Raw genomic sequence first — 143,162 nt, 5'->3', positions numbered from 1 at the left:
CTACTGCGGGCTGAGCGCTGGGCCACCGCAAGGTAAAATGGAGTCCGTCTCCATCAACTGCCATCATAGTAATTTTCGTATAAGGTTCTGTGATATCATGAATACAGCAGTCATACAAGATGGGTGTTACTATCTTTTCCCCAAATGATAAAACTGAAGCCCAGAGAGCTACGTCACCGGCTCCAGGTTCCCAGCAGGTTAGTGGTGCAGCCGCGTCCAGAGAAACATGATGTGGCCAGCAGCACCACCTAGCCGAGGCTTTGTTGAGATTTGTGGTGAAGATTCTGGTCCCAGATCTACCCAGATGGGCTGTATGATCATGGGCTTCTCTTCCTCTTTGTGCAGCTGGGCTGAACCTCCCCACATGCAGGTTCTCTGGTTCACACCACCCCACCATCTATATCTCTTAGAAGTGCTGACTGCTCCAGGCACCCTAGGATCCCACCCCCTCAGCTTTTCCCCAGAGTCTCAGGAGCCCTGCAGGGTCTTTGACGTTATGATGAGAGGCTGTTGAGAACAAGAGAGGAAAGAGGCGGGGTCTTCAGGAACTGCCTCCTTCCACTTCTATGTGGGGAAGAAAGTGGAGGTGAGGAGCACTAGATTGGCTGGTGAGTTGTTAGTGTGGCTACTGCCCACCCAGACTCAAGAGAATCAATTTAAGGAGCTGCTGGATATGCTTTTGCCCTTCTTTGGTAGCAGGTTCGCCGGCTTGCCGGGTTTCCTGTTCTGGCCAGCTCGGCTCCGCCTGTGTCCTCACCACACCTGTGCCTGCCTCATCTCGGGAGAGGCTGGGATCCAAACTCTGAGGTCAGCCTGGGCCAGTCCAGCCCCGCAGTGTCCTCTCAGGCGTGACAGAGGCTCAGCGCTTCCCCGGAGGCAGCTTATCCAGCTTAATGAGGCTCTGGGTGGGGAGGTGGTTTCCCTGCAAGACATGGGCAGCTCTCCTGGCTGACACGGATGCCTAGGTAGCCGAGCTGCCGCCGCCTGGCTGGCAGGCTAGCAGCAGGGTGAGGTCAGCTGTGGTTGCCGCATGCCTGGCACCAGGCAAGGGGCTGTGGGGCTGGCCGAAGTCACCCGGGGTGGGGGCTCTGATCTCCGGGGGAGAATGTGAAGACAGCTTCCTGGGTAGATGAGCTATACTAGTTGCTGAAGGTCAGCCCTTCCTTTACATGAGTGTACACTTTCATGGTTTTCATAGGCTTTTTTTTTTTTTTTTTTTTTTAGTTTATTTATTTACTTTGAGAGAAAGAGCATGAGCAGGGGAGGAGCAGAGAGAGAAAGAGGGAGAGAATCCCAAGCAGGCTCTCCACTGTCAGCACAGAGCCCAGTGTGGGGCTCAGACTCACGAAACCATGAGATCATGACATGAGCCAAAACCAAGAGTCGGACGCTTAACTGACTGAGCCACTCAGGCACCCCTGATGGTTTTCAAACTGCTTTCATATCTGTGATTGGATACAGGGCACAAATGTGGTGGCTTCCTGGCTAAGAGCAGCCTGCAAGTGGTTAACAGATTTGAATCTGTTACCAACATTTAACATTTGAGAGGTGTGGCACTTAAATCCAGACTTCTGCCTTATGTTGAAGAATCAGAATGTCTGGCCCCTCAGGGTGATTTCAGCGAGGCAGCAACAACTGAGCCGAGTGGTGGCTGGACACGGGGTATGTGCTCTCAGATCTGCTCAGGCTCCACCTGGCCCAGTTCCTGCGGGTTGCTGGTGGGTACCATTTCTCATCTTACACCTGGCCATTTGCAGCACCAGCCTGATGCTGTATTTCCAGAGCAAGCTGGGGAAGTGGGCATTAGTATCCCCGTTTTGCCAGGGAGGTAACCAAGGTCCAAACTGGTTTCAACATGTGATGTAGGAAAATAGTCACGGCCCAGTTCAGTCATTGCTCTGCCACTTAACAGTTCTGTGATCTTGAGTGAGTCACTTTCCTTGCAGGCGTCCCAGTCTCCGCATTCATAAAATGAAGTGTATGTGGGGAGGGGGAGCTAAATGCTCAGTGGGGTCTTACCTGCACTGACATCTGTCACTCTGAGTAGTCATTGACAGTGCGCTGTTAGGTGCTGGAGGGACACAGATCTATGCCTTATTCCCCTAACCTACAGGCAAAACTTAGATCCATTCTACCAAAATACAAATAAGTGCTTTTATTGACACATGTCTGTACTCTGTAGCAGATGCCACCTTGACAGTATGCACACATTGTTTTACTTAATCCTGACAGAGGTCCTACGGGGTAGGTAGCATTATTTCCATTTTACAGATGAGCCATCTGAGGTTTTGAAAGGTTAAGGAATTTGCCTGGCTCTTGAATGTTAGAGCTTTGGATCTGTCTTATATCATAGCTGTTGCTTTGTCTTTGCCTGAGTGTTGCTCTGACATCCCCTGTGTATGTCAGAGGAGCATTAATAGTAGAAGACAGTGAGCGTAAAGGTCCAAGCAGGGAGATTCAGGGAGGTTCTGAGTGCTGTGGGCTGGACTGGCTGGTCTGGGGAGGCTGCACGGAAGAGGAGTAAATGGTCATCCAAACACATTTGGATATTCTTTTCTAGGGTGGGAGGCATGTTCCGGTTGCTCTGAGGTTAGGTGTAGTGGTGGGAATGTGCCTGTTGTGTTTAAAGGAGGAGACTGGCTTGAGGTGAGAATTAGTGTAGTTACATCCTGGGGACTTAGATGGGAAAGGAAGATTTGAGGTCAAAATATGGAACTTTGCTTTTAGGAAGGGGTGAGCGAGGGAAGGTTTTTGTAAAACCACCAGGGAGTGGTGTGAAAACAGTGTATTTCTTCAAGTTTGAAGCAATCAGGGTTGAACCAGAGTCTTGGCAGTTGGAATGGAAAGAAGAGGGCTGAATCGGTGAATCAGCAGAACAGAAGTAATTGACAGGACCTTGAACCACACATGTGTAAAATCAGAAGGAGTTTTGGAAGTCAGCTAGTCCTATTTTGTTCTGGCTTAAGAACCGCTTTGGTGGCATCTGTGACAGCTGGGCAGCAGGTCACTTCCAGTGCATGATAGCGGAATGGTTTCTTACATGGCTGTTACCTTCTAAAGCCAGCACATAAGGGTTAAAGTTACTCAATGTCTCCACTGGGGTAAATAGTGTCCCTCCCCAAATTCATGTCCACCTGAGACCTCAGAATATGACTTTATTTGGGAATAGGGTCTTTGCCAATATAATCAAGTTCGGATGAGTTCATACTGGGTTAGGGTTGGCTCTAATCCAATGACTGGTGTCCTTATAAGGAGAGGGAAATTTGGACGCAGACTGAGACATGCAGGCAGAATACCATGTGACCACTGAAGCATTTTGGAGTGATGCCTCTACAGGCTGAGGAACACCAAGAACTGCAGGCAATCACTAGAAACTAGGAGAAGGCAAGGAAGAATTCTCCCTCAGAGCCCTTGGAGGGAACATGGCTCTACCAACAATACCTTGGTTTTAGACTTCTAGCCTCCCGAACTGTCAGAGAATAAATTTCTGTTGTTTTAAGCCACCAAGTTTGGGGCACTTTGTTACAACAGCCTTAGGAAATGAATGCAGTGGCCATTACCTTGGAGAACCCATAGTCCCTTACTGGCCTCCCTATTGTAAGAGGAAACGATGGCTACCGGGCATGATTTGTCCTTAGAGAACCCACACAGTCCCCAGCTTCTTGTCTCTTGTTTGTAGTACTCACATTTCAATAATCCAGTGTAGAATTTTGCTCTGATGTTCAGGCCCTCCATAATGCACTTCTAAATGACCTTATTTTTCACTGTTCACCATGACTGTCTCTACATATGCCATGAGCTTTCCATGCTCTGACTTGAGTCATTGCTACCTCTCTTCTGGAATGGCATCCCTCCCAGATGCCAGTTATATCCTGGGGGTCATGGTTTCTTCCCATTTTTTCTTCCTAGGCCGTTCTAAATTGGATGCTTGGTCCTGCAAGCTTAAAGCATACACTGCTAGCTATCACCAATCACTGGGCAATATTCCACTCAGCTGTCCTGAGACGTCCCCCATGTTTTTGTATTTCTTAACTCATAAATTTGTTTTTTTAACTTCACCAGTATCGATGGCTTGTGTCTTGGGCTTAGATCTTAGTCGCTTAAAGGTAGACAGCCTGTCTTTTGCTTCCTTTTCTCCTCTATACACTTTGCACATATTTTTAAACTCAACATCCAAATAGAGACGTTTCTAAACAATGATAGATGATAATTTTTCTTTGGGAAGATTAAAAAGAAGAAAGTTTGACTTGAAGGGACGTCTTCTTAACCTTTAGGGTAGAAAGCATAATCTGGCTCCTAGAAGGTAATGATATGTCTGTATATATCCTTGGGACACAAATTCTTTATCCTTCTCTCAGCAAGTCCAACTTCATTTATCTAAAAAACAACAACAGAGTCATTGAACATCTCCTGTGTGCCTGGTTCTGTGATGCCATGGGGAGGTGGTAGAGAATAAGACAGATATAACCTTTATCATCAATGAGTGTTTAGTTTTGTGGGACTATTGGCAAAAAGGAAATAAATACTTCTTGACCTGCTGCCAGTGGTTTTTCATTCAGGTGGCAAGGTACGGTTAGTCCTGGAGGTCATGCTAGGCTCTGGCATCCATGTTTGTGCCACATGACCTGCCTTCTCTACTTGGCCATGGCTAATGGGATCAAAGCATGCATCAGACTCACACTGAGCCCATTTTATTTCTCCTCCCCTGGCACCATGGAAGTGAGATTTTGAAGTAGCCAGTTGCTATGGACTGAATTGTGCTCCCCAAAGATTCATATGTTGAAGCAGTAATCCCAATGTGATGATATTTGGACATGGGGCCCTTGGGAGGTAATTAGGTTCAGATGAGGTCATGATTGTAGCAGTTCCCTTATAGGAAGAGATGCCAGAGAGCTCTTTCTGCCATGTGAGGACACAGGGAGAAGGCAGATGTTAGTTAAGTCCTCAGCAGAACTGGGCTATGCCAGTACCCTAATCTTGACTTCCAGCTCTAGAATTGTAGGAGAATATGTATCTGAGGCACCTGGGTGGCTCAATCGGTTGATTGTCTGACTCTTGATTTTGGCTCTGCTATTGGGGCCAGGGTTGTGGGATGGAGCCCCACATCTGTGTTGAGCGTAGAGCCTGCTTGCGATTCTCTCTCTCCCGTTTGCCCCTCTCCCCTGCTCACATGCTCTCTCTTACTCACTTGCAAATTTAAACAAAAAAGGTAAATTTCTGTTGTTTAAGCCTCCCAGTGTGTAGTATTTGGTTATGGTTGCCTAAGCTAAGGCACCAGTTAGTCAAGAGGCAGAAGCAGCAAGAGTGAGGAGGTGTGGAGGCTGTGTTCTGCATGAAGACCATGTGGAGGGAGGGCCAGCAGAGAAGGACAAAGACAGAGGTGTTCAGAGAACTGAAGTGGCAGAGATGCTGCCTGGCTTCTCCTGGACTCTTCAGTCCCTGGTTCCAGACACTCTCAAGGCCCAGCTGCCCTGAGGGTCTTGTACTACCCCTGGGTCCTCCTCACAAATTCCCATTATTGCTTGTGCTAGCTTGAGTCAGTTCCTGTTAGTTACAACCAAAAGAACCTCTGCCTTCCCATTTTACAGATGACATAAACAGGAGCTGAGAGGCCCAGGGCTACAGTAGTGAGTGGCCGAGTTCAGGCTGCAAGTTCAGGTCTTCAGACCAGCCATCTGCCTTTCTTGCCCTCCCAGGTTATCGCAGTGAACTTGTTAAACAGACCCCAGAAGGTCCTGAAAGTGTAAGAGAGACGCCATTATTCCTCCGCTACCAACCTTTTAAAACGGGACCTGTGTTCTGTCATACTGGAGTGGGTCTTTGCAACATCACAGGTGTTGACCCCTGTCTTCTGTCATCCCACAGGGCTGTCCCCACTTGCATCCTTGCCTTTGAACTTTGCATCTAGGAGATTCTTAGCAGTGCACACTGGCTGACAACTGAGGTCTTCCTAGACTTTCATGTGTTCTTTGCATTTGTCTTCCTTTGGTTCCTGTAATCCACTACACATTTCTATCAAGAGCGGGTGATCCTCTCTGAACTATATGACAGGGAGTGGCTGGCACCTGTACCCCTTCTATGCTTGTTTTATGATCTAGTTTATTTTTATTTTAAATGTTTAAAAATTTTTAAAAATATTTTTTAATGTTTATTCATTTGTGAGAGTGAGAGACAGAATGTGAGCAGGGGAGGGGCAGAGAGAGGGGGAGACACAGAATCTGAAGCAGCTGTAGGTTCTGAGCTGTCAGCACAGAGCCCGACACGGGGCTCAAACCCATGAACCGCGAGATCACGACCTGAGCCAAAGTCAACTGCCTAATCAACTGAGCCACCTAGGTTCCCCGTTTTTATTTTTATTTTTATTTAGAGAGAGAGAAAGGGCAGGAGAGGGGCTGAGATATAAAGAATCCCAAGCAGGCTCCACAGAGCTGGACACAACCTAGGGATTGTGACTTGAGTTGAAATCAAGAGTTGGGCGCTCAACCGATGGAGAGACCCAGGTGCCTCATTTTTATGATATAGCCTTAAAATGAGCTCATCATTAATTGGAGAATACATAAAATAGAGGAAAAGTTATTACTATCTCTGCCATTTCAGCACAACTGCCAATAACTAGTAGTTTTCTACTTGTGAACTTAATTCATAAAACTGTAGAACTATAATTGTAGATATTAACAACTTTGTAGTCCACTTTTCCCCTAAACATGATGATACAAACAGCTCTGTGCCATTTCACACATTTCATGTCATTTTTATGGCTGCAGACATTGTAGTAAGTTGAGCACGTGGGTATGAATGGACGATAAATGTGAGATGCCCCTTTGCGAGACGTTTCACTCATTTCTGATAGTGTGTGATAGTGTATGTGTGTGTGTGTGTGACTGGAGGGAACGGTGCAGTCTTTGCTTTGGCTTTTCTGATGTTTTACCTCTGCTAGAGTTCAGAAAGTGGGATTGTGGGTGAACAGGTAGGATTCTGGGAAGGGCAGTCTTGTGAGTTTCTCCGTGAGACTGCTTTGGTTGCAAGTAACAGAAATCTACTTCAGATCAGCTTCCGCAAGAGAGGATATTTATGGGAAGGATGCTGGGACTGCTCCCGGAATATGAGGGTAGAGTCCATTAGGACCTCATAAAGGACTGAAACTGGGAGCTGAACAATAATGAGAATGCAGACAGCTCCTGTTTGTCTGTCTGTGTGTGTCTCTCTCTCTCTCTTTTAATTCATGGAACCAGGATCTATTCAACTCCTGCGTACCAGTTTTAGGTAATAATTACGAGCTAAAAAGAAAAAAAAACAAGCAAGACTCAGCTCTTGCCCTCATAGGGCATGTCTGTCTGTCTCTCTTAGCATGAAATGTTGTCTCTGCTTCTCTGTAATTCCATTCTTTCTGTCTCTGCAGACATCTATTTTTGCTTTGGTGAGCAAAATGCTTGGGTGTGGCCCCTGTAAGCTGCTCGTTTACAGTCTTCATTTTAGGGAGCCTGCAGACCCTCTCAGCCCCGGTTCTAAATCCCTGGGGGAGAAAATCTGAGAGGCACAACTTAGGCCGAGTGTTGGTTGAATCAGCTCTGGCTGGAGGCATGCCCTGGGGGTGAGGGTGGGAGTGAGGATGGAGGTGGGTGGTCCTTATAAGAGGGAAAGGGGCAGCATGGCTATGCCAAACAGTATCTGTTCCACAGGGCACTGTTTTCCTCTTTGCTAATGTGACCTGTGGGGAAAAATGGTTTTTGTTTTCCTTTCATAATGAACTTCTTAACAGAGCACTCCAGCAACAATGTGGCTGCTTCTGGAGGGAGGATGGGAAGGCCTACTGTGGATTGGTTTGTAGTCATTATCAGAAATGTTTGTTGGGGAGGAGCTTGTTGGTACAGAGGGCATTCATGCATTGCTTTTTTTCTTCTGGGAGTAGGTAGATCGCCAGTGTCTAACTCAGTAGGTCTGAGGTAGGGCCTGGGAACCTGCATTTCCAACAATTTCTCAGGTAGTGCTGGTGCTGCTGGCCCAGGCACCGTGCTTTGAAGACCACTGCCCTATTTCCATCTGCAGTACCACCATCTGCCACTCATTCAGATTTCTCTCTCTTTCTCTCCCTCAGCACCTACACTGAGCAGGCTCCAAGTTGTGGTCTTCTCTGTGGCTCAGGCCTTTCTTATTCCTCCGATCACACTGGCTCTTCCCATCTTATCTGGGGGCCTTTGAGACCCTTCTATCCATCTCTCCTTCCTTTTGCTCCACCCAAAAGTGGCCCACCTTGCACATCACAGACAACTCATCTGCCTGAGGCACAGTTCTCCTCGGGCACCCTCCTTCTCGTAACCTCTGGCTATTAAGAATAAAGCCGAATGTTCAAGTAAAGTCTGTGTGGACATACGTTTTTGCTTCTCTTGGGTAAATGCTTAGGAATGGAACTGCTGAGGGGGTGGGTACAGAGCCTTCAGTTGCTCCCCTACCCTGAGGTCCATGATGACAAATGAAACAACGGAGTTTGGGCATCCGAGCTTGAAGGATGGGTTCTTGGCTCAGAGAGGAGAGAAGGGCATCACAGCGGCTTCTGTGTGCCTTCCTCTTGGCCAGAGTAGACTTATCTTTCATCCAGTTAGTGCTGTCTATGGTGAGTTTGGATGTATTTACTTTTCTTTGCCATGAAATCTAGGGCTTGGTTGATAATGGTTTTACAGGAATCATTCCTTTGTTATATTGGAATCTATTGGTATATTTATGCCACAGGACACATGTGTAAATGGATCTTTACCCACCTTCCTTGGAAGGAGAACTTCAACTCACTGGTTTCCTTCAATTTTATAAACTGCTTCTCTAACCTCCTCTCTACCCCTGAGCAATTCAACCATTCAATCGTTCATTCGTATTTAGTGCATGTGCACTGTGTGCTGTGCTGTGCTAAGAGGTGGAGTTCTTCCTACTTCACATCAGTCACTTGGGCTTGCTGCTGCCCCCTTTAGTTTTCCCTCCCCCCAACACACAGCCTTTAGATGGATGCCAGCAGAATGTGCTCTGGGGAGAGATAGCTCCCCTCAGCCACACTGAGACATTTATAGCCCCCAGTCCACAATGCCGTCTCCTGTTTTTGGATTGTCTCCTGTTTTTGGGTTTGCTCGTGCTGTTCTCCTCTTTGTAGAATGCCTCCCCACCCCCACCTGCCTCCCCAGTACACCAGCCACCCCCTACCCTCTCCCTAAACTTTTCAGGATCTGCTGGAGCATCCCCTTCCTAGGGATGTTGCTGATTTAGAAGCTTAGCCTTGGCTCACAGAGCGTAATTATGGATATGATGGTCTGCTTGAATGTCATCCAGCTAGACTTGAACTCGGTGATGTTTAGGGCTGTCCCACTCATCTTTATATCATGACACTGATGGATAAAGGATCAAATGCTACTGTGGGCAGCAGGATCGGGGAGAAAGGGGAAGTATAAAGAAGAAAATCAAAAACCGCTCACAATTCTCTGTACCTAGAGATACATTCTGGAGGGATCCTTAAGATTTTTTGAACACAAAAATTTTATGTGAGGTTACTGTGTCTCTTGATTTTCCATGAACATTAATAAATTAATATTTTCTTTGTGTCCATGAGATTTCTAAACAGGATTTTAGTGCCCTTTTAAAAATCTTATAATCAATTCCTTTTTTAAAATTGTTGGATGTTTATAATTATTTTCATTTTCTTTGACATAATAACAAAGCCGTGTAATAATGTATTTGTGCTTTAATCTTTGTTTGCCTCTGATGATTTCTTTTGGACGGATTCCCAGGAGTACAATTACTAGGTCAGAGGGTAACAACAGCTGTTACAATCTGAGAAATAATGGCAACTTGCCTCCCAGAAAGATTGTAGCAATCTCTGCTCCCTTCCACAGTTTCTGATGGCTGGGCTTTACATTCTTAAAGAAGATGGAGGCAAAAAAGAAGCACCAATGGCCTTGTAATTGACTATGGCTCTAATCTGGAGGTTGTGGCAGCTTTTCCTGTGTCAGGAGCCATGTGGGTAGAGAAAGGCCCCTTGCTCTGCAGCCCTTGGCTGGGAGCTTGGCCGTTAGTGACAAGGGCCGGTGCTGTCAGTACAGCTGCTCCTTTCCAGGCGGGACACTGGGACTCAGGAGCCTCCTGGAGGGACTGCACAGGTCTCTGAAGCAGGGAGGGAAAGAAGCTGCCTCCTGACCTTTGGGTGGGAGGCTCCAGGCAGCACTCCATTAGCCACAAATCCATTAATGAGGAACTTGAGGTTTGGGAAGCATGTCTGGTTTTAAAAAGCCTATCAGTAATTGAAGGAAAATGGAGCGTGGATGAAGCATTTATTGCTGTCACAGTGCAGGGAAGTCACTGTTGTGCATTCATCTGCATAGGTAGATTAAGCCCATGGCCAGTTAAACCCAGGAGTAAATGTGGGTTTTAAGAGGTCAGTCATTTGCCTGATAGGGAATCGGACCTGCCTGGAAACTGAACTTGCCGCTTCTTGGACATCTGTGGAAGTGTTACATATGCTCTGTTGGTATTGCTTATTTTTGCTGACATACTTTTGGCACTGGTGCCATTTAGAGGACACCTAGAAAATAAAGTCAAATGAACCGTAATCAAGTTTTTATTTTCCAGCTGATTGTATATAATGAGGACAATCTCTGTCAAATTCTGTCTTGAAATTATATGTTGTAAAACTAAGTGACATTATATTGTCACTTAGTAAATTGAAAAATATGGATGAAAATATTTAATATGAACAGGATAGACAATATACCTGGTGAGTATAAAACTCTCTTGTGTTAATACTCTGGTCCCTTTAAAACTCTCTTGTTCATTTAATCCTTAAAATGGGAACAGTTGTTATTTCTTATTTTTGTAGATGAGGAAACTGAAAACTTGAGAAGTTAAGGAACTTGATCAAGGCCATAAACCTAGTGAGTGGTAGAAATAAGACGAGAATCCATCTGTCTGCTCCAGAACCCCATCCCTTCTCTGTATTTCAGGGGGTTATTTTACACCTGGCTCTGGCAGGAGGTGGAGGAGAGGGCGGTGTAAGCCAGCTGCTGTTATTTGCCCCTCGAGAGGGTAGGGCTGTGCACCCCTGGGAAAGTGTGTGGCTTCTGCCAGGGCAGGGCTGAGCTCTGAGAGAGAGGAGCTTTTCTGGCTTTAGACCCTCCCCGTGGGTGTTTGTATTTAGTGGGGGTGGTGAGAGTTTTTGTGCCAACATACACTTTTGATGGCTACTTATTCAATCCTGGGTACTGTTGGCCTGGATTTCCAGCTCCCTCAACTCAGGAATGAGATCCTCACCTTTTGGTACTGTTGTAAATCGAGTTCATTGGTGGTACCGAAGTGTGAAGGGCTTGGTGCACCTACATGCATAATCTACTGTCAGAGAGGCCTTAGTCAGTCCCAGTGGTTGTGCGTTCAGATTGGAGAGGAGTTGGCTGAGGGGGGAGGGGCTGAGCTTTCAGGCATCAGTTGTCAGAGTTCTGATGGGCTGCGTCTTAGTTAGGACCTCTTTCTGGCTTTGTTTTTGTTGTGTGAACCAGGGTAGATAAAACCAGCTAGACTAAGGGACTCATTATGAAGAGTCAGAGAGTTGCAGCCAGACTCCCTGGTGTTCTAGACCCCAGGCTCAGAAGCTGCTGAGAAGCCTCCCCCCAGACCCGGGTCTGACCACTCTGCCTCTCTAGCCACATGTTTTATTTTTCTGCATGTGTGTGTATGTGGTGTGTGTGTGTGTGTGTTTGTGTGTGTGTGTGTGTATCTGCTGCTTTCTCTGACTTTACCTCCCTCTCCAGACTTCTATTTTTCATGGGCACCCACCATGGCAGTCCTGCCTCCCAGCATCCAGCAACTACGAACTCCAGTTTCTCAACCCTAATACCAACCCCTGAGACCTTACTGCTTGGGATCGGGGGTGGGGGGGTGGGGGGGGAGGGGAGGTGGCAGGGAGAGGGGGAGGCCCTGTAGTGTAAACGTGGCAGCTGGAGCTCACCCCACCGGTTGGGAGGGGAAATTCTCAGAGGGTAAGAAGGAGGGCTGGATCAACCCCCCCATTTGGTGGGAAATAGACTGAGTGGACCAGTTTGGCTAAAGAGGTAGAATTTGAATTGGACCAAGGAATGGAAGCTCCCTGAGTAACAGATTTCAGGTCAGTAGAAGCAAGAGCTCTAGAACGGTCCAAGGTGGACTAGGCTGCTTTGTTTGGAGGATAGCAAGGTCCTGCATGTGCAGTGGTTGAAACAGAGTCAGGAGTAGCCTCCTCAAGGGGATCCAAACATGTGCTAGGGTTGGGCCAGATGGCTCTCAGGGTCCCCTGAGATGTGGGGCCCAAACCCATGAACCGTGAGATCATGACCTGAGCTGAAACTGAGAGTTGGATGCTCAACCGACTGAGCCACCCAGGTGCCCCAAAATACTTTTACTCATGTTTGTTTATTTTTGAGAGAGTGCAAGCAGGGGAGGAGCGGGGAGGGTGGGAGGGGAGCACAGAGAATCTAAAGCAGGCTCTACACTGACAGCAGAGAGCCAGATACAGGGCTTGAACCCATAAACCATGAGACTCACGACCTGAGCTGAAGCTGCATGCCCAACCAAATGAGCCACCCAAGTGTCTCCCTAGAGACATTTCCTGCTGTCATACCTGGGACGGAGGGAATGTTACTGACATCTAGAGTTCCTAGCATTCAGAGCCTGAGGATACTGCCGAACACCTCATATTGCTCAGTACAGCCCCCCACCCAACTAAAAATTATCTGGCCCCCAAGGTCAGTTGTAACCAGTGCATTAGAAACATGTATAGGATTTTGGCAGATAGAGATAGGGGAAGAACATTCAGGCAAAGAAAATGATGGTAGAGCACAGTGGCAAGAAACTCATGAGGTGTGCACAGAAATTGGGGGTGGGGGCGTGAAGCTGGTGGGGGGGAGGCATGGCTAGATGGTAGAAGCCCTCAATTCCAAAGTAAGCAGTTTGGATGTTTTGCTGAGTGCAGCAGGGAGCCATGGAATGCTTTTGAGTGGTGAAATTGCTTCATGAAGAATGCTGTCAGTTCTTGGCACCCCCACTTTGCTTCATTGCTTGCTCATCTGCACATCCACAGAAACTAAAACACACCTGTATTTTCCTGTTTTCCACCCCAGTCCATCCATTCTTTGTTGTTTTCTGCCCATGTGAAGGAAAGCTCTGTCAGCACTCTGCCTTGCTGACCGATGGTTCCCATCTGCTGGTGACAAAGGGATACAGGAAAAAAAAGATCCCCCTGTGACCACACGATTTCTTGCTGCAGTTTCCAGGAATATACCACAGTACCACAGTGACAGGTGACTGTCCAGGTCTGCCCTGATGGCCTTGTAGCAGCTTTGGTTTTTGGCTTATCACCATGATTCGGGTTTTTGCTAACATCTTCACACTATCTCAGGATGCAGAGTTGAGGGGGCGGGGTAGTTCATGCTCAGTGGTGTCCATACTGTGCAAGCAGCCAAGCAGAGACCAGGGCTGGACCTGGGTCAGACTGCAGTCATTGGAGGAAAGAATGCCTGCGCTGGTGGTTGGGGGGTGCCCCGCAACTCCACAGTGTGCTCTTCCCATCTGTTCACTCAGGCTCGCCAGCAATAGAACAGTGCTGGCCACCTACTGTACTAGGTCAGTACAATATGTGCCAGGGCAGTAGGTCAGGGTTTTCTGAGTGAAAGAATGAGGAGACCGAGGTCTGGGAGACAGGAGTGGGGACTGGCGAAGGCTAAAGATCACCCTGCCAGTTGGGATCAGAGCTGAACCTGACCCTCAGTTGGGAGCCCTTCTCCTATGCCACCTCCCTACTTCGGTGCCCAGGGACCCAGAGACGTCATCCTGCGGCCTAGTGGACATGAATCTTCCCCCAGACCGGACACCTTTACCCAGCGGTGTGTGTTCCAAACCCCTCCCGGTCCTTGATTTCCACAGCTCCCTAAACCAACCAACTGACTAGCCAACCCACCCTAAGAAACAACTTGTTTTCTCTACCTGCTGCCATGGCAAATGAGCTGGAGAGCTACCCCATTTATACTAAAATGTCAGAGACTGCCAGTTACTTAGTCATACACCTCAGGGGCATCTCCAGGGATGTTTCAGCCCAGGCATTTCTTGGCAGACCAGTTAGGGTGGGGGTGGGAGGTAATAGCCTATAAGTGCTGAAGTTGTGGCCATCTATACCATTTATAGTAAAGCCTTCTTGGGTCTCCCTTGGGAAAGGGAATAGTGTAAACTTGTCAGTTGTTTCCTCTTTATTCTGGGAGGGACCCAGACTGGTGTCCTCTGAGTTCCCCCAGAACCTTTTGGGTAGAGGCATTTCCCTGATGTCACCTACCCAGAACCAAGCAATACAGTACTTTGATGATTCTACTGAGACAGTGGGACCTTCCCCCATACCTCCAAAAAATATCTGCATTGAAATGTCAGTGTTCTATTCCCCACACCAACCCCAGGGGGAATCTGCCTTGTGGGCAGTGGCTGCCCTTGGTATCCCAGATGCAGGACGTTCCTGGGTCTAATAGGCCTAAGGGCTTGACCCAGCACCACTCTTGGACTGGTTAAATAACTCCCATGTGGGCTCCCACATCACCCCTCTTGGTGGGTGGACACTACAGTCCATGGCCCTCTGCTCAGACTTTCCCTGGTAGGGAAAATAATTTTGCAGATCTGTGCATCATTTCTGTTTTCAAAGTATTTTTATGTTTATCATCCCATTTGACCCTCCCACCACCACCTGCGGGGATACACCATAGGAGATAAAACAAGTGAGACTCCTGGGCACTTGTCCAAGGACCCTTATCTGGCAGGTGTGCAGCACAGACCAGCGCCTAGGTTCCTGAGCCTCTGAGGTTGTTCCTCTGTCTGTGAGCAGCTTAGGGTGCAGGCAGACTTGCAGCCATGCATGTCCCCCATTCACACATGCTGACTAGCTCTGTGGTCAGGGAAAGCTGCTGGGCACTGTGAGTATGAAAGATCAAGTGGGTGGTTTGTAGCACAGTGCACAGCCTGGAGCAGGTACTGGGTCTGCACGTGCACCGAGCTTGCGGCACATACTCCCATGGGACATCGTGAGGAAGAAGTGACAGTCCCTGACCCAGCCCCTCACTCTTGTTTGCCTTCAGCTGAAACCAAGTTGTATTACAAATAGCATGAGCCTTGGTGTGTGGGCCTCTGTATTGGATAATCTCATTTTAAATTAATACTCCTGATGAGGGGCGCCTGGATCGCTTGGTTGGCTAATCATCCAACTTTGGCTCAGGTCATGGTCTCATGGTTCGTGGGTTCTGCATCGGGCTCTGTGCTGACAACTCAGAGCCTGGAGCCTGCTTCATGAAGAGTCTGTATCTCCCTCTCTTTCTGTCTCTCCCCTGCTCCCTCTCTGTCTCTCTCAAAAAAAAAAAAAAACCCATTAAATTAATTCATTAATTAATAACCCTGTTGATAACTTAAAAAGATTTCCTCAAATCTTCCACAAATAATGTGATACAAGGAATGTGTGACCTAAATATTTCACTGACTTTAGTGCCGTCAAAAAAGTGCAGACGTGGGAGGGTGCCTTGGTGGCTCAGTAGGTTAAGCATCTGACTTGATTTCAGTTCAAATCGTGATCTCAGGGTCATGGGATCCAGTCGTGGGATCTAGCCATGTGTTGAGCTCCACGCTGAGTATAGACTCTGGGATTCTCTCTCTCTTTCTCTCTCTCTCTCTCTCTCCATATATCTCTCTGTCTTTAAAAAAAAAAAAAAGAGGACATCAGTGGTTTTAGCACCCAGGCTTTGAAATCTCACACTTGAGTTCCAGCCCTGCCAGACTCATTGTGTGACTTTAGCCCAATTATTTAACTTCTCTGGTCCTTATTTCCTGTCTATGGAGATTGTAATCATGCCTCCTTCATAGAATTTTTATACGTGCAGATGCATGTACAGTGAGTGCTTAAAACCATGCCCGACACTCCAAGCATTCAGTGCAGCCACTGGTTATTATGCGATGTTAACTTTTTTAAAAATTAAATTAAATTAAATTACATTTTTAAGGGAGAGAGAGACAGAGTGTGAGCAAGAGAGGAGGAGGGACAGAAAGAGAGGGAGACACAGAATCTGAAGCAAGCTCCAGGCTCTGAGTTGTCAGCACAGAGCCCAATGTGAGGCTCGAACTCATGAACCGCAAGATCATGACCTGACCCAAAGTTGGGTGCTTAACTTACTGAGCCACCCAGGCACCCTAACTTTTTTCTTCTAACTATGAAGCTTTTCCTTCTTGGTGTTGGTTCCTTGGATAACAGAATTTCCCTCACTAGACACTCCCTTATGCCCTCCCAATAATCATCGCCAGTGGGGACTCACAAATGGAAAGAATGCATATTGTTTTCATTCTGAAGCAAACCAAATTTCTTATACCTCAGCCTCAAAGCCAATTCTTTCTGTTTTGGAATTTTTCTGTCCTTCTCAGTGACCTACTTTTATCCATTCTTTTCAAATCTGCAGAAACAAATGGCATACTTGTTAAAGAGTAGTTCTTGGGGCACTTACCTGGCTCAGTTAGTGGATCATGTACTTCTTGATCTCAGTGTCATGGGTTCGGGTCCCACACTGGGTATAGATCTTACTTAAAAAAAAAAAAAAGAGTAATTCTCATTCTGTGTTTGGGAGGAATATCTTTCTTTTCTAAACAAAGCAGACTGTTTCTTATATTCCAGGTTCTTAACTATGAAGCAGTATTCCCCCCATACCTTTTAGAGCAGTACCAAGAATTACCTTTACGAGCATCAAAAACAAACATTACCCAGCCTCGGGCCTCACCTTCCTTTCTCAAGGCCTGTGTGCGTTGGTGGCCAGAGCTTCTGGAGCAGTGCAGCTAGCACAGTGGGGAGGTCTACAAGCGCTGGCCATCTCCCAGAGAAGCAATGGACTCGCTTTACATCATCTGCAGGGCAGGTGTTCCCTTTGTGGGGAGCAGGCTGGCCAGCCCTGGAGCTGCCTCAGGAGAACACCCAACCAGGCCATCAGCTGTGCTTGTGCCCTGCCTGTCTCTCATAATTAGCATAACTCCCTTATAATGAAGGCATATGCTGGAGATTCTCCTCTCAAAACTTGAACTTCTCTCCCAGAAGGAAACGTGGCTGTTGGCCAGCTTGCTTTCTTTTCTCCAGCTCTTGTGGTCTAATCAGGAAGGCATTCTGGGCATGAGCCAAACATCCCCATTTCAGACCATCTTTGTTCTTCCATGAGCACATGAGTCAGGTGTAGACAAGGTTTGCCTTCCTCTACTCCTTCCTCCCCTTCGGTGGGTTGACAGCTGTGATTTGTGTTAGCTGCCCCGAGCCTTTCTGCAGACAAGCCCAGTGGCCTGGAATCATGGTAATTTCTTTTTTTCTTTTTGTTTTTTTTAAATGTTTATTTATTTTTGTGAGAGAAAGAGAAATGCAAACAGGGAAGGGGCAGAGAGTGAGGGAAGCACAGACTCCGAAGCAGGCTGCAGGCTCTGAGATGTCAGCACAGAGCCCAACGTGGGGCTCAAACCCACTGACTGCAAGTTCATGACCTGAGCCCAAGTCGGACACTTAACTGACTGAGCCATCTAGGCGCCCCTCATGGTAATTTCTTATGAATCACACGAGTATTTATAACAAAGCCCCCTCAGATCCTTTCTGGAACAAATCAAGGTGTAAAAAAATAAATATTTAGAATATCAATAGAGGGAACATATTTAATGGTGTGACTTCGGAATAGAACATAATATACAGCATTTTCTTTCTTTCTCTACAACCAGAACCATTTAAAAAATGGATATTTCATTGCTTGTTAATTTTCATTCATTTTATGTCTTAATATCCTCTGTAATGAATTGAGATGACAATACCCTCTAAAGTTGGTAAGTCTTTTGTTTGAAAATTTCAGTAAATTAAGTAAATGGCATTATGCCATGAAACAGAACAGGTATTACTTGTCCCATTTTTTCTAAACTTGTTAGAATTTTTGTTAGAATTTGTGAGGATGAACCATTTATGGATTAAATGAGCTAATGGCTTATATGACGTAAATTTTGTTTTTTTAAGTTTTCAAATATAGATGATTCTAACAAATGTTCTTATCAAGATTTTTTTTTATTTTGAGAGAGAGGGAGAGTGAGCAGGGAAGGGGCAGAGAGAGAGGATCCCAAGCAGGCTTTGCGCAGTCCCAGCGTGGGGGTTGATCTCACTAGCTGTGAGATTATGACCTGAGCTGAAACCAAGAGAGCCGACTGAGCCACCCAGGTGCCCCATGTAAAGATTTTTTGGGGGGGATTTATAAACATCATACAATTTTATTTTATTTATTTATTTTTTATTGTGATTAAAAAAAAGATATAACAAAGTTTACCATCTTAACCACTCCTAAGTGTATAGTTCAGTAGTGTTAAGTATATTTGCATTGTTATACAACCAATCTCCTGGCCTTTTTTATCCTGCAAAATTAAAAATTGAAGCTCTATACCTGTTAGACAACAACTCCCTATTTCTTCTCCCCCCATCTCCTGGCAACTATCATTTATATTCTGTTTCTATGAATTTGGCCTATCTAGGATAGTATCTACATGAGTAGTAGATTTATCTGAGGTTGTCTACTCTTGTAAATGGAATCATACAATATTTGTCTTTTTTGTGTCTAGCTTATTTCACTTAGCATAATGTCCACAAAGTCCATTGGTGTTACAGCAGGTGTCAGGATTTCCTTTATTTTTAAGGCTGAATAGTATTCCATTATATTATTTATATTTGTATTTATGTTTATATTTATTTATAACTTATCTCACACATTTTATATACAAATATATATATAGCATCTCTTGGCTATGGTGAATAATGCTGCTATGAACATGGGTGTGTAAATATCTCTTTGAGACAGAACAATTTTTAAGTCTTAGCTACATTCTACTCTGTTAATTTGGCTTATTTTAACCATTAAAAATTCAGTAACTTGACATTCAAGACCAGCTTCTTTGGCAGTGTATGTTCACGTGGTATCATGGGATTGTAAGCCTGAGGAGTGCAGCCTCCTTACGGCTGAGCAAGAGGGTTGGAAGGGCCTGGGTTCATACCTGGGCAGGTATGTCTGCCACAGGCCTGCATCCCTGTTGCCAGGGAAATTGGAGCATTAACCATTTTTAGCTTCAGGTATGTAAGGTGAAAACTTCTCTACACGTGGGGTGGGGGTGGGGGGAGGCTTGGGGGGTGTCATTGCTCTTCAGGGAACCAGAAGGATGATAAATGCTTGTTACACCAGCTTATCGGCATCTAGAATTTTCATATCACATTAGGTCACAGCTTTCCTACTTGCCTAGAATGGCTTGGTGTGGCTGCGGAGATCATGCCATGACAACGGGCGTGGGGTAGGGAACCTATAGTGTAGGACCACCAAATTCCTGGCGCTTGTGCCATCACTAGAAATCCTGGAAAGCTTCTGCATTTTGGTCCCTGCTGGTTCCTCTCCATGGATTGTCTTCTGTACCTCTGTCTGCTAGAACCAGGTCTTCCCTTTCTCTGGGGTTCCACTTGAGTCCAGCTCCCTGGGAGCCTGCCATTCTTCCTCTCTTGTACTTGTTTCAGGGATGGATCTACTTTTCTTAGGGCCTGAAGCTTTTACGGTGGAGAGAAGGAGCCTTTTCAGAAAAAGTCATACAAAATTTGATGAACACATTGCTAGGGCCCCTCCCAGGACCCAGGCAGTTGAGGAGCCCTGAAGCTTTAACTTCATTAGCTTCAGTGTAAATCTACTTCTCCTTGTATTCATTCTTTTTCTCGCTCCCCCTCTTTCCCCCCCCCCTTTTTAAAAACCAGAGGGGACACCTGGCTGGCTTAGCGGGTGGAGCATGCAGCTCTTGATCTCGGGGTTGTGAGCTGGAGACCCACTTTGGGGTAGAGATTGCATAAGTAAATAAACTTTAAAACAATTAGGGTATAATTTGCATGCAGTGAAATTCACCATTTCTATTGTGTATTTCTACACACTTTGACAAATGCATATAGGTGTATAACCACTGTCACAATATAAATATAGAACAGTTCCATCACCTCCAAAATTTTCCTTTTTGGAAAAGGTCATCTTTTGTAGTCATCTCCTCCCACCCCAGCCTCTGGCAACTCACCTGTTTTCTATCTTTATGGTTTTATTGTTTCCAGAGTGGCGTAATTGGAGCCATGCAGCATATAGCCTTTTGAACCTGGCTTCTTTCACTTAGGCTAGTGCATCTGAATTTCATCTCTGTCATTGTGTGCATTACTTACTCTGTGCCCAGCCCTGGAGATGCTGAGATGGAGGAGGCCCATCACTATAGACTTTTCCTTTGACACTTAGTATACACAGCTTTGTCCTACTATCTATCTTGTTCTGATATACCTGGCACCCCCACCACTTTGTGATCACCCTGAGGAAAAAATCTCTGATCTTCTTGAGGCATCATATTAGACAGGAAAGAGTAAGGGGTTTGAAGCCAGGCAGACTCCGAATCCAGCTCACCCACTTAGCAGCTCCGTGAACTTGTGTTGGACTCAGAATTTGGCACAGACTGAACTGAGTAAATATCTGTTGACTAAATGAATGAAGGAAGCCTCCTTAAGTCCCAGATCCCTCCTGTGTAAAAGGGAATAATAACAATCTTACCTGACTGCTGGGGGCAGGGGGGCGGGGATCAGTGCCTGGTACAGCGCCTGATGGACATCACTAAAGGTTTGTTCTCCTCTCCTTCCTGAGAGCCCTGTGATACCCTCCTCCATTCATCTATGGTGTTTCTGGTATGTTAAGTCTTTACCTATAGTCTCATTTAATCTGCATAGCAGCTGTTGAAAGTAAGTATTTTGTACCCTCAAGGAAACTGGCTCAGAGTTGTTAAATGCACCCAGAGGGGCACCTGGGTGGCTCAGTCGGTTGAGTGTCAGACTTCCGCTCAGGTCTTGATCTCACGGTTCGTGGGGTCAAGCCCCGCATCGGGCTCTGTGCTGACAGCTAACCCAGAGCGTGGAGCCTGCTTCAGATTCTGTGTCTCCCTCTCTCTGTCCTTCCCCTGCTCACACCGTCTCTATCTCTCTCTCTCAAAAATAAATAAAACATTAAAAAAATTTAGATTCCTCATAAAATTTCTTAAAGAAAGAAAGAAAGAAGGAAAGAAACACGTCCACAGCCCCACAGGTAGTCAGTGATGGAGCTGGATTCAGTTTCAGGTTGGATGCCAAAACTCAGCCTCTAGATTACTTAAGAATAGAAATGTCTACAATTTAGACTTAAAAAAATATCCAGACTGATACTTGAGCAGGATTTGAGTGGGTTGGATTGCCGAGTTTCAAGCTTAACAGCATGAATTGAAAATTTGCAGAATGTTTGTTTCGTTTTGTGCTTTTCTAAATTGGTTTTGGGAGTATTTCTGTAATCCAATCTAAATCAGGGTTTTTATCACACCAATTACAGACAGCTCTAAGTAAGCAATAAAAGCCCCTCTCTCTGTACTAAGAGAGGCGGTGTGGGCCAGACAATGGTTGTGGACTTGGAGGCAGGAGGCCTTGGTTTGCATCTGGTTGGAATGGGAGGCCTTTGGCAGACCCCTGAACCACTGTAAGCCTCAGGTTTTCATTGTTCCGTGGTTTTCATTGTTTCATTTTCATGCGCACTGGGAAAGTAACCCCAATGATCTCAGACAGTTGTGGTGTGGATCAAATGAACAAATAAGCAAACGAGATGTTTGTGCATGAGGGGCATAACCCCAGGAGGAGTTTTTTGTGTGTTAGTTCCAAGTCTGGAGAGGAGGAGGAGCATGGAACACACCGGGAAAGAAAAACTGCGAAGAGAGGGCAGCAGAATCACATGGCCTGGTGCAAAAGACAAGCTTGTTTGTGTTCTGATCTTGGCAGAGGGTGAGGGAGAGAACCTCGTTTGTGTGAAAAGTTTGTGCATTTGGAACCCTGTAGCTACACTGTTACCTGTGTTAATAAGTATATAGCACAGGGCCAGTGTTGAATTGTCTTAGGCAAGAAAGCAGGCAACATTCTCTCTTTCTCTCTCTTTGGTCCTCATTAATTCAGGGATCACAGCAGACTCTGAGCCGCACATTGCAGGCAAGTTAATAAACCAGCAAATCCTGGGCAGTGGAGTCAGATAGACCTGGGTTCGAGTTTGGCCTCCTCCTCTAACTAATGTTAAACTCAGTTACTTGATTTCACTAAATCCCAGGTTCCCCATCTGCAATACAAGGAAAACGATAACACTTGTCTTGTAGGGTTATATAAGATTAAAGTAATAATGCTTATAATGAGGTTTGCACAGTTCTTGGCACAGAATGGGCATTTAATAAGTAAATAGTTGCTTATACATCTTAATCATCTAACTGCCAAGAAGTTGAAATGCACAATGGGTCAGTTCTGCTGTTTTCATAGTTTCTCCTCTATCCTTTTAGAAGGTCACAATGGGTAAGGAGAAGCAGAGGCCCAAAGGTTGGGCCCCATGGCAACCACATTCCAGGTGGTTTACTGTGCCATGAGAACCCTGAGTGCCTAGCCTGAGCAACTCTGCCCAGATAAGCTTGTGGATAGCCACTGTGAGTGACCATGTTCCCTGCAACAGCATGGTAGAGATCAGGCTGGCCCAGTTGTGTTTAGAACCCAGGGCCAGGGTGCATCTTTCAGGGCTAGAGTATTAACAGTCCCTGGAGGTGCATTATGGCTTTTGCAAGTCCTTGTTTCATTACATACGGACCCTCTGCTGTCAGGAAACTATCTCAGAGCTTGGAGACATCAGTTGGCTTTATCCATTTTGGGAGCACACACATACACTTACACTCACACTTAAGAGTGTGAATTTTGTCCACATGCTTTTTTTAAAGGTCTTGTTTATTGAGATATAATTAGTAAAAGTCACTCTTTTTAGTGTGATTTTTCTTTTAATAACGAGTTTGAATTCTAACTTTAGATAAATGTAACCACCACCACAATCAATATGCAGGGTGGTTTCATCATTTCCCTAAATTCCTTTACTCTCCTTTGTAGTCAGTCCCTCCCACCCTTAGTCCCAACAACCACTGAACTATTTTTTTGTCTCTATAAATTTCCCTTTTTCAGAATAACATGTAAATGGAATCCTCCAGCATGTTGACTCCTGAGTCTGACTTCTTTCATATAATGTAATGCATTTGAGACTCCAAGTGCTTTTGATTGCAGCAGGATGAGTGGTTCTGAGATCAGTGTGGAAAATCATTAACATTCATGTATGCCATTAGTAACCAATAGAAAATCTAACTTAAAAATTCACAATACCACTGGGGCACCTGGGTGGCTTAGTCGGTTAGGCGTCCAACTTTCGCTTAGGTCATGATCTCGCGGTTCGTGGGTTTGAGCCCCGTGTCGGGCTCTGTGCTGACTGCCAGCTCAGAGCCTGGAGCCTATTTCAGAGTCTGTATCTCCCTCTCTCTCTGATCCTCCCCTGCTCACGCTGTCTCTCTCTCTCTCCTAGAAATAAATAAAAATATTTTTAAAAAAAATTCACAATACCACTAAAATCCCTGAAGAGCTTAGGAGTAAATAAAACATATCCAAGGTCTTTATGGAAAAATGTATAACATGTCATGAAAAGATGTTAAAGAAAACATGAGTAGATGGAAAAGATAATGTTCAAAAAGAGAAAACATGGTAACATAAAGATGGTGTGCTTCTTCCTGAGTAAATCTACAAGTTCAGGATAGTCGTTATTTTGGGGGGAGAGAGAGTGGAACATATCAGGAAAGAATGTATAGGAAACTTCAAATATATGCCATATATTAAAGTTTTTTCATATTAAAAATTATGGTATACTTATTGGAATGCCAATAGGAACTCAAAAACCAAGGAGCATCCTTCTCTTAGCATAGACAGCAAAAATGGTCTTGGGGATTAATTCTCATAGAGAGTAATAAAAATTGATTCATATGCTTTTAGAAAAAACCTTCAGAGAACAACAAGTAGAAATTATATATTTTTATTTTATTGAGAACAGAAAGCACAAAATGTAATCAATGTAAAATTTAATAGCAGGGCGCCAGGATGGCTCAATCGGTTAAGCTATGGACTTTGGCTCAGGTCATGATCATGCAGTTGGTGAGTTTGAGCCCCACCTTGGGTGCTGTGCTGACAGGTCAGAGCCTGGAGCCTGCTTCAGATTCTGTCTCTGTCTCTCTCTCTCAAAAAATGAATAAATATTAAAAATATTTGATAGCCTTTTGATGTGCAAAAGAAACACTGTACCTTCATGATTTGGAAGACCTTTTGTGCAAATCCATTTTTTTGGATATGGGACACCGCTTTTAAAATGTATAAAATATAACATTCACATACAAAAAAGTGCATAGAACATACATGTACAGTTTCATATACATTTGTAATTGCAAAGCAGAACTCTGCATAACTACTGCCCAGGTCCAGAAATCCAGCATTCCAGAAGCCTGTGTGTGGTATACTATTCCTTAAATTCAATTTGTTTTATCATAATATGAACAACCATACAGTGGGCCTGTTATGTTTCTTACATTAAAAAATTAATTTTAAAAAGAAACATTCTTACCGTTGATTTTTAAAAATTTTCAACATAATTTGGGATTGGGAAATGTTAGTCCAACACTAGGATGTCTGAGAGGACTATAGAAAATACTGTTTTGTGGTTTGGAGAAGTCTTGGCCAAGGTTAGCAACCACCTGTCCCACAGCTTGTACTTGAGCTCCAGGCCGGCGGCTGCTCTCCTGCAGGCATCGGGAATGGTAAGCGCTCCTCCTTGGTAACTGTAAATGGCATCATAGTTATGGCTTATTCATGTGAGCAATATCTCTGTTCTCTTGGCCAGAGCTCCAGGAAGTTGATAAGTAGCTTCAGAGTTGTGTTTTCCCTGACCCTGACCAATGGAATAGGTATGTGGTCTTGGCCACTTTGGGTAGCCCCTTTCTATCTGAGCATCTGCTGTCTTGCCTGGGATGCTGGGCTCCCCCCCTCACCCCCAATCTGGGCATTAAAAACAAAACGAAACAAAACAAACAAAACTCGGGGCAGATTGTCCTTGACGACTGAGTGAAGAATCCATGGCAAAGGACTAGGAAACAGCACACTGGACCAGGGTTTCTCCACTTTGGCCCTTTTGACTTTTTGGACTGGATAATTATTTGTTGGAGGGGAGGGGTATCCTTTGCATTGTAGCATCCCTGGCTTCCACCCACTAGATGCCAGTAGCACTCTCTCACTGTGACAACCAGAGTGTTTCCAGACATTGTCCAGATGTCTGGGGAAACTAAATCACCTCTGGTAGGGAAACATTGCCTTAGGAGATGAGACTCATGGTCCCTTCTAGATACTACAGCTGTGGAAGTGGTGAGGGAGGCAGCCCCTGGATGAAGGCCCTTAACTTAGAGCAAGAGAAAGAATGAAAGGCAGAGATAGGAGAAATGAGTCAGGCAGATAAATGGAGCCAGTCAGTTAAGGGTAGAGGCTTCAGGGTAGCAGTAAATGACAGCTGCGAGAAGGCAGGGTAGGTGCAGGGCTCTGAGGCTGTGGGGCGCAGTGTGAGGTCATAACAGGAAGGAGGGAGTTAGCCAGAGCCTGGTCTCCTCTCCAGAGGGAGGCGCTCAAGCCCCCCACCTTCCCTCTGCTGAGGCCAGCCTTGAGCACCTGAGGACTTTAAATCCTCCTAAGTATTTTACTGCTTTGCTCCTGACCTTGTGGGGAGAGTTATATAAATCTGTCAAGTGGGTTAAGCTCCTTGGAAAGAGACTGCAATTCTTTGATCTTTATTCACTCAACAGACATTTATCAAGTACCCATTTGGGCAAGGGCTGCGCCAGACAGTAAGAACCCCACTAATCAGAACTGCGTGGTCTGGCTGGGGAGACGACCCAGCCAGCACAGGCAAGCCTGGTAGAAGAAATAAGGCAGGCCCCATTGTCAGGCTGCCCGGGCCCGCATCCCACCTCTGCTCCTGGCTGTTCCATCTCCCTAAGGAGACAAGCGTCCTTGTCTTTAAAATGGAGTAGTGAGAATTCTTGACCCAAACGGGTGTTGAGAGGATGAAGTGAGAGAATGTGTACAGCCTGTAGAGCAGCACCTGGCATTAATATTAATTATATTAATATCATTACTGTTAATGATTTATCAGTATTATTATTCTGTTACAGCATAGAGGCTATAATAGAGCGCCAAGAAGACTCTGAGAGACAGGTAACCAAAGATACACAGAAGAAGTGGCTTTTTTGAGATGGGTCTTAAAGGATTAGTTGGACTTTATCAGGAAAAGAGGTGTGGAGTTGTGAAAAGGTCACGCACTGAGATGCGGGCAGCAAGGCACAGACTGGGAACAAGTGAGCATACAGCTGCTGGCTGTGATGTCCGTCCGGAGGCTGAGGCTGGGGAGGAAGCCGGGTGGGGGGGTTGTGCTGGAGAAGGGACTTGATCTGAATGGACATTAAGTGCCAAAACCCTTTGGCTTGGATCTGCTTTGCTTGTTATTTCTTTTCTCCAGAACAGATTTGGGAGAGGTTGCCATTTTTAAAATAATTTTTTAAAAATTTATGTATTTATTTTAAGAGAGAGGGAAAGCAAGTGAAGGGAAGGGCAGAGAGAGAGAGGGAGAGAGGATCCTAAGCAGGCTCTGTGCTGACAGCCAACACAGGGCTCAAACTCACGAACCGTGAGATTATGACCTCAGCCAAAATCGAGTTGGATGCTTAACCCACTGAGCCACCCAGGCATCTCAGAACTTGCTGTTTTAATCCCATTCCCCTTTCCCTGATCAGTGAAGTGCTGGATGTGTTCCCTTACCTGCCGGCATAATTGAGCTTTTAGAGGTTGAAAAACAAATTTGTCTTGTGGTCCCTGTGCCATCAAACATGGGGTGGGGTGGTGTCCAGGGGAACACTGTCCACCACGTCACATCAGGGGTCCAGCAGGCAGAGCACAGCCTATCTTGTCTGGGCACCCTTGAGGCTTTCTGTTTCTGTGACCACTCAGATGGTGTCAGTGTCGCGCTCTACTTGCTGGGGTTCACAGAAGAGCAAATCAGTCACCTGGCCCTGGGTCAGGATGCATTTTCCACCTCTGTCTTTTCTGCAGCTCACACACTGCCTCAAGGCTGGAAACCATCCTGGCAGATGTGGCTAATAACCAGGGCATCTGTGCCAAAGGAGTCGTGTGTTTATTTCTCCGGAACCCATGGCTCTGTGCCCGAGGCTTTGCTGAATCAGCCTGGTGCCGTCTGGCTTTCCCCCTGATGCTGAGACCTCAATCCCAAGGTCACGAGTGTCCCCTGGATGGCTCTGGCTTTCACTTCGCCACTCTCTGAAACTTCACACAGTGAATACGTACTTACTGAGCACCTGCCAGGCCCGGGGGGCGCATTATGAATGAGACAGATACCATCCTGGGTGTGGGGAAGCATGAGTCTTTTAGGGGAGACAGACATTGAACAAACCATTACAGGTGGTTTGGATAAGGGCTAAGAAAGGTGAACATCCGGAGTTCTGACAGCAGGGAACAGGGAAAGGAACCTAATCTTGGGTGTGGGGTATGGTGACAAGGTCAAGAAAGACCCCACAAGAAAGTAAGACTCCCTGACATCTGAGAATGCTTGGAGGGGGTTGGCTGGGGAGACCTCCCTCACCAAGCTGGCTCATGACTGAACCCAGTGGGCTCCCCCAAGAGATGTCCCCCTTGGCCTGCCCAGTGCCTTTGACACTGCTACCTTCTTTCCTTTCCTCCCATCCCAGTCCTTCATTTTCCCCTTCCTTTCAGACTACCCTTTCATCCCCTTTGCTGGCTTCCCTTGCTCCCCACACATAATTCTGCCTTCCAAGAGATGGCCCAGCTCTCCAAAGCAGTAGGCAGTGGTGGTGAGAAGCCAGGTTTGGAGGAGGCCAACCTGGCTGGATCCTAGCCCCTGATTTACTCCTGATGGTCCCACAACCTGAGACAAGCAAGTGACTGCCTGCTCCATGTTGGTATTCAGTCTATAAAAGAGGTGGGCTTTTTTGTTTTTGTTTTGTTTTTTAAATCAAGGCAGTCTGAGGCCTGAGGTGATGCCGATAAAGCACCTAGTGCAAGGCCCTTGTGAGTCAAGGTTACAAAACCCTTTCTCTTTTAGCATCAGAAATGGACTCAGTTCCACTCACTTTCCATTTTTCCCCAGAAACCTGATGAATGTCAAATATCAAGGTCTTACCTGGCCACATAGCTTATGGTAAAACTGACCCCTGCTTGGTACGTTGAATCTGGACTGGAATTTCTTTGTATGGACTCTAAATATATGATGAGGAAGCTATGGCTTTGGGCTTCCTGAGTGTGGTGTCTCCTCACAGGGACCCTAGAAGCTCTATCTGGGGGTTGTTAGAGAAGATGTTGGCTCCTGTGGGGCCTGGGACAGAGTGCCTCTGTTCCCAATTAGCTTACACCTGAATTGACACTTGGAGGTGACCGCGTCTGCCAGATGAAAGGATCAAACTCAGCGCTACCGTTCCATCCATTCATTCATTTGAAAATATCCATTGAGAGCCATTGAAGTGCAGCGAACACATTGTTGAACAAAACAGATTCACTGTGTGGTCTGCAGGCACTTATAGTTCGACTGGGAGATGTTGTCGAAGGGTCACAAATTGTAGGAAAAGAGCATTTTGATGTTGTGTCCATCATGTAGTAGATTTGACCTAGTCGATAAGGCCAGATGTCTTCCATGAGGAAGTCATGATGGAGCTGGGATCTGATGTATGAACACCATTAACCAGCAAAGAGGGGAAAGGGAAGATTCCAGAAAGCGACAATAGCACAGGCAAAGGCTTTGAGTGGGGGATGGTGCAAGGTGGAGAGAATGAGAGCCGGTGGAGCTGTGCTGTGCAGGTCCTCGGGCAGGGGTGAGAGTCAAATTGTTTAATGGCCCCCTGCAGCCCTGGGCATGGATCAGTAGGAGCTGATACCCAAGCAGTTGTGCTGGTCTCATTTCTCCTTCTTCTTAAGAGAAGTGAGAAGCAGGTTAATGCAGGGTGGGATGTGTGTATCGGGAAAGAGGAGGCTTGATTTGAAAAGACTGATTTTAGCTGCAGGATGCGGGAATCAAGTGTGAGGGGAGTGAAATTTGAAGTAACTTTAAATGAAAAGATTTTTTTGGAGAAGGAAGCCCAAGGTGTGGGTGAGCTTTATAGAACATCAGTGGGGCTTAGCAGGAGAGGAAAGTTTGACCTTTAATTTAAGGGGTTGTGGCTGCTCACCTTGACTTCCCACCCCCACTCTCACCCCCAATTTTGGCCTCCATAACCCTGGATCACTCTTTTATGTTGCCAGATCACAGACTGAAGGGAGGTGGGTGTGCAGCTGTAACAGAAGACAGAAGTTCCTAAGCTCACCCCAGCTAGGGGAAGGAACCTTTAGGGCATTCATAAAACTAGATCAAGCCTCACAGCAGCATTTTCTGGAGCATGGAGAACTGTTTTTGGCATTGTGGACAGACCTTTTCCGTCAAAGAGGATGAATGAAAATGACATTTCTCTTTTTTTTCTCTCTCTCTCTCTTCCCTCCAGGCTTATATTTGGCACCCTTTACCCTGCATATTATTCCTACAAGGCTGTGAAGTCGAAGGACATTAAAGAATATGTAAGTAGCGCTTATTATTGGCGGGGGCCTGATGGTTGTGGGGAAGCTGGGTGTGAAGCATGGGGAGAAGCAGGGTGGCCTCCTTGATGCGGGCACTGAGAAGGGAAGCAGAATACTTACAGGTCAGAGGACCGTATTATTGCTGGGTGGCACCTCTAGGCAGGAGAATCGTCAAACCACCCCTGATCCACAAAGCCCTACATGGGGTGGGTGATGAGGAAAGGGTACCCCATTCCACGGTAGCACAGAAGCCCAGGGCAAAGTACAAAGGATGTGGACTTGGGCATCAAGAGTCTGAAGTCCTGGTGCTGCCATCTGATTAATGCAGTGCAGAACAGGAAGCCTGACTTCCCAGAGCCTTGGTTTCCTAATCGGAGGGATGGATGTCAACAATCCCGGGCCCTAGTGTTGGGAGAGACAATGAGTCTTTGTTCTACCTCTTTTACTCAGATGTCATTTTGGAAATGTGGCACAGGTAAAGAAATAAAGCGTATTTGAAAGTCACTTTCTTTCTCAGATTTTCCAGGATGACCTTGTGATGAAATCAGCACCTCCAGATCAACTGCAACCAGGACTCACCCCCCTCCCCTGCCCACCCCGCCTTGTTCCCTCAGTTTCCCAGAACTGCTTGCCTGGGCTTGGATCTGCTACAAAGCAGGGGGTCCAGATAGGGGTGTGTTCTCTGGAGACTGGGTCCCTGGTAAATTTGAGGGAGTCTTGGAGTGTGAACTATAAATAGTAGGTTAAAAGCACAGAACCTTATGATTCAGGATTGGCTTGGCATAGGCATAAAACATGAGGTAGCCTTTCCCAAGGTGTCTCTTTGTCTCTGTCTCTCTTTCTGTCTCTCTCTCTCTCGACCCCTTTCAGCCTAGGATGCAGGGAAGCTGTGCTGGGTAAGGAGGCATAATCAGGGTCACCGTGGTTCAGGGTCTGATCCTCTACTTTGGGTTCAGGGTCTGATCCTCTACTTTGCAGGGGCAGAAACTCAATTCTGTCAGCTCATCTGGGAGAGATCAGATGCTGGTAAATTGTTTTTGCTCTGACCAAACTCACAGGAGCCTGGTTTATGACTAAAATGGCAATTCATTAATTTGGAGTGAAAAATATCACCAACGAGCAGAGCAGCTGTTTGTGTTGGCTGGTAAGCACGAGCTTTTCCCAGTAGGGAAAGCTTGGGAGTTAAGATTAGAAGGTTTCTTGGTAAAAATGGAATCGAAAGAGAGGGGCCGAGTAGTATGAGGAGACACTTGCCTGCTTTCCCTGCACTCGTTCACACGCTCTCACACTCTCACTCCCTCTCACTTGCTCTCACGTGTACTCTCACACACACTTACATGCTCCCCAACGTGTTCCCGCACTCTCATGTGCTCTCACACGCGCTCTCACGTGCTCTCAAACATGTTCTCTCACTCTTACACACCCATGCACACCTCTTACCCCCCCACACTCTCGCATGCTCTCTCACACACGCTTTCACAATTCTCACACACTGTCACACATGTTCTCTCACTCAACGCCCCCACACACTTCTCACACCCCTCACTTTTGCATGCACTCTCACACATAGTTTCATATGCTTTCACACATGCTCATGTGCTCTCACACTCACACACACTCACACACCCATAAACACTCTCACAAGCTCTCTTGTGCTCCCACACACTCTCACTCACACACTCACATGCTCTTTCACACACATTCTCACACAATCTCTCACTCACACACTCCCTCACATGTTCTCTCACACACCCACACACATCTCCCACACACATCTCCCACACCCGACACATGCACTCACACACTCACTCTCACACTCACACATACACATGCTCCCCAACATGTTCTTGCACTCTCATGTACTCTTACTCTGTCACACGTTCTCTCGCTTACACCCCATACACACTCACACACACTCTCACACTCTCACATACACACTTATACGCTCTGTCTCACTCACTCTCACACTTGCTCTCACATGCACCCTCACACACATTCACACTCACCATTGCACTCACCTCTTTTCTTCCTTTTGACCACTAAGCCCAATTTGTCCAAGAAAAAAACCTGGAATTGCCTTCAACTTCCACTTCCCCCTCACCACCCAAACCTGTACACATATCTTCTTCTCTATCCCCCTAATGATCCTTCAGCCAGGTCTCTCCTCCTGTACTGCCACTCTCTTAAATGTGGTTCTCTTCGTCTTCCCTGGGATGTTACAATAGCCTACTGTACTAGTTTTTTATTGCCACTGTAACAAATTACCATGAACTTAGAGCCTTAAACCAACATAAAGGTATTGTCTCCCAGTTCTAGAGGTCAGAAGTGTCATAGGTTAAATCAAGCAGGGCTACCTTCCTTCTGGAGACTCTAGGGGAGAATCCATTTCCTTGTCTTTTCCAGTTCCTAGAAGCTGGATGTGTTCCTTGGCTCGTGCCCGTGCCCCCATCTTCAGAGCCTGCGAGTAGCATCTCTGAGTGTTCTTCCATAGTCACATCTCACGGAGATGACAGCCTCTTGGTGCCAGCCAACCTCACGTCACAGGAAAGGCTCTGGGTAGGAAGCTGCTGCCAATGTCACCACCTGGGACACTGGCTGCCAGCTCTCTGTACCTTTGGAACATTCCCTGAAGATTCAAAATCCTAAATGCAAGTGTTTGATTTTTCTAAGCCTATGTAACAGGCCTTGCCTCCCACGAACATCCTCGTACTGGGAAACTCTCCCCAAATTAGAAGGCATTGGATGTAGGTAGAAAAAACAAATGTATATCTCCATGTCAGTTACCTCTTTGGCTGCTCAACACCCACATTCACTCCTTTGCCCATAGTTTGGCTTAAAAAAAGCTTTCCAACAAGAATTCTATCTAATTTATGTATTTGGCAAATCCAGATTTTTTTTTTTTACCTGAGTCCATCACCAGATCCAATATTTCTGGCAAAGTCCTCTCCTCCTCGGCCTCTGACCCTAGTGTGAAGCACTCTAAAAATGGATGGTTCACTGACATAGCCCACATACTATATTAGGGAGAGAAAGAGAATACATAAAAATAAAACTAGTTAAAATATTTAAGTCTATACATAACACAGAAAGGAAGAAAATATGGATAGAGGCTGTAGTCCTTAGTCATGGAAGTAGTCATGAGTTCATAGCTGGTACTTCTGTATTTTGCTAAAAGATAATTTTTAAAGGGCAAGTTCATGCTCTTGTACAAAATAAAGTTGACACATGTTGAAAGTTTTACTTAACTCATTAATTAATAAGGGAACCAGTAAGGTGTTAAAAAAAACAAAAAACAGTTCAAAGGAGACTCCAAAGAACAGATGAATATAAGCAGTCAGGAATGATTAAATGAATTTGTTAATAGATATTTAGCTGATTTGTGGGGAATAGTTTACCTCTGTGGACAAAATCATTTGCATTACCGTCAGTTTTATATAACTTACAACGTTTTAAATTTAAAAAGATTGTTTTATGTTTATTTTTGATAGAGAGAGAGAGAGAGACACAGAGTGTGAGTGGGGCAGGGGCAGAGAGAGGGAGACACAGAATTTGAAGCAAGTTCCAGGCTCTGAGTTGTCAGCACAAAGCCCAATGCAGGGCTCAAATCCACAAACTGTGAGATCACAACCTGAGCTGAAGTCAGACACTTAACCAACTGAGCCACCCAGGTGTCCCTATAACATTTTAACATAGTTCAAAGATACTGAAAAACAAGACATGTGTAGAATCAAGATAATTCAAAAGGTGCTGTGGATAGCATCTAGCATTCTACAGAACACCCATTCCAAAATCTTTCACAGTTTTTCCTATTACTTCCCTTTTCTACCATTTAATTCATGTACCCTTTGTCTTTAGTTAGAGCATTAGTAGGTGGGGTTCCTTATCCAAGGGTGCAGCCTAAATCTTCATTCTTGGAGAATCTGAGGCCTCAGTAATCTTGCCTCTATAAGGTTGTGGTGATGATCCACTGACATTTACCCCTGAACAAGGCTGTACTCGCTTACATGAGTGATCACACTCAGATTCCCCCAGAGGATCCTTAACTCCCATGCACCCTCCTTCCTGCCATATTGTTTAGCGGCAACTCTGGTTCCCCTTGATAATCAGGATCAGTCACCCATCAAAGCCCATGAGTCCCTTTACTGTCTGTTTCCTAGGGGCATCGCCGACCTGAAATGGCCAGGTAACAGTATTGTTTCTGCTTTCACTTCATTGGAATCATTTGGTATCCTCAGTGAAAGCAGCCATCCCTCAGTTTCTGTAAGATTTAAGAAGCAGATCTCAGAGGTTTAAGGGCGAAAAGCAAAAATATTGTGAATCCATTAGACCCGTGATTCTCAAAGTTCAATGTGCATATAGAATGAACAGAGGGTTTTACTAAAACGCAGATGCTGATCCGTTAGGTCTGGGGTGTCCTGAGATTCTGTATCTCTATTAAGCTCGTATGTGATGCCACTGGTGCTGGTCCATGAGCCACAAATTGAGCTGCAAGGAGCTGGCAATAGTCTCAATCATAAGAAACACCACTCTCATTTCCTTGGTCCCTGAACCTTTAGAATGAGGCTAAGCTTCAGAAGAATGTGTGGGTTAGTAGTTCATGGAAGAAACTGCATCTTCCTGGGCAGCGCGTCAACCACACAGAATGCTCACTCCCACCTGGTTCTCTTCCTGAACTCTCTTCCTGTTGCCACACAAGTTAAGGCCAGCTGCCTCAGAGCAATGGGGGGCGGGACGGGAGATGCATGCTAAGCTCAGAGACTTCCAAAACATCACCCTATTAACAGTCTTGGAGTTTGCTCTAAAAGGCCCTTGGTTACAAGGAGTTTTGGGTGGCATGCATTAAAATGAAAAGGATGCAGAGTCCACAACTTACTCCATGGCTGCCAGAAACATGGCAGGGAGAAAAGCAAGTCCACATGCAGAGTAAGTGAGAGTTCCAGAAAAGGACTCTGCTGCCTTTTCTGTGAGGGAAGATGCCTGTATGATGAGCCTGCTCCCAGGGGGCTGACTGAGGCCATGAGGTAAGGTACCGCCATAGAGATGCTTGTGTTGCTCTTGGCAACCTGGTCTCTGAGCAGTGGTTGTGCCCAGGGCAGCCTTGGTGAGAAGGATTCCACATCGCTAAGCCCATCTGCCACCTCTGTCACTGCTGCATGGTCACTGGTTCGTGAGCACATTGAACATGCACTATCACCCTGAGGAAAGTGGCTGGCTGACATCCACGGGGCTGGTCATCTCATCCACTTGATTACCAAAAGCACCCTCTGCCATGGGGACCTTTTGGTGAGCATGAGCAGGAACCACAAATATCTAAATCCTGTAGGCCGATTCACATCATTCCCAAACCACTTCGACACCAGCCACTCAGCCTTGTACCTGCCAGGTACCTCATGATTTAGTCAGTCCTTATCTGGTGTTTTAAAATGTACCTGGAATTTGTTTCAGTCAGGTGTGGTAAGGCGTGCAGACATAGAAATGACTGTCATGAAGGGAAGTTCTTACCGTTTCCCAGAAGTAGGAGGCCCAGAACGCCATGGAGGGCCATGTGGGGGAACACCAGGGTCTGTCAGGAGTCAGAGGGAGCAGCACTCTTTATTGTGGTGTCTGTGGAAAAGTCAAGGCTAGACAGTGGAAGCAGGTTTAGGATTGGCTAGTTGGAGTAATTTCAGCTGGTTCTGGAGTGATTAGGGCTAGGGAATGTTTCATGTTGTGAGAGCACCATGAAAGGGAGTTTGGAGTATGGGCTCTGGACTGGTCAGTTTGCATATGGAAGATGTGCTCGGGGGCAAGTCCTTTGCTATCTCTAAGGTTTGGCTAGTCCTGGGAGGGGTAGCCTTTTCCCAGCCAGTGAAGCTTCCGGTGTCAGAGAATCAGGAATATAGAAAATAAGAAAATATACTTAATATACCTGGTGACAGTGTAAAGGCATCACCTCAGGACATTTCTCCTTCCAGGCTAAGTGTGCTGTTCAAAGTTCTGCCTGCAGGGGACTGTCACTTTTGCTACTCTCTCTGGGTCACCTGTACAGCTGTCTGCTGTGAGCTCACACTAACAGATGGTACAGAGTGATCTGTAAACCAGACTTGTATTTTTCCTTTCTCAGTCATAGGCATAGGTAATTCTCTGGGAGGCTGAAGCAGGCTCGGATGTGAAAGAGAGTGTGAAAGGCTCAAGAAATATTAGTGTGGCTGGTGTAGGGGAGGGTCCAAAGGTGAGGTGTGGTGAAAGTGGTGACTAAGCCTACTACCTCCCCAGCCTATGGGGGAGGCCTTTTGAAGGCTGCCAGGAGCCTTGGGCGGGGAGGGGGGTGGTAGGATCTGATGAGCTGTGGGATCTCAGCTTGCCTCTGTCATTTATGAAGTGTCTAGGCTCTGCCTCCCACCCTCTTGCTATGGTCTAGAGTCTCACCTCCTCTCCTATCTCCTCACTCCTGGGTCCTGCCCCTGACCAGTTGAGAGGGGCTTCCCAATCTCTCTCTTTCAACTCTCTGTTTCTAAATTGCTCCTGGACACTCCTTCTCACATCAGCCATGGCTTCCTCTCTCTATTCTGGATGCTGCCTCCCCAGCCTCCCCCCCCATCTTATAATAAGTATTACATAGAATCCCTCAAACTTGGCAAGTTCTACTTCAAACCTTGGAAAACACAGCCATTATTTGGTTTCTCCATGGCATGATGGGGAATACCATTTCCTAGTAATTTATTTATGGTTTCCATTTCTGAGTCACATATTCCATTTACCCTGTTAGTCTTGCTCAGTAAATCATTCTCAGACCCTTCTTTCAGCATGGCAATATTTAAAGTGAAGGAGTACATGATGGAAACTTTGTTAGGTTAACACATGATTAACACTTCAAGCCTCCTCTTTGCCATGGCTCCCTCATCTTTGTCCATAGTTTCAACCTCCCTTCTGAGATTTGGTCTTATCCTTTTTCAGGAGCCCATTAGGCATTTTCCTTGAATGTCCTCCTGAACCCTCAGACTCCCCTCAGTGTTATGGAGCCCAGCCTTCTCCCTAAATTGCCTCTTTCTTTGCTTTCTTGCTGGTGTGAGTGGCTCCATATTATACTATGTCTTGGCTTTAGTAAGCCCCTTTCCACCTATGTATACCCAGCCATCCATTCAGCAGGCATTCATGAGGAACATCTATTGCCTTGCAAGCTGTCTGATTTGGACTTTTCTCCTCAAAAAGCCACCTAAACCAGTATTTCCCAAGGTATATTATTCCTCAACATGTAAAAACCATCGGGGTACCTGATGTGGCTTAGTCAGTTAAGCATCTGACTTCAGCTCCGGTCATTATCTCACAGTTCATGAGTTCAAGCCCCACATTGGGTGAGCTTGAGTCCTGCTTTGGGTGAGCCCTGCTTCTCTCTGTCTTCCCCCCCGCCCCTCAATCTCTCTCTCTCTCTCTGCCCCTCAACCACTTGTACCCTCTCTCTCTCAAAACAAACAAACCAACAAAACCTATCCTTTCTTTCCCATTCACAAAGCCAACATTCTAATCGAGTCATTCAAAACATATGCCTTTAGTACCTACTATGTGCCAATAGTGGTTTTAGGTACTAGAGATATGGTGATGAGACAAGAATAAATTGTCTCCACTCTTAGGGAGCTTACAATCTAGTAAGAAAATCAGAAATAAATAGGTACTTCAAAGCAGAGTGATAAGTGTATGACAGGGAGCATGTATGACAGTGTGGGAGGAAGAAAGGAGAGGGTACTTACCCAAACTTTGGACACTTACTTGAAAGAGTGAAATTTAGGCTGAGCTCTGAGGGCTGAAATCTGTAGGCAAAAGAAGATGCACTGTTCAGAGAACTGAAAGAGGTTCATTATAATTGGAGTGAAAATTTCAAGAAAGAATTGGTGTGGAGGAGAGCTTTTTATGAGGGTTTCATTCATGCAAGGACTTGTAAGCCAATTTAAGGGATTTGGGCTTTATTTTAACAACAATATGGCACTGATGAGGATTTTAAAGTAGGAAGGAGAATCTCAAATTTGGATTTAAGATCATTCTGACTATAATATGGAGGATAGATTGGTAGATTAGATTAGAGGTCAGATTAGGTCAGAGGTTTAGAGACCAAGCAGAAGGCTGGAGTTCTATTCTAGATAGGGGATGTTCATGGTCTAAAGGAAGCAAATGGCAAAAGGGATGGAGAGAAGAAGATAGAGTCAACAGAAATAAGAGACAGGAAGTGACAGGCCTTGGTGACTGATTGGCTGTGTTAGGTGAGGAATGCAGAGTTTTCCCAGGGAGAATGTCTTATCTAGAGTTAGAAGAGAATGTCTAGAACAAAGCCTTGTGAAGGGACTGATGAACCTGAGAAGTAGCCAGAAAGTCAAGAGGGAAACCAGGACAGTTGTGTTGGGGAAGCTTTTCAGGAAATGATAGTTTTGTATCCATCTGAAAGTCAAACAAATTTAGTAAAAAAAAAACTGAAAAAGGGTCAGTTACACTCCCTTGAAGTGGGAACCCCAGTGAGAGCAGTATTAACTTAATGAATGTAGTGCACTGAGTAAATGGAGGATGAGGAAGTAGACACTGCAAGTATAGATGACTCATTAGATAAGCTTATAGCTAAGGGTTGTTTCGAGGAAAGGGATTTTTTATTGTTGTTATCATCATCCTTTTTTTAAAGTTTATTTATTTATATTGAGAAAAAAAGAGAGAGACAGTGTGGAAGGGGCAGAGAGAGATGGAGAGAAAGAATCCCAAGCAGGCTGTGCCCTCACACTCTCAGGCAGAGCCTGATGCAGGGCTGGAGCTCATGAATGGTGAGATCATGACCTGGGCTGAAATCAAGAGTTAGATGCTTAATCAGCTGAGCTACCCAGGTGCCCCTCATTGTCCTTTGTTTTTAACTGAAGATATTAGAGCATGGTTTGAGTGTTAAGAAGAAAAAGACAATAGAGTGGGAAATCAGGCTCTTGGTTGTGTATCTGGATACCACTGTTGGGAATTCCTGGATCCTGGGCCCTAGCATGCCTTGGAAACATACAGTTGGAAAGACCTTCTTTGTACCCTACTGAGGGTCCTATTCTGCTGCAGGTACTCTTGACAACATGTAGTCTCTTAGACAGTAGTTACTTTTGATGGATTAAACTAGAGTGGTTCCCAGGGGACAGTCGTTTTTCTGAATAAAGAAGACCTCTGAGTAATCTCTTGAGCCACATGTTTCAGAATCACAAAGACAATGTGCATTCACCAGAACTGCCTTTATTTTTGAAATATATTTTTGCTGGTTATAGAATTCTAGGTTGATTTATCTTCTTTCAGCACTTTAAATATGTTATTTTATTTCTTCTGGTATTCATCATTTCCAATGAAAAGTCATCTGTTGTTCCCTGTATGTAGTATTTCTTCCCCCCCCCCCTTAAGATTTTCTTTCTTTTTCAGCAATTTTACTGTGATGTGCCTGGGTGTGGTTTTCTTTGTATTTATCTTGTTTGAGGTTTTCTGAGCTCCCTGGTTCTGTAGATTTGCTATTTTTGATTGATTCTGGACAATTCAGTCATTATTTTTTAAAATAATTTTTATGTCCCACTCTCTTTTTCCTCTGAAAATTCCTATTCCATATATGTTAGACTTCTTGATGCTATTCCACAGGCATTGAGCCTCTCTGTTTTTTTCTAATCTAGACTTTTGTCTTATTGACTTTATTGTCTTGTCCTCAAGTTCACAGATGCTTTCTGTGATTGTTGCATCCAATCTGCTCTTAATTTCATTCAGTAATTTTAAAAATTCTAAATATTCTGTTTTTCAGTTTTAGGGTGTCATTTGGTTTTTTAAAAAGAGTTTCCTTCTTTCTCTTGAAATCCCTCATCTCTCCACTCATTATATCTACTTTTTCCTATAGACTCTTCAAAATATTTATATTTTTCAAGAAAAATATTATTGAATCCTCCCTTCTCCTTCTAGGATAAGTGTCTTGTTAAGTGATGACAGAAGAAAAAATTAGGTTTCATAACAAAACTTTGTTTATAAGTTGCTATGTATCTGTATATCTTTTTTTGGTGAGGTGTTCAGATGTTTGGCCCAGTTTTTAATTGGGTTGTTTATTTTTTATGAGATTTTTATGAATTTAAGAGTTCTTTGTATTTTTGGATAAGAGTTTTTTTTACCAGATATATGTACTGAAAATATTTTCTCCCATTCTGTGGCTTCTCTTTTAATTCTCTTAACAGTGTCTTGCAGAGAAGAAATTTTTAATTTTAATGAAGTCCAAATTATGAGTTTTTTCTTCCGTGGTTTATGCTGTTCGCCTCATTCTCTGCCCCTTCTACACTTGTTCTCTCCCTCTCTCTCTGTCTCTCTCTTTCTCTCTCTCTCTCTCTCTCAAAAATAAGTAAACATTTAAAAAATTAAATATTTTGTTTAGAGTTTGTTAGCATTGTTGGCAGGAGAGGCCTAGTCAAATACCTTACTCCACCATGACCAGGAACTAGAAGGAGAAGACTAAGGAATTTGGACTTTATTCTGCAGTCTGGAAGATTTTAAGTTAGGGAGTAGTCTGATAAATTCTTGGTTTTGGGAGATTAATATAGAGATTGTTTATGGGATGGGTTGGTGGTGGGGAGGGGGGAAGCCCTGAGACAAAGGAAGCAGTTAGAAGATTCTTGTGGTAGTTCAGGAGACAGGTGACAAAGATCTCTACAGGGGGAGAGAGTTGAAATGGACAGAGATGCTCACGTAGGAGAGATTTTTAAAAAAAGATCCAGTTTCTGTGAGGGGTGGTAAGACTTTTCCACAGGAAAGCATTCTTAAGTGACCACCATTACATTCCAGAAAGTGGTCTGGTTAAAGGTCATTCCAAAGTGTGTCTCCCCAGTACAAACTCTGGAGAGTTTACTAACCTGTTGTTAGTCTTGGAAAAAAATGACCTAACTGAGTCCTGAGTCACTCCTGGTCCGCAGCTCCCCCTGGCTTACCTGAGGGCCACTGAAGGTCACCCAGAGTCTACTTTGACCTGGAGCCTGGGTCAGTTGTGGGAAAAGTGTGTTTGCCTCCAGGCCCAAGACCTGAAGTAGAACTGGACATGAGCTGTGGAAGAATAGGGAGAAGGGGTTACAAATGCTGGATATACTGCTTGAACATGCCTCATTGTCCACTTCTTCCTCTTCTTCTTGATGTTGGGCAGCCAGCCATTTAGCCTTGACCTTTTCTACTTAGCTTTGTCACTTTCTCTTTCAACAGGTCAAATGGATGATGTACTGGATTATATTTGCACTTTTCACCACAGCAGAGACATTTACCGACATCTTCCTTTGTTGGTAAGTTACTCCAGGAATTGGGACCTTTCAGGGGAAGATGTTGCCTCGTGTCAGTGGAGAGATGGCAAAGGTCTAAAAGCAGTCCCAAACCTTAATTCGGAACAGAAAAGCAAGTGCAGGATGTTAACTGCGATATTTTTAAGAAATTAATCTATAAAGTCTTCAAGTAAACATTTATTCAATGACCTTATAAGAGCCAGTATTTTTCTTATAATACAATGATATAATGATGGACAAAATAAGGAGTTCCTCAATTAATGGAGTTGGTAAAGAAGCATTCAGATGTCAAAAAAAAGGGGAAAAAACAGTATACAAAAGTTTCCCCTTAACTAATAAAACTAAATTTCTCTCAAACACTATTCACTCTCACCATAGCTACTAGTTCTAGCTGTATATACCTTAAAATTTTTTAAAAATATTTATTTATTTTTGAGAGAGAGAGAGAGAGCAGGGGAAGAGTCAGAGAGAGGGAGACACAGAATCTGAAGCAGGCTCCAGGCTCTGAGCTGTCAGCACAGAGCCTGATGTGGGGCTCGAACCCATGAACTACGAGATCATGACTTGAGCTGAAGTCGAGCACTTAACCGACTGAGCCACCCAGGCGCCCTTCCAGCTATATATGGTTTTTAAATATTTATTTAAATATTTTTCTTTTTTAACAATAATATTATAGTGTATGTAACAGTTCTTACTTTGCTTATTAAATTTATTTTTTAAATACTTTCATATAAGCATAATTAGATCTATATTTTCAGTGGCTACACGGAATTTCATGGTATGGATGGACCACAATTTATTTAATCAATCCTCTTTGGATGGAAAAAAAATTTCCCCTTATGAACTAAACAAAACAGCTATTACAGCAATGGAGCAAGAAAAAATTGTAAGCTAGGTCTATGTATTGATATGCTGCATCTTCTTAGGTGAAAGCGACTGAGTAATATATAGTATCTTGTTTACATTTAAAGGACTTGAATTTCTCTGTACACATGTAAATGTATACTAAAAGTAGTTTGGAAATACTCATCCGTTAACCAGAGTTATTTTTGCAACTTGGAATCATGGGGTTGGTTTTATATTTGCTGTTTTGCGTGAATGTTATGCCATGATCAATTATCATCAGAGAAAATAGTAAAAATAGTTCCATTTTGGAGAAAGTCCTTACCCAGAAAGGATCAGTATGAACTTACCCTCCAGGATGTGACAGGCCAAGGACCAGACCTGAACACCACTTCTGTGAATCCTATTTTTTTTAACTTTATTTATTTATTTTTGAGAGGGAGAGAGAAGAAGAGATTGAGCTGGAGAAGGGCAGAAAGAGAGAGAGAGAGAGTGAGAAAGAGAGAGAGAATTCACATAGCACAGAGCCTGATGTAGGACTCAAACCTACAAACCATGAGATCATGACCTGAACCAAAACCAAGAGTCAGATGCTTAACCGACTGAGCCACCCAGGCGTCCCCTGTGAATCCTGTTTTGAATCAGTGGTGTTAATGACCTTAGTATGTAGTTTCTCCCCCCGAAGGATCCTGGCTCACTTCCACTGTGAGAAATAGATGTCTCAGCCATTGTGGCCTCAAGCTGTAGGGAATAAATGTGGATTACCGAATTTAACAAGTTTGTGCCATCCTGAACTGCCCTGCGCCCAGATAAATAACAGACTCAGAATGGGGCTAAGTCTCTGGGAGTGGAGAAGGAACTCTGCCGAGCTATTTTTCATCTTCCCCAGGTCCAGGGGCTGGCACTGTGAGTCAGGCACAGTATTGTGCAGAGCTGCATTGGGGAGGCTCCTCTGTCCCATGGAGATGAGAACAACAGGCTAGAGCCAATGAAGGACAGGGTAGTTATTTAAGCATCGTGGCTAGCACCTTATGTCCTCCAGTCTTCCCTCTTAACAATGTCCTGTGTCTCATGCTGGGTGGCCTCCTTCTGTCCTTCTGTCCCTCCTCAGGAACTTCAAGGGGGATAGTGTTAGTCTTATAAGTTCTTTCCCAGGGATGTCAGCATTTCAGTCTCACTGCTTTTGGCTAAGTGAAAGTGCAGTCTAATGATGCATGTGTCCCTCCCTGATAGCTGGACTGTTTTCACCTATGGCCCAGGAACTTTAGAGTTTCATACTAATAAGTGCTTATCAACTATTTCTGGAATTGATTTGATTTTGATTTTAGGAAGTGTATTAGCTTTCCATTGCTGCTGTAACAAATTGTCACAAACTTAGGAGCTTAAAACAACAGAAATGTCTTATTTCAGTTTCTATGAGTCAGAAGTCCAGGTAGAATCAACTAAGCCCTCTGCTTAGGGACTCACAAGGCCAAAATCGGTGTGGGCCAACCTGGGCTCTTATCTGGAGACTTGTGGGGAGAGTCCGCTTCAGGCTCATTTTGATTGTTTGGTAGAATTCAGTTCCTTGTGGCTGTAAGACTGGGGTCCCCATTTCCTCGACATGTACCTCCTATTTCATTTTGAAGCCAAGAAAGGCATGTCAAATCCTTTTCATGCTTCAAATCTCTGCCTTCTGCTACCAGCCAGGGAAAGGTCTCTGCTTTTGCTTTAAGGGATCATATTATTAAATTAGGCCTACCCCAATAACCCAGTATAATTTCCCTGTTTTAAAGTCAGCTGATTAATAATCTCAGTTAAACCTTCAGAATCCCCTTTGCCATGTTAAGGGAACATATTTTGTGGGAGTAACATCAGAACAAGAAGATTATAGGACTGAAATTCTGCCTACCACAGGAGGGCCTCTGATACCTGCTGTGTTTGGCACATGTGCATAGGTATGGGTAGAATCCCCCTCTTCCTGATCCACCTGGAGGCCTTATCTGGCCCACCTTAGCGGGAGCAGCCCAGGTGGGAAGTGAAGGTGCTGCCCATCTCCGGCCTCCCCCCTCCCCCTAGCGCTGCTTATGCAGGGAAGAGGTTGGGAACCTTCTCTGCCTGCATTATCCTACAGCCTAGTCATGCTCTCAGCCCTGCCTTCTCTTTTTCTGCCAATCTCCAGCTATCAAGGGTCATAGTTGTCTTTAGGCAAAATCTTCGCAATTTTTCCTCCCTCTTGCTCTGGGAACGGTGCAGAACAGGCTGATCAGACAAACAGAGCCCTATTTCCCTTCCAGGGATGTGGACACCAGCTCAGCAGCTCTGACTGCTCTTTATAATGAGGGGACGGGGGAGGGGGCAGGAGAGAGAAGTTTCTGTTTTTACCGGAAGGAAGCACGTTCTGGATTCCTGGGGAGCATCTTTAACTTTGGTTCACTTCCAGGATTGGAGCTTGCTCCTCACTCCTCACTCCTCCGCACTCCTCTCTCTCCACCCTCCCCGGGGCAGTTCTCTCTTCATAGTTCTTTTTTTTTTTTTTTTCTTTCTTTTTAACTTTCTATCTTGATGTAAACAGCAGTTGTATATGGTCACAGAAGAGGTAGATGGTGGCTTGCTTCACAATTTCTATAGGTGATTTCATTTAGTTTTTTAACAATTATAGAATACAGCATCACATGGCAAAATGAAATTGAAACAGTACACCAGAAAGTGAGTCCCTCCTCTCCCCGGCCTTCAGTCCTTCTCCCCAGGGGCACCCCTGTTAAAAGTTACTTGTGTTTTCTTCCAGGAATTCTCTATACACATGAATTGCATGTATTCTGTCAATACCATCACTTGTCCAACCCTCTTAGAAGACAGCTGGCCCTCATGAGTGTGAAGGTATAACATTGAAGGGTGGGAGTCTGTACCTCTCACACACACCGCAGAGCTGTGCACCTGTATCTGGGGAGGCAAGTACATCCTAGAGGTCAGGACAGTTCAAGGGTCAATCATTAAGGAATGAGCAGGGTCCTTCTCCCCTTCTTGGTGAAGGCTTGGGACTGTGGAGGTCCGGTGGAAAGTGACCTGGTTGGTGGCGATTTCATTGGTAGAGCCAAGTGAGCCCAAGGCGGCTGGGACACCCAGGGTCTGAGGGGCTCAACTGGGAGACCCTTACGATACCTGACAAGGGCCTGGGCCTGGTGTGATAATTCCAGGGGCAGTTTGAGATAATTCCCAATGTATACTGTTAATTGGGGGAGGGGGGGATTATAGGATGTTAATGTGTATGGATGAGGGGGTGCTAAAGGAGTCATATATACCCACATGATGTTATGTCTTAGGCATCTGAAGTTTACTACTGATAATGTTTTTGCTTTTGGAAAAGGGACAAAGGTCTGGGAATGGAAGAAGATTCCTTGTTGTATGCTCTTCCGGATATTTGCATTTTTAAAACTATATATTCATGCATTACCTATTTAAAAAACACATCTTTTACATAAACAACAAAAGCACTGCCATGTGACAGATCCCTTGGGATTATGTGTGTGTCTTGTGTTGATGCCTGAGCTTGCTTTCCCCTTGGGGTTGGCAAATACTTGTTTCCAAGATAAAATTTCCTCTAATGTTAATCACTAGAGTGTTCAAATGTGGGAGAATCACACCTCTGTTCCTTCAGCCTCTTATCTGTGACGGCTGTGAAACATTAAACAATCTTGACATGACAGTGTCCTCGAGTTGCTGAGGGAATATTCCGGAAGAGCCTGCCAGAGGCAGAAGAAGGCAGGCCAGGGACCTGGATGAGGAAAGCAGAGTAGGTGGATCTGCTGATTTTGGGGTCTGTGTGAGAGCTGAAGGCTCTGCTGAACTGACTTGCCAGAAATTGCTCTGTATTTTCAGCTCTTTTGTGTGTGGCGGGGGGTGGGGGGGGGTGGACGGAAGGTACCTAGGAGGAGTTTACTTTTCTGATTTTTCAGACTAGCACAGGTGTCCTTTTCCCTCAGAGCATCATGTTTTAAGGGTACCAGGGATTTGTTTTAATCAGGTGTGGTAAAACACATGATGCTGAGATGACTGTCATGAAGAAGTTTGCTAAAATCATAGATCCCTAGAAACTGGAGGCACAGCACACCATGAGGCCAGTCGAGAGGCAGAAAAGTAGGAAGTGTGGGCAAGAACCTTTATTGTGGTTTCCATGGAAGGAGCAGCCAAGGCAGGGTAAACATGTTTAGGATTAGCTCGACTGAATAATTTCAGTGGGCCCTGGGGTGTAGAGGCTGTCCCTTGGTGGCTGGGACCTCGGCCCTGGGGTGGTGAAAACAGCTGGAGAGTGGCCCAGAGTGTGAGGGCTCACAAAAGACGTGGTGGGGTAAGGGATTGGTCGGTTTGCATATGAAAGGCTTGCTTGTGGGTGAGTTGTTTCCTATCTTTAGGAATTGGCTAATTCCGGGAGGGGCACCCTCTCCAGAGGCAGCAAGGCCCCAAAATGTCAAAGCATCGGAATACAGAAAATAAAAAGACGTGATATTAGTACACGTCAGGACGGCCAAGTGTTGTTGCACAGGTTGTTCATAGAGCAAGATACCTGGCCACGGTGGCAAGTGGGGCTGAAGTTCAAATGAAGGCCCCTTCACCAGTCATGTGCTCACAGGTCTGCATCTAGTCGAGGGGCTGGCTTTTTCTTATATACACAAAGGTACCCCATGAGCTGGCAGAGGCCCATTATGGCACACATCTCAGGTTGCTATTCTATATTATTTGTGATCATTTGATCCATCTCTTTCCCTGACTCGACTGTCAGTTCCAAGGATACAAGACAGTCTTGTCTGTTTCCCACTAGACTAAAAGCGCCAAGAGAGCAAGGATCAGGCCTTCTTTATTCACCCTTGTCTACACAGTGCTCAGTGCGAGCGGACACTTGCTGGTGCTGGTAAGCGTTTCTGTGATGCATAAATGAACAGGATGCAGGACTTCAGACTCTGAAGTTGTATGTTACCTGCACCCCGAGCCCTTCTTTCTTTTGGCACCAAAAAGACCAAGCTCTGTTTGCCTGCTGTCCACTTAAGTAGGGTGAGTAGCATCCTTTTTGGTGGCAAGAATTCAGCTCCTGTCCCAGCCAAGAAGGGGAGGCTTTTATTCTCAGTCTGAAGATTCTTTGTCAGTTACTCCCAGTTATAAAGCCTTCAGGTGTTGGTGCCTTCTTGGCCACAAGTGAAGAGTGAGTGACTGGGGGTAGGGCACAGGAGACCATGGCCTTCCGAACCTGCAGGCTGTGGCCAGAGCCCCAGCACCAATCTAAACAAGCAGAACCCTACAGGAAGCATGGGCTGTTGCCAGGCATGGCCCGCAGGGTGATGGCTGGAGAAAACCTGGATCCCTGGCTGGTTTGGCAAAAAATGAAAACAAGAACTAACTTTCAAAAGAAGCCTTACAGGGGCGCCTGGCTTGCTCAGTCAGTAGAACACGTGACTCTTGATCTTGGGATTGTGAGTTTGAGTCCCATGTTGGGTATAGAAAGTACTTAAAAAAGTAAAATCGTCAGGGGCGCCTGGGTGGCCCAGTTGGTTAAGCGTCCAACTTTGGCTCAGGTCATGATCTTACGGTATGTGAGTTTGAGCCCCGCATTGGGCTCTGTGCTAACAGCTCAGAGCCTGGAGCCCGCTTCGGATTCTGTGTCTCCCTCTTTCCCTGCCCATCCCCTGCTCACACTCTATCTCTCTCAAAAATAAACAAACATTAAAAAATTAGAAATAAATAAAAATAAAATCTTAAAAAGAGGTCTTGGGCTTCTGCTCTGTATTTGCAAGTGTACACACGCCTTCATGGGTGGAGAAAAGAGGAATCTGGGAGCCTCGCAGCCATGGGCAGGCACAAGAGGTGCTGGGCCTGTCCTTCATAGGTCCAGAGCAGTGTTGCCGAGAACCTAACAGAATGTGTATTTTCTCATCTCTCTTCAGGTTTCCATTCTATTATGAACTAAAAATAGCATTTGTCGCCTGGCTGCTGTCTCCCTACACAAAAGGCTCCAGCCTCCTATACAGGAAGTTTGTACATCCCACGCTGTCTTCAAAAGAAAAGGTAATTTATGCTGCTTAGCCTTTGTCACTCCTTCCAGTGAGTAAAAAATTTAAAAAGTGATAAGTAAAAAGGACAGAGTGTTTTATTATAGGGGACCCTAGATTGTCCCTTATTTGCCCCCCAACAATTTGTTCCTTCTACTCTTTTTTTAATCTATTTTTTGACATGTTTAGAAATAGTGGTGAAATCCTCCAAAAAATTTATCATTCCTTGCTGAAAAACATTTCCATGCCTTGCAACAAAAGACAACAAAAGATTTGCTCATAATTCAGCTCCCCAAACTGAATTTCCTTCCTTTTATCATGCTCAGCTCCTGTCCTTCTATAGATCTGATTTTTACATAGACTATTAAAAATCACTTTTAAAACTTAACATAGAAAAGTGGAGGCATAAAGAGATTAAATGCCTTGAGCTTTTACGTAGGTAGTTACCAACAGAGACTGGAAGATAATAAATTTCTTATACAGTGTTTGCTCTGTTTCATGTTACAATATATGTTACCGAGGGAATCCCTCCTGTTTATGTAATTATCAGTTGTAAGTACTAATGAGAATAGTCATAATAATTTGCTTATGCTGTTTACCTTTTGTGTTTATTTTGCATCAAAGTACTTCACAAACATCTTTGCAATGAAAATATAGATTCATCTAATGTCAGAGATGGGAAAAATAAGATGGGAAATTTGCAGGAAAGGGTCAGTAATAAGTAAGAATTCAAGTAAGAATTACAACTTCTATCTCTTAAAAAGAAATTCAATTCTAAGCTACTTCTAATATAATGTCACTGTCTGTAAAATGATTTTTTGTTTAATATCTCCACTGAACTTAATTTGCTGGATTTGCTTTCAGTGGATTGTTCTATAGTGTTTTTTTTTTCTTTTAAGGTTTCATACAATAATGAATGCAAAGTCCATTACCCATCACCTCTGTCTCACTAATTTGTTTTGGTAACTTCTTTTTTAATGCATACCAGTCTATTAAACCTTTCTTTAAAATAAATTTTAAGTGAACAACAAAAAAAAAGAAAAACCCAAATGCATAAAAACAAAAACACTTAACATACATGCAATATTTATATTCTGAGATCTTAAACATGTTTGCACATAATGCATTCGTACTTGATCTTGATTGATGATTCATGAACACCACAGTACAGAGAGTTTAATTTCTTCTTTTGACTTCTTAGGATAAATTGCCAAGGGTGGAATTATTAAGCCCAGCATTGTATAACTTATTAATTATGTTACATGACCTTCCGAACTAATTGGGATATGATTCTTTATCATAAAGTAGGAGCACTGTATGTGGCTTTGTATATAAATTTCTATTGTCTCTGAAAGTTGAGTACTTTGGATTTCTTGGGGGAGGTTTTGGGGGAACATATTCATTGCATGAGCAAACTACTATGGACATTTCTGAAAACCCTTTTAGGAACTAGGATACAGCACTGCCTGTTTCAGAAGGGTGGGTTTTGAGGAATAGGATCTCTCTCTTCCCTTGGTTGTCAGATCCCTACGCTTTCCATTTCCCTTTCCCCTTCCCCAGATGCTGGGCTCACCCTGAAGCCACCAATCTGATTTCCATTGAAGTGAAGGTGGCTGACTTAAGAGCTGCCAAGAATCCCTACCAGAGTCAGTCAGGGGTCACAATGAAAACTTAGTGTGGTGACTTCCTGGGGAAGCCTTAAACCAGGAATGCACAGGGGTTGACTCTCCCACGTTATGCCTCAAAGCAAAGGAAATGCACTTCAAATGAGCCTGAGGCCAGGTGTCACTGTCTTACTGAACTCCGAAATATGAGCTACTGTGAGTTACAAAACAGCTGTTTTCTTATAACAGTGGTAACAACGCAAACCAACCAACCAAACAAGAATAAGCCAGTGTTGAAGCAGATCTCAAGCAAACCATTATTTTCATCCTTGAAGGAGAGAGACTTCAGTCCTCTTTCCAACCTCCCCCTTACCCTGAGGATGATGCTGGGTGACTTCTCATCTCTGCTTTTATTTCATTATCTGTAAAATGATCTCCCTTATCAACAAAAATAGTGCTGGTATCACTTTCTATGTCCTAATATCTCCCCTCAGTATCTTACATGGAGAGATATTTGGATATAGTATTTAATAGTTACAGAATAGCAGAGTTGTAGTTTATTTTGTAAAGTTTGAGAGCGAGAGAGAGAGAGAGAGAGAGAGCGCACAATCACGCGTGCAGGGGGAGGGGCAGAGAGAGAGGGAGAGAGAATCCCAAGCAGGTTCCGTGCTGTCAGTGTAGAGCCTTATATGGGGCTTGATCTCACAAACCGTGAGATCATGACCTGAGCTGAAATCAAGAGTTGGACTGACTGAGGTACCCAGGCACTCCTTAAGAATAATAGAATTTTAGAGCTGCAAGGGTCTGACCCCCTTGAGAAAGGAGGATGTTAGTGGTTCTCACTCAGTTGAAACCAGCTGCTGTGTTAGATGCTTTTCTGGAATGATCTCCTGTAACCCTCCAGGAGTTCTCCCCATTAGGTACTATCACTGTCCTCATTTTTCAAAAGGCTAAACCCTTGCCAAAGTCTGACAACCAGGTAGTGGCAGGTCTGACGTTAGATGCTTGATTCTTGGCATTCTCTCTACCTTCAGTTCCTTCGGAGTCTTATAGGGTGGCTGTGTGTGGAATGGCAGGACTGTCCACATCCAGAACCCCTGGACCCTCCCTGGAAGGTTAGAGGACTTTAGAAACAATCCTAGGGTGTTGCTAGAAGGAAATCTTCCTGGGTCAGTAAATGGCTGTTTTTTCAAAATTCCTTTTTTAGTTCCCTGTACCTCTTTTGTTTCTTCATTTCTTCATTCCTCCCCCCTCTAAACACACACCCCTAAGTGCATATGACTTTTCAGTCCCAGTGAGGCTCCGTGAATGGCCAAGCTGCCAAACCCAGTGTTCAGGAGCAAGGAGAAAGGACAGGGATTTATTTGAACCCTCCAACTCAGTGTGCCTCTGTTTTTTCTTTAACAGGAAATCGATGATTGCCTGGTCCAAGCAAAAGACAGAAGTTACGATGCCCTTGTGCACTTTGGGAAGCGGGGCTTGAATGTGGCGGCCACAGCGGCGGTGATGGCTGCTTCCAAGGTACTGTGCGGGGCCCTGAGCACTGTGATCGTGTGAGCATCTCGACCCCCTCTACTACACCCTGCTTAGCACACACGCAATTGGCACGGGACAAGCTCAGGACCAGTCAGTGATTCCTTATCTTTTTTGGGGTGCCTTGGAAAATCTGATGGAAAAATTGGTGAATCTTGCCCCTAGAAAATTGTGTGTGTGTGTACATGCGTGCACGTGTGCACATGCACGCATACACACACACGCAAATGATGTGTGTGATATTAAGAGGCTCCTGGAGCTCCTGAAACTCATTGTGGGTCCCAGATTAAGAACCTCTGACTTACTTGGAGCTAAGGCCTGGGAGAAAGAGAAAATGAAAAGGGAGGGAGTGAGCTCTTCTCTGCAGTTTCCCAGGATGCACTGGGAGAGTCACCTACACTCAAAATAGCCAGGTGAGGAGGCTACCTGAGTGAATGGGTAGGCTGCAAGCTCGTGTGGCCCAGCAGACCCGGGGGAAGGAACCCAGGGTTCCAGAGGAGGTGAGTAGTTCAGACATGGAGGAGGAGGATGCCCATAGCAGCCGCAACTAACACTGAAGGAGGTTCGAAGTAAACTCTGGTTGTGTGGGCCATTGTGATGTAAGCATCACTTCCGTTTCTTTTCCATCCAGCCTTGTTCACGTCCCCTGTGTTCTCCCTAGCTTCTTCTCACATCACGTTCTCCTTATTGTGTCCATTTCTCATTATGTGCTCAGCCCTGAAAAATTAGATTAGTAGACATCTCCCCTCAGAGTAAATTCAGGAGATTGCCTTGGGTTTCCTGGTGACAGTCCCTTACCCCCAGTCCAGATGTGGAATAGGGGTCTATAGTCAGCTGGGGATGGAGGAGAGGCAGTCGTGCTAGTGTTTGGGCAGGCACCCTGACTGGGGAGTGAGCTATATGAGCAAAGGGACTCTGTATGTCCTAGGTGGTGGTGTGAGGGTTTTAGGCAAGGGAGGCAGACTTGTGAAAGGCTTTGGAAGAGGTCAGTTGATACTGACCTTGGTGCTCCATGGGCTCTGAGTGGGGTGGTGGGGTGGAGCATGTTGACAGCCAGGGTCAAGGGCCCAAGCTGGGTTTTCTGTGTCCTGAGCCAAGAGAAGCACAGTAGGAGCATTTCTGGAAGAAAGACTTACCCACTGGGGCTGAGCATTTGTTTGAAAAGTACTGTCCATCTGAAATCGGAGAGTTCTGCAGACAAAGGCGGGAAAAAGAGAAGGAATGCCAAAAGGGAATGATTCCTATTCAGAGAAGGATCAGCTCCTTCTGTAACACACAACTGTAGTGAGGTGTCTGTCTTAGTCCAATAGTGGCTGGCAAGCTGATGAATCTGAGTGAATATCTATCTGTGGAAGGGACATTTCGTTGTGGGATCCCAAGGAGATGTATCAGGATTTACCAAGAGGAGTGAATGCCAAGATCCTTCTCTTTCAGATGTAACCATTTTGTGCTTTTCTTTTTTAAGCTGAAAGATAAGAGAACTCTGACTTGCTAAATTCTTAAGTCTTCAGGCCAACTTTGCAACATAAAGCTCCAGAATCCCTCTGTTGGCCCCTGTCTCCACCCTATCTCCTTGGCTTCTGAAGCCTGAAGAAAGATGGGCACTGCTCTCTCCTCAGCTCGGTCACAGAGCATGAATGTGGTATATTTATCAGGGTGGCTCAGTATGGGTCTCCTGGCCATACAGCTGCGTGTGTGTAAATCGTATTCTGATGGTAATTCTGTAGGGCCATCCTTTTCCACGTCTGCCTCAAGCTGGAGCCTCCAGAGTCTTGATACCATCTTGGCCAGCCACCACCAGCCCCTCAGACCACCCGGGGAAGCCCGTGAGCCCAAGCCTCCAGCCGGGCACCTTACAACAACTAAATGAGAAGGAAGCTCCAGACAATTTGAAACTTGCCTCAGGAAATAACCACTCATTAGTTTCTTTCTAGTCATGTTCAAGTAGTGAGGATGCCTGCTTCCTGTTGAGTTGGTTTCAGATGAGAAAGTTTACTGCCTTTTGGGGGGCTTTGCTTTTCCTCTCTAAATATAAATATCTTAAGGGAGAAAACACATCTTCTCTTCCAAAAATAATGCCCTCTATTTTTGAAACAGATATGGACTTAAAAAAAAAAAAAAAAAAAAAGGAAGTAAAATCCAGTCTGGCTGAGGGGCAAATCAGTAGTTTCCACAGCAACAGTGGATGGCTCCAGGCAGGGGTCAAAGGATGATGAGTCACCAGTGAGTCCAAATCTGGCTTTCATGTCCAAACCACCTGGGAAGCTTTGTTTTCTTTTTTTTTTTTTTTTAAATAGATTCTCAGATGTGCTGATTCAGAATCTCAGGCAGTAGGCCCAATCTCTATTTTTAACAAGTTCCCTGGATAATTTTTAAACAGCCAGTTCTGTACAGGTCACTGCCTGAGGCCCCGTCCAGAGCCCAAAGCGCACAGGTGATTAGGGTTAGAACACTTAACTTCTTTAACATTCCTGGGTAGCAGATTGAGCTTCTTTGAAGCATTAACCTTGAGAATGAGAAAGTGAGGCAGGTGTGTGTGTGTGTGTGTGTGTGTGTGTGTGTGTGTGTGTGTGTGTAAATGTTTCATTTCCTCAAGACTTCATGCCACTTGGGAAATATTATGATGGGAATTCGAATTCTTCTCCCTCTTTGTAATGCTACAAAGAGCCTAGCACAGTGCATTGCACCCAGCTGAGCCCCGAACCACCTTGGTGATAACCCCACGGGAATAGTCAGAGCAATTTTATGAAAAAAGATACCTTGCTAAGTCAGTGTCCAAACCAAGCCACATCTGGAAGTGAAAGGTGTACCAGAATAATTACACCAGGAACAGGCTTACAAACAAACCCAATCCCAAGCAAACAGGGACCCAGGTCACCCGACTCATGGCTCCATTTTAAGACTCTTGGAGTTTTAAATGGACTGCCTTTCTCCTCCCAGAAAACACCCTCAACTTACAAATCCGTTTTCACTATCAATATCTACCGCATTTAGCCAGATGGATGCACAAGAGAGTATGAGGGAACTAGAAGACTGTCTCTTACTTCAGACAGAGTAAAAGGAGGCTGGGGTCAGGTGACTGGGTGAAGGGTCACTTCCCCGCTATCTTCTGCTTTTCTTTCCCATACTTTGAGGGCTCCCCAGGAGGAAAGTGTGGAGCTTGAAAGATCTTTTGGTTACACTTTTCTTTCTTTTCTTTGTTACTTTGCTTCTTTCTTTGTTTCTTTGTTTCTATTTTTCTTTCTTTCTTTCAAGTATAATTGACATAGAAGGTTATATTTGTTTAAGGTGTACAACATAATGTAGCCATACTTTGAGTTCATACTTTTTTTTCTTGTAATTTTGAGCCCTGAGCCCTTTCCCTAAAAAAAAGTTTACCAGATTTTTGCATTATCAGGAGTGAAGAAACTTTGTAAACAAGACTGTACACATAATATGTTATTAATGCTAACATTAATATTTTATCTTAGAACTGGAAAAATGAAAACAACACAACTACACATGGGAAGTTTCTCTCCAGGACTAACTCCCCCCACCCACCCCCAGTGTTCCCCAGGGTCTGTGTCTCTGGGCAGTGTCGATGCATCATTTCTCTCTGTGACAACTGCTCTGTCTCATTCCTGAGGGCACCCTTCTTGGGACCATCGGTCTAAACGCCCCTTGTTTCTGAGTTGGCTCTGAGCCTCGAAGTTGGGTGTTTCCTAGCCAGTAATTTCAGTTAGAGAGAAAATTGAGCCCCAGGTTTTTTTTAAGACTAGAATTGGAAATCTCTCTCCCTTTTTAAAAAATAATGCTCTAAAGGGGCACCTGGGTAGCTCAGTCGGTTAAGCATCCGACTTTTGGTTTTGGCTCCGGCCATGATTCAAGGTCCATGGGTTTGAGTCCTGTGTCGGGCTTTGCGTTGACAGCATGGAGCCTGCTTGGGATTCTACTCTCCCTCTTTCTCTCACCCTCCCTTTCTCATGCTCCCTCTCTCTATCTCTGTCTTTCTCAAAATAAGTAAACTTAAGAAAAATAAAAATAAGTCTCTAAAATAAGCAAAATACATTCTCACAAGAAAGAGAAATCATAGTGAGAAAAACCAGTTGATCAAAAGTTTTAAAATAAGAAAGGCCACCTTATTGCTCTTGAACTTGGAAGTACATATTAGGTCTCTTCCATCTGCCCCATTCTTAGACCTGGTAAATGAGCCTTGCTTTTTACTTGTCCCACAACTTGAAAAATAATGTTGTTTCACTCTCCCTGGAGATCCTATCCCTAGAACAGTTCCGCCGGTACCAATACCATTGTTAAAGTCACCTGGTTAAGACACTGCTCCAAGTAGTGCAGACATTCTGTGGACTCAGGGCTCTTCTTTCCCAGATTGTGTGTGGGTTTTTCTCCCTAGAATCTAATATTTCCTATTATATTGTTAGCTTTTGGAGATGAGGGGCTCTAGATTCTTTTCCTTTGTTTCTTGCTTAGGAAAAACCAAGTAAAGAACCAGTGTCTACTTGTTTAGTGTTCTGCACTCATAGCTACTCATCAGACCTTGTTGATTGATCTAAAGAATAAACGTTTTTGATTCTCTAGTCCCGTTCTGTCCAGTGTGGCTACTTACATTTGAATTAATTAAAATTAAGTAAATTTAAAATTCAATTCCTCAGTTATACTAGTCCCATTTCCAGTCCTCAGCATCTGTGGTAGCAGGTGGCTGGCACAGATACAGATTGTTTCCAACATCGCAGAAAGTTCTCTTGGGCAGTGCTGCCCCAAGTCCTCTATGAAACGTCTTAGGTTCTCTTTGCCTTTATTTCATCCCTACACCTACAGAGCCCTGGATTTGACCGAACCCCTCTCTTACCCACTCAGCATTGTGGGACCTCTTTAAATGAGGTTCATCAGCAAAACAGGGAGATGGAAACTCAACCTATAGCATCATCCATAGTGTTGCTTTTATTTCATCTTCTTCCTTGGCCCAGCGCAGCTTTCACACCATGACCTTCATTTCCCCAATTTGCCACCAGTTTGCCTGCAGTTATGGTCAGCAGCCACGAGGGGAGAGCCAAGCCTTGGGGATAGCCTAGCATCTGAACATGGCACTAGAGCCACAGAGAGACAAATTGTAGCCGTTTTGTCGTTCATTTTTAAAGTCCCACTCAATTTTGCCTTAAGAATTAAACAAACTCTACGAAACAATTTTTGGCATCATTAAAAAAAATCCTCTCCCTATGATCCTTATCTTTTATCTGTCACTGCCGTATCTAAACTTCTTGCTTGAAAAAAAACACTGCTTTCCAAGCACCATGAAACTTTATTTTTGGAACCAGAAGCTCATTCCCAGAAGCTCATAAGATGAGTGATTTGGGGCTTCTGGCCAGACTGGAGTTGTTTTCCTATGCGTTTATTTTTGTTTTTGTTTGTTTTTTCTTGCTGTCTATTGAATACTAATTAGATGCAAATTACCTGTTTACAATGAATCAGAAAGCAGGTATTGCTTTTCCTTTTATAGTACTTCCCTGTGTCAGCTCATGCTCAGAAAGCATTTCGAAGGAAGAAGTAAAGACTGCTGTCCTCTCCATGTCTCTGTATCTCACTTCACTGTCACACCCTCATGTCTGCTCCATCCAAGTAGCTGAGGAATACTTCCCAGCCATTGTGCTAGGTTACATCAAGTTGGCCTTCTTTCTTCTGTTTTAGCCAAGGACAGTGTGACATAAAATTAATATTTACACTTCACCACGGCAACCGGTTTTAAACACCAAGATTATTTAAACCGTTACGGACAACCTGCTGAAAGAGTTTGGAAGGATTGCCATCTAAGCTTCTCAAACAAATCAGGTTGCACCTGAGCTGAGCTTCCCGAAACTTGTTGAAGCAGAGCCAAGCAAGACTTCTTGCCAGTGTGGTCCTACATGCTCACCTTCATCATTCAACACCTCAGCATCATCCTGGATCCCTCTTCCCCCATGTGTCTGCTGGGCCGGTGCCTCACTCCACCTGGTAGATGACTAGGGAGAGTAAAACAACAGAAGACACAGCACCACCAGGCAGCTGCAGAGGACGGGCCAGGAACTCCCGTGGATGTCTCCTGCCCCCCACTCTGTTCCACGTTTGCCTGTGGAGGTTATATGTAGCTGGATGTACCATGGGTCCAGGTGGGAAGAGGGAAGCCTGCCTGCTCTCCTGGTTTCAGAGAGGAGCCTTGTTGAACCTAAGAGTCTGAGCAAGTGTTTTTAAGATCACCTGTGAGTGGGAGGAGCTGCTTCTTGGCTGTGGTGATGTGGTGCCTTAGTCACCTCCTCCTTCCAGACTTTTCTCTCCTGCTAGCTCCCTTCCTCCTCCCCTCGCCCAGCAGTGTTGGGCGGGATTTCTCCAGGGCCTCACCTCGCTCTCTTCTCCCTCCCAGGATCCTCTCACCTTCAGGTGTCCCCTGATGCCTGGTTCCCAGTTCGGCTCCTCTGCCTGGGGCTCAAGTACAGCGTTGCTGATTCTCTGCTGAACTTCTCCTCACTTTATCTCCTTGGTACCTTTCGTCAGTATTTCCCTGACTCTGAATCTGCCCCTCCTCTTGTGTCCCATCTTTCTGATGACAATGAAATCACTACCCCCTCCAGACCTCCAGACTCCAGGTCTCAGCCATCTTTGATGCTCTTCCTTCTTCCTACTTTTCAAGTCCTGCCCATCTGACCTCTCTTCCCTTTCTCCAGGCCTTCTTCTCCACACCCTTCCTTTTGGCTTGGACTATTGCAGTAGCCACCCAAGTAGTCACTACTGCTCTCCTTTGCCATTTGAGCTCTCATCCCAGCCTTTCTGTCTTGTCTCTCCTTACCTTTCTGGCTCCTCTTGTACTGCACCTACAAGAGCACCACCTTCTGCACTGTTCTAGAAATAGCACCCAGCGTTACTACTTCTAGACTTTTCTCTTTCCTTCCTCGGCTCTTGTTGGTCCTTCATCTGCCCATCACCACCTGTTTGAAATCCTGTCCACCCTTCAAGGTCAAGTGCCACCATCTCCATGGAAACTTCTTCTGATTCCAGGTGGAATAGTTCTCTTGCTTCCTGGTCCCCATATAGCACTCTGTTGTGATCATTAGAAGTCATATATTTTTTTTAATGTTTATTTATTCTTGAGAGAGAGAGACAGAGCATGAGCAAGGGAGGGGCAGAGAGAGAGGGAGACACCGAATCCGAAGCAGCCTGCAGGCTCTGAGCTGTCAGCAGAGCCCGACACGGGGCTTGAACCCACAAACCGCAAGATCGTGACCTGAGCTGAAGTCAAACGCTTAACCGACTGAACCATCCAAGCATCCCTCAAATTCATATCTTATCTTCAACCCTAGTAGGTGCTCAGTAAATGTTAAAGGAATGAAGGACTGACATACATATTTTTAGCTGTCACAGCTAATAGAGCAATACTTCGCATCACGCGTGTACTTTGGAGGTAAGCAGGGCCTGATTAAACACCCCAGCTCCCACACTTACACTGCACCTTTGTGAGCCTCAGCCTCTTCACCTGCAAAATAGGCATGACAGTGGTGCCTGCCACAAAACACTCATGAGACGATGGACATAAAGACTTCACAGAATGCAGAGCTCATACTAAATGCTAAATAAAGGTTGCCTGTTACTCACTTCTCCTGTATGTTGGTTTGATCTCTGAGGTTGATCATTATTCTGTTGAGCAGAATAAAAGGAACAAGTCAAATGCTGGCATTGGGAATCTATTTACAGTTCAGACTTCTCTGGAGAGGAAGCTGAATTTCCCTCTCATGTGGATCTAGGCTCTCTTCCCATCTTTTCTCTGGGGTGTGGTAGCATGAGCACAGGATCTGTTGTTACTTGCAGTCTTGTCCCCAACCCCCCTTGCCAGTGCTGTGTCTCTCCTGAGCAAGCCACGCCTCCAGCCCTGGACTTCAGGTCCCTCATGGCTCTCGGCCCATTTTCCGTACAGTTGTTTCCTCTACCACTTCAGCCTCACAGTGAGTGGGTCCCTGGGGTCAGCTTACAACAGTGAGCACCTGCTCTCCCCCAAGAGAGAAGGAATGTCAAACTCATAGGTTGCTAGAGCAGGCAGGAGCCTTAGATGCCATCTTTTAACCCCCCCGCCCCTCCCCCCCTACACTTCACAGGGGTGGACACTGAGACCTGGATGTTGAGTGGCTCACTCAGGGTCGCACAGCTGTTAGTGGCCAAGTTGGGCTCAGAGTGAGACTTTCTAGTTCCCAGTCTGGTTTTCTCTGAATCACTCTAAGCATCCCCAGGCCCCCTCCCTGCCCCACTCCCCACACATCAGACTAACATTTCCTGACCTTTATTTACTTGGGTTATGTCCGCAGCCCCTGAGAACCCATGGCTGAGTACCTGAGAGATGATTGTCTTCCCACTGAGAATTTTTGAATTGGTCACAGCCCTGGAGACTTTCAAGGTTGTCTGCCTGCTCTTGTGACCATTTTATATCAAACATCCCTGGGAATTAAGAAGGTGCATTAAGGGGCACCTGGGTGGCTCAGTCAGTTAAGCATCCCATTTCAGCACAGGTCATGATCTCACAGTTCATGAATTCAAGCCCGGCATCAAGCTCTGTGCTGACAGCTCAGAGCCTGGAACCTGCTTCAGATTCTATGTCTTCCTCTCTCTCTGTCCCTCCTCCACTTGCACTCAGTCTTTTTCTCTCTCTTTCTCTCTCTCTCAAAAATAAACATTAAAAAAAGAAGAAGAAGAAGATGTATTAATATACAAAAGGCAATGCCACTGAGGCAGGCTCCCTCTTTGCCTTGAGGCAAGGCTGGGGCAACACTTAAATACAGGATATGGTACATTCTAGGTGGAGGAATTTGGATCACAAATACATGTTACCGTAAGTTACAGTTTCTTTAAAGCTTCATCACATTTTATGATAATGTGGGCATTTTTGCAAATATAACTGTAGCTCCTCTTTTCACCAACAACGGAAACAATTTGTCTTGTGGATGGTGCCTCCCCCCACCCAGTCCTTTCTCCCCCTCATTGTCCTTTAGCAACGTCCCTCCTGTTTTTGCCTGCACCACCCCCCTCCCGGCCCAAGAAAAGGAATCCACTACCACACTAACCTCCCCTCAGGGCTTTTGCCTTTCCAAGGAGGAAGCTTGGACAAGGCAAAGCTTCTAGCCGAGACTTAGTGGTGGACATCTATGTGCCAGGGCAGGGACATCAGCTGTGTGTGAAGAGTCCTTCCTGGTGACCCTGAAGCCCTGTCACCAGAGTGCAGACCTGACTCGGATGACCAGGCCATCGTATCCTTCCCCATTCTCTCTGGTGACGCAGCCCTGGCTTCACTCAAGGTTGAGGTCTTATGTGTGACCTCCACCGGGTGTCAGCCAACTGCACTCTCTCCCTCCCCGGAACTCCTGCCTCACGTTTTGTCATGTCTGTCATTTGCTGCCTTGTGTGCATTTGCGTCTTGATGCCCCAGCTAGACTGTGAGCTCCTTGGGAGTAGGGATCGTATCATGTTTCATGTTCATCTTTGTTCCTCTGGAGGGCTTCACACAGGGCTTTGTAAACATACCTCTGCATTTGATGCCAATAAATGAAGAAATGAGTGATTGGAGCCAGTGAGTGAGTGAGTGAGGAGTGAGTTGGTGAAGACAGCATGGCTCCCTCCATCCTGTTTTGTAGGCTTGCTGCCCATGGCTTTTTTTCTTTTCCCCTTTGTCAGGTGGCTCGATTCTTTCATTTTGTCTCCTCTTTGGACCTCAGAGAAGGGCAGGTAACCCCGTGGAGAGGTGTGACTAACTCCAAACTGATCCAGTCGGGTAGAGAGGCCAGCAGTGACCTCCGCCCGCCAGCACATGGTCTGGATCGGAACCAGGTGTTTCTCCTACCGACACCTGCGTGTGTTCGTGTGTGTTAATCCAGAGCCAGTCCCACTTCAGCATCCTTCCAGAGCCTCTTTTTGGTGCCAGTTTGGTAGCATCTAACATGCGATTAACTTACTGGGTTTTTTCCCCTTTGTGTAATGCCTGGAGAACGAGTTGAATTTGATGGTTGATGCTATTGTGGGAAAAGTCCTCTCTTTCTTTCTCCTTTGTTTGTTAATCTAATTTCATGTCACAATGAAGGCTGCCCATCTTCATCAGCATGTTGATAAGGAGCCTGCTTGGCATTGATGTAGAGCATGTGTAGCTGTAGAGGTTAACTGTCAGTGAGGAGGGTACATAGAAGGAAGTACTAAATCTAAATTACCAGTGGAGAATGTGGTTATGCTGGTGGCTTTGTTATCAGTTGCCTGACTCACTAAAACCTGTTGTCTTTATTCTTGTTGTCTTTAGTTACTGGCATTCGATATCCCTGATATTCGATATCCCTGTGCCTTGGTGTGTCCCCCTGGAAAAGAGGACCTCATCAAGGGCTTGCAGCCAAGCTTAGCTGCTGTGTCACATCTGGGCTCTGTGGGCCCTCATGGCAGGCATCCTATTAGGGGTGAATTATTTTACTTGGAATACCAGATTACTTGGAATACCAGATTTTCCCAGAAACACACCTGCTCCCCTAAGAAGAACATCAAAATGGGCACTTGGCTGGGTCCATTGGTAGGGCATGTAATTCTTGGTCTCAGAGTTGTAAGTTTGAGCCCCATGTTGGGGGTAGAGTTTACTTAAAAAAAACAAACTTCTTTTTTAAAAAAGAAGAAAAACATCAAAACATACAGAATTTGGCAGTGTGTTGGCTACGTGGCTTTCTCATCCCTTACCAGTTGGGGGAAAGATTAGAAATTAAAGATCTCAGGAAGTTCAGTGACACAGTTTACCTCTTGAAGTCTAATTTTCTAAGAGTTTTAGCCAGAAAAAAAATAGATTAAATAATCTATTAAATAATTAAATAATCAGGAATGGATTACCCTCCTTTGCCCCGAGGCGCTTCTGTGAGATTTCTGGGAGTTCTAGGAGCCCCCTGAAAGAGCCACCAGGCCATGTTGTGTTGGCCTGCCCAGAAAGCAGCGAGGTGGGTCTGTTAAAACAAACGACATGTAAATGAGCAATAATAAAAAAAACTGGGTAGACACGCTTATAACACCATAGCGGATGAAGAGGCCAAGAGTACAACAGATTATAAGTAAGAGGTTTGCTTTCATGGAAGACAGAGCATGTGTCCCTTTCCCTCCCATGGTGGTAGGCTGAGAGGTGGGCTGGTAAGGACAGTGCTGACATGCGGTACGACAGCCCTAGGGACAGACTCAGATGTACCTGAAGTAGGCTGACCTTGGTTCATGAAAGGACCCCCACATTCTTAGCTTTTCCTATGGCTCATATTCTAAACTGAGTGTTGGCTAGGGAAGAAATTGATACAGGACTTTCAAAACACACGCTCATGAGGCACTTCGGTGGCTCAGTCAGTTGAGCGTCTGACTCTTGATTTCGGCTCAGGTCATGATCTCACAGTTTGTAAATTCAAGCCCACATTGGGCTTTGTGCTGGCAGCGTGGAGCCTGCTTGGGATTCTCTCTCTCCCCAACCCTCCGCCCCTCCTGCTTGTGCTCTCTCTCTCCCTCTCTTTCTCAAAATAACTAAACTTTAAAGAAATTAAAACTGCACACACGTGCTGGAATCTATTCATCCTTCATCAGAGTTACCGTGGGAGACCCAACATTTATTCTAGAGATTTTCAAATAATTCTAGAAACCTTTATTTTGGAATTGCAATCAGAGCCAGATAATGAGCCACTGAAGAGGGTCACAGATTCTTGAACTTAGAATTTTCCAGTTGGAAAGGACTCTTGTTCAATGCTGTAATTCCCAGTGAGGACGCAAGGCTGACAAAGGCCAAGGTGACTTGGTCAAGGCCCCTCATAACAGAGTTGAGACAAGGCTCTATGGACAGTGAATGCATTGCAGTTTCTGGAGGCACCACTTCCTTCTTCTCTGTTCTAATCTGTTTTGTTTTGTTTTGTTTTTAATAGTCTCATGTCATTCTTTTTTGGTCTAGATGGCACTTGTCAGCATCATGCAAGCCCTATATTTACAAAATGGGATCCTCAAGGTGATCCTGGGAAAGTGCTGTGAGTGTTTCTAAAAACGAAATGGTAATGATTCTTAAAGGTAATATATTTATGGTATAAAATTCTGAAAGCACAAAAGAAGGCATGCAGTGAAGACCGTGTCTCACTCCTGCCCCCATCCTCCACTGGCCCAGCTGTTTTAAAAGAAACCTTATGACCTTTCAGCAGGCACTTTCACAAATGCACTCATTTGGCCGTTAACACAGTCCCCCATCTCCTTAGCAGACAAAACTGCAAAGACCTCATCTGTCATTGAATGAAGTGGCAGCTCTGAGTGGTGGATGACTAAGAAATATACTTCTCTTTCCACCTGGTCCCCGTCTTCACCTACCCAAGTCCTCTAAGGACAGGTCAAGCATAGTTGCCTCTGGCATGTCTGGCTCCTTCAGTGCTCACTCTCTGTCCTTTGTTCCCTCCAGCCCTGTGGCATTTCTCATATACTCATTGTGGACAGAGCTCATGTCCCTATTCAACAGGATGCTGCTTCAGGTGTAGGACCCTGGCCGATGCACTGGGGTAGGGGTGGGGATTTCCTGTTACTGCACTTTACTGAGGGGATTGCTCAACAAATGACCATATGTTCATTCATTCAACTCCTTGACTTCTAATGTGTATCGGGTAGAGTGGCAGACACCGAGGCTGCACTAATACATATAATAAACAATCTAGAGGGGAAGACAATGAACAAACAATATCAATAGTTAAATATAATTGTGTGAGGCACTACATAGAAGTACAGACTTCTGAGAGCATATGACACGGAGTAGAGATGGTCAGACAAAACTTTGAGAAGTGCAACCATATTGCATTGAATCTGCAACGCAATAGTTTGGGGGCAGTTGGGTGACTAGGTCAGTTAAGTGTCTGACTCTTGGTCTCAGCTCAGGTCTTGATCTTGGGGTTGTCAGTTCAGGCCCCATGTTAGACCCCATGCTGGGCCCCGCGTTGGGCATGAAGTCTACTTAAAAAAAGAATGTGGTAGTTTCTAAGATACATTGTTATCGACCCCTAAAGGAAGAAAATATTGCCAATCAAATTAAGGTATAATGCTTTTCCACTTAGAATTTTTACTTCTACTTATCAAAAGGACTCTTTTAGACTTGTTTAGACCTAGAGTTTTTTGTGTGTCATTTTTGCACATACATCGAAAGGAACACATAAGCATAAGAAATTGGTTGAATTTCTTCCTAACCTCGGTTCTTCACTTTCCGAGTCTCACTCTTCTGAATCACTTTTCAACTGAGCTTGTCAGTGTCCATTTATGACCATGCTGTATCACTCTCTACCTTCCAGAGCATTAGTAATACACAGCTAGCTGCTGTCTCTGGGATTTTCATCCATGTCACTGATAACCATTCTGCCAGTGTGGATGCTGCCACTTTCTTGATCTTACCAGAGGTGTCAGTGGAATGTGTTTTAAACATCCTGGACTCATCTTTCTTCCACAGGTGGTTCTGAATGGTTTCAGTTCAGTTCAACTGTCCAGTCATGCCATGGGCAATAACAACCAAATGCACTTGTGTGTAGGCAATGACAATGATGTCAAGGCAACAACAATTGTAAGAGCCACCCCAGTGTCAGAGATGAAAAAATACAGGTCTTGAAATAGATGAAGATCATTTACAAGAAGTCTAGGAGTAAGTGGGTACTCTCATTATTCCAGTGAGTCAGAGACGTCAGGGCTCTGGATGGATGTCTCTGTGAGTCACCTAGTCACAAGATGGCTGGCAGTTCCACCACACTCAAAGGCAGAAAACAAGGAGCAGGTTCAGGTCTTTCTTCTGCATATTGGAAAGGGAGATGTTTTTCCCAGAAATCCCTTAGCAAATTTCCCCTTACCTTCCATTGGCCACAGTTGCACCACATAGCCGTGCATAGCTGCAAGGGAGATTGGAAAATCTGGGTTTTTTTTGTTTTTGTTTTGTTTTGTTTTGTTTTTTGCCATGTCAAGAATGGGATTGGGAGTGAGTTTTGGATGGCCAACTAACAGTATATCCCAGTGTGGTCAAATTTGTTGGAATTACAGTGAGTTAACCTGAAACAGTGTAGGAATCTTTAAAGGCTTTAATATGGTAAAGTGGCTCATTGGATTATGGAGAGTGTGGTATTACGCTTTAACAAATTTAGGGGAGCCATATTTATACTCCCAAATAGGGAGCCCAGTTTTGCAGAGTACCGCTGAACAGTTCTTGATTGTTCCCAGAATAATAAAATGGACGTTCTCCAGAGCAGAGCCAAAGTGGCAGGATGGATTGGGGTTTGTGGAAAATGAATGGAAATGAGGTCTTGAGAGGAGATGGAGCAGGGCTGAGAGGTTTACAAATGAGAGAGCCATGTTAATTCTAACCACCCCAGATTGTTTTGACAGATAAAGGCTAATTTGTTTTCGAGATCCTTGTATCCATGCCACTATGATTTCATCTGACTCAGGACTGTGTTGATACAGAGCTATTATTATCCCCTTTTCTTTCCTAACCTCTGCACTTCCAGTCTTCATGATGTTAGTGATATTGGAGCTAGGCTGGCTGGCTTCTGCGAGTGGACTTGAGTGCTTTCCTGAAAAGAACACGTATGGTGCCTGCTGCTGCTTGCTCTCAGATACATTACTGAACATTTCCAGGAGCTGCCAGACATTGATGGAGTTAGTCCCTGGCCCTCTATTTGGGCTTGGGCTCATGAAGCTCCTCCTTGTCCTTTTGGCCAGATGTGGTCTTTTTATTTTTTATTTCAACAGCAAGTTGTGTGTCTCAGGCAGCATCTCCTCCTCCTCCTCCTCCTCTTCATCATCACCACCATCCCCATCATCATAGGTGGCATTGTTTGAACTCTTATTATGTATTGGGCCTTATAGTATCGTATGGACATAATCTCATGTAATCATCACTATATCTTGCCATGTGGATGCTCCTTGGCAGAGGAGAACATTGAGGTGGAGGGAGGTTAAGGTCACCCAGCTCTTAGCGATAGGACTGTAATTTGACTCTCTGTCTGACTCCAGAACTGTTGCACTTAATCCACTCTTTGTGTAGCTTATGGTATGGCCCAAGCTGTGCGGTTATTTGTACATTTGTCTTTTTACATTTTGTCAGAAATTGAGCTGTGTTTTTGGGATTTCCTAACAACACCTAGCACTGTGTCTTGCCCAGAGAACAGCCTTGATAAATAGTTGTTGAATAAAAGTGACCGAATGGTAGGATGACTGAAAGCGAACCACGGAGTAGCCTTCCTGAGTGTGAACCTGACACTGAATTACTCCATTGTGATTGTCAGTATTTCCTCCCTCTTTTCCAATCCATTTTTGTTCCTTAGTCCTCTCATTTCTAAATTCTAGATGTCACCTTAAGTGCTTCTGAGTTAAATAATCGTAGATCATTGGCTAATAGCTTTGGAGGGGATTATACAGGGCAGCTAGTTTCACCTTGTTTTCATGGTACAGACCACCCAGCTGTTAATGTCTAGAAGGTGAGGTTTCAGTCTCCTTAGCCACCATCTTGCGGAGGGGTGTCTGAGGCAGCCAGGGTGATCTCTGTCTCTCTCTTTTTTTTTTTATAAAACACCCTTTGTCTGGATTTATAATTCTAATTGGATATATCTGATTATTTAAATAGTTTTCCTTTTGCTCTTAGTTTCCTAGAGATGTTTTTAGATATTTGGTAGGTAGAGAACTTATCTCTTTCATATTTTAATGCATCTTTGTTTTATTCTGACATTTCTTCTCGACTTGTCTGCAAGCTCCTTTTGTTTTCCCCCTTCCCTCTAACAAACTCATTTCACATTTGCATTTGCTCCTTTATCTAACTGGCTCTTTGACTAGTCACTTCGGTGAACTGCTGTGCTTTGCTGGCCATTTTCATTGCTTTTTATTTTTATTTCCCTTTAAGTGAAATTAAAAAAAAAAACCCTCCAACCCCTCTGCCATGTTGTGGCCCTTGTTTGTTTTATGAATCCTACCCCGCCCCAGAGCTCTCCTGTTGGCTGTTCCCACCCGTTTTGTGCTGATTTGTTGGTTCTGTTATATCTGTTGTGTCTTATTGTCCTCAAGTAGCCCAGCCCTCTAGGACCACTCTTCCCTTCATTATCCAGATCAGGTACCTCCTCCCCCATCCTCTGCTGTCCTGTGTACCTGTGAGAAGTCTGCTCGCCCTCCAGTATTTCCCAAGATGTCCTACTTCATTGGTTTGCTTGGTGGTTACTTGCCTGTCACCTTTTGCTCAAATCCCAACCCAGTTCTCGATTAACCCGTCTCCTACCAGCCCCCAGCCCCCAGCTCCCTCTTAAGTTCCTTGTTTTCCAAACACAGGGCCCCTATCCAGCCCCTGAGGCGCCCCTAAGGCGATGTCCCCTCCCTGAGCCTTCATTATGATCCTTTTCACTCCGACACAGATTCTCTCATCCAGACAGCAAGGACCTTCCCTTTCATAAGTATAATGGATTGATCTTGCTTTCCTAAACAAAAGAACAATTTTCCCCTGAGATGAATTCTGTGGCTCTCTCAGAATATGAAATGGTTACAGTCAGCAGGTTTTTTTTTTTTTAATATAATTTTTCCCCTTCCTGATTCATTACCTTTTGGGTATTTTATGAAGCTCAAATGCAAGAGTGGAGGCAAATGTGCCTGAGAAACAGTAACACGAACAGATAAAAGCAATTGCTGTTGTCATACATTAAAAAAAATACTGGCTGAGTTTTATTTCCTTTGAAAAGTGTAAGGACTAAGCACATCAACGATTAGGTTTTGATTTTTCTGACCAGATTCTTGTGTACTGGAGACTGAGTAAAAATGTGGCTCTGTAGGGATTTTTATTTATGTAAAGCCACAGAAGCAGCAAACAACCCCTCAAGAGTAGGAACTGCAGGTGGCAGTCATTTCCCCTGCCCTGAGTCTTTCTGCAGCTCTAGCTCATCACGCAATGTGGGCATCTGAACAAGGAGGGGCGCCTGGGTGACTCAGTTGATTAAGCATCCGACTTTGGCTCAGCTCATGGTCTCATAGTTCGTGAGTTTGAGCCCCACATTGGGCTCTGTGCTGACAGCTTAGAGCCTGGAGCCTGCTTTGGATTCTGTCTCCATCTCTCTCTCTGTCCCTCCTCCACCATGCTTTGTCTCTCTCCTTTTCTCTCTCCCCTTCAAAAATAAACATTAAATTTTTTTTTTAAATGAAGGAGAAGGAGCCGGGAGCCAGAGACATAATTGCTGAGACCCATAGGAGGCCGTGGAATATTCTAGGCCTTGCTCCTCTCAGTATTTGCAGCCAGTACACCAGGCACCTGCCCCTCTACAGAGTCCTTCCGGGTCTTGAGTTCCACCTTGCTGACTGTCAGAACTCCCTCTTGGCCTTTGTTGTGTCTGCCTCCTCACCCCCCACTCCCCACCACAGCCTGTGGTCAGTGGGGCAGGCCTCTGACGTGTGCCCCCTTCCTGTGTTGTATCCAGGGACAGGGTGCCTTATCGGAGAGACTCCGGAGCTTCAGCATGCAGGACCTCACCACCATCCGGGGTGACGGTGCCCCTGCTCCCTCCAGCCCCCCACCGCCGGGATCTGGGCGAGCCAGCGGCAAACACGGCCAGCCTAAGATGTCCAGGAGTGCTTCTGAGAGCGCTGGCAGCTCAGGTAGGTGTCGGTCCGCTCTTTGGCTTTTCCAGTTCACAGGCCTTGCTTTCACGGAGAGAGGCCCAGTCCACCATGCGGCCTGTAGCCCGGAGTTGCCATCAACACAGATGCCCATCGGATCGTGCCAGGCCAGCCAGGAGGCAGAGCACCACTCTGGCCATGAGGCGAGGCTGGCCTGGGGACCCTGCTAGAGGGCAGGGTTAGGCCACCTGCACCCAAGGGTCCTGCCTTTTCCATCTGATTACTGAAGGGTTTGGGAGTGGGTGGGGACAGTGCCTGAAGCGAGCCTGGAGGCAGCAGGCACAGCTGGACATGGTGCGAGACAGCTTTCTCTGTTCTCTTCCTCCCTGGCCCTGGACCCCCAGGAGGGCTTACCTGTCCTGAGCATGAGTGTCTCCTCCCACCCACCCAGGGCTGTTGGCTCCTGTGGTCCTTTTTCCCTGCATGCATGTCTCTTGTCGTCTCTCTCACTCCACCATCTCCTCCCACCCCTGTGCCCCCCGTTCACCAGGCACACCCTCAGCCACTACATGCCAAAGGCCACACTAGCTCTGAGGTCTAATTCCTGCGGAGGCCACAGCTTTATGGAAACCATACCTCTGTCCCCGATGTGTCCCTCTGATTTTCAAGTGCCTGGCATCAGGTTGCCTGTATGAGGCTTGACCTGGGGACCTTGTTAAACATGCAGAGTCCTGGGCCCATCCCCAGAGGATTCAGTAAGTCTGGGATGAGACCCATATATGGTGGTGTTGAGGTGCAGCCCCCTTTGGGACCCACTGATGTCCAATCCATTAGTGGGTTTCAGGCTTGTGGAGGGTTGGGACATGGATTAGGGTGTAGGGAGCTGGGCCAGGACTCACATTTTCCCAGACCATTCCTTGGAGAGATTCCAGGGACCTTGGCTCTCAGGAGCTGAACACTGCTGCTGCCCGCGGGGGTTTAATGGTGAAGGAGGTATAGGGCGCAGTTCTGTATCACCACCTCTATCCCTCACCCTGGGTGGAACATTGAGCCTCAAGGATGGGAACTGGACCACCCTTTTGGAGTCTCTGGCTGTAACATGTTCCCGGTGGCTGCCCTGCTCTTAAACACAGAAACAGGGACATGCAAGTCACCTGGATCCTGACCCTGTGCTGTGAGGTGCACCCTGCAGGGAGCATCCTGAACCCCCCTCCCGCCCCCCCGAGCCTCACAGACCCCACCTGACTTTTAAGAGTCTTGGACAGGGATGGGAAAGAAGGAGCCCTGTGGCTGTCTGGGAATAATGGCTCGTACTCCCTTCCAGGGAACGGAGACCAGCTTAGAGCCAGGCCGGGTGTCTGTCAGTTTCCTCCCCTCTGAGGAACACCCCACTTTACCCTGGCCCCAGGTTTGAACATTGTGGCCTCTCTGTTGGAGGGAAGATATTTTAACTCTGGCAGGGTTGGGAAGGTAGAAGCTTGGCCCTAGGGGTGAGGATCAGGGAGGGGCAATCTCCTGAGTGAACTCTCTATCCCCAGAATTAAAATTTTTTTTAATGTTTAGTTTTATTTTTGAGAAAGAGAGAGAGAGAGAGAGAGAGCGAGTATGAGTGGGGGAGGGGCAGAGAGAGAGGGAGACACCGAATCTGAAGCAGGCTATAAACTCTGAGCTGTCAGCATAGAACCCAATGGGGCCTTGAACTCACGAACCGCGAGATCATGACCTGAGCCAAAGTTGGATGCATAACCAATTGAGCTACCCAGGTACCCCTCTCTCAGGAGAATTTAGAATGCAATCCCAGAAAATTTAGAGTGCAGTATCCACTCACCCCATCAGGGCTCTCACTCAAAAAATAAATAAACATTAAAAAAAAAATTCAGAATGCAATTCCAAAAGGCCAGGCAGGAAGGGACCTCACGGATCATTCAGTCTTAACCCTCAGATATTCCCAGTGAAGAGACCAAGGCCCAGAGAAGGGACTGTCACCAAGATCACCCATGGATTGACATTCTCCTGTGGCCTCACTCCTGGGCTGGTGCTCTCTGTTTGCTCACCCCCTGACCATTTAGGTTTCCTTGAGCATCTACAGCTTCTGATCTACTGGGAACTGTTTCAGAAATAGAAATGTGAAATGGAATTATATATCACCTCCACCCTTGGTCAGCTCATTGGCCACAGAGCCTCAAATTAAAACTGTTATTGGAAGAAAAACAGGCCCCAAATCTGTGAGGCTCAGAAGTCAGAGCAAGAACCAATGGGATAAAATTGGGTAAAGTTCCAAGAGAGTAGCTGCTTACTAGCTGTGTGACCTGGGCAAGTTCTTACCCTCTCTGAACCTCAGCTTCCTTATCTGTTCGCAAGGAGTGACAATACCCACTTGTGGGGTTGTTGTGAGGATTCAAATAAAATAATCCATTTAAAAGTGCTTCAGATTGGGGCGACTGGGTGGCTTAGTCGGTTAAGCGTCTGACTTTCGCTTGGGTCATGATCTCGCGGTTCGTGGGTTCGAGCCCCGCGTCGGGCTCTGTGCTGACTGCCAGTTCAGAGCCTGGAGCCTCTTTCAGCCTGTGACTCCCTCTCTCTCTGACCCTCCCCTGCTCACGCTGTCTCTCTCTCTCTCTCCTAAAAATAAATAAAACATTTAAAAATAAATAAATAAAATAAAATAAAAGTGCTTCGGATCATGCCTGGCACTCTACATAGTAGCTGCTACTGTTGTTATGTAACTCACCTATGAAAGCACTTTCTAATATGAAAGTGTCCAGGAGAGAAATGGGCTGCCTTGTGAGGTAGCAAGGTCCTTGACGTTGGAAGGGCCCAAACCAAAGTTGAATGGTCATATACTGAGACTCTAGTGGGGCTCCACAGTCCTTTCCCTCTGAGATTCTCTGTTGTCATTATCAAGTGAACCAAGTGGAAGAAGTAGGCTCAGAGAGGACATGCACTGTGCCAAGGCCACACAGAATCCAGGCCTCCTACGTAGACCTCTCCCCAGGTAGATTATTTAGGGCAGTCTCCGACCTGGGAAAGTGAGAAGTCTGTGAGGTCTGAAGGCTATGGGAAGCATCTCCTGGGCTTTGAACATTTTCCCAGACCACCACTAGGTAGGAACGGGTTTGGGATGCTTTGTCTCAGTGCTGGCCCTGCAGCCTTCCATTAGCAGTGATGCCCTCTGCCACACCCCAGCGAGGCAGCGGGGTCACTCTGGACGCAGGCTGAGCAGGTAGAGTTCATGGAGAACCAGAGGACCCGCTGTGTTACAACATGACCCTGCGCTCCCCACTGCTCTCCCTGAGCCATAGCACCTATGATTCCAGGGGGCAGAGAAGGGAGGTGCTGACCCAGCAGGGAGGGCGGGGACCATGTGGCATTCACTCCAGCTGTTCTGGAGCCTCAAATAAAAGTCATCTCAGAACGAAAGACAGGTGAAGGATGACTCAGGACCTGGGCATGGGTGGGGCAAAAGTACCCAGGCAGTTGGGGGTCGATGTGCCCAGGGGGAAGTGTGACAAAGGAGGCCCAGCTGCAAGGGCTTGGGTGCCCTCCCTATGCCTGTGTGGGCCTTCGACACTGGGCATGGTGGGGTAGGGCCCAGTCTGGGCTTGCAACCTGGCAAGGCGACAGTGGGCCGTGCAGAGCAGTGCAAGGAGGAAGATGTAGCCAAACAGTTACCACGTTTGTCCCTAGGGGCCTACGTTCAGCCTCTGAACCTTTCTCAGAGTGACACCACAGGTGGTCACTACCAGAGAATTTGACCTTGGCATGAAGATGAGCCCCGTTCCCCTCAGCTTTCCCCTCTGGAAAAAGGGTACTGTAATCCCTACTCAGCCTGTGTCTTAGGCTTGCGAGGAGAGCAAACAAGAGAATTTGCAAACCCTGGACCGGTGGCAATTGTTGGAGGCGGCCTGGGGGTGGACCGGTCAGAGGTGGTGGCTGGTCTCCAGGGAGCTGTATGCAGCCATTGGAGGCAATGGTTTCAACCTACATACAATGTTCAATGTACATTCTTGAAATGATGCCAGTGAATGAAAGAACAAAGCAATGAGATATAATGTAACAGTGTATGTAAAATAAAAATACACGCCCACTGGTGTAAAAGAACAATATGCAGAAACATGTTGCCCTCCCTACAGAATCTTGTTAGACACCATTTATTGAAAGCCTGGCATTGAACCCTAGGAAGAGTGGAGGTGGTGTTAAAAGAGTGATCCATGCTTCCTGTGAACCTGGAGACACTCAGTCAACATGTATTTAGTAAGCACCTACTGCATACCAAGGCCCAGATGTGCACCGCAACCAGTGGCATGTACAAGGCAATAGCTACTTGGGCCTTTGACCGAATGACTGCTACTAAGCAGTGTGGGGAGTCAGAGGTCAGTCTGAGAAGGTTTCTGGAAATCTTTCTGAACTGGAAGGCATAGAGTGGAGGGGTGTGTGGGCAGGTGCGGTTAGAATTATTTCTCGGACGACATAAGGACTGACCCCTGTGCGCCAGGCAAGGGCATTTTCTAGCACCTGAGGGGAAGCTGAATCTGGAATGATCTCCTCCCCTACCTTGGTGTCTCTACAGAGACCCCCATTCCCGGGATCCCCACACCTCACTGGAGCCTCCCCGTTTGCTGGGGCTGGTTCCCATCAAGTAAGGGGTACCACTGATGATGTCCCCCATCCCCCCACAGTGTGTACCTGCTGCTCTACCTGCAGGACCCGGAAAGGTGAGTAAGCAGCCAGCCTCTGTGCAGCGTGCTGGCATCTCGCCTCAGGAGGAGGTTCTAACCATAAGCTGGCGCCTGACCGTGGGGCTCCCTTTCAGCTGCATAGTCTGGGGAGTAGGGGCAGGAGTCAAGAGGTTAACTGCCTAAAATGACAAACCTGTATTATCTGGTAGTGTCTGCGGGCTAGGAATTCAGGAGCAGCTTAACCCAGTGGTTCTGGCTCACAGTCTATGAGCAGTTGTAGCCAAGATGTTGGCCATAGCTATAGTCACATAAAGGATTGACTGAGCCTGGAGGGTCCACTTCTAAGATGGCTCTCTTGCGGCTACTGACTGCAGACTCAGATCCCCTTAACGCATGGGTCTCTCTGAGGCTGCTTGTGCATCCTTACAATATGGCAGCTCGTTTCACCCAGGGTGAGTGATCAGTAGAGAGAGAGCACATGGGAAGCCACAGTATCTTTTAGGACCTAGTCTTTGAAGTCACACACCAGCACCGCAGCCTTCTTCTGTTGGTTGGAAGTGAGTCATTAGGTCCAGCCCATGCTCAAAGGGAGGAGACTTAATCTCCACCTCAGGAAGGGAGGAGTAGTATCAAAGAATGTGTGGAGATATTTTAAAACCACCACAGGGTCATATTTCCTTGTGCTGTGGGTGATGAGGACACAGGAACTTACCCAGGTCCTCTGAAGCAACGAAGCCTTGTAGTTCCGGGGGTTTTGGTCCAGGTGCAGCCAAGGGAGCCCTGGTCCTGCTTTGCCACTTACTAGCTGTGTAACTGTGCGTGAACCACCTAACCACCCTGAGCCTCGGTTTCCTCAGCTCAAAATAGAGATAAAGGTCCTGCTTCCCCACCTCACTGCGTGGTTGTGAAAATGTCTATGAAAAGGCTTTTTGTTATAGCTGGGAGCAGCCAGAAAACCTCAGGGAGAGTGGACGAGCCTAGGGTCTCCCAATGCAGCTGCCCTCCCTGTGAGCGAATGATGGCGTGGTGCAGCCATGGGCACCTGCGGTTGGCCATGTTCTCTCCTGGCCTGCTTCTGCTGTTTCCCTAACCTGGACTAGACACACGAGGGACTGGAGATGGTGCTGGATGGATCCGGCCCCCACTTCACCTGCCATGGAGGATCTGCCTTTGGCTCTGAAGGCAAAAGGCCCCCCACCTACAGCGGCTGGCTGGCATGCGCGGGGGGATGGGGGCAGGCACGGCACCCACCACTGCCTGTGCTACTAGCACTGGGGCTGGGGAGGCATGGCTGTCCCTCCTGCAGTGGTGAGAGTCAAGGACATGAGCAGCGTTTAAGAAGTGTCTTCTTTTCCCTTCATTTCTTCACTTGTAAGATTTCTTGATGCTAAGGTTTTTACAAGTCTGTATAAGACCTGGGGGTTTTGGAGACCATAAACCCAATGTGAACCAATAATCAAAAGAGTCCTGAGCAGGGGGACAGTGAAGACCACTGGCCCTCAGGGCCTCCTGGTCCACATCAGATACAGAAGAATATATATATACACATATATATGTATGTATATGTATATATGTATATGTACATGTATATATGTATGTGTGTATATATATACATATGTATCTTACTCAAATGATTATGTTGTACATCTAAAACTAACATGATGTCATGTTATATCCCAGTTTTAAAAAGGAAGAAACAAACAGAGGGGCTGCATTCCAGTGCTAGAGGCTAATGCTTGGACCTGGTGGACCTACTGGTGCTTGGGAAACAACGTGGAGCGAGGTCCCAGAGGCCTCAGGCGACTATGGTGATCTCCACCTGTTCACCAATTTTGAGTTTGTGAATTCCGCGAGCCATTCTGAAAGCCTCTAATTCTGGGATATTACCACTGGAGGACCAGGGAGAATAAAGCTGCCTTCTCCTCCACGCTCTCCTCATGGGACTGCTCTGCGCTGTTTCCTGGCAAGCCCTCACCTCTTGTGACCCCTGATGGTTTCCACATCAGAGGCTGCATTTTCAGTGCATTTAAATTGAATTGCAGTTGACTGTAGGAATTTAGTAGTGTTTGCTCTCCCCAGGAGCTGTGAGGATGGGGGTGCTGGGGAGTGGGCAGCAGGCTGGCCTGGGTGGGGGCCTCAGGCTAGGGCGGTCCTGCTCAGAGCTGTGATCTGGGAGCCTTTGCCTCAGCCCTCTCTTTCTTGGGCCCTTGTAACGCCCAGTGCCCCGGCATTCTCTCCTCCCCTCCCAGTCTCCCTCAGGTCTGCTTGCAAGACCATCTTCGTCCCTCTGTGATGGTGGGAAAGTCCCTCGGCTCTTCAGGGCTCCGTCCCCTCCTCCATAAAGTGTGGCCATCTCTGCAAGTGAAGGTGCCCAGTGTGAGGTGTCAGCAGATGGTATTGGGGGACTGGAGCCCAGCTCCCAGCCAGTGACATCGTGGGAGAGGATTTCAGGGGGTCACAGACACTTTGGTCACAGGGCCCCTCCTTGTCCCTTGAGATGATTTTCATCTGTGCATGTCAGACTGCAGAAGAACATTCTCTCCCCACTTCAGCTCCATTCCTGCCCCTGTGTGAGTCATTTCCCTGTTGTCTCCTGCACGGGTCCCTTTCTATTATTGTCTCCTTCCCGCCTGACTGCTCTTTCTCCTCCCTCTCCACCCTGCCTGCCCTGATGTAATATAGAACTGAAGTTTGTATTACTGCTTGGAATTAGTCATAGAGATGGATTTTTTCTCTTAAAAAAATCAAGTGTGTGGGACATCATTTTTAAAACAGCAAAGTCATGCCTTTTATTCCTCCTACTGAAGGAGAGCGAGAATTGAATTTTCCTTGAGTGTGGCCCCAGGCAGCATGTTTCGTCCGACAGCAGCAGTGGGCGTGTGAGGTTGAGAGCGGGAGTGACGAGTGAGTGTAGGTCTGTGTGTGGACCTGTGTGTATGCACGCATGTTCGCACACGTGTGTGAGTCTCATCCCCGGGGACCCTTCCCTAATGGAATATTGTTTTCTTTCTCCTCGGTGGCTGTCGGGGACGTGAATGTAAGTGTTCCAGACGGATGTGCCCTTCTTCGACACGTTTGCTGACTTCCATTAATGGCTCCTGTTAATGTGTGCTGTGTGTGCTGTGTTTGCTAACCTGGGATTAACAATCTGGGGGTTGTTTGGCACTGTGGGGGTGGGGAAGCCTCGGGCTCAGTGTAGACACATCTACTCAGGCCTCTAAGGGCTCTGAGATTCAGCCAGTGTCTTCCTCCCTGCCCTCCCCGCAGTGAGAAGAGGTGGAGCTGCGTGCCAGCCTGCTGTGGTCCTACTGACACATTTATTCATACAGACTGTCAGCCAAGGCTGCGGAAGGCAGCAGGGACTCCTGTCCTTTCCTAGAGGCCACCCAGCCTTGAGCACTAGGGTGGCAGCTTTGCAGGCTCCAGGTCTTGGCTGCCATCACCTGAGTTTAGAGGTGATTGCTTGTGGCCATGAACTTGCAAAAGAGTCAGTCCCCATGCAGGTTGTCTCTGGGTACGAAGGCGTGGATAGCTACGACACAGGGAAAGCCCTGGACCAGAATTTGGAGGGAACTACATGTGCAGAGGCACCGACTCAAACCAACCCCCAGGACTGCTCCCACGATGCAGCTTCACGTCGGGGCAGACTGCTTCTGCAGTTTCTGTCCTACTCTGAGGCCTTTTAGCTCTGAGCAGGCCTGTTTCTTTTTCCTCCTGTCAGGCAAGAGGTATCTGTATCCTGAAGGAATGTCCCTGTGGATGGGTGTCAAGGTCTGACTTGGGATGAGAACCGAGCTCTCTCTCAGATGATGTCTGTAGTCCACCTGGTTTAGTGGACAGGCAGCCACTGTTCCCAACCCCGCATCAGTGCTCAGAGCCACTGAGGATCAGCCGTGGGCCCCAAAACTCAAGATGCTTTCTGTCAGGCCAAGGCAGATAGTATGAGGCTGATATGAGAATCCGGGCACACAGTGCAAGTCATGTGGTACAGACACCTGGTGCACTTGTAGTCTTACAGTGAGGAGGCCTGGGAGGGCCAGAGTGCTCAGGGAGGGCTCCCTGGAGTTGCCAGTCTTCGTGTTCAACAGAGCAGCTGATTTGGGCAGGAGAAGGAGGGACCAGCGGACAACCTGACCCCACGCCACGCCCTTGGCTGGGGGATGCACGGAGCAAAAAATTCAAAGGAAGGTTAACATCTCCATCTTGGCCATTACCAAGGTGCTGTCAGACCAGGGCCTTCCCAGCCTACAAGTCTGCTTCGCAGTTTGTGGCTAAGACAGACTGGCAACCAAGTTCTCATGCTGCCTCCTGCTGGCTGTTGGGGAATATAGCAGCAGTACCTGGAAAAGCTGCTCGAAATTAGGGTCTGTTGTTAGTTTTGCTTAACCCACACCTGGTGCTCTGTAGTCAAGTGAGTTCTGTGTTGATGGAGAGAACACTTTGGTGATTATGTTTTTAGGAGCAGTAACAGGGTGTTCCAGAAAGAGTTCTGTTTTGTGTTTTTTTTTTTTTTCTGCAGGCCTTAGGGTGGTTGACCCGATGATCTGAGAGCCCCCTACATCTGCAGTCTGTGATTCTAGATAAAAACAATATATGAAACATGGAAAGATAGAAAGATATGTCTTTGAGTGTCAGACAAGCTGTGTATGGGCAGGAAATATTTTATATCTCAGCTTAAATAGAACATGGAATATGCCTAATTCTGGAGTTTTTCCTGTGGATTCAGTCAAGGGAGATTAAAACAGGAATCTTGCTGTCATTCTGGAGGGAAGGGTATTCCTATATTCTCTTTCTACTAGGCTTCTTGACTTCTCTAGAACTTGGCCTTTGAAATGAACCATCTACATAACTTTGCTTAAGGTTCTCTCTTAAGGCCACCTGGCATCTGACATCCTGTATTAAGAACACGTGGAGCTGAGTATGCAGCTATAGTGCACAGTTAACACGGCTTGTCTCTGTAAGAGAGGAAGCTCTAGTCCCCCCTTCAGATCACTTTCTAGAGGGGATTCTTCCCCTGAGCACTCTGGCCTGGCATCACACGTCCGAGCTGCAGGGTTTGACACCTCTCAGTTAAGATGGCGTCTTCTTTTTCCCAGGGCAGTGGTGCCCCCACATCGCTTGGCGGCTTATCAGTTATGCTTACCAGCTTATCAGGTTCTGGGGCCTCTGCTTGTCCTGCGCACTGCGCCTGCCAGTCTCCAGTTGAAACCTCACAGTCCTGGACCGGCCTGCAGGGAGGCCTGGAGGATACTGGCTGCTTCTTCAGACACAGGGGACCTCGGCTGTCCTAACAGGCGTGGCTTGTCGTGCTGTGTGTCTAACCTTGTCCTAGCCTGCCCTTCCTGGCCCCTTTCTCCGCTGATCCCTCCCTGCTGTACTTTGTCTCCTTTGTGTAGATTGTAAATGGACATTAAGTGGTTGAGGGAGATGTGAATGAGGGTGGTGTGAAGGCATGGGAACCCCACGAGGTCCAAAACCCGTTGGCATTTTCGGACGAGGAGGAGGAAGACCTGTTGGATTTCATGTACAAGTATAAGGCGCCTCGAAAGACGGAGTTCCCCCTGGAGGTACACGGTGTTTGGGGCTGGGGGGTAGAGCATGTGTTTGCACAAGGACTTTGCCCTGGAGATCTGGGGGGGCCTAGGAGTGGCATCTCTTGGGTCACCCAGCATCTCCTGAGCACCTGGGGTAGGAAGATCTCTCCCCATCAAACAGGACAGACCACTAGATAGCATCCAGAGACTGGCCCAGGGGTGAAGAAGACTCTGCTCGTTTTATTTAGAAAATAGGACAGTATCGAAAATAAAATTTTAAAATTTACAACTGCTCCTGGGTGGCTCAGTCGGTGGGGCGTCCGACTTCAGTTCAGGTCATGATCTCACAGTTCATGAGTTCAAGCCCCGCGTCAGGCTCTATGCTGACAGCTCAGAGCCTGGAGCCTGCTTCAGATTCTGTGTCTCCCTCTCTCTCTGCCTCCCTAGCTCCCACGTTCTCTCTCTCTCTCAAAGATAAATAAACATTTAAAAAAATTTTAATAAAAATTTACAACTACGAACATAAGATGATACATAAATGAAAAGCAACCCAAATGTGTGTTTTAGGGGAAGAAAATGTGTTATTTGGCAAATTTTGTATAAATAAAGCTTGTTCATCACTGGATCTCCAAGACACAGCAATAGTGCTTAGTACAAAGCTAATACTGATAAACTGTTACTGAAAGGGCACAGCCCTCTAAAAGGACCCAAATCAAATATACTTGAGAGATGTATTGTGGCCAATTGGAACTATGCATGGAGTTTTGGCAGCAGGAGGGCTAAGCCTAGAGCCCTGGCAGTAGGGAGGCACCAGTCTTAGACTCAGGTATGGAGCTGGCAGAATTGGGGACCCCTGAGTCTTCCTCTCTGCCCCTCACGTCTCTTCTATGCCCCCATCTGCCGAATACTGTGGCCTGAAAGTCCAGCTGAGGCAAGTTGGGAGTCCTCCTGGTCTCAGCGTAGGGACCCCGTGAGACTAAGTTGAGGGGATGCGTTGAAATGTTCTCCTACTCAAGCACCATGGCCTGTCGATCCTATTCAGACTAGAACCGAGGTTATCAGATTCCTTTCCAAGGGTGGGGCACACGTAGATCAATTCTGAAGTTAGAGGTTTCGGTAAAAGATGCTCTGGGTTCCATCACAGCCTGGGCAAATCCGTGATGGGGGGAGGGGCTCAGCTTTCACATGGAAGGTGCCCAAAACATGGTGGGGTCTAAGAGTTTGTGCCACTTTGTTTTTGTTGTGTTAAGACTGCACAAGCTGCTTTTACTGTTTACTGTAAATAGCCTGAGGCAGGTTCCTAAAGGTAGGTTTCGCTGATTCCTCTTTTACTCTGAGTCCAGAGGAAGCTGGTAAACATTTCCTAGTCAAAATGGTGATGTGAAGGACTCAGGATGTGGAAGACCAGAACTTCCTATTTCCTGCTTTGTTCTCCCTTTTTCCCTCTTTCCCTTCTGTGTGCCCTCCAGGCACTGAGCTACTTAACTAGGAAAAGGAGAATGTGGACCTGCCCTCTGGAAGTTCACAGTGTGGAGAGGGAGACAGGGAGCAGAGCAAACACACGCTGCCAAGGATGCAAAGTCCCCTGCTGTCCTCTCGTGTGTAAAACACTAGGAGAGCAAAGAAGGTGACCCTGGTTGTGTGTGACTGGGCTGTAGGGAGAGGGCCTCAGGAGTGACTTTTGAGCTGGGTCCTAAAGAGAACAATAAACAGCAGGACAGAGAAGGGAGGGAAGGGCTTCATGTCAGAAGGACAGAGGTGTGGAAGAATGCCACAGAAAAAGAAGTTAGTAGAGAGAAGTGGACAGAGATAAGGGTTGAGGGTAGCTTGGAGCCAGTTGTGTGACCGCACTCCTTCTCTCCCCCAACCCCTGGCCTTGAGTGCTATGCCAGGACAAAAATTTCCTTTTTTTGCATTGTAGAAGGAATTTCTGTGATCTGCATGTTCCTTGATAGTGATTTTTAGTGGAGATGAGGTGGAAACCTTTATACTTAAGGACAATGTTTCCCTTTGCCGTGCGGCTTGCTGTGCATTAAAGGATTTCACACCCAGAAAGAACACCAGAAACTTGGTGATGGAAATTTTAAGCACGTACCTAGAAATATGAGGCTGGTTCCCAAAGGAAATAACAAAAACAAAGGAAGAGATGGGGAGGCATTTCTCTGTGCTGAGTCACTTGTTAGGATCATTGCTCCTGAGGCAGAAACAAGAAAAGTGTGTCATCCTTCTGCACAACCATTCGTTTGGGAGACTCAGGGACTTAGGAGCATGAAGAGGGAGGGAGGTGCTCAGCTTCGGGATGCTTGGGGTGTGACCCTGATTCCTGCTTAGGAGTGAGCCCTCCACCCCAGCTGACTGTGTCACACACGTGTGTGTATGGCCAAAGGAGCTGTGTGTCTCAACACCAAATGCACACAGGTGCTCACCTCAAAAGGTTCCACTCAGGGACACCCGGGTGGCTCAGTCTGGTAAGCATCTGAATTTGGCTCAGGTCATGACCTCAAGGCTCATGAGTTTGAGCCCCATGTTAGACTCTGTGCTGACAGCTCAGAGCCTGGAGCCTGCTTCGGGTTCTGTGTCTCCCTCTCTGCCTGTCCTCCACTTGTGCTCTGTTTCTCTTTGTCTCTCAAAAATAAATAAATGTAAAATTTTTAAAAAAAAGGGTTCCACGCCTACACCAAATTGAGGGATGGCTTTTTCTGTTTTCTCTGCCAGGCACCGCCTAGAGTGCTTCGATCCCGCTTTAGGAAGAAAAGTACCTCATCCTCAGCCACTGAAACCACGTGAGTGAGATGAGCCAACAGCACCGGACCCACAGAATGTTTCTTCTCTGCCTTAAAGAGCTAGTCACTAATAACATAGAAATCTGCAAGCTGGCGTGCTTTGAGTGTGCAGCCTCACAGACACGGCCTTTTCTCTCTCTCCTCTTACACTTTTAAGATTTTTATTTTCCTTTTCTTTATTTCGTTGAGGAGAGGCTAAAGGGAAAGGTATGTGTGTGGGGGGATGTGGGGGGTGACCTTTAAGTCTTGAGGTTAGTAATTTTCTGCAATTGGATTATCAGCAGTGTGGTTTTAGAAATATAAGAGATCACCCTCACACTGCTGAGATGTACATTTGTAATTTATTTGTTGCATACTTCGTTTTTAGTCCTGTAAATGCAAACCAATTTTTTAAAGTTCTTCTTTTTTTTTTGTTCTTGGTATTAGTACTTTGGACTACAGTGTACATATTTATGGCTTTTGGCTTAATATAATGGACTCGCAAGGGCTGCCAGAGGTTCTGATATGTAAGAAAACTACAAGATATGTAAAAAATTATTTTGATTCTAGAGAAAGTCTCAGATGTGCTTATAAAGCTTCCAAATTCAACTCCAGTAAAACATCCCTTTTCCTGAAGGATGATGGTTCATATTCTTCAGACAGATGTTTAGTCAATAGACCAGAGATGTTTAGAATGAAGAGATAATATTGTGATGACAGACACAATTGTAATGAGGCCACTGGAAGAGCCCAGAATAAGAGAGGTCACAAGAAGCTGGTCTCCCCCTGGATTCCAGATTAAGAGCTTCTGAATTTTGTCAAGGGATTTACTGATGCCTTAGGCGGGTGGCTCACCCTTGGTAAAACTTACTGAGGATGTGAGGAATCATTTTGAGTGTTCCATCAGTGCTTGACAAATGGCTATTTCTCCTTCATAGTAACAAGTTCTGTGACTTATTTCTCCAGGTAGAGGAGCCTATAATCTGAGCACCTTGATTAAGAGAACAGTAAGCAAAACCAACCAATCAACCCAAAACAAAACAAACCTAAAACAGCATATGTTTCAGATATGCTGTCAAATATGTCTGAGACACCTGTCAAAATGCTGGGTTCTAGAAAGGTTTCAGAGGTTGAGATCTTTATGGACTGACCTGCTGACCTGCTGCTCAGCTCCCTGAGCAGCCGTGGCTCACACCCTTCCCGGCTTGTGCAGAATGTGAGAGAAGTTGTGCTTGTGGGCACTCTACGTCTTACCAGACATCTTATGCGAGCCGGGATCGCTTAGTATAATAGAGCACTAGGTATGGGGACTCTCTACTTAGACTGAGAACTTTATCTGAAAAGAATCTGGTTTACATAGCATTTCAGTCCGAGGTAGCTGCTACCCACCCCCTTGGAGAGCTGAGCCTAAATGTAGGACTTGTATATTTGTGCTTAGAGTTGGTGTTTGCTTTCAGTGTAATGCATGCAGTGGTCACAACCCAGTCACTTATAATACTTGGATTGTGTTTGTTCATAGATATGCCCTGAAGACTAGAGAATTAGTGTTATGTACCATGTAGAACTTACTGTCAACCGGCTATAAACAGGCCCAGGTAAAGACTGTTCCATACTGAGCTACGCCAACATATATCAGTAGTCTTCGCTGACGACACGCTGGCTGGATCTTAGCCACCCCTGAAAGGGTTTTAGGTGAAGTTGATTGTTGCCAGATATGCACATTTAAATCCCTTCTTCCCACAATTCCTCTGAAGGTGACTTTGTAATTTACAGTAGGATTTAGGAAAAGAAATCTAAAAGCAAATTTGTGGTTCAGAGGGCAAACATAGGCACCTTATATGTGCCCCAAACCCATTAGAGAAGACAGAATATCTGTTTTCTTCAATCTCACTGAATAGTTTCAGAGGAAAAATACATGCTTTCAATGTATTTGCCTGTTAGTTGGGAGTACCCAGAATTTTCAGAAACAGCTTAAGCAGCTTTTTAGCAATGTTTTTTTTGTTTTGTTTTGTTTTTTTGCCAAAACAATAAATGCCTTTAGCAGCAGAGATCCTTCGTGAACAAACTATATTTTCACATTTTACAATGTAAAGTTTTAACAAGTACAAGCTATCAAGTTTGCACTCAACTATGCCAAAAACAAGTTTGAAGCACTCTATTCTCAGACATGCTGTATTACTGCTCATTTAAGATTTAAAAAATTTAAAGGTATCCAAACTGCTGTCTTAATGTAAATGTAACTATTTTTCCTTCAAGTGTTGATTAGGGAGTTGGTTTCTCTCTTAAAAACACTCACTGTACAAACTAGAGCAGCTGTCATATTTCTGGCAAAATGTGTTTACTTACCCAACAAGCTGTGTATCTGTGTACGGACTGACATAAAATGTGAATGCCTCCAAGTGTACCTGTAGTGCTGTGGTGTTCTGTCTAGAGGATATTAACTGAACGTTTTTCATTTGCTGATTTACAGACATGGGCTGTTTACAAAATGCTAGCTTGAACGTCTGTAATTTTCATGTAATAACTTTTCATTATTTGCCATGGAGCACCTGTTTTGTTTCTGAGGAGGTGAGATGGGGTGGCAGACTTCTAGAGAATGGAGGCATAATCCCTCCTGGCTATGTGCGAATAGCTTTCTCACCTCACTGGCCTCTGAAATGTGTGTTTTCTATAGTAAACTGTCTGTGTGTTTGTGATAACAGTGCTTGTCCACCATGACCACAGCTGAGTACCTTCCTAGTCTTCACTTTGCACAGTATTTGAAATGGCAAAGGATGTGCTTCATTCTCAAAAGGCACCCACTCAAAGAGCTGACGTTCTCGACTGTGACTGTGCAGTTTCCCTAGTTTATTCCTGTAGTCCCTATAGAATGATTTGTAATAAAATAGTATACTGGACTGTGCATCAAAGGGATGTAAAATTACAATATTCCAAAGGTTGAAGTTCTGCTGTTTTGTTATAATGCCTGATACATACCTTGAATAAAGTCTTAACATTTTTCTTTTAAAAAAAATCTTTGTAATGTTGAGCTTATGAGGAAAGAGAAAATACTTTAAAATGTTTACTTTTATTTTTTTTGAAAGAGAGAAAGCTTGAGTTGGGGAGGGGCAGGGAGAGAGTGGGACGGAGAATCTCAAGCAGAGTCCATGCTCAGCGCAGAGCCCGACATGGGGCTCGATCCCGTGACTGTGAGATCATGACCTGAGCCAAAATCAAGAGTTGGGATGCTTAACCAGCTGAGCCACCCAGCAGCCCCAGAAAGGGAAAATACTTTTTTTAAAGTGTGGAAGGTAGCAAGCTTTAGAAGCTGAGTGCTCAGTCACTAACTGGCCTGGTGCCTTGACCCCATGCCTACTGCATGGAATTGTTGCGGTGGGAAAAATATTAAAATGATCACATAAATATAAACCTGGTAGTGTTTTACATTTTTAAAGTCACTAGTGGAATTCGTGTGGCTATAAAGGTAAACCAGCTCATCTGGTAAGCAGAAATTTGGTCTATCGTTTTCCTTCTTGGTACCAGTTCCCTCACCTGCAAATGAAGGAGTGCACGTGTAGGTCAGAAGAAGGTGGACTGTGCAGAGGCCTCCTGGGTGGCATGGTTGCCCTTAGTACCGCTGCAGCCCTGTCTTTAAAATATGAACAGGCTGGGGCGCCTGGGTGGCTCAGTCGGTTAAGCGTCCAACTCTTGATTTCGGCCCAGGTCATGATCTCACAGTTCGTGAGTTCGAGCCCCACATCAGGCTCTCAACTGTCAGTGCAGAGCCCACTTTGGATACTCCGTCTCCCTCTCTCTGCCTCTCCCCAACTCACACACTCTCTCTCAAAAATAAACAATTTAAAAAAATCTTTAAAAAAAAACAAACCATGAACAGGCTGAGTGCCTAGCTGGCTCAGTCAGTAGAGCCTGTGACTCTTGATCTTGGGGTCCTGAGTTTGGGCCCCATGCTGATTGTAGAGTTTACTTAAACAAAACAAAACAAAACAAAAACAAAAACAGGGGCTCCAGGATGGCTCAGTTGGTTAAGCATTCAACTTTTGATTTCGGCTCAGGTCATGATTTCATAGTTCGTGGGTTCCAGCCCCCCTGTCAGGCTCTGTGCTGACAGCATGGAACCTGCTTGGGATTCTCTCTCCCTCTCTCTCTCTGCCCCTCCCCTGTGCACACAGGTATGTCCACATGTTTTCTTTCTCTCTCAAAATACAGAAGTAAACATTAAAAGAAATATGAACAGGCACAGATAAGCCTCACTGGGTGGTCACAAAGACTTGAACACTTAAATGCAACACTCATTTTCTTTGCCTTTATAGTTTTATATTCTGTATGTTTGGCATGAAGACTATAAAAGAAAGCAGTAGCAGGTAAAGGAGCACATTCAGAAGGCTGAAAGGAAGACAAAGAGGTGAAAAGAAAGGCTGAAAATCCATTCATTTATTCATTTATTGAGCTAAGTCCAATGGCAACAGAACTGAGATTAACCAGGTGAAGAACTGGTTAACAGAACAGAAAAGCAAAGGCTGACTTGGTACAGTGTCATGAATAAGTATTTAGTATTTATAGTGCTAGATTATAGTCACTTGTTGATTTAGATATGACTTTTCATGTTAAAAGACTCCAGGAAATGCACCGGATTCCGAGAAGTTAGACCTAGGTTCTGTGACTTATTAGCTGTATTTTGGGTAATTTATTTAACCTTCTATAAGCTGGGATTTCCTGAAATCTAAACTAGGGATTAAAAAGTATCTCCCTTGGGCTCCTGGCTGCCTCAGTTGGAAGAGTGTGAGACTCTTGATCTCGTGGTCGTGGGTTCGAGCCCCACCAACAGGTGTAGAAATTACTAAAAATAAATAAATAAAGTGGGGCTCCTGGGTGGCTCAGTCAGTTCAGCGTCCAACTTCAGCTCAGGTCATGATCTCACAGTTCATGGGTTTGAGTCGGGCTCTGTGCTGACAGCTAGCTCAGAGCCTGGAGCCTGTCTTCAGATTCTGTGTCTCCCTCTCTCTCTGACCCTCCCCTACTTGTGCTCTCTCTGACTCTCAAAAATAAATAAAAAAGCATTTAAAAAGTTTTTAAAAAATTTAAAACATTTGCTTAAAAATAAAAATAAATAAAAAAAACTTAAAACCTCCCCTGAGAGGTTTTATGAGGATTCAGTTTTGTATTTATATGCCCATCCCTATGCTGGGACAGAGTTGGTGTTCGATAAATTATACTTTCACAAAAATTTCAGTGCCATTTAGGTGGACTCTTTAATGAAAGATGTTTGGTTGTCAAAGTGTAAAATCAGTGTTGATGATAAGCCCTGCTACCCATAAAACAACAATCATATACACGGAAATCCCGTTTCTCTGAAATCATACAGGTGGCAGCCCTTCACCTCAGTCTGTGTCTGGATGCGGAGGCCTGGCTGCCGGTGCTGATCTTTCCCCCTCCTACCCTGGGCCTATGGGAGAAACCAAGGCACCCCGAGGCCCCATAACCGAGAGCTCTGTTGTCTGTATTTGCACTAGCGGAGTCACAGAGGCAGGGGGAAAGTGGCCTCTTTCTCAACCTCTTCAGGCACCAGTCCCATCCTGCTACTAGGGTGAGTACAGGCAGGGGTCAGGCAGGTGAGAAGTGATGTGGAAACCTTGTAAGTGGTTTGATTCTGCCATCTCAGAAGTCACGAGGAAACGAAAACCCATCAAAACAGAAGCCACTGGATGCTGCAGTCTTACCTCCTCTGCAATCGAATGTCTGCTCTTCATTAATTGGTCACATAAACAGACATACAGGTGGCCTTCTAGTTTTAGAACACTTTATCGTCATCCCTTTCCCTTTTAAGGAACAGGCACTGGTTTCAAGAAATTCCTCTATTAATCCCAGCCTGACTTGCCACAGAATTTCAACTTGGTTACCTTTAACCTTATTCTATTAACAATAGAGAAGTTCATCTATTATCAACTATTACATTAAGGATTTGAAGTAGGAATTGAAGCAGAATTCTAATTAACAGAGATGGTCCATGACTTACGACGGTCTGATTTGGATTTTTCAACTTTACAATGGCATGAAAGCAACATACATTCACTAGAAACTGTATTTATACTGTGACTTTGATCTTTTCCTGGCCTAGTGATATGTGGTAGGATACTCTCTCGTGATGCTGGGCAGTGTGAACGAGAATGAGCCGAGGCTCCCAGTCAGCCACATGATCACAAGGGTAAACAACTGACAGACTTACAACCATCCTCACCCGCACCACCTTTCCGTTTTTCATTTTTGGTACAATATTCAATAAACATGAAATAGTCAACATTTTAGTATAAGATAGGCTTTGTGTTAGAAGATTTTGCTCAACTGTAAGCTAATGCAGTATTCTGAGCACACATAAGGTAGGTTCGGCTAAGCTACAATATTTGGTAGCTTAGGTGTATTAAATGCATTTTCAACTTAACAATATTTCCCATTTACAACAGGTTTATTGGGATGTAACCCCATCTTAAGTTGGTTCAGATCTATAGTGGTTTCTCCACCAGACCAAGTGCTCTTTTGTTTGAAAATGCTTCCCAGATGCATTTTCTGTCCCAGATGTCTGATGGGACAGCTCAGAACCACCGCCCTAGCTTTAACCACACAGTGAACAGAATTTTCCTCAATGCCTCTTACTCAGCCCTCTTCAAGTAAACAATGCTTAACTCTCACTTAGTTTCTACAATGTGCCTTTGGAAAATGTTTATTCTCACAATTAAAAATATGAAATCTCTGGGGCGCCTGGGTGGCTTAGTCGGTTAAGCGTCCGACTTTCCGACTTTCGCTTAGGTCATGATCTCGCGGTTTGTGGGTTCGAGCCCCGCGTCGGGCTCTGTGCTGACTGCCAGCTCGGAGCCTGGAGCCTGTTTCAGTCTGTGACTCCATCTCTCTCTGACCCTCCCCTGCTCACGCTGTCTCTCTTTCCTAGAAATAAAACAAAAACAAAAAAAAAAAAAGAAAAAAAATAAAATTTAAAAAAAAAAAAATATGAAATCTCTGGTAGATAAATCATCTTTTAGAAAATACAGTGCCTTCAACTCTTAAAAAAGAAGTTTTTGTCCTCAAAAAAAAAAAAGTTTTTGTCCTCACCTGTAAAGCCTCTTCTGTTTCACGAATGGGCATACCGAAAGGGTGTTTACTCTTCTCCCTATAAAAATCCTGTTCCAATAAACTACAGACTGTTATGGACACAATAAGCCTAGAATACTAGACATGTGCTGCCACTCCATGCTCACCATTAAGTGAAACTGCTCCATGTGAACCTGCTAACACAACCAAGTGAGGCGGGGTGAGCTCCTGACACCAGTCTGTGACCCCTGTTGAGACCTGGTGTTGAAGACATAAGCTGGCCTAGTTAGAGTCTTGGCAATTAGAGCCTGGAGATGGGAGCTGAGGGTTAGCATGCAGAAAACAACCTGAAAGGTACGAGCTAGAATTATTATGGGGGCAGAAACTGAGTCACAAGCATAGCAGACCCCCAAGCCTAAAAATCTAGCCTCTTTTGCTGCTGAGGCGCTTAGAGGTACCTTGGATCTTGAAACACCCTATGATTTCTGTTCCTTCCTGAGACCTGGGGGTTATTTCTGGGTGGGGGGTGGGGCTGGTGCGATGGTTCCCAAGTTCCCAGGCACACATACTTCAAATAATGTCACACTGCTTGAGGTAACTTGTTAGCTTTACAGTCTTCTTATGCCTGCCCGAACTTGAAATTTATTGCAACTAAATAAGCCTAAGTGGAAATAGTTAAGCCATTACCATTTGTTAAAAATAATCAACAATTTTAAACTCCTATTTCCCTGAACAAATTTTGAAATGTTTAATCCATTGAGTTTTAAAACATTCAAGTTTAATGTTGGAGCTGTGTTTCCATACCAACTGTCACGATTTACATCAGGTTATATACTTATTCATTTTTGCAAAGGCATCATATACACAAAGATACATGTTCAGTCACCGGGAGGTCGTAAAACTTCGGATCTATACCTTCAGGTTCGTCCGATCATGGTACTTCTGATAAGGATCATCAGCATACCAGTTTCGCCTCTTCCAGAAAGACGTTGTCATTTTATCTAAGAGCTTACTCTGGGTTTTACTGCAGAACACGAATTCCCTCAGGCGCCTTTTTCTTGCAGTCGTCTTTTTCCATAATTTTTTCTTATAACCAGCCTGTTAGATATTATAAAGACATTCAAAACATGATGTTATATAGGAAACAATAAATATCTTCACTATTTATAGGTCCAATGGGAACAAAGATGAGACTTTCATTAGGGCTGGTATATTTTTCAGAAAGATGTATCTCAATGAGGGGCAGATACAGAAAAACCATGTGCAGTTGGAAAAACAAATATCAGTAATTTAATACTTTGATGAATCTCTGTGGTGGGCAAAGTACAGGGTGATGATATATAGTTATAATTGCTAACTTTATACACATTACCTTATGATCTCTTCAACAATCTTCAACAACATACCATTATTCTCACTTTACAGATTAAAGAGAAATAACCATTGATTAAAGAAGTAAATTAGCGGACTGAGGTCACAGAACTAGTAAGAGTTCTTAACCACTACTCTACTATTTTCCCAGTGTGGAAGATGAAGGACATCACTGGCTAGGCTGATACCATTTATGTTCATTTAAGGGGACTAGGTATTACAAGAGCTGACAAGCAGAGCTTCCAAGTATATTGCTTCATTTCTTCCTTTCACACTAGGGACCAATTTCTGTAAGTACTTTTCTAAGGAATACCAAATACAATAAAATTGCTATTGGGAGGGGTGAAGGAATAGTTGGCCTGTATGTTTAACTCAGAACTGCCATATACATCATCCAAGCATTGTTAAATTTGAAGAATTTTTGAAAGAAAATAATTAATGTTTGAAGAAAAATTAGATTGAATGTGAAAACTACAAGAATAGTCTGTTTAGACCAGAAGAGACCTTAGGTGCCACCCAGGTTGATATGTGGCTAAAACCACACAGAAAGTTGAGGTCGGGGAGGGAGACTAGAACTCAAGCTTTTGCCAAGAGCCCTTGGGTCCTTTCAAGACAAGGTCTCTTTACTTATTAGGGCTCTACACAAATTGAACAAAACCACAGCCCTGGGCTGAGAAGTCACCTTGGGTTTCTCAAATGTCTTGGTATCATCACTGTGACCAGGAACTTCTACAGTACAGTCATACTCAGAAATAAGAAAACGTTATTTAAATGAGTTCTGATTTTTTTAAATTGTCATTTTTAAAAACTTTTTTAATGTTTTTATTTACTTTTGAGAGAGAGAGAGAGAGAGAGAGAGAAAACGAGAGGGAGAGGGGCAGAGAGAGAAGGAATCGCAGTATCCAAAGCAGGCTCTAGGTCTGGACTGTCAGCACAGAGCCCGATGCGGGGCTCGAACCCACGAGCTATGAGATCATGACCTGGGCCGAAGTCAGACGCCCAACCAACTGAGCCACCCAGGTGCCCCAAGAGATCTGATTTTAAAATGCCAGAGATTAGATTTTTATTGCTCATTGCTTACAGTTTAAATTGAAAGCTTCAAACCCAAGTCCCCTTATTTGTGTAATAATCTTTTAGTTTGTAAGCCAAACTGAGTCCCTGTGGATTTCTGACTTACAGTTAATTTGCTGTCCTGCCTATTACCACAAGTATCCTTTGATCATTATTTTATGGGACACAACCATTATGAAAGTGCTTGCAACTTTTCAGGCAATCTGTAGGTTCAGAAATGGGAGGGAATAAAACTGTGCTGCAGAAAGTATTTTCAGTTTTTATACATGAATATAAATTAACCCACCCAGCTTTTTTGTTTTTCCCTTAAAATTACATTTTGATGAAGTGGGCCATTCTACATATAGAATACTTTTGGGGCCTTGAGTGGGAACTTGGCATTATGACTGGAGAATTTGATCTGGTCCTGTATAATAACATGAAGGTGTCAGAGCCCAATAAAAGGGACATAGAAAGGAAGGCAAAGAAAACTACCCATCTTACTTAATCTAGGACTAGATGAAGACCTGGGAATAATCAGTATGACAAGAAAGGGGAGGAAATTTTTCAATGGTCCAAAATTCACAAAATTCAGAACTATTAACTGAACTAAATTTACTTAGTTCAACTACTTAAGGATTACATGAGTTTCTAATTACAGGGGTAGCAAACGGAACTACCACAGTATTGTTCCAAAGAAGGAATAAGCTGAGAGTTCCAATCAACCCATTTACCTATAAATTTAGGATTATTTATATGTTAAGAGATAATCCTTTCAACCTTTCAACTAGTAAAAATCCCACCAATAAATATTTTATTTTTATGGAGAAACAAATTTTGAACCTTAAGAATCACTCATTAACTTCCAGGTAGTGAAAGGGAATTAGAATTTGAATAGTTATCAACACTCAAAGGTAGTTTTACAAAGCTGTAGTCTTCAACTGCTTTCTCATCTTTACCTACTCTGTTTCCGTGAATAAAGGCGTGAATGAAAAAGCCCACATTCACGCTTACAACATGCTGTGGGAGGGGACAGAGCAGTAATTTGTCAGAGGCCTCCCCCCACAGGCTGTGGTCCCAGCCCAGAGAAAGTGTTAGGGTTCTGTCTGATACAGACCCCAATCATACACACCAACAGAGAGAAAAACATAAAGTTAAAAAAGATGTATGTGGGGTTAATGTTCTGTCATAAAGACTAAGCCACGGCGCATCCATTCCAAAATTGGCTGAAAAGCCCTTCAGTCCCCAATCTGAGCCACAAGACTAAGTCCTTGCTGAAGGCAAGTCTGCTGCTCTAACACGCTAGGCTTAAACAGAGCCTCCCCTTAGGTTATTACACACTGGGGGTTTCAAAGGACTTCTGGTGGTCATCAGATGCACCAGACACGTAAAAGACCTAAGACGGACCCATCCCACAGTGAAGACTTTAGCTATTGTGAATAGCATTTTGTTTTATGAATGCTTAAACATGTTTTCTTCACATGAATTTATTAAGAGATGCTTGGCGAACTGGTACTTAGGCACAGCACTGTAAAAGCTACTGGTAAATGAATGGAAGGTATATCAATGAATAAGCTCAGTGAATTCTGCTTCTTTTAATCTGCTCCCAATCCTTTTGCAATCTAATAGTGTGAAGACTCACCTTCCTCCTTAGCCACAGGCCAGAATGAAGTCGAAGAAACCTGTAGATGACAGCTTTCACGGTCTTTCTCTTCCCTTTCCGTGAACTGAAGTATGTTATGGTTCTGACTGGTAGCTTCAGGACATTTGGAAGCAAGGGAGCTGCTCTAAATAGATTTTAAAAAATTTAACTCAGCAATAAGACCCATTAAAGATAAAATCCATTTCTATACTTAGAAATGAGTTGGGGCACCTGGGTGTCCCAGTTGGTTAAGCATCCAACTCCTGATTTTTGGCTCAGGCCATGATCTCACAGTTCATGAGTTCAAGCCCCTCATCAGGTTCTTCAGTGACAGTGTGGAACTTGCTTGGGATTTTCTCTCTCTCTCTCTCTCTCTCCCCTTTGCGCTCTACCCCTTCCCCACTCATTCTCCCCCTCCCCCCATATAAATAAACTTAAAAAAAAAATGAGTGGAGCAGCTCCACTGGAATACAGCTGACTTTAATGTACATTGGTACTTCAAATGATCATGGACGCTAAGCATAAATAAGAATAACGACTATTGCCAACTTGCAAGCCTTCCATAATCTGCCTCCTCGATCCCATGAGAGAATGTATCCTATTATAATCACCTGACTTCTTATCTATTCGGAGTTATCTCAAACTCCTTGAGGACTTCAGTTTATGTTTGTGTCCTTTCTGCCAAGGACTGGGCACCCAGGAGTCTGTAACTAAATATTTGTTGACTGAATAGCAGCCTTGCTTGCAGAGGCTCTCATTCACCCTCTGCTTTGGCTGACAGCTTCCATCTAGGAAACCACATCTAGAACATCAGAAGTGTGCTCTCTCTGGTAGTCCCTGCTGCTGGCAGGTAGGCATATGGCTATCACTCATATTCTCCCCCTCCCCTCTACCAGGCAAAGTCTACATAATAAATTGCAGGTAGGCAAACAGGTATTATCTGCCTCTAAAACGTCTTTGCAGGGGCGCCTGGGTGGCTTAGTCGGTTAAGCGTCCGACTTTCGCTTAGGTCATGATCTCGCGGTTTGTGGGTTCGATCTCTTTGTCTGGCTCTGTGTTGACTGCCAGCTCAGAGCCTGGAGCCTGTTTCAGCCTGTGACTCCCTCTCTCTCTGACCCTCCCCTGCTCACGCTGTCTCTCTCTCTCTCTTCTAGAAATAAATAAAACATTTAAAAAAATAAATAAATAAAACGTCTTTGCAGGCACAAGTGTTTGAGAATTTTTGTCTGAGCATCATGTTTACTGAAATATACTCTACCTATTGAGGACTGCTGCAGCATGTCCACACATCAGGTTTCTGACAGACATGGCAAGTCTGGGAGCAGAGGAAACAACTGGCGTCTGCAGAGAACTAAAAAGCCGGGTGGACAGTGCAGAACTAAGACAGGCATTCTTGACACCGTTTTGGTAGGCGGAAGACGCCAAAGTATTTAGGGGCTGTAAGAGTCCTGTAAAGAGAGAAAAACATATTTAATATGATACGCCAAAATCTGCATACAGATGTTTAAAATTAATGTATCAAGGCAAGGTGAGCATTAGACTCCCCTGTGGAGCTTTTCACCAACTTTATTGAGGTGTAACTTAAATACCACAAAACTACCCAATTGTGTGTTAATTCAATACTTTTAAAATAAACTTAGAAAGCTGTGCAACCATGACCACGATCCACTCTGATGTGTTCTAGTTCTGTGTTCAACAGTAGGGAACAAAATAATTGTAACATTAAGTCCCACCCACCCAATCTTATACTCTGATGAGGCAGGGCTCCATGCCACACAGCACAATGGCAAGGCAGAGATGCGAAAGCCAGGGCCATTCTGCAGGTGCCACAGAGTAGTAAGGGAAGGATTCATAAAAACAAAAGAGGTACTAGAGCTCCTCTCTAGAAAATGAACAGGCCACAAGAGGAGGTGGAGAGCCCAGATGAGATGAATGTACACAAAGGCAAGAGGGCTGAGGCAAACATTTGCCTGGAGCGGGGACTGGACCTGCCAGAGGCTGAGCACTGCTTGCCTGAGCTAAGTGTGGAGATGCCTGGGGGCAGATCAGAAGGTACATGACAGGGTGGGGGACGAGCTGTGTAGACGGAATGCATATTCTTCACATTACTGCCAAAGTAAGAGCCAGGCCTGTGAAGTCAGTGGAGCACGGACTCCACTCAGGCTGGGAGTCTCGTATCAGACTGAAGATTGTGCACACTGAAAAAAGCTCCACAGGATGAGGGAGATGCCCCCAAACTAGATTGTAGAGATGGTTGCACAACCCATTAAATTTACTAAAAATTGTCAAATTGTACACATAAGACAGGAATTCTATGGTATGTAAATTATACCTCAATAGTTGGTTTAAAAAAAAAAAAAAAAGCTCTGGGGCACCTGGGTCAGGCAGTTGAGCGTCTGACACTTGATTTCTGCTCAGGTCCAGAACCCAGTTTGTGGGTTCGAGCCCTCATCGGGCTCTGAGCTGACAGCATGGAACCTTCTTGGGATTCTCTCTCTTCCTCTCTCTGTCCCCTTGGGATTCTCTCTGTCCCTCCCTGCCACTCTCTCAAAATAAATAAACTTAGGGGCGCCTGGGTGGCTCAGTCGGTTGGGCATCCAACTTCGGCTCAGGTTGTGATTTCAGTTACTCGGTCTGAGCCCTGTGTCAGGCTCTGTGCTGACAGCTAACTCAGAGCCTGGAGCCTGTTTCAGATTCTGTGTCTCCCTCTCTCTCTGACCCTCCCCTGCTCATGCTGTCTCTCTCTCTCTCTCAGAAATTAAAAAAAAAAAAAAAAAAAATTAAAAAAACAGAAACTCCACAGGGGAATCTGATTTCAGCCAGGGCTTAGAACCTCTGCCTTACTGTCCATGGCCCTGATTTCACATAACAAATGAGAGGCAGTGTGGTGCAGAACAGAAGAACTGGTACTGTAGTCACACTGTCTGGGTTCATAACCTAGCTCTACTCCTCACTCGCTGTGTGACCATGGGCAAGTCACTTAACCCTTTTCTGCACCAGTTTCCTCAAATTTAAATAAGGTTCATCATGGGGAGGTAACAATGAAATGAGATAAAACGTGAAAAGTGCTAGGAAGAGGGGTTGGCACAGAGAAGGCATTTAATGACTGCTAATAGCAGACAATAAAGAGCAGAGAAATGCTTAGCAAAAATGGTATAATGTTACCTGGGGGCAGGAGAAAGGTTGACTACTTAAAACCCATATTGTGCTTTTCTGTTCTCCATCGAAGCTAACAATTTTCTAACTAAAAAAGGCATGAACATTAATTAGTTAGCTGAAATGCATGATTCAGGAGACATTTGAGAGAGCCCTTCCACGGGGAACTTAGAAATGAAATTCTGTACTCAGTTCAAGGCATTCAAGTTTCCAGGTATAAATAACTTATATTTCAAAGAACTGAAAATATCTGCAGACATGATTACAAGCTAGGAAGTAATCTTTGAAAGATTAAGTGAATTGAAGAGGAGGACTCTAGACAAGAAAATGTCCCAATTTTCACAAGGTCATCTGAACTTGGTGTTTTGGTTAAAACAAAACCAAAACCAAAACCAAAACTCTCAGAAATTCCTGGAAACCACTCCTGAAGGAAGTGTGCAGGTAAAGATCTATGGTGTTTTGGTTAAAACAAAACCAAAACCAAAACCAAAACTCTCAGAAATTCCTGGAAACCACTCCTGAAGGAAGTGTGCAGGTAAAGATCTATGGTGTTTTGGTTAAAACAAAACCAAAACCAAAACCAAAACTCTCAGAAATTCCTGGAAACCACTCCTGAAGGAAGTGTGCAGGTAAAGATCTAGAATATACAAATGGGTAAATTACAGGCTCATCTGTAGGAACCCCCCCCCCAAAAAAAACCCTTAGAATGTATCCCCACAGCAGAAAAATCTACAGTGTCAATTGGGAGGGAATTGTTCCTTAAAAAGTACTTCATTTCATTTTTTGATGCAGTTCCTAGCCTGGGAAGTCATGGAAATGTCTAGACACAGTGCATCCTGATTTTCGCAAGGCATGTGTAAAGATTTCTTTATATTCAAAAGAAATAAAGAAATGTGAACCGAGTAATAGTATATAGATAGGTAAATTCCAAGCTGATTAGAAACTATCCCCAAATTAGTTGACTGCCATTCTTCTGATGAAAGTCTTTTCCTGGCTCCCTAATTTTCTCCAATTTTTTATGAAGATCCTGAAGCTGCATAAACCATGTTTGTCAAATCTGCATAAAAGCAAATTCAAAGACTATCTGGACTGAAAGTGATCTTGGCAAAAATACTCCACTTAAACATGCTCTTTTGTCATAATTGGAAAATTTACATTGTAGCTTTTTAAATTTCTATTCTTTTCCCACAGAGTTTTATTCTAATTTATTGTGATTCACTGATTTACTCATAATCTTATCATTTAAATATTTTTGTAGAAGTCCTTAGAGTGAACGCAACTTAATTGCCTTCACTCCTGTCCTCTCTCTCGGTCAAGAATTCCTTACGACTGTCCCTGTGCCTGGGACTGAGTGCGCAAAACAAGTCACATTCCCTGCACGTTGTGGGACTCTTACACACACAAGCTTACTGTGTGCCAGGCACTACGCAGGGCGCTTTACGTGCACGAGATCATTCAGTCCTCAGGTAGATGGTGTCCTCATTTTAGAGCTGTAGAATCTGAGGTTCGGAGAAATTACTTTTTCGAGCCCAAAGGTCACGAGTGACGAATCCTAGCCTCTAAATCAGAAGGTTAGCGGAGACTCTGTCTCCTCTGTCCCCCTTCTGTCCCGTCCTTTCGGTCTGTTTTCTAGGTAAGGCGGAACGACCAAGAGCCGGTAAGGAAGCAGAAACCTGGGGACACCCAGGTCTGCGAGGGCCCAAGAGTGTCGGCAATGTCCGATGCGAGGCAGTGCCCCAAAGAAATTTCGGGAACAATCCTCCGGCTTTTTTTTTTTTTCCTGTTCACCTCCACGCTAAACGCCTACTCCGTCCCGCGCCAGTCCCGCTTTCTGTGAGGGGATAATCGCTTTCCACTGACCTGATGCGGCTCTCACGGCACGGGCAAAGGCAGGGACCGCCATCTTGCCACCCTGCCCTACGGCAGTCGCAGTGGGTCTAAAAGCTCCAGGTCAAAAGAGAATTTAAAAAAAAAGTTTTAGCGGGGAGGTGGAGTCGAGGAAGGAGAAAAAAAATGAATACAGGAATGATCAAGGGAACATCTCCTTTATTGAATGTCTTCTATATGCCAGACTGTTTTTCACTGCTGTAAAAGAAGTGCCTGTAAAGAGTGTCTGGTATATAGTAAGCTCTCAAATTTTTATGGAACATTTGATTGACAGATCTATTTAAAGTACACGATTTGAAACACAGTTTCTTTTTGCTCATTTTATTAAATTTCAGAAAATAACCCATTTTCAATTCAAAGTTGGTGGATGTCAGGCTAAATGGGAAACAGCAATGTTATTAAAACTGTTTTTTTAATTAAACACCAAACATAATGAAATGAATGTAAATATCCTAAGGATATCACACACAACACTTTTTTTCTAATCATTAACACTGATTGTTATTTGGTAGAACAGCATCTCTACTCTTTCTAAACAATTCTACATTCCTTATTTTATTCTTCATAATTAGTGACCATACATTTTTTTCTAATGTTCATTCAAACAGAAAACAATAAACCTCTCTCCCTTTCTTGTTGGCTAAGATATTCTATGCATATACAATCCATGACACCATATACTAGTTGAAATGGGTAAGGATCAAACACTGGTCTCAATGAGTTCACATTTAATAAGGAGACGAGCACAGAACATAAATACAAGGCAAATAAACAATTCACAGGGGCAATTCAAAGTTAAGGAAAGGTTTTCTGGTTGAGATGATCAGGGAGGATGTGGTAGAATATAACATGAGTCTTTTTTTTTTCTTAATGTTTTATCTATTTCTGAGAGAGAGATAGAGAGAGAGAGAGAGAGTGCGAGCGTGAGCAGGGGAGGCTCAGAGAGAGAGAGGGAAACACAGGCTCCAGGCTCTGAGCTAGCTGTCCCACAGAGCCCAACATGGGGCTTGAACCCACGAACCGTGAGATCATGACCTGAGCTGAAGTTGGAAGCTTAACTGACTGAGCCACCCAGGCGCCCCAACATGTGTCTTAAAGAATGGCAAAGATTTTAACAAGAGCAAGGTCATTCTTGACAATAAGAACACAAAGAGGTAAGATGAGAAGAGAGGGAGCCAAGAGAGAAAGACACAAGATTTATTGACAACAGTGGTTCTCATACTTTTTGGTCTTAGAACCTTCTTACATGCTTAAAAGGTGACCTTATAGAGCTTTTAATTGTATTTCCAATTCCTGCTGGAACAAATTACTCCAAATTTAGTGGCTTAACATAATACAAATTATCTTCTAATTCTGTAGGTCATAGTTTAAAATGGGTTTCGCAGGACTAAAATCAAAACATCCAGGGCTATGTTCCTTCTGGAGCCTCTAAGGGAGAATCTGTTCCCTTGCCTTTTCCAGCTTCTAGAAGCTGCCTGCGTTCCTTGCCCTGTGCCTCCTTCCATTTTCAAAGCCAGTAATCACATCAGTCTGACTTCTGCTTCCATTGTCACATCTCCTTTTCTGACTCTGGCCATCCTGTCCCCATCTTTTACTCATAAATGCCCTTGTCATTACATTAGGCCTATACAGATAATTCAGGATAGTCTCCCCATCTCAAGAGTTTTAATTTAATCACACCTGCAAAAAAATTTTTTTGCCATGTAAACTAATGTATTCATAGGTTCCAGGGATTAGGAAAATGTGTACATATTTGGGAATAATTATTCTGCCTATCATACTTAGTAATTCATTTTAAAACAATTATTTTTATAACAAAAATATACTCATGAAAAATAACTATTCCAAGGTAAAAAGATTAGTGAGAAGAGTGGCATGGTTTAACGTTTTTTGCAAATCTCTTTAAGGTCTGGTTTAATAAAAAGCTGGATTCTGAAATTTGCTTACGCATTCAATCTACTGTTATATCACTTGTCACCTAACTTCTGGAAAAAATCTACTGTAAAATTATGAGATGAGTGAAAACAGCAAATAATTTCTTAATATTATGAAGGTAGTTTTGATTTTACAGATCCTCTGAAAAGGTCTCAAGACTCCTTAGTTCACACTTTGAGAACCACTGAGATGGTTATCCATTAGTTCTTCTGCGTTTTAGGGTACGTAAGAGGGTGGTGAGCTTTGACTCATTGCTGACCCGCCATCATTGCTATATTACTTTCCCACCAAAGATGGCCATGTTGAGCCTTTAAAACATTCCCATATGCTGGAAAAGTATGGAGACATTTCATAAATGCTCTCTGAATTGGCAATGGGAGCCACTGCACATTTCTGAAAAGAGAAGTGATTTAAAATTTGTGTAATATTTTAGGGAAGTCCACTTTAAAGCAAAAATATTTCATAAATTGCATGTAGAAGTTATGAAGATTAAGGATTTGGTTAAATGAGACATCAGGGAACAACAGAAATTAATTTTGAAGTTTGAGATCTTGAAGCTGGAGAAGTTGGTAAGGATGTAGCTGAGCCACAAACGGTTCGAACAGGTTGAAATTGCTTATTGTAACTGATAGGTTTATGGCCAATATGTTAGAAAAGTCATCACACTGGCATCACCCAGCATAACAGCAGTGGGCAAGGATAGGATGGGGAGGTTGCAATTTAATTGCTGAAATGACTTAAAAATGGGAGATGAGGGGCGCCTGAGTGGCTCAGTTGATTAAGCGTCTGACTTCGGCTCAGGTCATGATCTCACGGTTGGTGGGTTCGAGCCCCAAGTCGGGCTCTGTGTTGACAGCTAGCTGAGAGCCTGGAGCCTGCTTCACATTCTGTATCACCCTCTCTCTCTCACCCTCCCCTGCTCTCTCTCTCTCTCTCAGAAATTTAAAAAAAAAAAAAAACCCACATAAAAATGGAAGACGACCCTGGAGGCCATCAGGTGATGGTGCTATGAAATAGTGTAATTACGAAACTACTCTGAAAAGCATCGAACGTACACAAACATAATTATTTGATTTTAGGTAATTTTCAAATCCATTTCTCCATTTTACAAGTGGGGTTAGTATCATACTGTAATAAACCCTAACTCTAAGAACACCATACTGTAACAAATTACCTAGTTAAGACCTAAAGGTACTTTGTAAACACAATATTTATGCAAGTTTCTTTGATACTGTGATGGTGATAATTATTAGTACTAACAGTATAGAATACTATGTTCAATATTCAACAAGCTAAACCTTGGTTATAGATGTAGTGGAATACTTTGAACAGTTCTTCTGCACTGACCTCCTTAACTTCCAACCCATCCCACAGATAGCAGCCAAAATTATTTTTGTAAACTAAAAACGTGGTGGGAAAATCAGTGTGGTTTAATCTAGGAGTAGAGCGGTGGAACCCGAAGAATCTGGGTTTCTATCTCTGCTCTACCATTTATTAGATACGTGAACAACACACTCCGCACAAAGGTCTCTCCAGTATTCGTTCAGTCTCCCGTAATCAGGATGACTTCTTCAAGAAAGGCTGTCAAATGAAATGAACACGCAAACCAAGACACCATTGTTTACGTAACTGTCGCCAAATCGACTGCTTTCTATGAAATATCCAGCTGAAAGAGGCGGCTGAGATGTTTTCTTGCTTGAATTGTTGAAGAATCACAGCTGTTTTCCGCGCTGATGTTTCAAACTCCCTGTCATCCTGCGGGATCCCCTGCTAAACCATTCTTGGGGATACAAAGGAGAATTCCAAGACAGGCCCGGAAGGAGAAATCGCCTTTCCGCCAGGGAAGGGCCCACCCTTTCCGAGCCGCCTAGGCGGGGTCAAAAGAGGGAGCTGCGCGTGCGCAGCGGCGTTGGTTGCCCTTCCGGTACGCCCGGCGCGGAGAGGCAGCACGGACGCAGGCACGCACTCACGCACGCTCTCCTTTACTGGCGCCGCCGCGGTAGCTCCCGCGTACACCAGCAGTGCGGTCCCTCTGGCCGAGATGCTGCGGGCCTGTCAGTTATCCGGTGTGACCGCCGCCGCCCAGGTGAGCGCGGGGGCGCGGGGAGAGAGCGCGTGGTCAGACTGACTTCATGCAACCAACGGAAAATGGGAGAGGCTCTCGCTCTGTCTAGGCCCTGGGAGAGAGGCATGTGTCAGGGTCGCCCTCATCGCGAGTCCCGGGCGGGCCCGTGAGGCAGTTAGCTGGGGATTGAGCCCAACAGGATGACTTGAGGGTTATTGCTGAAGCGGGATGGGGTGCAGAAAGGAGTAGGTGACGGGTAGGCGGGCGCAGGAAGGTAGGCACGGCTTCGGGGGCCTGTCATCCAATCAGCCCCGCGCTTGCCCGAGTCAGAGACCAATCGTGGCTGCCTGTGCTCGGGTCGCCGGTTGGGCTCGTGATAGGTTTCGCGCAGCCGGTGGTTGAAGGTCGAGGGGAGAACTACAGTTCCCAGCAGGAAATGCACAGCCTTGGCTTGTTGAATCTTTAATAAGATGTTTAGATTGTTACGTCCTCATTTTAGGGGGTCAAGGTTGTAATTATTAGGGAGGGACTTTCTTTTTTGTAGCTGAGAGCTCCTCTGAGCTATTCTTACTCTAAAGAAAAGTAAAAGGTTGTAGTTTATGGAGTAAAAGCTCTTGGTACTTAGAAAGGACAGGAGCCATGACCTTGGCTCATTTCTGAGATGAGCCTGAGATATATCTCTCCAGGTGCTGGCACAACTTTGGCAGACATCCAAGAAGCCTAGACACCCAGTGACTTTTATTCCTGCATGGTTATCAAAGTAATTTTCTAAAACTGGAAATAAAAAGTAAATCTATTAATACTGTTCACAATTTGCAGAACATTGATATTTTGTAAAAATGTATTACAAAACAGGTACTGTTACTCAGGCAGTAATTGAACAAAATCCCTGGTCACAGTGAGTTAGGAATCGTATATGTCAGCTTTTTTTTCCCCCTTAAGTTTGCTTGTCTCCCCACTTGTTGCTGGGATAGAAGCAGCCTCTTCTATAGGAAAGTAGGGTCTGTATTAGTTCTTTTTTTGCTACATAACGAATACAAACCTAGCAGCCTAAAGATTTATTATTTTGCAGTTTCTGGTCATGGATGGTCTGGGTTCTTTGCCCATTGCCACATAAAGTTGCATTCAGGGTTTGACGGTCTGTGGTTCTCATCTGGAGCTCAGGGTCCTCTTCCAAGTTCATTTTATTGGCAGAATTCAGGCCCTTGCAGCTGAAGGACTGAAGTCCCTCGTTTCTTGCCTGCTCTCACTTAGCCCTCTTAGAGGCTGAAGTGTCTTGCCACAAGGTCCTCAGATGCAATTTATAACATGGGTGTTTGCTTTCTTGCAGGCTACGCAGAGCTTGTCTCTTTGATTTCAAAAGTCTCCCTTAACTTTCCTACTTCTTAATTCTAGATCAATATGGAAAGAGCTTATAGGATTAGGCTGGGCCCACCTGGAAACCCTCCCTTTTGATTAACTCAAAGTCAACTGATTAGTAACCTGAATTATATTAATTAGTAACCTGAATTACACCTGCAAAATTCCTTCTGCCGTGCAACCCTAATCATAGGCTTAATAGGGGATGAGGATTTTGGGGTCCATTTAGAGCCCCTTCTAATACAGTACCCAAGTGAGACGAGAAGATTGGAGGAAGTTGAGCTGCCTTTCAGGGCAGAACTGTTGGTTTGTCTTTGGACCCCTCCTCTCCTGGCACAATCTTCTTATTATGCCCACAGGTTGTGTCATGGTTGTCACTGATCTGTCTCTTGTTTCTGCCATAAAGTCCAAAATTTATTTTTCCTTCCTTTCATCAAAAATGTTTTCTATTTACTGGGATCCCAAATAGGAAATTAGAAGAAAACAGATTAAAGCTACATACTAAAATATGAACCCTTTTCTAGCTTGCATTCACATTTTCTTATTGTCTCAAAATTGCTATCCTGTAAAATTCATTGGCTTATTCTTTTTATTTTTGAAGTTTATTTGGTGAGAGAGGGAGAGCGCGCAATTGAGCATACTTGTGAGCAGGAGAGGAATAGAGGGGGAGAGAGAGAATCCCAAGCAGGTGCCGTGCTGTCAGCGTGCAGCCCCACAAAGGGCTCTTTCTCACTAACTGTGAGATTATGACCTGAAGCAAAATCAAGAGTTGGTGGCTTAACTGACTGAGCCACCCAGGCACCTCCATTGACTTGTTCTTAATTGTCTCCTCAGTCATTCTGTAGCATTTGATATTGTTGCTTTGTGAAACTTTTTGCTCTTTTGGCTTTTCTCATGTATCTTGGGGCTCATTTTACCCTTCATCTCTCTCCTTTTTCCTTTGTTGAATCTGCTTCTTTGTACCTTTGAATATATCCCCAAGGCCCTCTCTTCCCATCTCTCCCTGGCTCCTAATAGATGCTCTGTAAATATTTGTGACATGTTTGAACTAAGAATTTATTTTATGTTAATTTTTTTAATCTTCATAAATGGATGTGACCTCACTTAAAGCCCCATAGGTTTTAGCATCTCTGATGGTGCGTTAGGGTTCTCCAGAGTAAGAGAACCAATAGATACATATATAGATAAAAGGATTTATTGTGTGGAATTGGCTTATGCAGTTGTGGAAGCTGGCAAGTCCAACATCTACAATGGAGCTAGCAAGCTTGATATGCAGAGACCCAGGTGAGCCTTTGGTGCAGTTTTAGTCTGAAGGCTGGTGACCCGGAGAGCTGATGTGCAGTTCCAGAATGAAAGCAGTCTGCTGGAGAATTCCCCCCTTTTTGGGGGAGGCTGGTCTTTTTGTTCTAGTCAGGCCTTCATCTGATTGGATGAGGCCCACCTACATTATTGAAGGCAGTCTGCTTTATTGCACAGGTCACTGATTTAAATGTTAATCTCCTCCAAGAACACCCTCCAAGTTGACATGAAATTAGCCATCACATGGCATCTATTTTATTCTTTTTTTTTAATAGTTTATTGTCAAGTTGGTTTCCATATAACACTCAGTGCTCATCCCCACAAGTGCCCTCCTCCATGCCCATCTCCCCCCTTCCTCTCCCCCCCCACCCCCATCAGTCCTCAGTTTGTTCTCAACATTCAAGAGTCTCTCATGGTTTGCCTGCATCTATCTTATTCTTTTAGTCTGGGCTTATCATCCTTAAATTCCTTACATGTGGATATTCAACATAAATAAATTTGTTCTTTTTGTGTCCTTTTTCTTTCCAGAAATGTGCTTCAGAGCTCTAGTTCTTCCTCAGTTTATTTCCCAGACTTAACACCATTTGTCTTTTTAGTCCCAGTACTGACTGCATCACCAGGCCCAACCTTTGTTGAGTTGGGGGTGGAGGGTTGGAGGACCTGGACTTTCAGCCTGGCCTAGCCCTCTACCAAACTTTAGATTTGGTAGTGCATATGCAGAATCTTATCTGGGTATCACTTAAGAGAAAGAAACATCGTTTCTGAGGGTTGGCAAAGCCAACGTTTGTATATGATCAAGTTTGATAGCAGAGCTAGTTTCGGATTAAATTCATATGTGGACATTTTTTAGTTGTCATTCTAGATTTTTTTTTAAGGACTATGAAACAGTATGTTATTCAGTAGTATTGTCTGTCAAGCACATATGGTAGAAAGTACAGCTTGCTGTTTGCTTTTACGCATTCTTTTCATTTCTTTAGGCTAGTGGCTTTCAAACCATTTTGGAATAAATTTTATATCATAAAACATGTGATGACATGTGATGAGAATATGTGAATAATATACACACATATGCAGGGGAAATTAAAGAAGTATTACTCCTTTTGCCATATTGATTAATATATGCCATTTCCTTGTAACTGAAGAGTACTTTTTCTTAGATACAGAATGTGTCTATTCTGAGAGACCATGCTGCTTCAATGCCAAACTTCCTGGGTTTTCTTTGGTGTGATATATTTTTAACCTTAATTCATTATTATTTTTTTTTAACGTTTATTTATTTTTGAGACAGAGAGAGACAGAGCACGAGCTGGGGAGTGGCAGAGAGAGAGGGAGAATCAGAAACATGCTCTGGGCTCTGTGCTGACCTGTCAGTACAGAGCCCGATGCGGGGCTTGAACCCACGGACCGCAAGATCATGACCTGAGCCGAAGTTGGACGCCTGACTGACTGAGTCACCCAGGAGCCCCAATTCATGATTCTTCTAAAATATTTTAAGTTAACTAGAAAAACTTAAGTTGTCACATACTAATCTGCATTTCATAGTGTAGAACTGGGCAATAACATCTGGATGTCTTGTTTGTGTGGGAGGAATCCTTAGGACACAACCCACCAAAACATCATCAGTTATAGCAGCCAGCAAAATCTAGAGGGAAAACCTGGAACCTCCAGCTGGGGTTCATGTGAGGGGATTATTTACTATAGTTTGTTTCCAGGTTATAATGCTAGATTCTGGTTTCTTTTTGTGTATTCACTTTAGTTTGGAGCTAAGGAATAGAGGGTTTGTGCAAGAACGTAACATGGGAGTTGTATGTTTTATCTATCTGTCTTTAAAAATCATGTTTCTATAGGTTAGAAATAGCAATGCTAACCTTATAATATTTGTTACAAAGTTATATGTCAAGGCGGATTGCTTTGAAACAGTGTAGATTTTTCTACATCATAAGTTTCGAAGTTACTATTATCATCTAATATTGGTAGTATAGTAGTAGTAGTATAGTAAAGAGAATTCCAAAACTAGGAAGTGTGTTAGAGTAGGATATGAAGTTTATATATAGAGATTAACTTGGTGCTTAAGAAATAGAGCTCTAGAGGCCAACTTAGATTTGGCAATGGTTTCTTAGATATGATTCCAAAAGATAAATTGGATTTCATCTAAATTAAACATTTTTATTCATCAAAGGACATGAGTGTAAAGAATGGGAGAAAATATTTTCAAACCATATATCTGATAGGGATCTAATAACCAGAATATGTAAAGAATACCTGCAGGTCAGCAACTAAAAGACAACCCAAATAAAACATGGGGCAAAGGAATTGAATAGACATTTATCCAGACAAGATATATAAATAAGAAGCACATGAGGGGCGTCTGGGTGGCTTAGTTAAGCATCCGACTTCGGCTCAGGTTATGATCTTGCGGTTTGTGAATTCAAGCCCTGTATTAGGCTTGATGCTGTCAGCACAGAGCCCACTTTGGATCCTCTGTCCTCCCTTCTCTCTGCCCTTCCCCTGTGTGAGTGCTCTCTCTCAAAAAATAAGTAAATATTTACAAAAAAAAATTGAAAACAAGTGTTCAGACTAACTTTCAGAGGAATATAGCGCTATTTACATATAGCACATGTTGCTCATTTCTTAATTTTTACTGGTTGGTAATGATTCTTCATAGCCCTAGGTTCTACTCTGGGCTCTTGGTTTCATCTCTTGAAATTGTCCTTCCTTTTCCAGAAAATACAGTTATCTTAAATTTGAACTTCCTGTGGGTCTTATTGGGGTTTTCTCCATGAGAAAAAAACCATCCTGCAAGTCTCAAGATTATGTCCTTCACTGTTTTGGACTCCTGTGGCCACTATAGAATAAAATCTTTTTTAAGATTCTCAGTAGCCATGTTGTTTAACAAAAAGACTGGGAAGTATCCCCTTAGGATTCCTCAGGAGTCTTTTCTGTGTATGAAAAGATTCTGTGAAGAGCACCTCCTTAGAACTTTGAGTTCTTAAAGGATTTTTGCTGACTGGAGAGGCTGAAAATGAGAAACAGTTTTATTTTTGACCCTATCAAGCCCTAGCTCCTTAATATTTCCTTTAAATTGTTCTTGAAAGCTAGAGAGGTTTTTTGAAGCTCATTTTTACCCTTATACTCTGATAAAAGAAACTAGCTGGTACTCTTTGAGTATTCTGCTTGGAACTCTCTAGCTAAATCTTATCAGTTGATTAGGTAAAGCACCTAATTTTCTGTTTACCATGCCTTACCACAGGTGACAATTTTGATAAACTTCATAACTAGGATCCCTTTTTCCTCCAGGTTTCCAAAACATTCTTCTCACTTTTCTGAGGCTCTTACCAGTGGTCTCCATGAAGGCCATTAAGCTTCTGCTAAGTCTCTTCAAGGTCGTCCTAACTCTCACCCTCCATCCACCCCACATGCTTGATGTTTTATTGCAGCAGCCGCTATTATCTTATGATAATAAATAACATGTATGTATTGTGTAGGTAAAAATTGTATAAATGAAAACATTATGTAAATAACATATTTTAGTTCTAAAGATTTCTGGGCTCCGTTAAGTGATTTTTGAGGTCTCGTGAAGTTGTAAGGTTCTGGGGAAAATGGCAAGGTTCTGGGAAACCAGGTGTGATGGGAAATGTAATAATTTTTGGAAAATACAATTTCTCACAATGAATAAATGAAAAAAACCCCCCTGAAACTCACATTTGGTCATTATCAGAAGATAAATGGATAAAAGGATAAAAAGAAGCATTATCCTGCCTTTCCTATATGAACTGTGCTTTGGGTAACCAAACTAGATGAAGAAAAACGTCTCTTTGAAAATATGTCAAATAATAAATGAAAAATAATAGAATTACCACTTTTTGCAACTTCCAGAAAATTAATGGATCTAGACATTGCATGTTAACAGTTAATAACATCATGAAAAGAGAGATAACCAGCCTCTTGGTGCCTCCTGATGAGAGAAAACAACACCACCTAAAGTTTTGCCAGAGAGAATAAACCTGAGTCTGAGCAGGTGTCTGGATCTAACTCTGGTTTGCAGGAAATACAGAAGACAGGATCGTGTTAAATTGTATCTTGAACAGAATCAGTCTGTAGAAAATCCCACATATCAAGCAACCCAGGTTCTCCAACAAATTATTGGAGGGAAAACTTACAGATTAAAAGAGACTTAGAAGAGATTTTTTTTTTTAATGTTTATTTTTTGAGAGAGAGAGAGAGACAGAGACAGAGACAGAGACAGAGCATGACCACAAGAGGGGCAGAGAGAGAGGGAGACAGAATCCAAAACAGGCTCCAGGCGCTGAGCTGTTAGCACAGAGCTCAGTGCCGGGCTTGAACTCGTGAACTTCGAGATCAGACCTGAGCTGGAAGTTGGATTCTCAACTGACTGAGCCACCCAGGCACCTCAGAGATTTTTTAAAAAAATATAGTTAAAACCACACACACAGTATATGGGCTCATATTCATACTTGCGTGGTAAAACCATAAATTTTCTGACTTTTACAACTATTTTAGGATAGTACGTGCTACATAGAATATGAGAGTAGGCGAATTTAGGATACTTAAATTTTAAAAAAGCCTTTTTTAAATGTTTTTTTATCTTTGAGAGAGAGGAAGAGAGAGAAACAGAATGTGGGTTGAGGAGGGGTAGAGAGAGAGAGGGAGACACTGAATCTTAAGCAGGCTCTAGGCTCTGAGTTGTCAGCACAGAGCCTGAAGCAGGGCTCGAACCCACAAACTGTGAGGTCAGTGACCTGACCCGAAGTCAACTGACTGAACCACCCAGGGGTCCTGGATACTTAAATTTTTTAAAATCAAGAGTGACTGGTTTAGACAAAAACCCTATAAAATTTGAGTCATGATACAATCATCATTTCTACTTTTTTCTCATACAGAAGTAGGAAACTTTATGGTATCAATTTTTGGCCATAAAAGGTAATTTTTTTTTGCACATTTAATCCATTCTTAAGTCCCGGTGCATTTTCTAATTGATGGTATGTTGTTTAATTGAAAGCATTTTGATAGCTCAGCTTTCAAAAATATATATCCAGGAAAATTCTTAAAAATAATAGTACTTAAGAGAGGACAAGTCCTACCAGATTAAAAACTAATTCTTTTTTTTTTTTTTAATGTTTTTATTTATTTCTAGGAGAGAGAGAGAGACAGCGTGAGCAGGGGAGGGTCAGAGAGAGAGGGAGTCATAGACTGAAACAGGCTCCAGGCTCTGAGCTGGCAGTCAGCACAGAGCCTGACGCGGGGCTCGAACCCACAAACCGCGAGATCATGACCTAAGCGAAAGTCGGACACTCAACCGACTAAGCCACCCAGGCGCCCCAAAAACTAATTCTTTTTTAAAAAAAATTTAAAAATGTTTGTTTATATTTGAGAGAGGGCAAGCGCCCGGGCATGAGTTGGGGGAGGGGCAGAGAGAAAGGGAGAGACAGAATCCGAAGCAGGCTCCTGGCTCTGAGCTGTTAGCACAGAGCCCAACAAGGGGCTCAGACCTATGGACCGTGAGATCATGACCTGAGTTTAAGTTGAATGCTCAACTGACTGAGCACCTAGGCACCCCAAAAGCTAATTCTAAGATGCAGTAGTTAAAACATTGTAGAATTAGTGTAGCTCAGTGGAACAAATTGGAAAAATCTAAATGCATCAAGACATTTGGTATGTTTTAAAGGTGGCACTTCAAATATTGGAACAAACTGTTCAGTCTATGATTTAGGGATGACTGAATAGACGTTTGGAAAAAATAAACCTGAATCTATATTTTACACTAATTTCAAAGATTTATATATTTAAAAAAATGAAACTATGAGTGTAGAAGAAATAGAGAAGAATTATTTTATAATCCAAGGCTGGCTTTCTAAGAATATGAGAAAACCCAGAAGCTATATAAGAAAAGATTGACGGTTTTGACTACATGAAAGTAATTTTTTGCATGACATAAACTACCATGAACAAAGATAAAAATCAGATTACAAACTGGATAAAAACATTTGCAATTAGCAGACCCATGGCTAATTTCTCTTCATATATAAAAAGAATATGAAGAAGTTCAGTCTTATTTAAAAGTGGTCAAAACAGAGAAAGAAAAGTACCATGATTTCACTTGTGTGTGGAATCTAAACAAATGAATAAATAGCAAAATCAGACTTATAGAGAATAACAGTTGCCGGAGGGGATGGGAAAAGGATATGATGGGTAAAGGGGAGTGTGAAGTATAGGGTTCCAGTTATGGAACAGAAATAAAAGATGTAGTATAGGGAATACAGTCATTGATACTGTAAAAGTATTGTGTGGTGACAGATAGTAGTTACACTTGGGGTGAGCATAGCATAACAGAGTTGTTGAGTCATTACGTTGTACAACTGAAACTAATGTAACATTGTGTGTCAGCTATACTCAAATTAAAAAAAAAGTGAAATGGTGTACGGAAATGTTCACTGAACACTTATTTTAGGAAAAAACTGTATATGAACAACAATAATAAAAAATAATAAAAGTTCTCAAGGGATACAATCTGATCATTCATAGAAAAGGACATAAAAATGTCATAAATACATGAAAAGATCCACAGTCATAGTAAAGGAAATGGTAATTAAAACTACACTGGAAGTATGTTTGGAAGACTGAGAAAACATTCTCTTACATTACTAGGGGACAGTTTGGCTACTCTGGCATTACTTATCAATATTTATCAACATTGAAAGTCATACTTAAAGAATCGACCCAGAATGATGTAGATTTCCCTGGCAACATTATTATAACAAAAATTTAGACTAAACCTCACTGTCCATCAAAAAGGGGCTGGTTAAATACATTAAACAACATCCATACAAATGAATAATCTCTGTAAAACCCACTAGAAAGAGTTCATTTACTGATATGATCTCAAATACATATCGAATGAACTTTAGTTCAGAACTGGGTATGTATTATGGTATCTTGTGTAAAGGGAGTGTTTTAGGAATTCTCTGTCATAGAATATCTCTGTGTATACAAGAAGCTGGTAGCATTTGTTGCTTATGGAGAGGGGATCTGAGCGGCTGGGGGACAGAAGTTGTGAGAGAGATGACTATATGCAACTAAATCTTTTGAATTCTTATTTAAAATTTTACATTTTAAATTTACTTAATACTAGGAATATAAATTTACAGTCACATCAGATAACATTCTATCAGCGTGGGAAAGAGGGTCAACATAAAAGTAGAAGGTAGATAAACAGGTTAAAAAACAAATATTGATGTGAAATAGGGTATTCATGAGTTTTAGTGTTAATTTGGTTTTGTACTCCTTGGGTTCAATTCACTATTCACTATTATGTTTGCTGCTGGATGTTCCAGTTACCTAATTACCCACCGTTAATTGAGTCTTAACTTTTGGGGCGCCTGGGTGGCTCAGTTGGTTAAGTGTCCAACTTCGGCTCAGGTCATGATCTTGTGGTTCGGGAGTCCGAGCTGTGCTGACAGCTCAGAGCCTGGAGCCTGCTTCTGTGTCTCCCTCTCTCTGCCCCTCTCCCACTCGCGCTTTCTTTCTTTATCAAAAAAAATTTTTTTTTAATGAAAAAAAAGTATCTTAACTTTTGACTTGAATACTTCTTTGTACCAATGAAAGTGAAGAATAGAATCTAAATAAATACAACTTTTATTATTTCCTAATATTTCTTTTCTAAGTCAACAAAATGGAATTGTTGACCTATCAAAATGGATGTAGTTCTGTTTAAAATTTCACATAACCCACTTTATAGAATAGTAGGAAAACATGCCTTTGTATTAAATGCAGTAGAAAGATGTTGAGAATTCTTGATGTTAGGTAGTAATTGAAATACTTGTAAAATATTATAACTGCTTTAGATGTTGTAAAACATCTAGCTTCTTGTTTTCTGTTTTTTTCCTAAATGTGTTAAGACATTAATGTTTACCTTTAGGCTTTGGCAAATAGAGTGTAAATTGCAACTGTAATTCTAGAGTAATTTTATATGCCCTTTGATCATGTGATCAGGGTTCTTTGACCTTAACATATTTCTGAAAGGAAGTTTGTGTTTTTCTGATAATTCTTTGAATGCAGTTTCATCAAGGAACCTAGAGAACATATTTTTCCCCTTTGACTTGTTGCAGTTTGATTTTTCTACTTGGTATCAAGAATTTATTGATCCAATAAGTTTGAAATTTCAGATCGATTGCTATGAATAGCTTTATTTTATTTTTTAAGTTATTTTTTTATAGTTTATTTTTAGTAATTACTGAGAATTTACAACATTATAAGTTTTTTCTTAAAATTATTGGCTTTTAGTTTAATGATACATTATGCAAACTAAGGTGAACTTGTAGATTTAAATGAGTGACTTTGGGAATTGACTTGCCCCATAGTTATCTTATAGTCGGAATAAGATACATTTTTCTAGACAAATTAAACCTAAGATTGAATCTTTCCCGAGTGGATTTGCATACCTCCTACAATGCAGTGTTTTCTGTGGGTGATTTTTCAGATGTCTAAAGCTTACAAAGTAAAAATAGATATTTTATACTATTGTTTTACTTTTCCTTGCCAATTAGAAAAGCATATGGCAAATTCCAGTTGTATCTAAGAAATAATTAGCATATATAAATAACACTTAAAAGTGCTAATTGATCATAATCTGATAATTTTTTTAATATTAAAAATTATCTTACATGGGACGTCTGGGTGGCTCAGTCAGTTAAGCGTCTGACTTCGGCTCAGGTCATGATCTCATGGTTTGTGGGTTCAAGCCACGTGTTGGGCTCTGTGCTGGCAGCTAGCTCAGAGCCTGGAGCCTGCTTCGGATTCTGTGTCTCCCTCTCTCTCTTAGAAATAAATAAAACATTAAAAAACATGTAAAAAAAATGATCTTACATGAACCTTGACATACTGGAAGCATCACTTTTGTTAAAGGTCTGTGAATTGATTTCTCAAAGTAAAATAATTTTTTGTTTAATAAAGACATTTGTAATAAAAATACTGCATATGAGTTACCACCCTAAAAGCATCCCATGATTCCTTGTGCATTGGTTGTGACGTTTTCTCCTTCCTCCCTAGAGTTGTCTCTGTGGGAAGTTTATCCTCCGTCCATTACGACCATGCCGTAGATACTCTACTGCGGGCAGTTCTAGGTATGTGGTATGTCTCCCTGTAAAGAGACTTTTAACTGTATGTTAAGGGATGTGTTTATGTATATGTTTTCCACGAATATGGGAATAACTGCTTAAAATAATTTTCGTTAAGGGGTACAGACACTGGAGATTTGCTGTAATATTTTTGGAGCATTATTTATTTGTAGGTAAAAATTTGTTATGCTCCTTTTAGTTCTTTTGTAGTTAGGTGGCATCCAAGGTAGACAGCCTCCCTCCATCATGTGTTATCTTCTGTTCTGTGGCAAATAGATATCTATTTAGGACTCAGCACATTATAACTTCAAAAGTATTTGTTTTATTTGATATTTATATTGTTTCTTTTGTAAAAGGTTTATTTTACTGTATTTACAGAAATGTTTTATTAAGGGGAGAGGAGCTTTGAAAGTTAGTGATATTTCGTGGGTTCAGAGGAATTCTCATGATTGTGAACATCTTGAATTTTTTTTAACATCTTGAATTTTAAATGTTAAAGAGTAGATTACTTAATTCTTCCTATTCTAGATATTACTGTTAAAAAAATGTAGTTATCCATAAATGTTATTTTCTATTACAGATATGTTTTAAAGCAAATCAGGGAAAGATGATGTGCAGTAATAAACTTGGCTGCTGAGATCTGAATCAGCAGTGGAGAGGTAGAGGTTAGAGGTCTTTGAGACTCTTAACATTGGTCTAAGGAAGTCGGTGTGGGAGAGCCAAGAAGTATAAATGTGTTTCCTATTTCTTTCACTTAGGTTGTCTCCTGGCAAAATTGCTGGAGCTGGCATTCTGTTTGTTGGTGGAGGTATTGGTGGCACTATCCTGTATGCAAAATGGGATTCCCATTTTCGAGAAAGTGTAGAGAAAACCATACCTTACTCAGACAAACTCTTTGAGATGGTTCTTGGTTCCCCACCTTATCCTGTTCCATTGCCAAAGAAGCCGGTAAGAATTATAAACTGTATTTCAGTTTATCCTATGGAATACTTGTAAAAGCATGCTGTTGTTTTCATTTTGAAAATATGTGTGTAATTTAGTAGAACTTTCCAGATGTGTGTTTGTTACTTTTCTTTAACATTAATCTGTAGAGTTGGATTTTTATCCCTTTGGAGTTAAGTGTTCTCATTTAGTACCCAACACATAGAAAATAATTGCATGGCACACAAGGGTAAATGGAAGAGGCTGCTTGGGCAGAGGTAACCATGGTTGCCCTGTGGACAGAGTGGACAGAGAGTGTTCTCTGACAGCCATCACTGTTGGAACTATCAAGCTGTGACTTAGAACACTAAAAACATAAATACAGAATGGTCATGACACAGAACCCAAGTGGTTATAGTTAGTACTGCTTTTCTTAGACAACAAAACAAGAGTCACAATTTTCAGCAACTTACTGATTGGTTGATAAGAATATTTTCCAGTACTTCTGGGACTTTGTGCATATTTAGTGTGTCAACTTTTGTTTCCCCTCATCAGGCTTAAAAAGTTTTTAAACATCTTAAATATTCTTTATTCAAACAACTGCTTTGGAAAAAAATTTACAAAAGAGATCATGGATTTTTGCTGATTTCGCCTTGGGTGTTTGTGCTGTGAGGCTGGACAGGGTTGATCAGTACTTTCTTAGAAATTGGGTGGACTTCTATTCTCTAGTATCTAGTGTAGTCTACAGACCAATCCTATAACAAAGTTAATATTTGGAAAAACAAATGTCCTCTGACACCGTCCCCCAGCCCTATCATGCTTTTTCAAATTAGTATTCCATATCATTTATTCTTCCATATGAATTTTAAAAATGTACTGTGCCTGCTGGCCAAGAGAGACTGTTCTGCAGCTTCAGTAGTCAAGAAACAGATTTCTGTGGTGCATTCTAAAATCTTGGGTCTATTTTTACCTATATGACCCAGGAGAAATAGTTGGGAGCAATTCTGGGAGTGGGGAGACAGGCTGGATAGTTCAGAGTAGTATTGCCTGCTTGCCATAACTTCAGGTGTCGTTCTTTGTACACGGCTTGTCTGTCTCTCTCGATAGTCATGGCTTCCCCTTATTCCACTTTAGCTGTTGTGCTGAACATTTCCACTTGGATTACGTGGCAAGTCCATACTGCACCACCTCAAGAGTTACACTTTTCAGATTTGCTTATTTGTGTTAAAGATAGTGCCATGCTGTCACATAGTTAGGTTAGAATTCTTGGGTTCATCTTCATAGTTGCCTATATTTTGTTAACTACCCTATCTTGTTTAATCTCTGATGCTCATTTTTTTCTTGCATTACTACTGTCCTTATCCCACTTTTGACCTTTCTCACTTCATCTCCAAGCTAGACCTGTTTGTGCCCCCATCCCTGTCTTCCCAGTCTCCACACCTGAGATCTCTCCCCCCATCATAACCTAGGCCTTCCTCTTATCAGTATCAGAGACTCTTCTAAAATAAATGCTATCACATTTTCATGATATTTTCATATCATTTAATCAGCAAGTTTACACATTACTTATCCTTTGAAAGACAGAGACTGTAGAATGTAAACACTAGAGAGATTTTTGAGATTGTTTCAGGTTCTGACTAAGGAGAGTAGAACCAGGAGTGGTTAAAAGTGAGCCTAGGAGCTCCCCATTTGTTCCCTTATTTTCTGTAGTTTATGGTTTTTGCTGGTGTTTAGTTTGATATTTAACACATTTGGCAGTCTGGCTTACTTACCTTTCCAGCCTTACCTCTGAATCATCCTGCACATAACTCCTTAGCTTCATGCCAGTTTACCTTACAGATATGCCTTGTGCTTTCCGTTCATTTATCAGCAAGTGTTCATCAAGTGATTGTTATGTACCAGGTGGTGTTTCAGCGGCCTGCCGGCCTGCGTTAAAGTAAAGAGCTAGGCAAAGCTCCTTTCCACTTGCATGGTTTTTCCCTTGGGTGGTACCCAAAGTGACTTCCTTTCTTTAGCCTACTAATGTTCTCTTTACGTCCTTCACTGCATACACCAAAGTGTATTTTCTCACCTCTGAACTACAGTAGCAGTTAGTGGGGTTTTTTATTTAATTTTTACCATTTATTCATTCTCAGCTATTATTACCAACTTGTTGCTTTTAGAAACTGCATTTTACATTTTATTTCATGATAATCTTTTCTGTGTCAAAATGATTATTTATGCATAGATCATAAATATTGAGAGAAAATAAACTTAAAATCTTTTTGATGGACATGGAATAAGACCTGCCTAAATGGAGACAAATGTTATGTTCCGGATGGGACTTAATATAAAAATGTCATTTTTCTCTAATATTTGCATTTCTCTCAAATTTTCCTTAAATTTGTATAGAAATTTGAGAGAAATGACATTTGTATAACCGTATATACATACCATGTATACAGTCATCTACTAAGAATTCTAATGGAGTTTTGTAGAGGTTGAAGAATCAGATAAGATGATTTTAAAGTTCACATGAAAGGATTAAATAATGTATAAAACCAGCCAAGAACATTTCAGAACAGCGTTGGGGTGGGGAGGGGTCAGAAGACACTTGCTTTTCCAGGTAATTGGACTTTGTTATAATCCTGCTTTAATAGAACAAGGTTTTGACACAGGATTGGAAATACAAGGAATAGAAGAACTTAGTCTGGAAATAGATCTTATTTATACACAGACACATGTATATACACGTTTATCGTGAGCGTGTGAGTTGCTAGATCCTTCTGTGAAAGTGTTCTGTTAATATCTTCTAAAAGTATATAACTTCTTTGACCCAGCACATCCTCTTTTGGTAAACAGTCCCACAGAGACCACACTGTAGTACTTTTCAGTTACATGGACATGGATGTTTAACGACAACAACAAAAAAATCAGGAAAAAACTTGAATATCTCAAAATAGGAGAATAGTTGACCAAATTGTGGGTTTTGCAACTACATTAAGATATGCAATTAAATTAGAATATTATGTGACTAAAAATAATTTCTTGTCCTGGAAGAGAATGTCCATGGTACATTATTAACTGAGCTACATGGTAATTTGTATATAACACTATTTTAGTTTGTTTAAAAAATGAAAAATCTTATGTGTGTGTATACCTGAGCTTATGATCATGGGTGGAAAGATAGATTTCAGGCTGTTGGCAGTGGCTGCTTGAGAGTGCTGGAAGGAAAGAGAACCATAAAGGCAAAATAAAACCATTAATATGTCTTGATATTAGTTTGTTATAGTGATTTAAATAATAAAAATTTAATAAAAGAAAATGCATAGATTTCTAATTTCTGGTAGTGACGAAGTTCAGAACTATTTTTATATTTGAGTAGTCATCTTAGAGATATCTGAGCCCCATTGTCAAGTTCTGGCAAAAAGTGGCATGCCATAGGAGGTAAATGAAAATATTTCTGCTACTCCGTAATTTTTGCCAGTACATCATCTGGCAGTCTTAATGAATAGGGCCTTAAACTTAAGGCAGATGGTAACTGAGAAAGAGAAAGTGGGTATTAAAATTGGATTGTGTATTTTAGCGTGCAGTTGCATGAATCTGGGAGATTAAAGAAACAAACTTTCAGTTTTAGTCTGACCCTCTGAAAATTGTTTCTAATTGAATGTATACACAGGACAACAAAATTTGATTTAGAAAGCAGATGGAAATGGTCTTCTCAATGTTGTGCATGGAAAAGAAATGGTGTTTAAAGGGAAGGTTCTGCATTATGTACTTTATTAGTTGCCCAAAGAAAAGCCTTTGTTACTACTAAAATGTGGGCTGGTCATTTGGAATGAAGTTTTGGGGCTGCATTTTTCTAGAATGATGGCTTCTCTTACCTTACATTATGTTGTAAAGTGTTAACTTTATATGCAAAGCCTGAAAGATTGACTTGTAATAATACAAGCTGCCTTTTTTAAAAAAAAATAGTATTATATCTGAAATGTTACATGGTTTTTATTTCCAAGGTTCAGTCTGGTCCACTAAAAATCTCTAGTGTATCAGAGGTAATGAAAGAATCTAAACAGCCTGCCTCACAAGTCCAAAAACAGAAGGGAGACACTCCAGCTTCAACAACAGGTACTTAAATTGAGAATCATTTTTTAAAAATTATAGGTAAATGAATTGTTTTAATGTATTTGTACTCAGGGTCAAGAGGGGGCCCCACCGCATGAGCACTCTTCTGGTTTCTACTTCTCACCCTGGGGAAGGAGTGTTCATTCACACTGGTCATTTTGGCACTCATTTTAGGAGTTGAGTGGGATATGGAATTGGACTTTATTGTGAATAGCTACTGGAGTGAGGATAACAGCAAGAATTGTCTTGCCTCCAACACTTTCTTTTTCTTTCTTTTTAATATTTATTTATTTTGATTGAGAGAGTGTTGTGCAAGTGGGGAAAGGGCAGAGAGAGGAAGAGAGACTCCTAAGCAGGTTCCGTATTCAGTGTGGAGCCTCACTAGGGGCTCAGTCTCACGACTGTGAGATCATGACTTGAGCCAACTGTGCTAACCAGGCGCCCCAACACTTTTCCTTTTGTATTTTTCCCCTCTGCCTCCTAGCCTTTTCCCCTCTTTGAATTTCAAGATTTATTCTCTTGTCTCACCTGTTTTTTCTACCTCTTTATCATTTCTTTCTCCTCTCATTGTGAAAGTGTCTTGATCTAGCTATGGCCTGGGGTTTTTTTTTTTCCTTCATGATTTACCAGTAATTTACGGCACTTAACCTAACTCTAACCTGCTCAGTATACATTTGAACTTCTGTGTTTCTCCTTAGTCACTTTTGTCCTTGATTAAACAACTTGACTTTGTTTTATTCAGCAAATATTCACTAATTGTCTACTATATGCCAAACATTCTTCTAGGCACTGGGGTTTTATCAGTGAATAAAACAGTAAAAACAAACAAACACAAACTGCAAATATTTCTTAGTGGGATGAGGGGAAGAAGATCATATATAAATACATGTGAAGCATATAGGATGTCAGAAGTGACGTGTTGGGGGGAATGCTGCAATTTAAAATGGAATGGGTAAAGACTAGAAAGAGATGAGGGAATAAGGCACGTATAAAAGGCTGGCGAGAGAAAAGCATCCCACACAGAGGAATTAGCTAGTGTGAAGGCTTGGTATATTTAAGTAGTAAGGAGCATATGAAACTGGAGTGGAGAGGAGAACAGTAGCAAATGAGGTCGAGAGGAAGCAGAAGGCCTATTGTGGTAATCTTTGGAGGCTGTTAGAAGAATTTTGCTTCATATTCTGAGTGTGATGGGAAGGTGCTAGGGGGGTTCTGAGCCAGGGTATTGATACCTGACCTTTATTTTAACAAGATCAGCAGCTCTGGTGGAGAATAGATAAAGGGATCAAGAGCAAAGCACAGAGACCAGTTAATAGGCTTTGTGATAATCCAGCTTTATCTCTTTCAGTTTATTTAAATTTTTTCCCTCTATTCTGTTACTCTTTCCCCCCCTGCTTTTTACCTTGAGAATCACTCATTTTCCTCTTCCAACACTTGTTTATAAGTTCTTGAATTTCTTCAGCCTGCCTTCCTTCTTTTTGTGTTTACAACTGTCATCCTATTCTTGCTCACACCTCTTCTCTCATCTCTACCACTGTTAAATATTTTTTGGTTACTTTTGTCTACCTTCTTCATTATAGGCCTTTTTCTACTTTGTTACTACTTTTCCGTGTTATGTAAGTCTATAGCGCACTTTATATTTTAAGATACTGTTTAGTACTGTTATTGGAAGCCTTGCTTGAGATTGGTGATGGTAAAAATGTAAGTGGGCACTTAGAAGACTCCATTCTCTTGTGCATTTCCTGCTATTGTCCATCTCATGTGGGGTTATGTATATAGGGGAAGGTGCCCCAGTCCACTTGGAGTGTTTGGGTCGTGGCAGCACATGCATTTATGTCTGTAAGGAGTCAGATGTGAAGGGGGTGCTAATAGTAGTAGATTCCTATGTGCTTTTGTGTTAACCCAGGAAACTATAAATACCATGAGTAACATATATTTGTAGGACCTACAGCGGCAGCTCAAATTATTTCTGCAGCAGGTGATACACTGTCGGTCCCAGCCCCTGCAGTTCAGCACGAGGAATCTGTAAAAACTGATCACCCTGGAATTGAAGGAAAATCCAAGCCTACAGCTTCAGGTAGTTTATATATATTTGTGGTTTTATAATGATTTGCTCATCAGAACTATTCAATGCCTAGGCAACCTCTAGACAGTATGTAAGTACCCATATATACTGGTTTTATGTACAGTCTTGTTTAGGGAATTTTTTAAATTTCAGAATTTGAATAATCAATCTTTGAAAGTAACAGGTTTAAGAGCTGACTTCTTATTTCTTCATGTTAGAGTCATTGATGATGTGGTTTTAAAATATGACAAAAATGCCCTCAGTTGATAGAGCTGTCAAGTACAGTGGTGTTTTGATGCCCCTGTGAGCTACTGAAATTATGTGCTGAAATTTGATTTCCTCTTATTTACTTTTGCTGCAAGAGGAAGCATCCTCAACTTCTGTACGGGAGCGACCACCCGAAGAAGTTGCAGCTCGCCTTGCACAACAGGAAAAGCAAGAACAAGTTAAGATTGAGTGTATGTAAACCAGACGGCTGCTTAAGTACTTTGCGTCATCTCCACCAGTTGCTGTTCTTCAGTCATCGGCACACATTTCTCCTCTATCAGCTAGTTTGGTTTCTTTAGTGGCATTTCTCTGCGCACCACCTTTATTTCATCATTTGTATTCTTTCCATTTAAACTTCTTTACCTAGGTGACAAAGGCATTCTTAACGTACAGTTGGAGAAAATTCCAAATAATACTTTATCTGTTTTTGTTTATTAGGGTTAGTGCTAAAGAGTTTGTGTTCTGGGGAATAGAAATTGTTTGCGCAACTTGCCAAAGAGTCTTTTAACTATTTAACTCCTGCGTTTATTTGTGTAGGTCAGAATGGCTCCCGCTATGTTGTCTGTCTCTGGACTCTCTCTTGTAGCCCCCTTATCTGACATTGGTGGAGGATGGAATGTTCAACACATTGCTGGTTTCCAGCTAACTGAAGCATATTCCTTTTGTGTTTCAACTTTATGTTAAATTTTTTAACAGTTCTAGAAGAAGATGTAGGTACCTGAAAATGTATTTCCTTCTCCTAAACAAGGCACAGGTAACATGATTTATCGTACTGTGCTGCAATATAGTGGTGTTTTCTGGAGGTAGGGGATATGTAGTTTTTGCCAGGTTGAGTTTATTTTAAATTTTTTTTTTTTTTTTTTTATGTTTTATTTATTTCTAGTAGAGAGAGAGAGACAGCGTGAGCAGGGGAGGGTCAGCGAGAGAGGGAGTCACAGACTGAAACAGGCTCCAGGCTCTGAGCTGGCAGTCAGCACAGAGCCCGACGCGGGGCTCGAACCCACGAACCACGAGATCATGACCTAAGCGAAAGTCGGACGCTTAACCGACTAAGCCACCCAGGCGCCCCAGGTTGAGTTTATTTTAAAGTCTCATGGCACCCGTTTATAGTTTTTATTTCTCTCTCCTCATCACTTATCATCATTTACTTTTGCTTGTCTGTCTTGAGTGGTTCCGGTTTCCCTCCTTCTAATGCATTGGTTCCGCCTTATTCCGAGGAGGCAGGTTTGTTAGAATTTGTGTGAAGAGTAGAAGGGACAGAGGAGCATAGTTGTAGGGCTTCAGTTTGGCTGCTTGGATTTTGGTTTTGGTTTTTTGCGTTCTTCTGAGTTCTTGGCCATGGTTACAAATAATTGAGAATGTTGAATAAAGATTTCTAAATAAGTGAAATATTTCTATACTTTTTCTCCCACTTCCCAATTTTTCCTAAATTACTACATCAAATCAAGCTTATTTTTTTCTTCATATTTTTATACTTTTCACTTTTCCCCTTTTATTTTATGGACACCTTGACATAAGTTGTAAATCTAATATGGTGATGTCTGCTGTTTCATCATGCTGTTTGTTCAGTTCTTAGCTTTCATTTCGGACAAAGTGGAAATTTTAAGGATTTTGTCTATCACCTCTTAGTTTTCTTCAGGCTTTCCTTTAAAAAAGTATGCGTTTGGGGCGCCTGGGTGGCTTAGTCGGTTAAGCGTCCGACTTTCGCTTAGGTCATGATCTCGCGGTTCGTGGGTTCGAGCCCCGCGTCGGGCTCTGTGCTGACTGCCAGCTCAGAGCCTGGAGCCTGTTTCAGTCTGTGACTCCGTCTCTCTCTGACCCTCCCCTGCTCACGCTGTGTCTCTCTCTCTCTCCTAGAAATAAATAAAAAACATTAAAAAAAATTAAAAAAAAAAAAAAGTATGCGTTTATAATTTTTATCAAGAATCAGAGCACACAAAATCAACAAGTGGAACTACATTGAACTAAAAATAAAAAGCTTTTGTACAGCAGAAGAAACAGCTAACAAAATGAAAAGGCATAGGAGAAACTCTTTGCAAACTTTGTGTCTGATAAGGAATTGATACCCAAAATATATATGGAACTCCTATAACTCAATAGCAAAAAAACCCCAACAGAACATCAGCAACAAAAAGGAATCAAAGTACAGTGAATAGACAGACTCCTGAAGAAGACAGGGAGCCTGTGGGCCACTTTGAAGTAGTTTATGTTATTTGTGCTTGGATGTGCCGCATAACTCATGCGCGTTCCCTCCCTGACTCTTTTCCTCTGTATAGGCCTCTTTCCATATCCGTGTCTTCAGAACCTCAGCTTCACATTTGTGTTTTGTATTTTCTTGTCAGTACCTTTCTCCTTTTGTCTTTGTTGCAGAGGTACCACAGGTAGTTCCTAGGTTCCATTTGTTTATCTCTAGCTTATGCTGCTTTTGCTCACAATCACCTTCTGTTTTTGTCTTAACTGCCAAATATCTTTTGCCTTTTTAAAAATCATGTGTTACCTGAGATAAATTACTCTTCTCACTGGCTTTCTTCAGTTGAATCATTTTGCCATTTTAGTAGTATATCTAAAATCATCCCTTACTTTTTTTTTTTTAATTATGTTTCTTTTTGATTCCTGAAGCAGCAAATAGAAATATGATCTTAATAGGTTGTAGCCTCTTGAACACTAGTGCCTGGCTGTTTCCTGAATTCTTTTGTAGCAAAACAGTTTCCATTCCCAAGCCACCTTTTATTTTTTGTTTGCACATTTTCTTGTCTTTTTCTTTCTCTTGTGTGTCTATCATGTGTATGTATGTACGTGTGTGTGTGCGTATATATACATATATATATATGTATATATATGCACACATACACATAACTTGCTAAGAGTATCCCTTCCTGCTGAGATGAAATGGGTACCTCTTTTCTCTGTGGTTCTATATGATCATTATTTAAACTCAAAAATGCTGGTGGTTATGCCAAATATATAGCCTCTGATAGCTAAAAGGGGCTATAGTGTCCTATACCTTGTTCCTCTGATTTGAAGTATATGCTATCTGTCTTTAAGCATTCTTTTCTTTAAAAAACCCAGAACACTTTTTATTTTGAAAAAATTCAGTTACACATAAAAGTAAAAATAGTATAATGAACCCGCACAGGTATGTCCACCAGATTTGATAATTACTAATATTTTACCATACTTCAAATGAAACTGATCCTCCAAGTCTTTGTTTTTCGTTTTTTACATTTTTGGGGAAAACAATGGAAGGCACACCAGGAGAAGCAGGGAAGTTTAAAATAAAGTTATTTAGGAAGGCAGGATTTGTTTTCTAACTGTTTCTGTATTTCAGCTGTAGCTAAGAGCTTAGAAGATGCTCTGAGCCAAACTGCTCGCATCACTCAGCAGGCCATCATAGCCCAGAATGCTGCAGTGCAGGCCGTCAGCGCACATGCCAGCGTACTGAAGGCAGCCATGGACAATTCTGAGGTGAGCCAGAGAATGAGTAGATGTGTGGTAGTTAAGACTGATTCTTCTACTCTGGGCTTTCTCTCACTAAGAGAAGACTATCTAGGGTACTTGTTATTTTTAAATAAACAAGGCAGGAAAAAACCTTTAAGTGTTGTTTTTAATGAATTTTATATAATGCTTTAATGTCACGACCATGATATGGTACAAGAATTAGTTCAGAATTTTTGCTTTCGTATACTAATAGTTCTTGAATCTGTAGGGTTTTTTTTTGCTTTAAAATTGCCAACCATTTTTAAAAATTTTTTATTTTGAGATACTTTTAGGTTGATGCACAATTGTAAGAAATAGTACAGAGATTCCCGTGTACCCTCAAAATACCAGCTATTTTATTTAAAAAAAATTTTTTTTAATGTTTATTTTTGAGAGAGAGAGACACACACACACACAGTACGAGCAGGGGAGGAGCTGAGAGAGAGGGAGGCAGAATCTGAAGCAGGCTCCAGGTTCTGAGCTGTCAGCACAGAGCCCGACGCAGGGCTCGAACTCATGAACCGCAAAATCATGACCTGAGCTGAAGTCAGGACGCTTAACCTACTGAGCCACCCAGGTGCCCCAAACAGCAGCTATTTTAAATGCTTGTGCTGATTATTTAACTTACATTGAACACTTCAGAGAATAAAGTAAATACATTGATTTAAAAATGTAATACTGGGGCTTAATAAATTTCTTTTATAATTATATTCAGTTATTCCGTATATAAAAATGTGTCTTGACATCACGTTATTTAAAGGGTAAGAATAAATCCATAAATTATGAATCTCAGGGATCATTTTTTTAAAGAACTGTGTGCTTTTTAAAAAATTTAAACACACTTCACATTATTTTATTCCTATGTACATATATCACAAAAAAGTTAAATTAGAGCTCTGATATAAACAGCCAGAAATTACAACCTTTAAAACTTAAAAGAAAATTCTGGTTTATTCACAGTCCAAGAAAATATTTAAATTTCAGTCAGAATTCAGTCAGGAAAGTGGAAACCACAGAGAATGCTTAATATTTTGGTCATACAGGTATGGGAAGGCTAGATGTTGTATGATAATGGGTTTGAAACCAAGTGTACTGGTATCTTTCAGAAGGACACTGATTAGAAGCTTTAAATGTCCATGGTATTTACTTTGGTGGAAGGCTACATAAGAGGGTATTTCCTCCTCACAGTGAACACATAATACATAGTGCATGCGGATTAGATAATATGGAATCTATTGAAATCAAGATTTTAGAACTAACAGACGTTTTATAGTAGTGGTTAACTAGGGAGTATTAGCTGTTGTTACAAAATAATCAGAAATATGTATGAACACAAGTTTTGAAATGTTTCAGATGGATTCCAACTTCTGTTTTGTCCCGCAATAAGCCTGTAGGTGCCCAAGGGCTCTCATAACATATACTGAATTACTTTCTCAAAGCAGTGTTTGGGAACCGTTGGACTTGGGTTGATGGTAGGGGAATCTGGTGTCTGTTCTACATAGCAGCTTATGCTTGAACCTCCATAAGGGTTTTTAAGATGTGTGTGTGTGTGTGTGTGTGTGTGTGTGTGTATAATTTTATGAAATTCAGCCTAAGGGGTTTGACAGTAATTGATTTTCACTTTACAAATTACGGAGGGTATTTAGGATAATGTTTTGGAGGAATAAGGACTCTACACGTGTGTGAACTTTCTACTTACCCTTAACTTGTGATTTTGGTAGACCTACAGTGAAGAAAATTTTAAGTATTGGTGCTTCATTGTAGGATAATTTAATCGACAATTTATGAAGTTACTGTTCTTATTAACCTTTTCTGCTTCATATCTCCTTTTGAGAATCTAATACAAAAATATATCTCTTCTTAGAAAATGCTTATATGCACTAGAGCACAGTCTTACAGTTTTGGCGGTTGTTGTTAATAGGGGTCATGGACTTTGATCCTAACCATGAACTTAGCTTAGAGATCCTGCTCCGACAAAATATTATATATAGGTTTTACCGCTGAATTTAATGTCCTTTTTCAATTTAGCCACATTGGCCTATTCTAGGTCAGTAATAGCAGTTATTCACTTTTGCATAATAAATACAATGTTGTGTTTAGGTTGCAGGTGAGAAGAAGGCGGCTCAGTGGCGCACAGTGGAGGGTGCCTTGAAGGAGCGCCGAAAAGCAGTCGATGAGGCTGCTGATGCCCTTCTCAAAGCCAAGTAATTACTCATGGACTTTAACAAGTAATTAGGGCCTCCTGGTGACTTTCTTTGGGCTGGGTTTTCTTGTACTGCCTGTAGAGAAAGAGGAGGCAGAGAAGCCCTTCCTTCCCTTCACCTGTCCTTGATCTGTATTGGTATCAGGAACACAGAGGCTTAAAAAAGGAAAGGCTTAAAAAGTAAAATTTAATTAGGCCAAAGTAAATTTAGCAGTGACCTATAATAAAAAGTCTTGTATAAAAAGCAGTTTTTCTTTGGATTATTGCTTGGGTGATGTAGCTCTACAGATCTACCATAATTTCCAGGTTTTTCAGGGGTGGTTTGGGTGGTTTTATCAGAATTTTGAGAGTATGTCACATCTCTTTGCTTTAACTCTTTAAAGTAGGAAGTAGTAGGTCTAATTTTATGCCACCTTGAGCTTGATTCCTGGAAGTTGGCTAAAACTAGGATCAAGCATTCCAAGTGTATGATTAGCCTCTGATGATGGAAACCTACATTTGACAAAAGGTTCTCATGAACATTTTGGGATCATCGTCATTCAAAACTATGCTGTCATTTTAAACAATATATTATCAACGGACAAAGAGAAGCAGAAGCCTTCTGGTAAAGCCAGTGTTTCTTTTAGGAGATTTAAGACCTTATGCTCACATCATTTGACTAGGAGTCAGGGCTCTCGAGTTCTGTGTTTTGTGGTCGGTAGGCCACAGTCCATCCAGTTTGTGAAACATTCTGAATCATGAGAGATCCCTGACACCCAGCTATTTGCTTAGTGAGCTCTTTGGCCTCCTCCCTTGCTGTTGCCTTACTTAAGCTGTCTTTGGCAGGGGAATCAGCCTAATCCTTGCAAAAGCTATTTATTGAGTGCACTTGAAGTGGCAGGCGCTGTGCCAGGGACTTCTCATTAACTACCTCTAATCCCCTCACAAAGGTGAGCAACAAAGGAGAGGCTGATCCGAGAGTGGAATCCAGCTTTGCCTGGCTCTGAAGCCTGTGTGTTTCCCTCTGCACCATGCTGCTTCTTGGTTCACCTTAGTAAATCTCGCTTCTGACCAAGCTGTTTTCAGTTGTTTGTAAAGAAAGCTTCTTTGCCTGTATTTACTGTAAAAATGCATTCAGGAATTTTTTTCAAATTATATTTTTTTCATAGACTTTTAACAGTTAAGCATTATATTGACATCACAGTCTTTGATAAAGCTGACAAGAAATAATACTAAGTCTTTGTTACGCTTTATTGGTTTCCAGAGAAGAGCTAGAGAAGATGAAAAGTGTAATTGAAAATTCAAAGAAAGAAGAGGTTGCTGGGGCCAAATCTCATATCACCGCTGCAGAGGGGAAACTTCACAACATGATAGTTGATCTGGATAACGTGGTCCAAAAGGTGGGTTTCTTAGGTCTTTCACAGCATTTAAACATTTTTAAATATAATCCTTTAGTCAAAGGATTTGAAGAATTCAGGAGAATCCTAAGATTCTTCTCTCTCTCCCCCTTTTCCCCTGCAAAGAATATTAGTTGTTACTAATTTTAAAAATTTATATTGGACACAAAGTGGATTGTCCATTATAGTGATATTTTTTATAATGGGTAGTAGCATTTTTGGTCATGGTTATTAAATGAAATTTTTCACATCTTCCATTTTCACTTATGTAGTCTTTATGGGTAGTTTTCTGTGACACAGAGAAAGAGGGACAGGGGGACTAAGTTAGAAAGGGGTATATATATGTATATATAATTTCTCTTTCTTTGGATGCTTATGGTACTTTGTCTCCACGTTAACCACATACATCTTGAATTTGTTCAGGTCCAGGCAGCTCAGTCTGAGGCTAAAGTTGTGTCTCAGTATCATGAGCTCGTGGTCCAAGCCCGGGATGACTTTAAACGAGAACTGGACAGTATTACTCCAGAAGTCTTGCCAGGGTGGAAAGGGTTGAGTAAGTACAACTGAATTGTTGGTACTTCTCTGGGTTTTTTTGTTTGTTTTAATTTTTTAAAAAGTGTATTCATTTTGAGAGAGAATGAGTTGGGCAGGGGCAGAGAGAATCTCAAGCAGGCCCCTTGCTGTTGCACAGAGCCTGATGTGGGGCTCGAACTCACAAACTGTGAGATCATGACTTGAGCGAAAACCAAGTGTTGGATGTTCAACCTACTGAGCCATTCATGCGCCTCACTGTTTTTTAACAGCTGATTAACTAAACTTGCTTCAGCCCCATTCATTTAATCCAAACCCCTCTGGTATGCATATCTCACTTGGTGTACAGTATAGTGTTTTCCACATTTTATTTCAGTCACAGCCATGATAGGTGACACACTTGTGACAGTACTCCCATGGTTTTAGTCATGGTGGACACAGGTTCCAACCAGTGTTTAATTTCATAACCCATGATTCTGCTACTCAGGAAAAAAAGAAAAAAAGTTTAGGATCCAAGTAAGTGAGAGTGACATTATAACCTTAGTCTGTTAGAATATTATATATATGTAAAATTACGCAAAGCCTTTGGTACTTTAAAAAGATCAGTAATGAATAACGTAAGGCACACCTTATGACTGCTGTGTGACATTATGGTTGAAAACTCAGGTGGTGAAAAGGAAATCATCTGTATGACTATCAGCTTGCAGACAGCAGACTGCAGGGAACTTCGATGGTTAAGCAGTTGTACCGTGTAAGTGCAGAGATAGGTTTCCCTGAAGTGTGCCCAGAGTACTGATAATCACAGAATTTACCGGTCCCAACAAAATCAAAATACTCTTTAAATGCTAGCGCCTGTTAGAAGCTGAACATCCGGTAAGAACTGAACTGGTGTTCTCAGCCTCTCGGGGCTGAAGGTGACCAGTTTGCATCAGCTGGTCTGTGGAGCTAAGGTAATCAAGACCAGTGTGGGAGTTTTATCTGCATACCGGCCAGCCAGGGAGATGTAATGGCAAGAGGTAGAGTCAAAGCTGTCAGCAAGTAACTCAGACATTTAGTGTTTTGAATGCAGTTGACACATTTAAGAGGGAGATTCAGACTCTTGTAAGAGGACAAAATGGAGAAACATACCCAGTTTGGTCTGGGAACAGCGAATCTTGTTTGCACATGGTTGTCTCTCCTTGAGCCAGCTTGGTTAAGCCACATCTGTACCATTTCCTTCATCAGAATTTCCCGAGGGCTGTGCTTCATTGAGGTTACAGTTCTCCCCACCGTAGAGACCTTTCCTGACTGTCTTCCTCCAGAAGTCACTCTACCACATCACCTTATTTTATCTTTTTGTAAGATTTTATTTTTACCTACTCTCTATACCCAACCTGGGGCTCAAACTCACAATTTCAGGATGAAGAGCCGCACACTCCATGGACTGAGCCAGAGCCAGGTGCCCCAGTTATCCTTTTGAAACTCGTATTCATTGGTTTTGGTGTTTGTTGTGTATCTCTGTCCATGAGGTGTGAGCTGCTTGGCAGAAATTGGGGCATTGGTGGATGGTTGGGGAGTCTAGGTGGGCTGCAGTAGATGAAATCCGGGTGGAAGGCGGGACAGGCTCTGCCTGTGGAGTTAGTTGTGAGTACATGCTCTCGTCTGAAGTACTTGTCTGCACTTCCCACTAGGTTAAAGCCTACTAATTTTTCCATGATAACCTTTGGAGTTATTAACATTAAAGTTCTTTTGGTGATTTTGAAAATGCCCATTATAAAAGGTGAAAACAATAAAACAGTCATTCTCAGCCTGGGGCACTTGGGCCTGCCACAGGACATTTGGAAGTGTGTGAAGACATTTTTGTTTGTCATATTAGGGAGGTGCTAATCTCCCAGACATCCAGAAGGTAGAAAGCAGAGGTGCTGCGGATCATCCTGCAGTGCACAGAATAGCCCCTCACTCACAGCAGTTACTTGGTCCAGAATGTCAGTAGTACCAAAGTAGAGAAACTTGGCATTAAAGAAAAAGTATCCTGTAAAAAGTGAAAGTCCCCTGCAGTGCAGTCTCTGACCGTGTGCGCGCGTGCAATCTCAGTCCCATTCTCTCTTAGTGATCTTAAAAATAGATTATACAGTCACAGGATACAAAATTTGTAAAGTATAAATGGCATCTGGTGAAATTTCCCTCCCGCCTCTTCCCACAGCCAGTTTCCCTCCCAGTGTAACTGATTTCTTGTGTAGTCCTGGGGGTAGTTGATTATATCACGATTATCCCAGCCATTAATAAATATTCTCCCCTTTGAAATCTGAACTCATTTAAGACTTCTACCAGGCTCCTTAGTAATGGTTTATGTTATCACTTATTTTGCTTTTAATTTGTGTTACTTCACTAAGTTATAAATGTCCTGGTGATACTCATTGTTTTCTTCTCTGCAGCTTTCAGTGTCAGACATAAAATAACTAGCATTATTGAGCATTATTTTGTATGTAGCACTGTGTTCTAAATGCTTCACATGTATTTCAAATTCATAATGGCCTGGGGTGTCTGGGTGGCTCAGCTGGATCCAACTATTGATTTCGGCTCAGGTCAAGATCCCAGTGTTGTGGGATCAAGCCCTGTGTCCAGCTGAGCATGGAGCCTGCTGAGATTCTCTCTCCTTCTGCCCCTCTCCTGGCTCTTGCATGTGCTCTCTCTCTCTAAAAGTAAAAAGAAAAAAAAAAGTAAAACTTATAACACCCCTATGAGGTAAAATTGTGTTGTTATGCCCATTTTTATAGATTGAAAAACGAAGACACAGGTTAAAGTAATGCCCAAGGTTGGTAATAGAGTCAAGATTTCATTCTTACCATTAGCCTTGTTTTCTGCCTGATTGATTGTATTGGTAGTATTGGACCTCCTTTCAGGCTTTTGAGAAGATAAATGATCTGATTGTAATGAAGAAAATTAATTTGTATGAGATTGAGGGTGTAGGAAGGGACATCAAAGGGCAAGGAAGCTAGTTAAAAACTGCTGGAGTTATCTTGAGGGCAGAGGGATAGCGGTTGCCCTGTGTGTGTGCCAGGGACACTGAGAATGAAGATAGGAAGAAACTTAGAAGTAATCATTTAGTGTTTGATTTGTTGAACCACAACTTAGAGTATCTACTGAAATTAAGAATGTATATACTCCCTGTCCAACTGCCAACTCTTAGGTTGGTGCTCAAAGAGGCTCATAAAACTTTTCATAGGAGCTGTTTCTAAGAGCAGAAAAATCAGAAACTGCTACATGTACCTTCCGTGTGGCAGTGTAAATGAATAAACCAAAAGTCACTCTCTCACACATAAATGTTAAGAGAAAAAGTTGCAGAATACGTAGAGTAGGACACCACTTACCTGAAGCTTAAGAACATGCAAAACGAAACCACGTATTATTTTAGGACGCATACATCCGTGAAGTATGACAAAATGAACGGTACACACCATACTCAGTGGATACCACTGTGGGGGGAGAGAGGAGGAGCCTTCTAGAGGAGTGTGGGTGGATGTTGTCAGGATGGGAAAATTAGGTGTAGACTGTATTTCCAGGGACATTTCCTTTATTGCTGTGGACTAGTATATATTGTGGTATTCATGTGCCTTGTTGAGACTGACCTCTTTTTCCATCCTTGCCAGTTTTTCCTCCTGCAACACTGGGACAGATTGTTTGGTTTGGGTTTAATACCAGACTAAGTAGTTGACTTTTAGAAGCATTTTGGATGAAAAATACCTGTTTTTGAACTTTCTGAATCCAGGGGTCATACCCATGATGTAAGAAGCTCATGCTGAGAAGCAGGAGACTGGCTGCAGCTCCCCTTTCCTGTCACGTGTCCTCAAGGTGGGGCCTGTGATCCTGGTGGGGAGCATCATCCAAATTATTTAGAATGTTATTTTCTTCTTCCTACCATCAACTCAGGCAGTAATTAGTTTAATTTGCACGTGCTAAATGCATATTTAATGTGAATTCACTGTTTTTAAACTTCCAAAGAAGAAATTAATTTAAGTATTTGAAATGTTAGGCGAGGTCTGGTACTGAGAACAGAGTCTGGCCTGAGATTTAGTGAAATACCCCATGAACTAATGTAAATGAGGAGGATAAACAAGAATTGTAGTCTCTGTGTAAAAACTAAGTTTTAGATTGCTCTAGCAGGGGCGCCTGGGTGGCTCAGTCCGTTAAGTGTCCGACTTTGGCTCAGGTCATTATCTCATGGTTTGTGGGTTTGAGCCCCGCTTCGGGCTATGTGCTGACAGCTCAGAGCCTGGAGCCTGTTTCAGATTCTGTGTCTCCTTCTCTCTCTGCCCCTCCCCTGCTCATGCTCTGTCTCTCTCTGTCTCAAAAATAAGTAAAAACTATAAAAAAAAATTTAGATTGCTCTAGCAAAATTAGAGATGACCCTGGAATCCAAAGCTACTTTTAATATGAATGACTCCTATTTTCTAAAACGTTAGAATTTACATTGTTCGATAACATCCTTTTAAGTTTTAGGGAAATAAACTCTATTGTTTTGCTTTCTAATTTAAAATATGTTTTTTGGGGACGCCTGGGTGGCTCAGTTGGTTAGGCGTCTGACTCTTGATTTAGCTCAGGTCATGATCTCATGGAGTTCAAACTCCATACTGGTGTGGAGCCTGCTTAGGATTCTCTCTCTCTCTGCCCTTCCTCCATTCATGTCCTCTCTCTAAGTAAGTAAGTAAGTAAGTAAATAAATAAATAAATACATAAATAAAAAGATGCCCATCCCTACACATTAATGTTGCACGGTAGGTTTGATGGGAATCTTTCTTATAAACAGAATAGAATAAAAATATGCTTTTTGTACTACTAGTTTCTGGTTCTTTGTTTCTTTTTGGATCTTCCTGCTTACTGATTAATAACCGAAACATGTACATTCTTTTTTTCAAACTGTTCTTCTTTTCCTTTGTAGGTGTTTCTGATCTAGGTGAGTAATTATGTGTTTTATGTTTAAAGTCTTTTGATTTTTAAAATACTAAAGTTTTTTGTTTGCTTATGATACTTATACTAAAGCATCTAAATTTATAACATAGAATTATGTTGCATGTGATAAATCTGATCTGGTATCCATGTGTTCTCAGGAGCAAAAATGTTTCACCAAGTAGTTGGAAATCTGTGTGTGTGTGTAAGTCTTCGTTTTGTAAAATTTCAAACATTAAAAAGGAGGAAAGCTGGGGAGCTGGGTGGCTTAGTCGGTTAGGCGTCCGACTTTCGCTTGGGTCATGATCTCGCAGTTCGTGGGTTCGAGCCCCGCGTCGGGCTCTGTGCTGACTGCCAGCTCAGAGCCTGGAGCCTGTTTCAGAGTCTGTGATTCTCTCTCTCTCTGACCCTCCCCTGCTCATGCTGTCTCTATCTCTCCCCTAGAAATAAATAAAACATTAAAAAAAAAGTTTAAAAAAAAAAAAAGGAGGAAAGCTAAAAAATAAATAAATAAATGAATTAGAAGGAGGAAAGCTATAACAAACTATAGATCCATCACTCACTTTCAGTAATTATCAACACAATGCTAGTTTTTGTCATTTATTTCCCCTGCTTATGTTGAAGCGGATCCCAAATACATCCTTTTCAGTTGTAAATAATTTCTGTATATTTAAAAAAAAAATCACTGTACCATTATCACACCTGAAACAATTCCTTAATATCATCAAATATTTAGTTTTCAAATATCCCTATCTTGTACAATTAGTTTTTGTACTTGTTTTATTTGAATCTGTATCCAAAGGAGCTGTACGTGTTGAATTTAGTCCATAAATCTCTCAACCCTCACTGTCTTTTTGCCTCTCCGTTCTTTCATTACAGTGTGGAGTCCTTTATCATGTAGTATTTCCTACATTCTGTATTTTGCTGTTAAAGTTGTAATTCTAAACCTATAGTTATATATCAGAATACTTTTGGAAGGGGAGATTTGAAATCAAAACACATGCTTAAGTCTAAATGAGCATCTTTGGGCATGTGTACTTTTGAAAAAGCTCTACAAGGGATTCTGGTGGGTAGCTATGCGTGCAGATCACTATCCTAGGTAATCCCATCTGTTTAGGAAGAGGTAGAAAAACTCTTGCTAGGGAAGAGTCAGAATTTGAATTTTAGCAGAAAAGAATGTTAGGATGCCTGTTATGACTAATAGTTATTCATGAATGAAAATATAGAACTGACTGTATATGTAAACTGTCTTTAGAGGCAAAATTATAATGAATTATAAAGCCTATTTATAGTTAGTTTGGTACCAATTTGGGTTCCTGGAAAAGAGCTGATGATATATATGAAGGCCCACCTAAATTACTTTGCTTAGGATTAAAGATGCCTTAGTTGGACACAAGCTATGAATTTCTGATGGCAGTGGAGAATCTAAATCTGTCTTCAAATGTTAGCTACCCTTTGGTTTTCTTTACAGCTGTTAAATTGTTATTAGTTGAAGCAAGATAACCTTGTCGATGTAGAATTTACCTTGTCGATGTAGAATTTTGGTGAAATCAATAACATTTTAATGTTGTTTTCCATTTAGCTGACAAGCTGTCTACCGATGATTTGAACTCCCTGATTGCTCATGCACATCGCCGCATTGACCAACTAAACAGAGAGCTAGCAGAACAGAAGGCCACAGAGAAGCAGCATATTGCATTAGCCTTGGAAAAACAAAAGCTGGAAGAAAAGCGGGCGTTTGACTCTGCGGTGGCAAAAGCGTTAGAACATCACAGAAGTGAGATACAGGCTGAACAGGACAGAAAGGTAGAGGAAATGAGAAATTTAAAGTGAATCTACCTGATTATTTGCTTCTAGAGATAACACCAGCAGTCACCGACTTTAAAATATTAGATGTTAAGTCATGCCAGCTCACCTCTTGAATGGAACTTTGGCCCTTACTCTAGTCTGAACTTCTAGGGAAGGATTACTGAAGCAGAGTTCCTTTATGGTGAGCAAATGCAGAAGTGTCAGAAAGTAACAGGCCCTTGGTATCCAGGATCATCTACCTTATCTTTCCCCCTGTGGAGGCTGTCCCCTAAAGCACTGCTGAAAGCAGCTCTATTGGATTCTGAATGTATTTTTTTCCGCCAGTGTTTTGGTTAAGAACGGATGCAATATGTCCTTGAGTTTTCTGTCTGGGTACATCTTCCATCAGATGGGTGTCTGTGGGTGGATTTGGGAATCTGAATACCCATCCTCCCTTTGTGTCACTGAGCTGCACGGTTGAGCACTCCTTCCTTTGAAGTTCTTTCTTCCCTAGACTGTGAGGACACCACATGCTTCTTCCCTTTCTCCCACCTTGTTGGCCACTCCTGAGCCCCCTTCTTTGCTCAGCTTCCCAAATACTGGCATGTGCTGGCCTTGGTTCTGAAACCTTTTATCCATCTAAAAACTCTCTCCAAGTGCTCTTACCTAGTCCTGTGACTTAGAAGTTTAAATCCTATCACTTAGTTCTAAGCTTGGATGTCAGCAAGGCTTCTATTTCTTCAATGTAGAGTCTGTGTTACTTTCTCTCATACTACCTTATTTATTTTTAAAAAATAAGTATCACAGTCTGAGATGTCCATTTTCTTTACTTACTGTCTGATTGCTTCATTGAAATATACATTGCATGGGAACAAAAAGTTTGTGTGCCTTGAGCACCATGGCATCCAAGGATATAGTAGGCACTGCCTGGCACAGGGTTGGCACCTTATAAAATATTTATGTACCAACTGAATGGATTTATTTAATGTTATTTCCAAGAAAAAGAAAATGATGAATTCCAGTTAATCAGTATTAAATAATTTGTAATATGGCCAATTGTTAGGCAAGATGTGATAGGTTTTTGTATTTTTGTTTTGATCTGGGCTGTCTTGAATCTAAATTCATATTAAAGTAAGCAGTTTCAGAGCAGTGTTCGTTGTTGAGTAGAAATTGTGTAGAGTGAGTACCAGATATTTATTAATTTTCTTAACAGTTCTTCACTGTAGCATTATTATTCATAGATGAAAAAATGGACACTTGAGAAGATAAATTCCCCAATTAGTGTGGTGAAGTGGTGTTTGATCCCAAGTCTTTGTAGTTATTTTTTGCTAGAAGTTAGGATTTGTTAATTCTCAAAGGAATGTGTGATTCAGGAAACGACAGTGTTTGCCTTGCTTAAGAGGCAGCCTGATCAGATGGGAGAAACAGATTTTGGGGCCAGAGAGACCTTGTTTAGAATCTGATTTTTGCCATAGCTGAGTGACCTTGAGTCCCCTTCCAACATTCAGCTCTGATCGATGTAAGAGAAGTCAGGGACATAGCTGCATGCTTGGCACATTGTAGAGGTTCAGGGCATGGAAGCTGCTATCATCATTGCTACTAGTCTTTCTCTTCTTCTAAAAGCAAATGTGGAGAAAAGAGACTAATCGTTCCTGTGGTTTCACAGGTAGAGGAAGTCAGAGATGCCATGGAGAATGAAATGAGAACCCAGCTTCGCCGACAGGCTGCTGCCCACACTGACCACTTACGTGATGTCCTCAGGGTACAAGAACAGGAACTCAAATATGAATTTGAACAGGTGAGGACCTGCTATAGGGCATCAGCTGCCCTTCAGTCTCCTTTTCCCCTTTCCCTCCTCTCCTTTTCTCTTCGTGTCCTGTGTCCTTCCCTCTGAGGATATGGAAGAATAGGGAAAGAATGCAGCCTTGGTGCAGTGGGCCTTTTGTATGTTGCAACACTGCTCCTTTTTACATAAAGATGTACTTGTGTGTTATTGATCAGATGTGTTTATCTATGTCCTAGTCATTTGGAGCCTTCAAAGCTTTAGGGAGAGCTGGTATAGTGAGTTTCAAAAATGCAGATAATACTTGATACACAGATCTGCTTTATCTACACAGTGTCCTGCGGGTTATGTGGCAGTGCTCAGATTTTTATATATGAGGAAACTTCACTGACAGGTTAAAATCATAGCAAATCTATTACATGGGGGGCAGTGCAGTTATTTTAAAGTTCGAATTTTCTGTTTTGAATTGCTTTCTTCTCATGGTCTGCTTTCTCTGAAATTACATACATCAACTATGAGTTTTATGAAATTTTTGAAACCTTACACATAACATAGGAGTTTCATGACAAATGTTTTAAGATTTTAAAGGCCCTCGGGGCACCTGAGTGGCTTAGTCGGTTAAGCGTCCGGCTTTCGCTTAGGTCATGATCTCGTGGTTCGTGGGTTTGGGCCCCGCGTCGGGCTCTGTGCTGACAGGTAGCTCAGAGCCTGGAGCCTGTTTCAGAGTCTGTATCTCCCTCTCTCTCTGACCCTACCCTGCTCACGCTCTCTCTCTCTCTCTCCCCTAGAAATAAAATAAAAATATATATATATAAAAAAAAAAAAAGATTTTAAAGGCCCTCTTTTCTTTTGGAGGCGGTAGTTGCTGGTAGACTTTTAGTGTCCCAATGATTGACATGCATTGAAGTAGCAACACTTTCTTCTGTAAACTATTTGTTTTATTTCAGGACCTGTCTGAGAAACTTGCTGAACAGGAATTACAGTTTCGTCGTCTCAGTCAAGAACAAGTTGATAACTTTACTCTGGATATAAACACTGCCTATGCTAGACTGAGAGGAATCGAACAGGCTGTTCAGAGTGAGCAAATGGGCCTCTTATAATTTTATTCAGTCCAGCTTCTTTGTTGGGAGGACAGTAGGATACATACAGCAGCATCAGGACATAAAGATGCTGTCAAGTCATTCTAGTAAATTTTACTTATTCATTTCTGAGAAAATTAGCCTAGATTTGGGAAGTTTGGAACATTGAGTGTTTGTTAGAGGAAATTTAAAAGAATTTAAAAATTAAATCTAAATAGTTGCAGATTTACTCCGAGTGATAGACTGGAGATCACCATTTATGAGGCACTGCACTCTGGTTATGTCTTATGTGCCCTGAGTGGACAGAAGGTCAGTGTATCCCATGCCACCCTCCAGCCGTGTCTGGAAGTGGTTACTTGCTAATTCTACCCACTAAATGGGACAGTATTTATCCTGAGGCTTCAGTGTGTCACATTGAAAGGGAAATGTCCTGCCAGTGAGGATGTTGATAAAATGGTTTTTTTGGGGGGTGGTGTTAGCCATCTTTGTCAGATAAGTAGAAAAATAAATACTCATGAAGTTTCACGATCAAGCAGTCCATTCACTTGAAGCCTTCCATTCTTTGCAGGAAGTTTCTGATGGCTTTAGCATAAGTCTTAGCCTAATTCAAACTTTTTCTCATTCTAAAATAATTCTTGAATCAGATACTGTGTTTTTCTAGATGAAACAGTAAGAGGGAAAAGAGCCTCTGTTGTGCTTGCGCACACACATCCTTCCAGTTTTCTCCATGGCTTACTAAAAAGTTAGGTTTACAAAGAGGCCAGCTTCCTAGGAAAGAACATGGCAGAAATAAGTAGTAGGTGGCATTTGAAAAAGGCTCTCTTTGGCTCTGTTGTTCACATGTGTGGATTTACCCTGTTGAGGGTACAGGGCACATCAGTTCTCTAGAGACATGAGAAGGACACAGTCAAATGGAGAGAAAAATGTTCTTTGCCTTTTTTTTTCTTTGTAGGTCATGCAGTTGCTGAGGAGGAGGCCAGAAAAGCCCACCAGCTGTGGCTCTCGGTGGAGGCACTGAAGTACAGCATGAAGACTGCATCCGCAGACCTGCCCACTGTTCCGCTGGGTAGTGCAGTTGAGGCCATCCGAGTCCACTGCTCTGACAGTGAATTTGCCCAAGCTTTAACTGCAGCTCTCCCTCCAGAGTCCCTGACCCGTGGGGTGTACAGCGAAGAGACCCTTAGAGTCCGTTTCTATGCTGTTCAAAAACTGGCCCGAAGGGTAGCAATGATCGATGAAACCAGAAATAGCTTATACCAGTACTTTCTCTCCTACTTGCAGTCCTTGCTCCTATTCCCACCTCAGCAACTGAAGCCGCCAGCGGAGCTCTGCCCTGAGGACGTAAACACATTTAAATTACTGTCCTATGCCTCCTATTGCATTGAGCATGGTGATCTGGAGCTGGCAGCAAAGTTTGTCAATCAGCTGAAAGGGGAGTCCCGACGAGTGGCACAGGACTGGCTGAAGGAGGCCCGAATGACCCTAGAAACTAAACAGATAGTGGAAATCCTGACAGCATACGCCAGCGCCGTAGGAATAGGAACCACTCAAGTGCAGCAAGAGTAAGGTCTAGGAAGAATTTTTCTAAAGTCCTATTTTATGGGAATGGGAATCAGCAGCGCTATATGAAGGGTTTGAAACAGGGTCCCAGAATGGTCTAGAAAGGAGCAGGTTACAAGTACTGTTCTAAATGTTAACACCTGTTGCATTTATATTATTTCCACTTGCTATCATGTCAGTGAACTCCAGGAGTAATTTCTTTGCAACTTGTGTAACATATTCTGTTTTTTCAGGTTTTACTGATCAGGCTTGTGAGCCATTCAAAATAATGTTTGTGATCCCATTATTGATTTTGCCCTTGGAGCAAACTGAATAAAACAAGATGAAAATGGAGTAGCTTATCCCTTTTCAAGAAGCACCGTTTCTAGTTTGTTGTATGTGCAGAAAATTTCTTTGAGAAGTCACAACAGCAGAAGTAGAAAGTCCTGGGCACTCAGTTTCCAAAAGTATAAGGTCTGTTTTTGGCTTTGATGGTTCCGGTGAATTGATTCTACTGGTCAAGCTCAAGAGTGATGTATAAGCCAAAATGCTAATATATTTACAACAGGAGATACAGTATGTATCTGAAACTTTTATTTTTTATTATTATTTTTTTTAAATGTTTTATTTATTTCTAGGAGAGAGAGAGAGACAGAGACAGCATGAGCAGGGGAGGGTCAGAGAGAGAGGGAGTCACAGACTGAAACAGGCTCCAGGCTCTGAGCTGGCAGTCAGCACAGAGCCCGACGCGGGGCTCGAACCCACGAACCGCGAGATCATGACCTAAGCGAAAGTCGGACGCTTAACCGACTAAGCCACCCAGGTGCCCCTGTATCTGAAACTTTTAAAAGTGCTACAAGGAAAAGCTGTCTTTTCTTTTGGGACCCAATATATATACACCCCGTGTGTGTACATGAAACACTTTGCAAACCACTGCTAGCCCCTTTCTATTTGTGATGTGCTATTTTCTGGTCTGTTTCCTATTAAAAAAAAAAAGTTTCTTTTCTACTCACAGATTAATTTCAACAGCCCTCAAAACAGGTCTCAGCTCTCAGTGCTGAAACACTGGTAAATGACCTTGCTCCTTTCTGGTACTTGGACTGAATGTCTTCACTGAAGTGGGCGCATGAGCCTAGAATCTTAAAAGGGATTGAATAACTTTGTGGTATATTTAAACTGGACTCCTATAAAACCCTCTCTGGAGAACTTTTAGTTCACATCCCTGAAGATTAAGAGAACTGTGGTATTGGTAAACCTAACAATTCTTACCTTTTGATTTCTTATTCCTTGAAAATACTATCAAAAAAATTTTGTTGGGGTTTATGTGTTCACAGAGACTTAGGAGGCACTTTCATCTGAGCAATGTACTGGCAAATCATAGAGGAGGAGCAGAATTTTTATATTTCTGCAGGTGTATACCAGCCCCTAAATTTTGATTGTTACATTAAGTTTGAATGGCACTTGCCCTTTGGGACTGTCCCATTTTAGCCTTGGTTGATGCTGCTAATATTCTAAATACATGTAGCTTCTCTGACAGAACACCTGCTTTGTATAGTGTCCTTAGTTTCTGCAGTTAGCCCACTCTGAGCTATTTTTACCAGAGGATAATGAGGCTGTTATAAATTCAGCCTTTCTTCCCCTTTGGAATGGCATGAAATTGCAAAATACATTAACTTACAAAGCTGACTTAACTGTCATAGTAAAGGTGTTTGTAATTTATACAGTACGTAAAATACTACCAATTAAAAGGAAATCTGAATTTCTCTAGGAGCCCAGAAATAACTCATCAGATGGGATTATCTGAGCTCCTAGGAAGTAATACTGAATAGTTTATTTTAGCTCTGTAATTCAAAATAAGACCACTGGCTTTCAAATTTTAGTAGTTCCATGAGCAACCTTCTCACCTCCACTCCATATTGGAAAACAATGTTGGAAGGGGACTATTGGCCAGGCCTGGATTTTCTCTCCTCATGCCTAGTAAGACATGGCAACCCTTCAAATGAAAAGGGCCTTTACTTGGGTTCTCAGTTCTCCTTCAAGGAGGCAGAATCCAAAGGAACAAGACTGGGGGAAAGTGGATATAGTCCTGGGCAGTTAGGGCAGGGCAGCTCACTTTAGGGTGTTTCTTTAAAGTTTGTAAGTTACATCTCTGCCACTTTGGACTTGTTCCTGTGAAGCAAATCATTATTTGTCTTGCTTCATTATCTCAATCTGTTTTGGCCTACTGCTTCCCTCCTGAGTTTGATAAGATAGGGTCCCTCAGCATTTTAAACTCCCATCTCCAGATACATTAAAACTGATCTTTGCTTTAAAACTGTTTAAAGTTTCAAAATAATGTAACTAAATTGCAATTTTAGACCGTCTTTTTGAAGACACGTGGTCTTTCTATTCCTTAGCATTAATTTAAATACTCTGCTTTTTTTTTTTTTCCAAATGTTTATTTATTTTTAGGAGAGAGAGAGAGAAACAGCGTGAGCAGGGGAGGGTCAGAGAGAGAGGGAATCACAGACTGAAACAGGCTCTAGACTCTGAGCTGGCAGTCAGCACAGAGCCTGACACGGGGCTCGAACCCACGAACCGCGAGATCATGACCTAAGCGAAAGTCGGACGCTTAACCGACTAAGCCACCCAGGCGCCCCCTACTCTGCTCTCTCTTAACAGGTTCTGGATAAAAGCAGTCTCCAAGTCCCAAATGAGTTGTCCCACCAGTTCTAAAGTAATTTGTTTGAACTCAGTGCAAAAGAACAGATAATTTGAGTTTAATATATAAATGGGAAATAAAGATTCACTACCAGGCAAATCCCTCTATCAGGTCCAGTGGTCACCATTTCCCCAAACCAAAGCTCAGCTTCTCTGATTTTGGCCCCCCGATGCATTTAGGGGCCTGGAGGGCAGCAGAAGAGCCTAAGGAAGGATGGGGGATGGAGATAAAGAAGGTTACCTGGCCACTCTAGCCTTTTGCGCATGGGTAGGTGATGTGGTTTCACTGGCTTGTAAGTTGGAGCTAGCTGTATGGACACTGCTCTGGATCTTTAGAAGAGGAAGGCGTCCTGGAGGGATTGAGGCAAGAGCCAGCAGAAGTGCCATGGTTGTAGGAACAAGTTCCACTGTCCCTAGTGGCAAAGTTTCGGTTTCCCTGGGAGCAAATTCTATCGTGACCTTGATTCCTTTTGGACTTCTTGGTTTTCAGGAGGTTGAAATCCTGCTGAGCTGTGTACACTGTTCTTCGGCTTGATCTCTAGTAGTCTGAACTGTCTTAAGTTGGTAGCTGTGTGGATCAGATGGACAGTGTTTTTACAGATTAGGCTCCCTCCTGGGCCTGGCTGGACATTCCTTCACTGCCCACAGCCCCTGTGCATCTCACATTTCGGTTATTCTGTTAGCACACTGCCTCTTAACCACCAAATCAAACAAAAAACTCCTCTGGTAAATTGCCACTCTGCCTCTAAAGATCTGATCTAAGGAGTTCCATAAACTTTGCCCTTCCCATTGCCCTGACTGTGCTTGCTCTATCTCCGAAATATCCTACTTGAAGGTTTTTAAACTTTATTACCAACCGAAAAATAATTTACATCATGACCAGTTACACTTCTACATGTGTAACTTATCACAAAACAACTCTACTGCATGTGGTATATTTTGATTTTCTGATCCATTTCAACACTCTAATCATCACCCACAAAATTGACTTC

General features: G+C 43.3%; 3 protein-coding genes across 6 annotated transcripts; 2 read left to right on the top strand and 1 right to left on the bottom strand.

Annotated features, from left to right (window-relative positions):
* The first annotated feature begins 24,609 nt into the window (after positions 1-24,609).
* REEP1 (receptor accessory protein 1) lies at positions 24,610-81,597 on the top strand. The gene is made up of 11 exons (XM_039252615.1): positions 24,610-24,741; positions 24,825-24,888; positions 25,774-25,876; positions 29,530-29,602; positions 40,802-40,878; positions 47,634-47,754; positions 50,750-50,863; positions 68,326-68,503; positions 73,144-73,179; positions 78,559-78,710; positions 81,393-81,597. Exons 1-11 carry the CDS (start codon positions 24,610-24,612, stop codon positions 81,462-81,464), a joined length of 1,122 nt encoding a protein of 373 aa, XP_039108546.1. The 3' UTR covers positions 81,465-81,597.
* A 7,678-nt stretch (positions 81,598-89,275) lies between these two features.
* Positions 89,276-97,656, bottom strand: MRPL35 (mitochondrial ribosomal protein L35). The gene is made up of 4 exons (XM_039252617.1): positions 97,599-97,656; positions 93,841-94,030; positions 92,583-92,727; positions 89,276-89,617 (listed from the first exon to the last, which is right to left on the bottom strand). Exons 1-4 carry the CDS (start codon positions 97,639-97,641, stop codon positions 89,429-89,431), a joined length of 567 nt encoding a protein of 188 aa, XP_039108548.1. The 5' UTR covers positions 97,642-97,656; the 3' UTR covers positions 89,276-89,428.
* Positions 97,657-101,350: 3,694 nt separating this feature from the next.
* Positions 101,351-139,846, top strand: IMMT (inner membrane mitochondrial protein). 4 transcript variants are annotated; one of them, XM_039252635.1, is made up of 15 exons: positions 101,351-101,646; positions 113,350-113,423; positions 114,176-114,365; positions 118,331-118,442; positions 120,379-120,513; positions 120,864-120,959; positions 124,097-124,233; positions 126,346-126,449; positions 127,692-127,827; positions 128,248-128,377; positions 133,274-133,288; positions 134,864-135,087; positions 136,736-136,867; positions 137,800-137,929; positions 138,884-139,846. In XM_039252635.1, exons 1-15 carry the CDS (start codon positions 101,602-101,604, stop codon positions 139,495-139,497), a joined length of 2,274 nt encoding a protein of 757 aa, XP_039108566.1. In that variant the 5' UTR covers positions 101,351-101,601; the 3' UTR covers positions 139,498-139,846. The 4 variants fall into 4 exon arrangements, with proteins under 4 accessions (XP_039108566.1, XP_039108564.1, XP_039108563.1 ...); XM_039252633.1 differs by having other exon boundaries at positions 101,464-101,646; positions 120,415-120,513; XM_039252632.1 differs by having other exon boundaries at positions 101,464-101,646; positions 120,412-120,513.
* Positions 139,847-143,162: the final 3,316 nt, after the last annotated feature.

This window comes from Hyaena hyaena, unplaced genomic scaffold (genome assembly GCF_003009895.1).
Source record: "Hyaena hyaena isolate Hyena2069 unplaced genomic scaffold, ASM300989v1 scaffold_421, whole genome shotgun sequence".
NCBI classification, from domain to species: Eukaryota; Metazoa; Chordata; class Mammalia; order Carnivora; family Hyaenidae; genus Hyaena; species Hyaena hyaena.
This window is presented reverse-complemented; position numbering and strand designations above follow the sequence as displayed.

Bases quoted from the DNA above. Each gene is read 5' to 3' on its own strand.
- REEP1 (XM_039252615.1), top strand. From the start codon at position 24,610: ATGTCTGAGAGGACTATAGAAAATACTGTTTTGTGGTTTGGAGAAGTC. The intron at 24,889-25,773 runs GTATGTGGTCTT...TTCACTCAACAG, and splicing joins GACCCTGACCAATGGAATAG to ACATTTATCAAGTACCCATT. The intron at 47,755-50,749 runs GTAATTTATGCT...TTTCTTTAACAG, and splicing joins CGCTGTCTTCAAAAGAAAAG to GAAATCGATGATTGCCTGGT.
- MRPL35 (XM_039252617.1), bottom strand. From the start codon at position 97,641: ATGGCGGTCCCTGCCTTTGCCCGTGCCGTGAGAGCCGCATCAG. The intron at 92,728-93,840 runs GTAGAGTATATT...AAATCTATTTAG, and splicing joins GCTGCAGCAGTCCTCAATAG to AGCAGCTCCCTTGCTTCCAA. The intron at 89,618-92,582 runs GTGAGTCTTCAC...AATATCTAACAG, and splicing joins GCCTGTGGCTAAGGAGGAAG to GCTGGTTATAAGAAAAAATT.
- IMMT (XM_039252635.1), top strand. From the start codon at position 101,602: ATGCTGCGGGCCTGTCAGTTATCCGGTGTGACCGCCGCCGCCCAG. The intron at 126,450-127,691 runs GTAATTACTCAT...ATTGGTTTCCAG, and splicing joins GATGCCCTTCTCAAAGCCAA to AGAAGAGCTAGAGAAGATGA. The intron at 127,828-128,247 runs GTGGGTTTCTTA...GAATTTGTTCAG, and splicing joins TGGATAACGTGGTCCAAAAG to GTCCAGGCAGCTCAGTCTGA.